This window comes from Populus trichocarpa, chromosome 2, assembly GCF_000002775.5.
Source record: "Populus trichocarpa isolate Nisqually-1 chromosome 2, P.trichocarpa_v4.1, whole genome shotgun sequence".
In the NCBI taxonomy this organism is placed as follows: domain Eukaryota; kingdom Viridiplantae; phylum Streptophyta; class Magnoliopsida; order Malpighiales; family Salicaceae; genus Populus; species Populus trichocarpa.
The window spans coordinates 13,870,119-14,014,297 of NC_037286.2; the positions used below are offsets into that span (position 1 = coordinate 13,870,119).

The 144,179-nt window shown below is 31.5% G+C and overlaps 6 protein-coding genes and 1 pseudogene across 9 annotated transcripts; 2 read left to right on the forward strand and 5 right to left on the reverse strand.

The window, feature by feature from the left end:
* The first annotated feature begins 7,101 nt into the window (after positions 1 to 7,101).
* On the forward strand, positions 7,102 to 7,969 carry LOC7478796 (uncharacterized). The gene has a single exon (XM_002301401.4). The coding sequence runs from the start codon at positions 7,149 to 7,151 to the stop codon at positions 7,563 to 7,565; it is 417 nt and encodes a 138-aa protein (XP_002301437.3). The 5' UTR covers positions 7,102 to 7,148; the 3' UTR covers positions 7,566 to 7,969.
* Positions 7,970 to 9,673: 1,704 nt separating this feature from the next.
* LOC18096389 (heterogeneous nuclear ribonucleoprotein Q) lies at positions 9,674 to 17,161 on the reverse strand. Of its 2 annotated transcripts, none has more exons than XM_024595450.2 (9): positions 17,004 to 17,161; positions 15,503 to 15,939; positions 15,302 to 15,418; positions 15,060 to 15,200; positions 14,789 to 14,974; positions 13,555 to 13,756; positions 10,321 to 10,499; positions 10,156 to 10,241; positions 9,674 to 10,064 (listed from the first exon to the last, which is right to left on the reverse strand). In XM_024595450.2, exons 2-9 carry the CDS (start codon positions 15,902 to 15,904, stop codon positions 9,932 to 9,934), a joined length of 1,446 nt encoding a protein of 481 aa, XP_024451218.1. In that variant the 5' UTR covers positions 15,905 to 15,939; positions 17,004 to 17,161; the 3' UTR covers positions 9,674 to 9,931. The 2 variants fall into 2 exon arrangements, with proteins under 2 accessions (XP_024451218.1, XP_024451220.1); XM_024595452.2 differs by having other exon boundaries at positions 15,503 to 16,413; positions 17,004 to 17,139.
* Positions 17,162 to 19,036: 1,875 nt separating this feature from the next.
* LOC112323644 (probable L-gulonolactone oxidase 6) lies at positions 19,037 to 66,170 on the reverse strand. 3 transcript variants are annotated; one of them, XM_052450873.1, is made up of 5 exons: positions 65,416 to 66,128; positions 55,753 to 55,800; positions 20,435 to 20,642; positions 20,202 to 20,303; positions 19,037 to 20,118 (listed from the first exon to the last, which is right to left on the reverse strand). In XM_052450873.1, exons 1-5 carry the CDS (start codon positions 66,088 to 66,090, stop codon positions 19,397 to 19,399), a joined length of 1,755 nt encoding a protein of 584 aa, XP_052306833.1. In that variant the 5' UTR covers positions 66,091 to 66,128; the 3' UTR covers positions 19,037 to 19,396. The 3 variants fall into 3 exon arrangements, with proteins under 3 accessions (XP_052306833.1, XP_002302668.3, XP_052306834.1); XM_002302632.3 differs by lacking the exons at positions 55,753 to 55,800; positions 65,416 to 66,128 and adding an exon at positions 22,697 to 23,494 and having other exon boundaries at positions 20,435 to 20,690; XM_052450874.1 differs by lacking the exons at positions 19,037 to 20,118; positions 20,202 to 20,303; positions 20,435 to 20,642 and adding exons at positions 54,263 to 55,224; positions 55,309 to 55,410 and having other exon boundaries at positions 55,545 to 55,800; positions 65,416 to 66,170.
* A 20,733-nt stretch (positions 66,171 to 86,903) lies between these two features.
* On the reverse strand, positions 86,904 to 89,656 carry LOC7487738 (protein IQ-DOMAIN 17). The gene is made up of 5 exons (XM_002302634.4): positions 89,310 to 89,656; positions 88,876 to 89,193; positions 88,487 to 88,732; positions 88,172 to 88,309; positions 86,904 to 88,075 (listed from the first exon to the last, which is right to left on the reverse strand). The coding sequence occupies exons 1-5, from the start codon at positions 89,430 to 89,432 to the stop codon at positions 87,230 to 87,232; spliced, it is 1,671 nt and encodes a 556-aa protein (XP_002302670.2). The 5' UTR covers positions 89,433 to 89,656; the 3' UTR covers positions 86,904 to 87,229.
* A 5,003-nt stretch (positions 89,657 to 94,659) lies between these two features.
* On the reverse strand, positions 94,660 to 95,765 carry LOC7487739 (UMP-CMP kinase 3). The gene is made up of 4 exons (XM_024594213.2): positions 95,322 to 95,765; positions 95,052 to 95,132; positions 94,898 to 94,973; positions 94,660 to 94,685 (listed from the first exon to the last, which is right to left on the reverse strand). The coding sequence occupies exons 1-4, from the start codon at positions 95,517 to 95,519 to the stop codon at positions 94,660 to 94,662; spliced, it is 381 nt and encodes a 126-aa protein (XP_024449981.2). The 5' UTR covers positions 95,520 to 95,765.
* A 16,210-nt stretch (positions 95,766 to 111,975) lies between these two features.
* Positions 111,976 to 113,764, reverse strand: LOC7487740 (NAC domain-containing protein 43). Its single transcript, XM_024594923.2, has 3 exons — positions 113,483 to 113,764; positions 113,034 to 113,302; positions 111,976 to 112,951 (listed from the first exon to the last, which is right to left on the reverse strand). Exons 1-3 carry the CDS (start codon positions 113,664 to 113,666, stop codon positions 112,259 to 112,261), a joined length of 1,146 nt encoding a protein of 381 aa, XP_024450691.1. The 5' UTR covers positions 113,667 to 113,764; the 3' UTR covers positions 111,976 to 112,258.
* Positions 113,765 to 140,937: 27,173 nt separating this feature from the next.
* On the forward strand, positions 140,938 to 142,335 carry LOC127904952 (photosystem II CP47 reaction center protein-like; annotated as a pseudogene).
* Positions 142,336 to 144,179: the final 1,844 nt, after the last annotated feature.

Sequence of the window (144,179 nt, forward strand, 5' to 3'; positions counted from 1 at the left end):
TGAGCATCCCTTATTTATGTTAGAAAAAATTTGGCTTGACCCACTTCATCAATTTTTTTGTCTTTTTTTTTAAATTGATTTTCTTTTTAATTTTATCCTTTAATATTTGATTTGTTAGGAATTAAACTTCATATTATTTTTTTTCATTTTGCTTTTATAGGTTATCATGTTCTCATTAAGTTTTGCTTTGTTATCAAATAAAATCAAAGAGACCTTTAAATAATAGTGGGAGCATATCATTTCATAATATTGGCAAGTGTTAATTTTTTATAGTTAATCATTGTAAAAAAAAAAATTATGTTTAGTTATTGTTGTTTTTTTTATCATATTATTAAATTAATCAAGCTTATTGATCTCAGTTAAGTCAATGACCCGAGTCTTGGATTTGTTTTACTTAATTAAAAATGCTAGCATCTTCTAAGCATCTTTTTTATGATAGGAAATATCTGGCCCAACCTACCTCATCGCTTTTTTTTTTGTCCTTTTTAAAATTAATTTTCTTTTTCAATTTTGTCCTTAAACATTTGATTTGCTGGGAATTGAGCTTTAGATTTTTTTTTTTCTTTCATTTTACTTTCTATGAGATTATCACATTCTCATTTAATTCTTGCTTTGATATCAAATAAGTTTATGAAAAACTGTTAAGAATATTGGGATGATAACTTTTCATAATATTTGCAAGCATTTATTTTCTGTAATTAATCATTGTCATTTTTTTGTTTGTTTTAGTTTATTTATTGTCGTTATCTTTTTTTAATCATATTATTAAATTAACCAAGCTTATTGAGCCCAATTGAGTAAATGACTCGAATATCAGATTTTTCTTACTTCTTTAAAAATACTAGTGTTGCCTAAGCATTCGTTTTCATTTTAGGAAAAATTTGGCCTGCTATGCAACACAGGCCACCAGTCTAGTTTAATGACCATATATAATGTATCATACAATGTAAATAAATAAGTTAAGGATTCTTGAACTCTAACCTAAAAATTAAGAACCTAAATTATAGATAAAGAAACTAGGGTTTTCCAAGCCCTAAACTATAGAGAAAACTTTGAATCGAAATGTACTTTGAATAATATTTTTTGTAATCTCTTTTAAAAAATAAACTAGACAATCATATTTATACTAGTTCCAAACCTAAATCTTAATAGAAAGGAATTTTTATTGAAAGTTACATGGCTAAATAATCCAACTAGCATTGAAATATCTAAACCCAATAAGAAAATAAAACAATTAAGGCCATGTTTATTTTCCGGAAAGTGATTTCCGAGAAACCACTTTCCAAACTTTCCTATGTTTGTTTGTCATTAGAAAAGTTGGTCAACGGAAAACACTTTCATGTCAAAGGAAAATTTGGCTTAGTTTCCAGGAAAGTGTTTTCCTGGAAAATTTGGGTGGAAAACAATACTTTCCGGAAGTTGTGAAAAAAATAGAAATGTCATATTATTTGCTGATTATATCAAATTTGGTCTTCAAACTTTTGATTGCTATATATATTTTGTTTTGAATATTTATTTTTCAATTTCATCTCTTAAAATTTAATTTTTAAATTAACTTTGGTCCTCATTTTTATAATTGTTATTTGCTTTTCCCTTATCATTTTTTTATTGAAATTTTTAATCTATCAAATTTGGTCATCATTCTTTTGATTGTTACTTATTTTATTTGAAATAATTTATGAAATGTTAATTATTATTATTTTAATTTCTTCATCTTTCATTTTTTTTTATTTTTTAGATTTGATCTCTATTATTTTGATTATTATTTATTTTATTTGAGATAATTTATGAAATTATATTTTTTTTCAATTTCATTCTCATTCAACTTTTTAATTTGTAAGATTTGTTCCTCATTATTTTAATAAACTTGAGAAAAATAAAAAATTAATAAGTTATTTTCCAGCTCATTTTCCATGACATAACCAAACACTGGAAAGTGTTTTCCAACTTATTTTCCATTATACTACCAAACATTAGAAAATAATTCACTTTTCTGAAATTTATTTTTCCAGAATTCACTTTCTAAAAAAAAATTACTTTCTAACAAACAAACGGGGCCTAAGAGAAATAAAGGAAACCTAGAAAACTTGTTGGAACTAATTTGGTCATGAAAATAACCATTTATGGTTATAGCCAACTAATGTTCTATAGAATTGGGCCAATAGAATATGCTGAAAAACTTCAGCATGATCTAAAGGTAAAATTAAAAGTTATGTTCTTTTTATTTTGAAAAGCTTATTTGATGTGTCTGAACCTCTTCTTGAACTCAGACTTTGATAATGCCTCATACCAGGCTCTCTCAAAAACTCATTCTCGAATTAACAATTAAAATTGAACTCTTCTGTATCATATGAATATATACTTTGAATATATCATTGTAATTAACCTATTTAGATACTAAACATTTTTTCACTAACACTTCAAACCAATCAATCCTTTTAACCTCTTTCTCTTTTGTTTTTTTGTACCAGCCTTTCCTAATATTTCAAGAAAAGAAGATTTTTTCCCTCTTTGATATCAACTTCATCCTTCTAAGTAATTTCAACAACTTATTCAGATTCTTTAATGGAAAGAACTTCTGATAGATCAACTAGTTTTATTAATATTGGAAGATCAACTGTCTTTTGATTTTTCATGTGACAGTTCTTCAATGATGGTGATAATTTTTTCTCTTCCACTTATTTGGAAAAAGACAGCAATTAATTTAACATTAGCCACATTAGTCATTAAAGCCAAAACATTAGGTGTATTTGCATAAAAAATAGAATATTTTTCCAACTCATCATCAAATAGAACATCAAAAACAAAAACATCATCAATCATCTTAACCTCGACTACCTTTTTTATCTTTTGTTTCTCCTTTTTATTTAGCAAACGAGGTTAATTGACTTGCTATTTGAAAAAGTTGAGTAGAATGCAACTAATAACAATTTAATTCCTTATATACTCTAGTATAAAATTTCTTTCTTGGCATCTTATACAAACTCCAAAGTTAATAATTTCCTTATAGTTGGCCATGATAGAATCACATGCTTGCAAACATAAACTCTATCTTCTAGAACATCATACCATTAATCTTCAACACCATAATTAAGTTTATGTTTTGTATATCCTACCTTTTCATATTAAGGGATTTGTTTTCATTGAAATTATGCTTCCACCTCTTACAACTATCTAATAAATTTTTTTCTTTAAGAAAATCCCCATTAAAGAAAGGAATTTCATAAAAACTAAGAACGCATCTACAAAAAGGTTGGTTACGAGTTAAGTCTCTAGTTCTGCACCTGTTGTAAACACCACCCTCTGTATACTCATGGTGCCTATATGGGTTTGTAGGAATAGATCAAGAGTTTGGTTTGCCCCGAGGTAAGTCTCTAGGCAGTTGACCTAACCGATCAAATCCCTATCATAGGATTCCAGATGGCTTTCAGTCCTTCGTCACTAGATGAGAAGATGTTGTTAATGTTTCCATCAATCAAACATGATGGGTTTTTTGAAACACATATACACAGTGGAAAAGGTAATTTTTTTTGAAAAATAAGAGTTTTAAGATCTTATTAAACAAATCTAAAGTTGTTTAGGATTTATATAAAGATTACTTGAAGACTAGATATTCCTTTTGGCTTTCAATGATTGCTTCAGGGCTGCTTGCTGTAACTAGAAATCATCCAAGTATCTGGTCTCACATGGTAAATCCTCACGAACGAGCAGTGAGAAATCTCCTAAAGCCTTTTAGGAGAGAGAGAGATTGTTATGTCTTTGAGTGTTGACTCTTTTCTTTTATGTTTTTTCAAATGTTTCGTATTATTGTACTACTAATTGTGTGTTGTCCATAAAATAAGAGGCATATCATTCTATTTATAAAAAAAATTTAAAAACCCTATAAATAACAAATATATAACCCCTAAATAATATCACATATGTTATTTCAAGATGATTTTAGAAATTTATTCAATCCAATCCCTACTTGATTTTTCTGGGTCTAAAACTCTATATAAATTATATTCTAATCCTCAATTTCTAAAACTTATTTATAATCAAGTCACACTTAATTAATCATTCTATTTTAATTTCGGACTGATAATTCTTACATATGTAACCCATTAGGTTTCCTAATAAGTTGGTGCAAATATAAATCACAATCTTAAGTAAAATAGGATTAAATAAATTAAACAAATTAATTTATTATCAATTCAACAATTGATTGATTTATATTTGAAGATCAAGTACAATAACTATCAACATATCAAGATCCTCTAAATATTAGAAAAGTTATAGGTGGTTTGACTTAACCTTTCAGTAACTAATTTCTCAATGTAATTATTATCCATTCTTCAATAATGTTCTGATTTAGATATTATAACATGGGGTGTGTCTACTATATCAAATTATTTTTGTTCTTAACATCATAGTTATTGATTCTTTGAATAAGATTCAAAACTCTTTTTATATTTCATTCCACTTTGCGCAAGGATTTGCAATCAATACTATTTGAGAACAGATAGAATATTTTCCCTAATTCACCTAGAGTGATGAAGGTATCTATTGATTACATAAATACATTTATATATTTCATGTTACACTCAATATATGTCTATTTGTTACCTTTGATTAGGATAATATATAGCAGTATCAAAGTATAGCATTCCCTATATAAGATAATTTAGTGATCTCAAGTTTAAAGTTCACTTATAAAACTGTCATTTGAGCATTTTCAAAGACATGAGTGATTTCTCTATATAGAATTTTTATTTGGGTTAGTTCAATGTATATGTCATATGACAAGCACTTACATATTAGTTTTAAGTATCCCTCATATATCAACTTATGAAAATAGTTGCTTCTTTTCATTAAAAAAAAGAAATAAAATATGTATCATTCTTAACGACTCTAATTAATGTTCAATCTTAATAGAGCATTAACCAAGAACATTTAGGAATGATACTTTGAAGCAATTGAAATTTTATAATTACAACAACTTTATAATTTCTTTTGCAAAACATTTTTATCCCAAGAACTTTATCTTTACTCTAGATTCATTGATCAAATATTTGATGAATATTAAAGATAAATAAAACCTTTATTAAAATTAATTATGTTGACATGAACAAAGTCAATGCACTAACAAAATAGGCCAACATCCTCTAATATAAATTAACACAACTTATAGTAATAAGAAAGAAGTTATTATTCCTCAAGTTCTAAAAATCATAGCTCTAAACTATAGAGAAATAAACTAGAATTTCTCAAACCTTAAAATTACAGCTATAAATTGTAAAGAAAACTTTGAATTAAAAAGTTCTGAAAAAAAAATCAAATAATCAATTTGTTTAATCTATTTGAAAAATAAACTAGACAACTCTATTTATGTTAGTTCTAGACCTAAATCCTTATCGTTATTGAAAGTTACGTGGCTAATAGCATTCAACTAACATTAGAATTCTTAAACTAAATAAGGAAAATAAAATAAGGAAAATAAAATAACCCAGGAAAATAAGAAAAAATCTGGAACAACAACTTTTGAACCTAATTTGAGAATGAAAATGACCTTAGCTTAGCTGGTTAGAGTGAGCTAATCTCTATAGAAATTAACTTGTAAAATGCACCGATTAAATAGTCTAATTAAAAATCAAGTCTAATTTCATTATAAAACTCATTTGATACATCCAATTTGTTTCTTGGATTTAGACTTTTAACACAAATCCCATGTCAATATAAAAAGTTGATAAATTAAAGTATTCTATCAAATGACAAGAAAATATGTAGAATATAAAGAATTGGGAGAAAATACAGTAAATAAGTGAATGATACAATCTTTTAATAGTTATCAACAATATGGTGTTTCGTATTTTTTAAACCTAATTTCATTGGCAATGTCATATGTAAAAGTAAAATGCATTATATAAATAAATAAGATATAAAATGTGTATAACTAAGCAATAGTCTTTGACGTTTCTAATTAAAATACGATGTTCAATCATATATAAAAATATGAAAATATTAAATATTGTGTTAGTAAAAAAAAGTAGTAAACTCAAGGCATTAGATGAGAGGAAAAAAAAAATTGTGATACCTAGGAAGAGCGTATATGAGCTGCGAATTCGCGCGGAAGATTTTGCACTATTTTTTAGATAAGTTAGATTTGTGCACTGATTTTTAGGAAAAATTGATTTCATGGGATGTGAATTTTCAAAAACACTAATTAGTACACAAATCTGATTATTCCAGGAAGGAGAAAATACAGGACGAACCGAAAATCAATTTTATGTGACTAAGGAAATTTTGTAGTGTTTTGTCTGCAATTTAGTGGGTCAGTGATTCTAAATTATATTATTCTCAGTATATGATTTATATTATTTTCTAACACACTCCCTCAAATTGGGCTTGAAACTTACACAGACTTACATTATCTTGTACTTAATTTTTATCAAATAAATGGGGATGGTGAGATTCGAACTCAAGACCACTTGGTCATCAAGGCTCTGATACCATGTCAAAGAACCAACTCAACCCAATAGCTTAAGCTGTTAGGTAAGGTCCCAGAATATGATTTATATTATTCTCTAACATGTATGTCCATTGAGATTATCTGTTTGTTTTTATGTTTTAAAATGTTTTTAAAAAAATTTAAATTTTTTTTATTTTTTATTTTGTTTTAAATTAATATTTTATATTATTTTAATGTGTTAATATCAAAAATAATTTTTAAAAAATAAAAAAACAATACTTTTTATTGTATTTCTAAGTAAAAAATATTTTGAAAAACAACCGCAACCACAATTTTAAACACTCTATAAAACTCTTGTTTATATGTGAACCAGTCAAATGACAATATTTGAGATTATGGTTGGATTATTTTTAAAAATATTTTTATTTAAAAATGTATTAAAATAATTTTAAATTATAAAAAATAAAATTAATATTAAAAATATTTTTTAAATGTAAAAACAAAAAAAAAATGTGCAAGTGTACAACACTAAGCTTTTGTGGGCGATGCAGCCAGTTCTGGACTTGTTAGGACCATTATTTCAAGTGGTCCGAAAGATGTCTGAAACTTTAGCCACTAGAAATAGGCCCAGATTTTCGGAAGTTTAAAGACTCGCAAAAACCTATTAACACGTGATCTATCGATAACGCCCAAAAACATCATGTGGTGGGCGACGTCCCCAGTTCAACCAAGACCATTCTTCCCTCTCCTCCCAGGACCCGCCAAATCGGTGAAAACCCTCACCTTCTCAGCCAAAGCTCAGCCTTCCAGCCACCAGCCTTCCCCAACATCGAAACACCAACAACAGCAAGGGGAAGGTAGAAGAGCAAAGCAATTTAGTGGGTTCGATGTGCTTTGGGCTATGCAAAGAGCAACTGCCGAGAAAAACAAAGTGAGCGGTGGTGGTGGTGGTAAAAAGAATAATAAGACGAGAAAGGGTTTTGTCTCTGGGGGAATCCAGAGAGAAGAGAATAGCGTGGAGTATAGTAATGTGAAGCCTTTGTGCATAAAGAATGATTGGGATGTTAGATTGGATGAGTTGGAAAAGCGTCTTCAGGAGCTCTCCGACACAAACTGAAGAAGATGGAGGCTTGCGTTTCTGTGCCTTGTAAATGATTGCTTGTAATCGATCATCCTTTTCTTAACCCTTGCTGTGGATCCCCCCCGCTCCCCCCCCCCCCCCCCCCTGATGTTACACAAATATATAAATATTTGGACTTGAATTCACAGACCGTGCCAGAGGTTTAAAAGAAAGAAAAAAGTAATTTTTAATGTTCTTTTTGGTTGCTGAGAAAATTTGTAATTCATAATTCATGTTAGAGTTTTCATTTATTATTTACTTCTATGATTAGCATTGCTGTATTTGCTGGAATTACAGTCTTTTGTTGGGATTGTGATGCTGCTTTGTTAATATTGTCATAAACTCACGTTTTAGCATTTGCTAAGATGAGGGAAGAATAGTCGGAGATTTCTGTTTGCTCAGTCTAGTGCTTAGGAATGCCAAAGGTTTTCTGTTTTTCTTAATTTGTTATATTTTGTTTTAATGTCTCTTTCTTATCTGGCGTTTGTACAGCCATGATTCTTGTTGGTGCATAATTACTAACGTTAAAAGCCCTGAGGAGACCATTCTGAATTACTAACGTTAAAAGCCCTGAGGAGACCATTCTGATTGAGATTATAGTTCCTATTAAAATATGTATTTGTGGGAAAAACTAGGAGTCTCTTTGTGCATTGTGTTCTCTTGTGATATTATCAATTCAGGTTATTTTGCGAACGTATAATGAATGATCGATAGTTTGCCGGTAAAGCCCACGGAGTTCATTGGCAATGTTGCTCTTGGTATTTTCGACATCCAGTCCCAAGTTGCATTCGATCAGCTCAAATCCTCTCGTTGATTTTGACTGATTGAAATTGTTGGTCTTGTTTAGATTGGCTTGGCCAATAGATGCCATAACTATCTTGTTCTTTTTCCTGTTAAACTTGTAGTGTTAGCACGCCAGACCACTGTCAAGTTGGAGAATGTCTGTTAGTTTTTGCTTATATACTGCCAGGTCTATCTGAACTGCCATGCTTTGCCCTGGTGCGCACATCATGTATCCAGCAGCATCCATGGTACGTTCAGGTTCAGTGTATGAGACATGGATTAAGCGTGTTGCATCTATTTGCACTTCCACAGTGGAAGATTCAATGTTCAGATAGATTACGACACAGATAAGCTTGCTGCAGAATTGGTTCTGCAAGCAGTACCATTCTCTTTTCTAGAGATTGTGCATCAAGATGTTTGCAAGGGCCAAATTGAGACAACGATCGCCATTCCGCTATAACTGCAGCAGTTGACTTCAGAACCTCTGGCAGATCTGGATAGGTCAATTTAGAAACTCGTTTTATAGCGATAAGAATTTAATAGGGAAAGATGTGGCAGAAGTCGGTTTCTCCGTTCACAATTTCTACTCTTCAACTCTAGAATTGTTGAGTTTGTCATGCACCTCGCGACTTCGCGCAGCTTTAGTTCCTTAAAGGTAGAGCCTGTTCAATGTCATGAACTTCTGTGTTCTCCACAAAACGATGAGAATTTTCAACTCCACGAGGAGATGATGGCATGAGATTTGAGGATAGGAGAGGATTGGTCCAATTTTGCACCCCAAGGCTCGTCAAGGCTTGTGAACTAGAAAATTTGAACTTTTTTCAGGCTCCAGTCCTATTGCCAGTTAAGGATCCCAACATTAAACTTATAAAACCAGGTGCAATTTGTGAAATGGAATGACTGTTATGCCACGCTTCAATGTTGTCCACAGAAACCATCCCCAACAAAACTTCATATTGGCATAAGCAACCGCAGCTCTCATATTATAGCCCTTTGTCGTCACATCAATGCGCCTTGATGGCAATCAGCCATGTGCTTATGCTGCTGCTTCCTTCAATTTGGGAGTTTGTTTTTGGTAAGCACAGGACAGACAACCAAAAGCCATAGTGAAAAAACCCAGTAAAATCCACATCATCTTTGTGACGTTTCATGATCATTTTGAGCTCATTTATCCTACAGATGCAATAGGCAGAAATGATATGATACAGACTTTACCTAACAGCAATCAGGAATTTCAAGAAACAGAAAAACGCAGAAACCAGGCCACTCATCACTTGTGTAGTTCTGAAACAAAACAGATGCTGTTTTTTATGCTTCCTGGGTACCATAAAACGATGCCAATAAATAAAAGAGCAATTACTGAACTGTCAACTGTCTCCTACAACATCAAAGTCACAGTACTTCACAGTCCTATTCTAACATCCTTCTACTTCATACTTTGGTTTTTTTTTCTTCTCTTTATTGAGATTCTAGGGAGTTGTGAGGTTGAGGGAATGGGTGATAGCTCTGTTATTTGTTTGGCGAAACAAAGTCATCCAACTAAAATGTTTCTCAATTCCCTGGAAAACTACAACACATCGCTAATAAGGTCGGTACCTTCTTCCGCGATTGCCATCATCACCACTACTACCAGCTCGCCCAGGCCCACTTGGACTATTGCTCCGATCAACTCTTCGAGGCTGAGGCTGTGGCATCTGTACTCCAGGCTGCTGACTGCAGAGTACCAAAACACCAAACCAAAGGTTGGAAATCCATCTAAAATCTATATCGCTTGCAATTAAAACAGAAGGAAAAGGCAACTCACAGGACGTAGCCAATTCGACCATCTGGTAAAACCATCGGTACCATATGCATTCCTGCTGGCATTGGACCCCTACCATATATAACTGGCTGTTTGCAACGCAAGTTGTTCATGAGATTAAATTTGATACTACAGGAACTGAACCATATGTCAGAATGACCAAGATACCTGCTGAAAACCGGCAGCAACACCAAATCCAGTGCCCAAAGAGCCATGTGGATTCCCTGCAAATCCACTATATGCAGGAAGGGGGACTGGGTTTGGATTAACTCCAGCGTTGTAAGGATAAGATCCATCAGGTTTTTTATCAGCCTGAGGCTTAGCAAGAACAACCTCCAACAACTGACCTGCAGTTAAATTCATTAAACATGTTATTTGTGGAATCACATCCTATTTAACCATAGTATTCATTTTGTGTCACAAGCATGCATCACTAGATTTTAAACACCTAAAGTCAGTATCATGACCATGTAAGATGATACATAAATAAACCTCTTTTCATCATAAGAGGTGGGGGGGGACCCTCTTCTTACTGATTCCATAGACTTGCCAGGGCAACATCTTGCTACATTTATCATGAGATATTAAATTCCAAGTTAAACATTTTCCATTGAAATTACTGACTATCCAAGGTTCCAAGTGTCACCCCACCCCCTTGTTTTTTCCCTTCACAAAAGATGAGCCACAGCCACAATTCACCAGCATGGAAATGGGGTCTCGTTATACCAGTATACAAGTTTTAGATTAAAAAAAAAAAGGAGCATGAAAATACAGCCCCTGACTCAAAAGAGAGGTGCCTCAACCGATTAGGCTATATACCTTAGCATCAGAAATTTCCATATCTAGTCTTTTATGATCAATAACATGAGACAACAATGATTAGAGAAGAGGTGTGTCAACTAAATAGGCTATACCTCTGCTCAAAGTCTCTATCTAAACTTCTAAAATTCACTTATATGAGACATCAATGATCCAAAGAGCGGTGCAAAAAACAATTGGGCTATCCATCAGAAAAGGAAAATTCAGACATATATTAAAAGAAGATAGAGCCCTTTTTTTTAATAATCCAAAAAAAAAGGAAAAAAAAAAAAGAGGAACACATGATTACAAACCTCCATGACTTCTTGTTATCCTTAGACATCATACACATGTCCTAAATCTTAGCAGGGCCACCCGCATGTTGGCAGCCAAAAGCAATGAATTCAACATATCCATAACTGAATGACATAATAACTGTTTCTAAATCTTCACACTTTATGACACAGCATGCGTTAGACAACAAGGCCTTGAAAGACATCCTAATTTGCAAGCCTTTGGTAGCTTCCTAATTTGCAATAGATCTTGTTAGGCACCATCTGGATCAAGGTCAACTTTGGATGACACCTTTACTTTCCAAATCTAAATTGCTAGAGAAAATGAAATGTGTTTGGGATTTGGGAAGAGATGAGAAAGAAATGATGTTCAAAATAAGTCCCACAAACTCTGCAAGGAACAGTATCTGCTATCAGACCTTGCATGGTATGAACAAGCATAACAGTGATTAACAAAAGATCTTCAGTTTCACTGTCATTACAGTTCTTCAAATAACCCATATTCTAATTGAAATCAAAACCCTTCATGGAAAGAAAACTAGAAATAGGTGAAATGTACACATTGTAGAGACGAGGGTCTTCCCAGAAATGAAGCAGGAATCATTATGAATTTTATATTTAAAGAGGGAAGGACTGTATAATTAATTTCTGAGGGCCCAAAAAATACTGTTCTAAAGGTATTCCAACATTTCCATCTCAACCACCTGACAAAAGCCTGTACTCAAGGATACATACTTGTGCCACATAGAATCTGATTTTCATGAAATTGTTGTAAACACCTCCTCACCAGAATTATTTTTTGAATCAAGTGAAGAAATCCCAAAACCCCATATGTTTTGTCATCGCAACATATCTCCTTCCAGTCAAAAGGAAATTTTGACATCAGTGTTACCAATCCAAATGCAAAAAGAAAAGGAATAAGGACTTAAAGAGAGATGAAAACTGCCAGGAAATGCTAGACAAGCATGAATGAAGAACAGCCTTCTTTCCAGAGGGAGGGAGAGAAGGCACAATCCTGTTCATCAAACCAATTAGGATCTAGGACAGATAGGACTTCCATCAAGAGGAACTATAAAATATTTCAAATGCCAATCCAAATGACACATGCCCAATTCTAAGTAAATCTCTAAGCAACACTTTTAATCCTATTACAGCGTACGCACCTTTACAAAATATGCAGTAAAGATAAGATGCCAGAACCTTACCTATCCTATCATCACCCAAGAAAAGAATTGTATCATCTATAAGCATCCTCGGACCCCAAACACAACATTCTCAATCAACTTTTTTGTAACAATAAATTAATCATCCTGCTGTGGACATCCACCACTATTGTAAAGACAAGGGGCAACGAGATATAATGAATACCCATCAAACACAAAAAAGAACCACAAGAATCCCATCCACAATTACTGGGTGGGGCGGGAAGGGGGGATGCCAAGGCAAGAAAATCTTATTCTCATGCACTTCCTCCATTAGACTCCAAGACCTTTCAAGGAAAGTCTAATTCACCTGATCATGACCTGTTTAAAGCCAATTTAAATCCCACCCTCTTCCACGTCTCCTAAATCCTTCACCACATGACCAAATAGCAACACAAAATCTGCTAACCACCAACAAATGTGGAATGGGACTACAAGATTGTGCTCCCTGACACTATGAGGAACCTCTAAACAAAAGTCTTATGCAAAATCTTACACATGCTAATCAGCAAGCTGAGAAACGGCAAATGGTGCTCTTTTTCTTGTGATCAGACCACATTTTACTCTACCAACTTATGGTTTAGAAACTGACTTTGAATCCCCTGCAAAGTTGATTTATGTAATCACTTTTACTTCGAACTCAAACAGCCAGAAAGAATTTATTATGCTATTTTCAGGCAGGTCTAAAGATTTCTTTGAGAAAATCTGTCCATGTAATGTGAATAAAAAAGATGAGAAAACAAATCAATGGACCAGGTGCCTTGATGCAAGATGTGAGGTGGTCTAACCCAGGGGTAAGTTATGATTTCCATTGAAAAGAATCCACCCTAATTCTTCATTTTTTAAGGTAAAAAAGAAAAAGAAAAAGAAAAAGCATGACAGCTGTGCTTTATTGCGAACTAAGATGAAAATTGTAATGCTCATAAAAGGCCAAGGGCATAACCCTCTGAAAAGATAATTGGCATATGACGTCAAGTTATATAACCTGCTAATCAATGTATGTACCCGACATGTGACACTCAATGAACTGTTTTAGCAGAATCTTAATTAATTAACCAAGGAGTGACCCCTCATCCATACATGTTCAAATAGATTGGTGTAAAAATTACCATCGATTTCATATTTCTCTGTATCTCTGACTGCCTTCAATGCACTTGACCTTTCAGCATAGTGAATGAACCCAAAATCTCGTTTTCCAGCTTTTCCAGGTGGTGTAACAACTTTAGTCACATCCCCATGGCGCTGGAATAGTTCCTTCAGTTTCTCAGTGGAGGTGTTCTCAGGTATGTTTTTCACATACAGAGCCTTAACCTGGGAATTCAAAACAGATACACATTGTAACAGTAACAGGTCAAATTATTGTATACACAGGAAAGCCAGAAAAAGAGAAACAAAAAGGAAAACCCTCTTTCTTCCAGAGATAAAGATTAAGACTTATTTACTCCAGCTAAACAGCAACAAACAACTTTATATATCTCTTAGTTCTTCCAATTTAAAGTGGTTCTATTTCAGCAAAAAAAAAATCATTGAACAAGGACTCTTACAAACGAGTAGGGTTTCAGCATGGAAAAATCCACTTTTTTGGAACACTAGCATTACAGAGCATTGTTAAGTATGCAACATCATGGGAGCAAAAATGAATTTCAAAAACCAAAGCATTATGTTAATAGTTTACACAAATCAACACCCGCGGAATTGACCACATGCAAAATTCCATTCCTAGGTCACATGCTGAAATATCCAAAGTAGAAACTCTCCAACTAGTTGCCACATTTCAGGCAAGCTACTCAGAAGCACAGACTGATCACCAAGAGCGTCCATTGATTCATGCCTCGATATTGTAATCCACGCAGATTCAAACATAAAACCCAAATAGAATAAGATCAACTGTTATTATTGACAATAAATGTTAGCATATCTAACTTCTCTTTAACTTTTTTCACTCAACTATTGATTAATCTCATAGATCCAATGTCAATAATTTTCATAGAGTTAGCAAAGAGATCCCTTACCTTCCTTCAGCAAGTTTGACATAAAAAGATCTAGTTTACGAAAGAAGAAAAATTTTTGAGGATAAAAAAAGACAGATAATGCAGGACAGGAGTATAAAGAATCCTCCAAATGTAAAAAGCAAGGTAAGCATGAGTGGACTCTTGCATACAAGTTTTACGAGTTCCTATTATCCTCATTTGTATTGCACTTTTGAGAGATAGATGCATAAATTATTTAGCGAGACAGGACAAGGACTCCAATAAATTACTTAGCGATAGCCATTTAGTAAACAAAAGATAAAATTTTGAACATCTAAGGACTCAGCTTCTTCCAACTACTTCTGGCATTTACCTGGCCAGCAGCAGCAGGAGAATGATCAGGAGGCATGCCCTTTGGATCAGCCCAGCTAACAGTGGGGGTATGACCATCAAGCTTAAAATTAGCATTTAACATTTTCTGCCTTGAATAATCAGCACAAGCATTATTGTAATACAATATAAAAGCAAAACCACGGTTGCGAGTTGGAGTTTGAGGATCCTGAAATTAAGAGGAAAATAGCATTAGCAAGGCAAGCAGTCATATCTACTTGAGAGATGAGAGAACTGTTCAGCTCCAATTCCACCTTTATGAGCTCAAGAACTTCCATCCCGGGACCAACCTCTTCAATGATTTTTCTAAACTCATCCTCTGTCAAGTTCTTTGGAACATTACCAATAAACAATCTATTTTTTGTTTCAGATATTGAACACCTTAAGGTTTTTCCCTGCAGGCAAGGCTACAAAGTTAGTTTAAAATTTTTTTAAAAAATGAAAACAAAGATTAAGGACATCATGCAAGTGAATTACTGCACCAAATTATGACTACCTTGTAGTCTTTACTACGAAGCTCTTCAGTGGCTTTTCGAGCAACCTCCTTTGATTTGAATGCTACAAAAGCAAAACCCTTGCTTTCACCAGTGTCTTTATCTTTCATTAGCCTTATCTGAAACATGTTAAGATAAATCCACATTAAAAATGCCAAAAAAAAACACCAATATATCTTGTGTACAGATCAAAAAATTATGACCTCAAAAATTTCGCCTATCGTTTCACAGAGATCCCTCAATTCATCTTCGATTACATCCTTCGGAAGTCCACCAATGAAAACTTCAGAACCGTGAGGAGGAAGAGAAAGTAGTTGAGCATGCTTATCCTTTTCCTCTTTTTTAACCGAAGCAGTGGGCTTTTGTTCATCCTCCACAGGTTCAGCGTTGGGAAGGCTTCTATCTGCTTCTGGAGATTGATCTTTCTGACTGCCCTCGGGCTTTGAGTCCTCATACTCCTCTTCAACATTTTCTTCAGCATGTGCATCTCCAGCATCATCTTCTCCATCCTCATCTAGTTGATCTTGAACATCATCGTCTATCTCTTCCATATAATTGTCTTCTTCAAGATCCACTCGTTCCTCAATTTCTGTGCCCTCTGCCATGACTTTTTCACACACCAGGTCTTATCATCTAACAACTGCAGTTAAATTGCCCCTAAATTAACTGCAAGTTTAAGTAATCATCATGGAAAACGTGTGGAACCTGCAAGAATGTGCATAATGCACAAAAATTGAAATGGGCTGGTTCCAAATGGGAATGTGAGAGTGACATGCAGAGTTGGAAAAACCCTCCATGTCCAGAATAGAGCTGGGAAGCTACAGAAATGCAGGGCCAAACGACTAGCAATAAAAAAAAATTGTTATAGTATTTGTGGTCGCTAGAGCATGTTTTAACATTTGTGGAGTGGTTATAGCATTTTTGGAGGTGGTTATAGCACCCATGGAGAAGTTAAGTATTTGCAGAGCATGTTATAGTGTTTGTGGAGTGTGTATAGTGTTTGTGGAGTGTGATGGACAGCACAACTATAGCTGTCTTGCTCCAAGTTCAACTAGGAACCAAAGAAGAAAGGGAAAATGAAATAAAAAAACCCAATTGTCCTTTGCAATCGATCCTGACAAAGACAAAAACAGGAACAGAAAAACCACTCAGATTCCATAGGTAGCATTGCCATTGCTTGGCTGAATTTAAGTTAAAATCTGCACTTTTCTTTTATCAGGAACTGTACAAGATTTTGAATCCAAACACAAATTAAATAAGCAAACTTTTAAATCAGTAAGCAGATAAACTAAGTCTTATTCCATCTCAACTTGGTCAAAATTTCAAGGGTGGTTCAAAAAATTTCACACACCAAAACATATACCCAGTTCAAAAATGTTACTCTGGTGACGAAAAAAATCCCCAAAACAGCCAGAAATTAAAGAGAAATAGCAAGACTTTAGAACGACAGTGAGGATAGCTATTAAACCCTAAACCCTACTTAGTACAAATCTAAAAATTGACTTGGACTAAATCAGCCAAACCCTAAATTGAAATTAAAGATAAAACCTAGCAGATTCCAAATCAATGAGCAAAAAAATAACCTTACAAAAAAAAATCGTCGAATTCGAGCAAAGCGTTAAACAAAAGAAACAAGATTTGCGGCAGAGAGAGAGAGAGAGAGAGAGAAAATTAGACAAAAAGGAATAAATATTAGCAACGTACCAGTGAATCTCTGTTTTTTTCTTTATCTTGTTTTTTTTCCCTCTCTGTTTATCCCTGTTTATTTCCTTCTTCGCGGTAGTTATCCGAGGAAATCAATGAGAGTGGGTGACACTCTCTCCTCACCGTAATTTGGAAACAGCTTCTTATCTGCTGTGACGGAGTACTGTAATAACAGTGAAGATGCGTCCCAATTCATGACACGCCATCTTGCTTCGCGGAATTTCTCTCATGAGAAGACTATAATACCCTCCGAGCATTATTGCACGTGACTGGGTCTGGGATGCGGCTAATCTAAATGCTCATAAAAATTGTTTTGTTTTGTTTTTTAATTACAGTAGAATGTATTTCGCTAGAACCACAATCCCACGGTAATTATGTTATTAAGATAAGTCAAGCAGTTTGAATTAAGAGGGTGACTGCTTTATTCGGCCTTTTTGATTGGTTGGATTTTAAAATAATATGTATAAAATTAAGCTAATTAGTTTAACATTTAATCTAAATTATTACTTGATCGGGTTTAATAATTTTTTAAAAAATTATTTTTTATTTAATTAAATTATTATAACGATAAACATTTGTAAAAAGAAAACAACAAAATCAAACCATTAAAGAAAAATGCATTTCTTGAACCTAAACTCTATCATGATATCAAAAATATTAAAACAGTGTCTTAGTATTTTGTAATAGCTATCGTATCTTATGAACTTACTAAAATTAAAATTAATCCAGTCAGAATAACATTTTGTGCAATTGTAGGAGATTTGGATGTTAATGATAAATTATTTCTCAAAGTTTTTATGATAATGTAGGGAATAGTGCTTGGAAAAATTAATAACTTTGGTCCTTAGGTTTTTTTTTCAATTTGATCCCTTGAAGTTTTATAGTTTTTTATTTTAGTTCTCAAACTTATTTTTTATTGTGTTTCATTCCTTAAGTTATGATAGATAAGAGGAGAAAATTGTTATAAATAGAGAGGAGAGAGAAAGAATTATACTAATGGCATTTCAACCATCAAAAAAATTCAGTCCTACTGCTAGTGTTTTTTTCTTGAAGTGGAGAGCTCAATGGTGATTGTTTTTCTCGTCAACCATTTTAGAAAAAAATAAATTAGTGTTCGTAAAGGTTTTTTTAATTTAGTTTGATTTTCAGTTTTTAAAATAATTTTAAAATATTTTAGAGTTAGAAATGAAATAATTTAGGCTTCTAAAATGTTTTAGAAGTGTTTTTTAGTCAAAAACATGTTAAAAATTGAGTTTTGAGGGAAATTATTGCAACAAACGACATATCATCTCCTATAAAACTTTTTATATATATATGGAGTGGATGACACATCTTTTATTAAATATAAAAAAAAAGTGCCAAGCATGCAGGTTTGATTTAGGCCTATTTGAGATTTCATCTTTTGAGTCCAAGCGAGCGACCCTAGCCTTCTAGACCTATGATTTTTTTTTTAATTTCAAATAAATTCTTGTTGAAATTGTAATTAAAGTGTTAGTTTTTTTTTAAAATATCCTATTATATTATATTATATTATTAAAAATGAGATTAGAGTTTTTATGGTTATTCTGTAATAATTTTTTAATAATTAGATATTACGTTAATATGGAATAAATCATATAAAACATTGCACATAAATATTCAATAAGAATTAATTATTATTGTTGTTGTTTAAAGCATAGTAATGAGTATACTGTGGAGAATCTAATTATAGGGTCCACTGATAATAATTTTATTAGAAAATATTTTTTAAAATATACACTTTTCACATGAAATATTAATATATTTAAAATAAATGATGTAAACTTTTACAAATCCAAAACATTTATCTCATATTTAAAAGATTATAAAACTTGCTTGCAACTTGTATAAATTAAAAAGTTTCAAAAATTTTAGAAAAGAGAAACTTTGTAATAAGTGGATTCGAGTTTAAATAATATATTAGGGCTCAATTTAATAAAAAAACATTTTTAACTAAAATTATTAATTTTTACCCGTTCATAGACAATATTTAAATCGCATAAGCTCATAACAAATTTGTCTGATTGAATTTCTTATATTTAATTAATAAATGTTTTTAAAAACATCTTTATATGTGTTTATGTACATCCCAGTAAGTACTAAACTTATGTCGTTATAAGTTTAAGATTTACACTACTTTATTAAATTTACATATAATATAATTTTAAACTTGTATGCAACATAAACTGTGCTCGTATAAAAATTAAACTATACCATTTTAATGCAATCAATCCCAACACTGGTGGTGCATGTTCACGGTAAAGTAGCAGTCAAACGTAAGGCTGTGAAGGTGTACCGGTGTTCAGTAGCTCTTGATTTTGAGTTTAGAGAACCATCAATCCATCCGCCGGTGACAGACCCATAGCCTCTCATCGTTACTGCTCCGGAGTGCTAACATGGGCACAAACCCTTGCTTCTTGATAAATTTTCCCTGCTCTACAGAGATAGCCCTTGCTTGGTGCGCAATGAATGTCTTGTGAGCATATACACAATCCTTCCAGTGCACAGCCCTCTTTTATTATGTTCACATCTCCTTTCAGTCCAAGGACTTGGTCTGTCCACTCGTTGGAAAAGAGCCCCAGTGGATCATACATCTCCTTTACCCTCAGAAATGCTCCAGCATTTTTGTATTTCTTGAGTGCACCGTTGAACACTAGGTTTCTGTTCTTTCCCCAATGTGGCAAACCTCCGTACTTAAACACTGCGAGTTGCTCAATCTCTTCAAGTATGTCTTCATAAAGTCTGGGTTTCGCGGGGTCTTTGTTTCGATAGAATGTAATATCAAAATCCAAGGCATCATCTTCCTTGCCCAAGTAGGCACTTGAGGCCTTCACATAGCGCATGAGGATACCATTGTATTGTTCTAGGCCACATAATGCTCTAGGATCGAGTTTGACGAGCATTTGCACATCTTGGATGAAGCTCTTCACAACTGACAGGCTAATACTGAATGTGGCTTGGAAAAAATACTCGCCCTTAATTCTTGAATCCCATGGACATGCCGTGATCATTGCATCTTCAGGGCTATCAAGACAAGTTCCTGACGACTGTAGGCGATTGTGGTACCCAATTATAGGATAACCCGTGAAAACTATTCCTGAAAATCAATCGAAGTCTACAATCACAACAATTTAGTCGCAGAAATATGAATATAAATTATTTAGTTGGAAACAAAAGTACCATTGTTAGTTAGTCCGTAAGCCAAGTTCTTGAGGGTGGATGTAATTAGTTTTGCGCTGGCGCACTTCCCATCAGGGTCTTTCAAGGATTCTTGAGCGTCCTCTAATAACGAAATCAAAAGGGAAAAATATTACTCATATGGCAATGCAGCTGCCTGACATAAAAAGGTTTGAGGGATCGATTTGTGTATAGGAAACACATATTTTCTTTATATTTACAGTATAGTAGCAAACCTGTAGCTCTAACGACGGCCAATCCGAGAGAAGGAGTAGAGCGGAAGGGGATGTAGTCGTATAGGCCATTGCCAGAGGTATTAGAAGAAATCCGATCATCAATTCGGTAGACTGCCTTGCCTTGACTAGGATACCACGTTATGTCTGCAAACTCATGTTGTCTCCCAAAGCTAGCCACTTGATCTCCCAGATCAGTATCTTTCTTCACCTCATAGGAAATGGATCTTTTAAAGAGGGGTTGCAGTTGCAGAGTAACCTGACAAAGCCGAACCCAAATTTAATTTAAGATATCTTTGAGATTAATTAATAGTTGGGATGATTATCCCATATCATTAAAGGATTAATAATAAGACTTGGAATATACATCTCCATCTTGGGATGAATAAATATACATCTCCATCTTCAATTAATCTAATAATCAACAAGGAGGCAATTCTTTCCGATATCATCACTCGGACAGTCTTTTTAATTCAGAGTGTAATTTTTTTTTTTAGTAGCATTGTATTTTTTTAAAAAAAATAATTTTATTTTAAAAATTAATTTTTTTGAGTATTTTTGGATCGTTTTGATATGCTGATATCAAAAATAATTTTTTTAAAATAAAAAAAAATATTATTTTCAATACATTTTCAAATAAAAAATAAATTAAAAAATAATCACTACTACAATAATAAACACACCTCAGTATAATTGTCCACTAAGATCGACATGGTACAAGTATAAAAGAATTTATGTTCCTACACATCAAAGCATGCGGGATTATATATTAATGGTATTGAAAAGCATTAGTGGTTGTGCGCCAAGCATACCAAGTAATTAATCCATTAATTATTTCATGCTCTTTCTATATATATTTTTATATAGATTAAGAGGCCGGCAAATCGTTTTTTTATTTTTCTGGTTACAAAGTCGGAAAATTGTCGGTTGAGCTTTATTATAAAATTATAAAATTTATTTGGTAGATAAACTAATGGTTTAGCATCACTTCCAATATCTCATTATTTAATTACTCACACTAAGCCATATCACATGGCAGTGTACTTATATAGTATGTAATAAAAATCAATTATTTCTTTATTATAAAGCGTGAACAAGCATAATTAAAAAAAAGAAGTATTGGTCGTCGCGGTGACATACTCGTAAATTAGCATTTTTCTTAGAATTATTTCACTCCCTTATTAAGTGACAAAACTCTCATCAATTATTGCCCCGCTGCTTTTGGCTTGAACTCTTTTATATATTACAGCATTTCATTACATTTTAATATGACATCAGAATTTCTATAATCATTGTTTAATTTTTTTTAATTCAAATTAAATTCAAATAAAATAATGTGAGTTTATATAAATTTTAAAATATTTGTATTTAGGACATTATCTAAACACCTTATATTTTTTATATTGAAATGGTTTTATTGACAGTAACATACTTAATAATTAAGTTTTTATACGATGGAATAACAATTCTATTTTCTATCCACACCAAAAAAAAAAAAAAGGTTAAAAACATGCTTAATAATTAAGTTTTTATACGATGGAATAACCATTCTTTTTTCTCTTCCCACCAAACAAAGGAGTGTCCTTCCCGTATGGTCGATTTCCACCAAGAAAAACAGAAGACCTCTGCGCCTCCTCCTCTACGCTATGTGCGTTGATGATGTACGGTTCTCTGCGTGTTACTTAGAATTAAATTCCATTTGTGTCCTTTTCTTAGGGAACCGAAGTAATTCACTTGAAATGCAATCCGACAACGAAAAGAAGGAAACCAATTATATTAATTTGAAGTAATTAATTAAACTTGAAATGCAATCCAACGGTGGAAAGAATGGGACGTTGTAATTATCATATTTTACATGCGTGCTTATGTTGAGTTACTTTTTTTAATCTCATTTCGACTTCATTCTTTTATTATTATAAAGTAATCTCATTGATTTTCTTGACGCTAAAAGTTAAATATTGTTTAACTCGTGTCCTAATCACAGTATCGTAATCTTTGCATATCTTTTTTTTATTATTAGTTTTGATATTTAGACAATTTTATTGGAATTACACAAATTAATTTATTAGATAACTGGTAATAATTTTAGGATATTATCATTAAAATGTATATAAGGTAGTAGTTAATTATGCCGAATAGTTTTTGCATTACAACTATCCAAAGGGACACTAATGTAACTCCACTGTAGTGAAGCCAGCCTTCGAACCGAAAAAAGGACAGGAGGAAAGGGGAAAAAGAGAGAGGAGATAATGACAGCATACGTACCTTCGAAATAACTCCAAGAACTCCAAGCGAGACCTTGGCAGCATCAAGTTCAGCACTATTACTCTCGTCTAGGCTCCGGACCTTAGCATAACCATCTTCCGGTCCTCCAGGGCTAATAATTGTTAGTGCCACCACATAATCATGAATTGCACTCCCTTTTCCCCACAATGTGCTGCCGTGCGCACCCGTGCTCAATAGGCCACCAATGGTCAAGCCCCACCAATATGGCGAGTAAGGCAATGCAAGGCCAGCCTTGGCAGCCTCGTTGATAAGCTGTCTCAGAGTGACTCCACTTTCTACGCTCATTGTCATCGATTGAACGTCAATTTCCAGTGTACGATTGAGGTAATCGGTGCTTATAAGCAATCCATTTTGGCCATCTGGGCAAACTAGTTTAGGGATGCTATGAGAATAACGAGTTGCCACCTTCACCTTTCTTTTGGCCTTGGTCGCTGCTGCTACTATTGAAATCAGCTCCTCTTCTGTGGTGGGGTATGCCGCGTTTGCTGCTTGACATATGCTGCGATCAGGGAAAGTGCCATACGAGTTTGTGATAGTGCAGTTTGTGTTTGTCGATGAGCATTTGATGTGGTTCTCCGGGGGGCTGCAACCCACCATAAAGACCGCCAATAGGAGACAGCTGGCTGATAGGAGGACTCGCTGGAATTTTTCCATTTTCTTGAGTATTGACAATGGCTTGGTTGAGAAGAGTTTTTTTTTTATATATAATTTTACATTCACAGACATACATATAGAGCTGCTTGCTTTTAATGATGATCTGTGGACACCTATATATATAGCGTAAAGGGTTTGTGCCAAAGAAAAGAAAGATGCTAGTCAGGATGCTTTCAAGTTAAGAGAACTAATTTAATTAATTTAATTTAATTTTAACCCGCTTGATTTTAATACTTGCCAAATGGGAATGTATATATATATATATATATATTGCGCGTGAGAAAATGGAAATGGGATCATTATTTTTTGTTGGGATAGAAGACAGACAAGAAAGTAAAATTGGAAAGCACGACTATGTCAATCTGTGATAAGTGAATGTACCCTCGTGACAAGGGGGTCGGATTAATTGTCTTAACAGGGAATCCTAAAGTGTATACGGGGTTTCGAACTAACTTCACTTGAATCATTTGATCTCCACCTGTCACACACCTTGAAGGAGAGGTGTTCCATCTCTCCTCTCTTGGAGGCTCTGCAGCCTTTGAAGTGAAGTTGTCGATGCACGGGCTACGAAAAATGGTGAGGGAGTAGGTTTTTTTTTCCTGAGGTGTTGCACTATAGCTAGTGCTTACCATGTGTGAAGCCAACTCGTTTTCACACGCAACATTCCCCCCGTCCTGCCTTATCAGAAGATTTTTTAAGGCAGTGGGGTGCATTGTGCGCCTTGCACAATTGCTTTTAATAATGTAGCGCCAAGTCTCAAACCAGAATTTTCTTTCGTGCAGGGCTTGATCTTCATTTTCAATGCTCTTTTTCTTATTCTGCTATGAGTTTCTCGTTTATCATGATTATCCTAACCCATTAGCTTAAGGCCTAGTTCGTGCCCACCGTCTTCGTGGTTGTGCGCTCGATTATTCTGATCAGTTCACAAGAGCTCGAGTTCTGACAAAGTTGGAAAAACTTCAAATTAAAATATGAGGTTTTTCATAACTGGAATGATGGGTTTGAATTTTTTTTTTTTTAGCTGCCCTCCTGCCTCACGCGAAACAAGTTTTTTATCTAATAATTTAAGATATTTATGCATATCGGTCACGTGAAATTGCGTAATAAAAAATGAAATACAAATGGTTGGTCTGCGCATATTATTAATTGGTTAAATAGAATAGCGCCCTTCCAGCAATTGGCGAGACATGTGCCGGACAGCTATGTAATGGAGAATTTATGTAACGCCATGGAATGTCAGGAGGTTGTTGCGCGGCGTCGTATTGACATGGCATGTGCCCGTAATCATTGCTATGAAAAACTCGATGCGTGCCGCGTATCATTGGCATGTGGTTGTGCGGCTCCGCGCTAATAAGGTGTGCGACCATAACTTCAGTAACGAAGAATTAGATATGAGGTAGGAGTTTGCGTAGCGGCAAGCAATATTTGTGTCACAGTATTCTTTTTCTTTCCTTTCCCCTCTCTCCCGTGGATGTTGTACGGTCAAGCAAATGTAGGGATTGAATTGGAGATTTCTTGAAGAACCAGGGACTGATTTGGATAAGTCTGTTAATTATAAATATGTAAAAAAAGTATAGCTTTTCGTTGAGTCTGTTACATTTAGTCAGTATAATGCTGCATTATAAACATAATTGTTGCAATTAAGAAAATTAGTTAAAGTCAAGAACAACAAAGCTGGAGAATTGATGCAGAAACGGCTAAATTACAAAAAAATAATAATACACAAAGGCGCGGCAGGCCCCATTGTCTAGTTTGTTAATTTTTAATTTGTTTTACTTGATGTTGTTTGATATCGCGTTAACTTGCTTACTTTTACTAGATCTCCTCTGCTAGCATATGTGGGCCACTTTGGCACGAGATTTCAACTCTTTGACTTTCATATCAAACACATATTTTCACTTGTAATCCAATTTCTTTCCTTGCCTACAGTGCTATATGTTTTTTATTTTAAAAAACTATTAAAATAATATTTATATCAAAACAATTTAGTAATATAAAAGAATAATTTTAAATAGTTTTTTTTTAATTTTTAATAAATAATATTTGTGCCGTGTTTCCAAACACTACTAGAATATATTTATTTTTTATTTTTTATTTTTCATTTATATTTTTATTAGTCGAGTTTTCATCGGTATGATCGGTTTCCTTATCACAAAGATAAGAGCTTGGTCTAATTAATGGGGTTCAGATGAAATAAAGTTTTTAAGCATTTAAGACAGATTTATGGCTGTGTATTTTTATTTTTTGTGTTTTAAAAATATTTTTGAAAAAAATTAAATATTTTTTATTTTAAATTAATTTTTTTTAATTTTTTTATATATTAATATTAAAAATAATATTTTAAAAATAAAAAAAATATTTTAATATATCTTTAAATAAAAAATATTTTAAAAAATAAACACGTAACGCGCAAACACCCCTTTGTACCTGTAAGGCTATATAGTTGCTCAGTTTACCAATGCAAGCTCATCCATCCGGTTATTAATCTTGACAAGACTGCTTTGACTTAAGTGGCCTTTGGACTATAAAGATTATTTCGTCGCGGACGATAACCAGGGATACCTGGTAATTTGCTTATAATTTTTATAGTCCCCCACGCATCACCGACATGACCATATATATATATATATATATATATTCATTCCAAACCATACATGTGACTATAGTTTTGAAACCTGGTCCGGTCTAGCAGGTCGATTTGAGACCTGGCCGATCCATGGCTGAAATCAGGCCGGGTTGAAAAAAAAATAGAAAAAATCATGACCCTGTGTGACTCGGCCGACCTGGCGGGTTGACCCGGCAAAACCAGGTCAAAAACCCGGTTGCAACCTGTTGATTTTTGTGCTTTTTTTTACTAAAATAACGTTGTTTTGAATTTTTTTTAATAGGAATTGACCCGGCCAACCCGGCAACCCGGTCAAAACCCGGAATCCGGACCTTAAGCACTACATGGATCTTGATGTTTTTTTTCTGTAACTATTGCTAAGATATATAGCTTATGATTTGGTTTGATCAAAGTATTGCTTCCAACATATATTATAAGCTTATAATCTCTTTGAATTTGTACTTAAGTGTTTGATACACATAACTTTTGCTTGATGTTTTAGATAAATAGCAGCTTTTAAATCATTGAAACATATAAAATATAGGCATTAAGATTACACCATTCAAAAATTCTATCATATGACCCATAGCGCAGCACGAATAAATTACAAATAGATCTGTAAGCGGGCTCATTATTATGTCTTTACCTTCACGCAAGCTGTTATGACTCATAAATATATAGAAAGTGTATGATCCCTTAGGCAAGGGGTAGTACTAGTGTACCTTCACGCAAGTTGTAATGACTCATAAATATATAGAAAGTGTATAATCCCTTAGGCAAGGGGTACTAGTGTTTATATATATATATATATATATATATATATATATATATATATATATGGTTTAAATCAAGCCCATCTCCCATGTAAATTCATCTCCATTCATCACCTTCATATATATCAATACACATTAAATAGATAAAGTAAATAAGTATTCAAATCAATTAAATCTAATTTTCTTTTTCTTTTTATTTGGCCGACCCTTCAACCCCACATAACACTAAGTTTCCTTCCACATTTATTTAAGATTTTAATTTAAAATAATGCTGTTTTTTTAGTAAAAGATACAAAATCTACACATGAATATTCCTAACATGCCAACTATTTCTCACGTAACCATGTTGGTGTTCGTTTAACATTATATATGGAGTTGCAACCTTATTAGCTTTGAATTCTCGATGTCTTTCTCGAACCATGAAGGGATCTGACCGGTGAAGTGTCTATTACAATAATACTATAGTACAAGTGGTTGGGTGCTCGAATTTGACTTATCATAACACTTCATGTGCATGTTGGATGATAACATGTTGAAATCAATAAGGATTTGTAGTCATGTATGGTCAAAACTATGTTTTATTGTAATTATTATTTTAAAATTATTTGATCAATCAACGTACCATAGTTTTATATTAGTGGAATTAAAAACATTAACTTAAAATCTTAATTATTTAAAAGATATAATATATATTTTTTTAAAATTTATTTCTTAAAACCGAAAAACAACCACAAAACTATATACACGATAAATGAATGATGGACACCGTGGATTTAGGAGGTGTTTATAAGTGTGGTTGGGATTACTTTTCAAAGTTCTTTTCGCTCAGAAATGTATTAAAATAATATTTTTTTATTTTTAAAAAATTATTTTTAATATTAACTTATCAAAATGATATGAAAACATAAAAAAAATTAATTTTTTTATTAAAATTTAATTCTTTTAATATTAATTTTAAAACACAAAACCATACATTACTTATGGTACCATCTTTACAGGTGAGGCAGCCAGAAATATGTCAATTCAGTTGAGAGAGTGAATTACGTCGTTGGGCTCAGGAAGGGTAGCTTTATAATTATTAATAATTTATTATTCGACTGTTTCTGGTTAGCCACTCAAATAATCACTCGCTGGCTGTTGTTAGATTGGGTCTCTCCAACTACACGAACCATCATCAAGTTGGAAAATCTCAATATGTTCAGTTCCAGAAATTAATGCAGAATGAACCAGAGAAAAGGGGGATGAACTGCCGGTGGGGACGGGGGAGTAAAGGCCCATCCTTTGGGAGTTTTGGATGGCTGGGCTGCACAATATTACGTCATACAAATAAAAAATGGAGTGTACAGTGAATGGGAATTGACGAGTCAAACTCAGTATTTTTTATGCTTCGTGAAAAAGCTTAAATCCTTAAAGAGAACGTGGATCAGGTGAGAATTAGATCCAGCATGCCTGGTTCGACGGTATACTAAATTCAAGTAAAAAATGCATCAGGCGAGTTGTAAGACCCAAGATGTTGATACAATTTAGTTTAGTTTAGGGACATAAATTACACTAATTATAGTCTATTAGGAACTCACAAGAGTTATCTAGCTATTAAATCCTTCCATTCCGAAATTAATGCAGAATGAACCGGAGAAAATGAGATGAACTACCGGTGGGGAGGGGGGAGGTTGCAGGAATAAAGGCCCATTTTTAGGAGTTTCGGATGTCTCCACTGGACAATATTATACAAATAAAAAAAAGGAGTGTACAGTAAATGAGAGTAGACGTGCTTGGATAATGGGCAAGGTTGTTAAAATCGTGATTTTAACATGGTACGGAAAATACAAAACAAACTCAAATCGTAAAATCGTAAGGAATTTTAAAATACAAAAAAAAAAATTCATGCTTCAAATAAAAATTCATACATAGTTCAAACACCTTAAAATACATGCTTCAAATAAAAATTCATACATCAAGCATCTTAAAATACATGGTTCAAATAAAAATTCATACATAATTTAAATAACTTTTCATTAACTAATAATTAACAAACTTAAAACAAACAATCTGTTGGTGTGTCATGTAAACTAAAACCAGCTTCATTGCCTTCATCTTCCTCATTATTCCTCAGACATTCATCAATATCATTAGTATCAAGAGGATTATTAGTGTCACTACTAGTATCAACACCAATATTATAAACATTAGTGCTACTACTAGTACCAACACCAATATCATCACTTTAAATCTCTAAATCATCTTCAGTACCATGACTCTCCATTTCAGCATCATTAGGAATTTCTTCTTCATCACTTTCATTTTCATTACCATTTTTTCTTCGTGTTGCACTGTCAATAGCACCAAGCATATCAAAGTTTGAATGTTTTTCTCCCTCGGTTATCCAATCATCATCAGATGAAAGATCATCTTCTACACCAAAATCATCAGCTTGCTTTTTGACTTGGTTATCATTCAATTTCAAATTGCACATTACAAATACCAAGTCATTCATTTTTCTCTGGTGCAAATGATTTCTTCGTTTTGTATGAACCTAAATAAACAATTCAAATTTATAAGATTTTTATCAAATATTTCAATATTTAAAATAAAAAAAATAAAAAAACTCACCATTTCAAATGCACTTCAATTACGCTCACATCCAGATGAAGTACAAGTCAAGCTTAGAACTCGGATTGCAAACCTTTGTAATTCTAGACATTCATCCCCATAAGAATCCCACCACTGAGCTGGAGTTTTTTTTTTTTTTTTTTATCTCTTGTTGTCTTGGCAGCCTCAATGCCAAACAACCCCTTTGCATCCTTGAATGATTCAAGTTGTAAGTTAATTTTGCACCTTTCACTTGCATTAGGCACTATCCTTTCTAAGCATTGATATAATCCAATTTTAATGTTGGCATTAACCTTAAAATTGAGATTATTATGATAATGAGGATTCAAATAATAAGTTGTTGCATGTAAGGGTCTATGGAGTTGAAGTTCTCATCTTGCATCAACAATATTCCATATAAGTATATAACTATATAAAAAAAATATATCATTACAATCTATGAATATCTCAATTGGAAGTATCTCTAAAGACATTCATATTAATAAATGACAACATTTGAAATAAAAATTAGCAAGATATATATCTTTTTTTTCACAGAACCAAAGTTCACTTGTATCTTCTATTTTGCTTCATCCATTGCTTTATATATAAAACCCATAGTTGGTTTCTCATCTGAATCAACTAATCGAAGAACTTTAATTAGAGGATATACTGCCTTAATACATATAGTGACATCATGCCAAAACCTGCTATCAAAAACACAATTTTGAATTCGTTTCCCTTCTTCTATTCTTGCAAACCTACATGAACTCCACTGTTTGGAAGTAAACATAGTCATCAACTGCATTTTATGATCATTCAAACATCCTAGAGTCAAATATACAGTAGCAAATTGAGTGGCAGCATGCCTAATCAAATCCCTTTCTTTCATAAAGTGCCTTAGCATGGAAATCAGAATGGTTCTTGAATAAATATATGAGGTGATTCTCCTCCCCTTAGCAATAATTACTTGATGAACCTCTAACTTCTTCTCAAAATCTTCCAATATCAAGTCAATACAATGGGCAACACATGGTGTCCAAAACAAAATCTTTCTTTTTTCCATCAATAATTGTCCCGCCGCCTTATAATTTGCAGCAATATCGGTGACTACTTGGACAACATTTTCCTCCCCAATCCTCTTTATAATGGCATCTAACATCTCAAATACCTTATCAGCAACCTTGGACATATTAGAAGTATCCACCGATGACAAAAAAACTATCCCTTTAGGACTATTAATCAAAAAGTTACAAATACAATGTCCTTTTTTTATCTGTCCATCCATCAGACATTATTGAACAACCTGTTTTTTTTTTTTCCATTCTAGCTTGTACTCCTCAAGCAATTTCATTGTTTGATCCACTTCTTCTTTCAAATACTTTTCTCTAATATCATGGTAGGATGGAGACTTGAAACCTGGCTCATGCTTTGCAACCATTTCAAGTGCCTTAATAAACTCAGGGTTTTTACACAACTAAATGGAATTGCACTAGTGTAGAAAAACCTTGCAATTTGTTGACATGCTTCTTCTCTAATATCCTTTTTTAGCAATTGATTTAGGGTTGTTTGTGTACTTCCACTCCCACTAGCTACTCTCTTTCCTTTGTCCTTGGAGCTAATTTCTTTTATTTCATCATCATCATCATCATCATTTCCACTATATTGATGGACCTTTCTTTTCTTTTCAGTTGCTTCTAGATTTTTCACTAAAACACCCAAAATCATCTGCTTAACATTTTCTGGTACTTGCTAACATGGCTCAACATCCTTACGAGTGTAAGCCAAATGCTGTTTGAAACGAAAAATACCTCCACTGATAATTTTTTGACAATACTTGCATAGAACTTTTCTAGAATTCTTATCAACATCTATACCATGGTGCCATCCCACATCAAGCCTATTACCAGAAGCATTTTTTCTAGATGCCACGAGTTTAAAAATTCAAGAATCAACTCAAATCAACCTTGTAATCAATCCAAATATTTTATGATTGTAATTAATTTTTTATTAAAAAAGAAGTACCATAATACATGTGTTAGAACAATAATGCATCTAGATATTAAACATCTCATCTGAGCTATCAGAAAAGAATTACCATAACACTGAATTCAAAAACTAATTAAAATCAATAACCTAGTTAACAATTTTGAGAAGTAAAACACTAAATCCAAACACACAGAATATAACATTATAACTCATGACTTACGTTTTTCTCCAAATGCTTTATTTGTTGTTTGCAGTGTTTTCCTCTTTGTCCCTTAAACTCTGACTCTCTCTTCTCGGTCAGTATAAACAAGTCAAAGTGTCAAACCATTCTGGAAAATAAACAAGTCAAACCATCAAGGTGAAAACCATTTTCACATAATCCATAAGAAAATCTTCACAAGGTATAACAAAATATCTACTGTGAACCCAGTTTTCTGCCATCTATATAACATTCAAAATCAAAACATTTTTTTTCAATATGTCTCAAACAATCTCAATGGCCTTCAGTCCTTCACAAAAACTATAAATTTAACAAAAACCTAAAAAAATGACAATACTAAAAATAAAATGAAAATCTTCAAACACTGCTAAAGAACAGTCAAATTTGCTTAAAGTTACATATCAAAATCTTCAAACACTGCTAAACAACAGTCAAATGTACTCAACTCAAGCACTCACAAACAGTTAGCAAACACTGTTTGACTTGTTTTCGAATAATAACTAACCCTGAATAAATTCATAGATGAATATTTTAGACCCTTGCTTTCCTGTCTTTTTTGTTATAAAAAAATAAAAATTCACAGATGGACATTTATTCAGGGTTAGTTGTTATTCTTTTTGTGTGAGTGTCCCATGGAAACTGAATTGTAAATATAAAAACACCAATTTAGACAACTTAATTGCCTGGGATTCAGTGAGAGACCCATGACACAGGTGACATGTTTGCAATTTTACAAATAAATTACTCTAGACTCTAAATCATGATGCTTTTTGCAAGAGGTGAAAAAAGATAAACAAAATAACTTATGATGGCTGGTGGAGACTGGAGAGACACCGCTATTATTGTCTGAAATCTGGATCTCACGGTGGCTGGTGAAAAGGACGCCGTCGATGATGGAAAAATAAAAAAAAAGAGGGTTGTTGGTGGTGGACCAGTGGTTGATTGTTGGAACTTGGACGACTGAGAGAAGGAGAATAAGGAGAACGTAATTTTGCTTTTGTTCTGTGTGTGTAATAGGCCAATAATCACTGGACACCTGGAGCTGGAGGGAACAATGATTCACATTTTATCTTCTTTGCTGAAAGCATTAAATTGGTGGTGAAATCGTGTTTTTACGCGATTTCACCTGATTTTAACGATTTTACCCGATTTCAATCATTTTCGAGTTTTTAGAACGATTTAGCACGTTAAATGTATATTGACTCGTAAAATCGTGCGATTTTACGAGTTAAATCGCGATTTTAACAACGTTGATAATGGGTAGTAAATAAACGGGACTAAATTTTAGTCCCTAAATGTTATTTTGATAACATTTTAGTCCTTTTAGAATGTCTTGGACCCTCCAATTTTATGGTATGAACAATTTAGTCCCTAAAATAAAAAATTGCAAATAAACCCCTACATGTAAATATTCATTTTAATAAAATTGGTCAAGTGGGATGAAAGAAAGAGGAAATTATAATTAATAAATATAAATTGGAGATAGAAACCATTACCTTGTAGTTTCGCTGATCGACGTTAAAGCCCAGAGGCTTTGTAGCTTCCTCAATTCTAGACATAATTTCATTTGCAGGGCTAGGAGAAGCAATACGGGTTTCTGGTTTCTCAACACCCTAGAACAAACATGTGATCCAAATGAATCATAAAGTCCAATCAATAAATGTCCATCTTTTGAGAGATTATTCAAAAGCCTTAGAGAAATGGCCCACATCTCATTAAAAGGAACCCATGCTACTAACAAACAAAGCCTGACCTCATCAAAGAGGATAAAACTGAGCTTCCATGCATGATGAAACACAAGCATTAAGTGATTTGGAACCCAGTACTCCCTCCAGCTTTGCTAGTAATCATCTGGAAATGGCATGCATCGTAGAAAAGGAAATGCATATAGGACAAACATGAAATAAAGGAAAGTTAGCCTACTATGATACCTTTTCTGCTATCATTAAACTAGCGTGTTAGTCATCATATCACAAAACAAGCTTTATAGATCCCATATATATATATATAAACTCAAACTTGATGACTACAAAAATTTACCTTTTACTTCCTATGGCAAGAAACAGAGGAAAGGGACTGATGGTTCTTAAGGTTTCTATTCTATGGCAAATTCCTTACAACTCACAAAGCTATAGAAACACAGTAAAAATACACATGTTGGCTAGCACAAATCGAAAATTAAATGGAACAAAAGAACTCTTGAAAACAACGAACTAGAGGATGAAAAAAAGAAGTACAAAAAGAACGGCAAAAACATTCATACCTTTGGATGCAAGACGAATGTGTCTGTCTTAACATGAAACTGGAGCTCATTTTCCCTTAAATCATGAGGTTTAGATTGAGAGTTATAGTTGGTGTAAACCACCACTGTCCTGACAAGTTCCAGCGGATGTGAGGTGACAGAAATTTTTGTTAACATTCCTTCATTACTTCCAGTAAATGCAAAATGGTTGTTTCTATTGAGAGTTTTACGTGTTATCCTGTTGCATGTTTTTTCGATTTGTTATGCTCTATTTGTTACGTGTTTGAAGTTTCAGTTGTTAACTACTAATTTCCCTTTATTTTTAGCATTCTTGTATGTAGCTTTGCTTATTTAAGCAGTCAGAATTTATTAATTAAGCAAGAGAAAAATATTCATCCAAATTATGGTACTTTTCTCACCTAAAGAAAAAAAAAACAATTTACGTTAGCATTTGTAATATTTGTTAGGACCTATCATTGGCATCAGAGACTGATTACTAATGGGAACTAACAAGGAGCGTATTGAGCACTTGGGGTCTGGATTTGGTGTAGTTCAAGAAGGACTTCAACAAATGGAGTTTGGGATGAACGACAAACTCCACTATCTAAAGGAAGCTCTCAATTGACTTTTGAATATATTGATCGCAAATCAAGAGAATACCAACCACGATAACCATCATTGAGACGACAATGATGGGGGTCGACAGATCATCTCGTGCAAACCAGCGAAGCTATAATTCCCATGATTTTCAGGGGATGACCCAACTGAATGGAACAAATCTTTAAATACTAGGGCATGACATAAAACCAAAAGGTGTCCATGGCTACTTACCACCTTGAAGGGGAGACCAACTAATGGTGGCAGTGGTTTCGTAGGATGCTACAGGAAGAAGGGCATGTAGTTTTATAGGAAAGATTTCAAGAGGAATTGTGGGCTCGCTTCAAACCATCAGGCTGTGAAGATTTTATTGAAGCTCTTTCAAGAATCAAGCAATTGGGGATGTTAAGAGACTATCAACGTGAGTTTGAGAAGCTCGACAACAAGATGAGTAGGTGGGTGTAAAAGGCGTTGGTAGGGACGTTAATGGTTGGCTTAAAGGCTAAAATAATGGATGGGATTCGAAAGTTCAAGCCATAGACACTCAAAGAGGTCATTAACTTGGCAAGGATGAGGGATGATCAACTTGCACGACAAAGAAGGTTCATGAGGTTACCATTTATGAGAGCTCTATTAACTCTTCCACCAGCCACTCGTATAGCTTCTGCTACACCTACGAGACCCATTAAATGTTTGTCTTGGGAGGAAATGTAGAGGAAGAGAGCACAAGGTCTTTGTTTCAACTGTAATGAACATTTTACAGCAGGACATAGATGTAAAAAACTGCAACTATTACTTTTGGAGGGGCATGAGGACATTACTATTCAACAAATGCATGCTGGAGGATGATCACGTGGGAGATACAACAGAGGTGCAGAAAGCTGAACTTGAACCTAAAATCACATTACATGCATTGACGATGTTGTAACCCAATTTTGGATCCACCAAGATTTTCTCAAATGTTATTTTATTTCTATTATTATTTATAAAAATCCAAAAAAATTAAGAAAAAGGAAAATTCAAAAATATATTTTTCTCGAGTCAACCGCATCTTTCCATAAGAACCGATTCCACCGGGTCAATACAGGTCAAACCATGTCGGCCAAGTAAAAAATGAGTTTTCGGGTCAAAACCGTCATTTTCGGTCAAAACCGAGTCCACCGAGTCAATACGGGTCAAAACATGTCGACCAGGGTAAAAAATGAGTTTCAAGCCGTTTCGGGTCAAAACCGTCATTTTCGGTCAAAACCGAGTCCACCGAGTCAATATGGGTCAAACCATGTCAACCAGGGTAAAAAATGAGTTTCAGGCCGTTTTCGGGTCAAAACCGTCATTTCTGGTCAAAACCGAGTTCACCAGGTCAATACGGGTCAAACCATGTCGACCAGGGTAAAAAATGAGTTTCAGGTCATTTTGGGTCAAAACTGTTATTTTCGGTCATTAAAATTGATTTTTAGCGGTTGAGACGAGCTTTTTTTAATACTGATTTGAGTTTTTAATTTTACCTATATAAATATTTATTATTATATATAATAAAAACAAAATAAATAATACAGAATTGTCATATTAGGCGGGGCAGTTACACTGATTGTAGGCGGAGCAGTTGTATCAATAGCATTTTTCTTTAAAGCAGATCCGTGTTGTCCCCTGTAATTGGCTATAAATAGCCAGTGATAGTTCGCCAGAGAGGAGGGGGAGAAAGAAAAAAAGAAAGAAAAGAATTGCAAATACTATTCACGTTTTTTTTACTATTTCTTCATGCGAGTAAGATATTGATTTTTATTAAAAACAATATGGAAAATACCAAATATATCCCGACACATCTCAGCCTTTGAAATATTCCAAGATTTGATCCCGTTGCGCCACATCATCCGGTGTACCGAGCTTTCGGTGCACCGCGCCACACCAGATCAAAGCTCCGCTCATCCAGACCGTCCGATCAACCTGCAGATCTAGCCAATCCCAGCCATCCGATCGTTTCATCCGAGATCCAACGGTGCACAGTGTTCAGCGGTACCGGTGTACCATACACGCGTTCATACCGTAGCATAATCTCGGACTCTCTCTCTCCTCTCGTCGGCGACGCTCTCTCTCTCATCCGATCTCCACTTTCCGGCCGTCTCCAGCCTCCGCACCACCACAGAAAGGTCGCTATCCTCATATAAAGCAAACCCCCGGCTGGTTTCAGCGTTTTCTCCGCCCCATTTGGCCGGAAAAGGGCCGCGATCGTCGGCTGCCACCGAAGCTTCAAGTCGTCGATTCTCGCTCATCAGCCATCAACGACCGTCAAGACCACCACCATAAGAGTCCTCGACATCCGATCTACCAGGATCGACCATCGGTTGGCCAGAAATCTCGCCGGGAAATCTCCCCGCCGCCAACAGTAGCCGCGCGTGTGCCACACGCGCCGCCAGTGGCATTTTCGTAATTTTCAGAGAAATTCGAGGGTATTTCAGTATTTTACCTATACAGTGGCACTCAAGTAATTTTTTGGGTTTCTACTGATATTTTTGATATTTGTTTATATATAAATGCTTGTAAATTTTCTTGCATGTTGTAAAAAATACAAAAACCAAAGTCGACACGTCTCTTTTTTTTAAAAAAAGGACCGATGTCAAAAATGTAAATACCAAATATGGATTATGTCCATTATTTCTTTTGGTAACCCAGACGTAACTCTCCTTTTTAGGGACAAACGTCAATATTTTAGACGAGTCTCCTAATTTTTAGGGACTGATGTCATTTTTAACGTGTCTCCTATTTTTAGGGACCGACGTTAACCATTTGAAAAAAACAAATTACCAATAAACCCAAAATATAATGGATTATATCCATTATTTCTTTTGGTAACCCAGACGTAACTCTCCTTTTTAGGGACAAACGTCAATATTTTAGACGAGTCTCCTAATTTTTAGGGACTGATGTCTTTTTTAACGTGTCTCCTATTTTAGGGACCGACGTTAATCATTAAAAAAAGAATTACAAATAAGCCCAAAACATAATCGCATTTGAATCAAACAAAAAAACACACAAGTAAGGGTAACCTTTCTATTGAAAGGATGTTTTAAGGGTGGTGTCTACCTTCCCTTAATCATAACTAACCCCGTACCCGAATCTCTGGGACCAGTGTCTAATTTGGGATTTCTAGTTCCCTCAAATTACTAGATGGCGACTCCAATAAAATCTTTGTTTCTCCCTAATCAAAGAAAGAAACCCTTTTTGTTAAATAAACAAAAAAAGCGGGAGCCGCCGCCCGACGTCGTGTATCGACAGAATGGCGACTCCACTGGGGACTTTAGGGTTGAGCCAACTGCTTGTGTTTGCTTTTCATTTGCTCTTTCTTATTGCTATTTATTTTTGGGCATTTATTTTATTTGCATTATTTATTTTATGCAATATCTACTGTGATTCTTTTCAATTTTTCATATCGTCACATGCATACATGTTATTTATTTGTGTATTCACACACTTCACGGTGAACCCATAAAAGCTCTGGACCCGAGCTCGTCCTGTTTAAGGTTAGAAAAGAGAGATTCAAGTGGCAAGTGTGACTTATGTCCACTGATGCTCATTTGGACTTTCGCTTGGATTGTAACTCACCCTATGCAACTAGTATTGTGGAGTTTTTCTCCCCTACTCATGTTGTATAAGGTTAAGAGGCCGATTACTTCACGAGTAATTCGGGCAATCTAAGAACCAAAAAATATCTTTAAGGATAGACTAAACTGAGCCAAACCTTATGAGCTAGATCCTATCAAGTAGGATATACCCATTAGGACACGAACAAATGTCAATGCATGAACATACATGTTCATATACATTTCATATGCTCATTAAGTCTCCACCGATCCTTATAGGAAGTGTGAGATGGAAAAACCCATTACTATTGAGAATTTTTTGACCAGATCAGAATTGAGCCAACATGATGAAGGGATTTGTTTGCCATCAGAATTTGAGTCTCATGAGAAATGTTTATTTTGATTCTGATTTATGGCATCAAATTTCTCCCCTAAATCGGTTCAAGTTCCTGTAGTTTGGAGTCCTCAGTGAGAACTTTCTTAAGAGAATCTGATCTGGTCTGTTCCTCGTCATAAGCTAAAGGAAAACTTGAAACAAATAACAAGCATGCATAAAACATATGACATTTTGCATCCATTTTTGCATTTACTTGAAGGGTTGAAACATAAGTTCCCCCACCTGCTGAGGTCTACTCGACTCATAAATTTATTTGAATAAGTGTTGAGCTTCAAGAATGGAAAGGGAACGTCTGCACAGTCTCTTGCGTGGAACACTACTTGTCCACGTTCCATTGAAGTTGCACCTCTCCTTTTTCATCATGAACAATGACAACAATGCCTTCAGTCACAATTAATGACGACAACCCTTGTTCTCATTCAACTGCACTGATAGTCGTTCAAAGCCTTCACATATTCCAAGAGCACATAATAGCTGCTAGCTTTCTGTTCCTGGTGCATTGGCCTTCTTTTCAGACATCTCTATTGTGAACACCATTCCGGTCCAGCAGTATCGGATGCTGCTCTGAGAAAAAACAAGAGCAGACATTGCAACTTTAACAAATCAGAATTCCCACTATAGGTGTTTGTTTGTTGCACTGCCAGTGAGGAATCAAAGAGGAGACAAAAGGGTTTTCATATTCATCAGTTTCTCTTCCAGTTGAGACAACGCATGATTCCACACGTCGACAGTGGTGGTGCTGCATGTTTCTATGCGCTACCAAGATTGCCTGGCTGTTGGAAAGTTTCTACCAATCCACAAATAACCACAACAACATTGGAAAGATTGATATGATGTTGTGAGGATTGTCGAAAGATTTGAACAAGCTATGAAGAGGGGAATGATTGAAGATTCTACCAATAATTCTAGAACAATAATGAGAGATGAATCAAAGGATGACTCTGACGATGGGAAGCCTTAATTATGTGGTCCAACCAGATCTCACTGTAGCATCAATTGCTCAAATGTCTTTGCCACGATTGACATACCTCAACCACTCGAGTTTGTCTACCAGCATCTGTTAGACTCTGGACTTATTGCCCTGACTCCGCCAATTTACCTCATTCTGAGTGCGCCTTTGAGCCCTCATCCCTTTGGTAGTGCGTTTTCTAACCCTACCTCTTTTTGAGTGCGCCTTTGAGCCCTCACCTCCATTTTGGGTGCGCCTTTGAGCCCTCATCCCTTTGGTAGTGCGTTTTCTAACCCTACCTCCTTTTGAGTGCGCCTTTGAGCCCTCACCTCCATTTTGGGTGCGCCTTTGAGCCCTCATCCCTTTGGTAGTGTGTTTTCTAACCCTACCTCCTTTTGAGTGCGCCTTTGAGCCCTCACCTCCATTTTGGGTGCGCCTTTGAGCCCTCATCCCTTTGGTAGTGCGTTTTCTAACCCTACCTCCTTTTCAGTGCGCCTTTGAGCCCTCACCTCCATTTTGGGTGCGCCTTTGAGCCCTCATCCTTTTGGTAGTGCGTTTTTTAACCCTACCTCCTTTTGAGTGCGCCTTTGAGCCCTCACCTCCATTTTGGGTGCGCCTTTGAGCCCTCATCCCTTTGGTAGTGCGTTTTCTAACCCTACCTCCTTTTGAGTGCGCCTTTGAGCCCTCACCTCCATTTTGGGTGCGCCTTTGAGCCCTCATCCCTTTGGTAGTGCGTTTTCTAACTCTACCTCCTTTTGAGTGCGCCTTTGAGCCCTCACCTCCATATTGAGTGCGCCTTTGAGCCCTCATCCCTTAGGTAGTGCGTTTTCTAACCCTACCTCCTTTTGAGTGCGCCTTTGAGCCCTCAACTCCTTTTAAGTGCGCTTTTGAGCCCTCACCTCCATTTTGAGTATGCCTTTGAGCCCTCATCCCTTAGGTAGTGCGTTTTCTAACCCTACCTCCATTTTGAGTGCGCCTTTGAGCCCTCAACTCCTTTTGAGTGCGCCTTTGAGCCCTCATCCCTTAGTAAAAGATATTTGAACATCATTGGGGGATTTTGTGCCATTCAGTTGAACGGTTGCAAGAATTTCAAGAATCAAGTTGAGTTTGTGCAAAATGATGTCATCGACCATATTGTCACCTCAACATCCTCAGATTGACAAGTGATCGAAATGCTTGGCAAAACACAGATATCGCCAGAAAAGCTGATCCAAGAAGAGTGTTAAACTGTCGATCCTTTTTGTTATGAGTTTTGTCATTCTGCATTATATTTTGGGATCACATCTCATCTTTTAACGAAATGTGTCTTTTCTTTGTCCCTTTGTTATTTTGAAAGCATGAGATGTTTCTTTCAAAGGTTATTTTGACAAAATATTTTGATCAAGCTCCAACATGCGTTTAAGATTAGTCAATCCTGAAGATCAAAATTATGTTGCTTGAATGACTCAATGCTTACTGAAATGACATGAGGTGACCAAGAAACTTTTGAGCTCACACATGAAATTGAACCACACACCATGTAGCTACGTTTTAGCAGTATGCATAATGACACGTAGTGGATTCATTAGTTATGGACTCATGAATTATGATTCGTATAAGTCTAAATCATTACATTGGATGAGGTCAAAATTTATCGGTTCTAACCGACCTTGCTTGAAATGAGAAAAGGCCATTTTTGTTTCATCCTTTCACAATTCTTGAAATATATATCCCTTGCAGTCCCATTTTGAGCTGATAGAATATTTCTTTCATAAAAAACCCTGACTAGGATCACACCCCACACTGGGGGCAATGAGAATCTTTTCCTAGAAAAGACAAAGACAATGTTAGAGTCGATGGATAAAGGGAAGGCTTAGAACAAAAGTCCAATGATTGAGAAAGGGCTAGAAGAAGAAAGCCAAAGATTGATAAAGACACAACAAATGCCAAAAGTTAACCCGAAAAATCAAGTGTGATGTCTTTTGGTGTGTCTATGATAAAGCCTTTACGATCTTCAAAAGATTAGATTGGCTATTCATCAAAGAAAAGTTGGATTTGCGTTATGACCTATGTTAAACAAATTTTGATTTTTGAGATTAACAAGGTTATATGTCACTGTCTCTACAAAGACAACGTGAGGAAAAGAGATTGATGAGTAATTGATGGTGATCCTAGGTTCTTGAAACCCTCAAACACCTTTTGAGGTTGTGAAATTCCTTTCTTTCATAGCCATGAACCATAGCCTACATTATGTGCTTTAGAAAGTCCTTTTTAATCAAGTAAGCAATCTGAACCGATAAATGGCGATCTCAAAACTTGAAGAGTTGTTTCATATAGGTCGTGACTTCATGAATCAAGCTACTGATTATTATGCATGCTGATAAAATTGTTGCTAAGAAAAAGAAACAATCTTTCTTGATAAAGCCTCAAGTTTTGACTCGGGTACCTTGTTTTCTTGAAATTCATAAAAAGTCACCTCATCACAGACAATCAAAAGATATACCTAAAATTAGAGTTTAAAATGGATACAAAGAACCATGGAAAAAGCCATTTTAATCTTACAACGAGTCAATTGTTTCTCTCTTAAAAGTACAAGACAAGCAAAGGACTACATTGAATAGCGTGTGTTGGATCTTTGACCAATAAAGCTTGATTTCCAAAAATACTTTCAAAAATTGACATCTCTCTGATTTCATTTCAACAATCAGACTTGAATAGACATGACCTTTGAAATGTGAGATTTGATTCCAAAATAAGAAAGATTTTCAAACAAGAAAAACATCGACCAAGTTTGCAAATTCCTGACAGAAATGACATCAATTCTCCTCGACACTCCTGGGGGCAATACAATGGACCTCCGAGAAGGAAAACAAACAGTGTTTAAATCAGCTGGGGGATAGAGATGATCAAATGATGAATCAATGAACTGAGGACAATATGGTTCAAAGAAAGATAATCAGTGAATGAGCACATTCAGATCAATTAAGGGCAATGATGTTCAAGAACAGTTTATGATCTAGTAAACCCCGACAACAATTGAGAGCAAAGATGTACCTGAAGGACATCTTCATATCTTCATCTTGGTTTATCATCTCCAATATGGCTATGACTATTGAAAGATGTTATCACATGATTGCTTTTGAATGAATGTTGGAAGGATGCATCGCACCGACCTAGATTGACCGTGGGACCATCTGATTTGAAGCTCAAATGCGCACTGCACCACATGAGTATGGGTGATAAAAGCAACATCATTGATGAGGCCGAGACACTTCTTTTCACAATCTGGTTAGATGAGTTGAGAAGAACTTATTGAGAAAGAAACTGAGCATACAACGATGAGCTTTTTACTGCAAAGTATGAAATGCAGGTCTGAATGACATGACAGTTCCATGAAAGTGGATGACCGCATATACTTGAAGGGTATGTTTCAACTGAAGTCGAGTTCATAACTGATTGACAATCTTGATGGGTGTTGGCACGGTGCGCACAATCAATCAGAGAACAATTCTTGAAAGAATCCAGGAGATGAACGATTTGTTAAACTTCTTAATGATGAATCAAGCAACACTACACTTGGGGGCATTGTCAAGCTTGATAAACAGCGAGAGTAGTAATCATTGCGGACAGCCCAAGATGGGCACTGCATTTACAGCTGAGTGGATGGCTAGCACATGAATGAACCAATGCATCGAAAGAACAAAGAAGGCTTTGGAATGCAAACAAAGCCACCCCATGACGATGAAGCATCAAAGAGGGGGGAACCTATATTTCAAAAACAGGTAAGATGCATTGCATATCATCTAACTTCACGGGCATTGCATATTTGTTTTGCAGATATTTCAAGAAATAAAATTCCCACTGGGATCCAACGAGACTCACATGAATTGAAGTTCTTGTAAATCACATCAAATATGGCAATTCCATAAAAGCAAAAGTCATAAATCAAGAAAGATGGATTTTTATTCATGAAAAAGGGTTTACAAGTACAGATGTTAAACAATGCGAGGACGATCAGGGATATTTTCATCTTGATGGTTAATCATGCCTCGGAATTCCTCGAATTGCTTATGCATGCGCTCCATCTCTTCCTCGAACTCGAGGTGTCGTGTGTTAACGTAGTTCCTCCAAAAGTCAACACGTGCATTCAACTCTTGGTTTCTCCTCTCCAAGTTGTTTCTGTGACGTCTCTCATCACGGAGTCTATTCCTTAAATTCTCAATCTGATGATGGAGATCAAGAACCTGAGTATTCAACTCAAGTCTTCTGGCATAAAGACGCTCTGCAACGTTCACCAAAGACGAGGTAGCTCTGATACTGAGAGCAAGTGACTGATTCACTGCTTCAATATCGGTCCTGGCTGCCAACATTATTTCATCACGAGGAAGGATCATGTCTCTAGCCACAGCTACAGCAATATCTTCATTGTCCATTACAGTATCCTCTATTGTAACTGGATGACCATTCACTTCAAAGGTAGTATGCCAAACTGCAGGCTCTACTGCAGGAACAAGGTTTGGGTTAGCATTGGAAGAAGAGGAAGACATGGTTAAAGCTTCAAAAGTTGAGAACTTTGAGAGTATTGAAAATGCAAGAAGTTGATGATGTCTTTTGCCAAATACTGCGTGATTTATAAGGAATTTACTCCTACCATCGTTTTGAACGGCAGCTCAAATCTCAACTGTACATACAGTACTTCCTTGAGAAGCTTTCCTCATTTTTGGGATCCACAAATCAAATCCCAACCGTACATACAGTACTTCCTTGAGAAGCTTTCCTCATTTTTGGGATTTACAAATCAGATCTCAACCGTACATACAGGACTTCCTTGAGAAGCTTTCCTCATCTTTGGGATCCATTTACAAATCAAATCCCAACCGTACATACAGGACTTCCTTGAGAAGCTTTCATCATCTTTTGGGATCGATTTACAGAAAATCAGATCTCAACCGTAGATATAAGACTTTCTTGAGAAGTTTTCATCATCTCTGAGATCGATTTACAAATCAGATCTCAACCATACAGGTATGACTTCCTTTAGAATTTTTCATCAACCCTGAAGCTCATTGTTGAAATCACTTTCATGTATTTCACAGATGGGTCGGTTCACAAAACCATTGCTGAAATCACTTTCATGTATTTCACAAAAAACATTGTTGAAATCACTTTCATGTATTTCACAAAAAAAAAAACCAATGTTGAAATCACTTTCATGTATTTCACAAAACCATTGTTGAAATCACTTTCATGTATTTCACAATGCATTGCTGAAATCACTTTCATGTATTTCACAAAAACATTGTTGAAATCACTTTCATGTATTTCACAAAAAAAAAAAATCAATGTTGAAATCACTTTCATGTATTTCACAAAACCATTGTTGAAATCACTTTCATGTATTTCACAATGCTAATCTGAAATCACTTTCATGTGAAATCACTTTCATGTATTTCACAAGACTAAGGTTGAAATCACTTTCATGTATTTCACAAAACCATTGTTGAAATCACTTTCATGTATTTCACAAGACTAAGGTTGAAATCACTTTCATGTATTTCACAAAAAAAAAAAAAAAACCAATGTTGAAATCACTTTCATGTATTTCACAACATTAATCTGAAATCACTTTCATGTATTTCACAAGATCAATATTGAAAACACTTTCATGTTTTTCATTTGGGCAGGTCGCCCATAAGAATTAGACCAACTGAAAAATCTGTGTATTTTTCAACACTTCCATCGTTTTTCTTTACAAAACTTACTATGCAAAGTCAAAAGAAAATGAATTTTCCAATGCCTTTGCACCGTAAGCATTGTAAAGAGGGGGCAACTATTGTAACCCAATTTTGGATCCACCAAGATTTTCTCAAATGTTATTTTATTTCTATTATTATTTATAAAAATCCAAAAAAATTAAGAAAAAGGAAAATTCAAAAATATATTTTTCTCGAGTCAACCGCATCTTTCCATAAGAACCGATTCCACCGGGTCAATACAGGTCAAACCATGTCGGCCAAGTAAAAAATGAGTTTTCGGGTCAAAACCGTCATTTTCGGTCAAAACCGAGTCCACCGAGTCAATACGGGTCAAAACATGTCGACCAGGGTAAAAAATGAGTTTCAAGCCGTTTCGGGTCAAAACCGTCATTTTCGGTCAAAACCGAGTCCACCGAGTCAATATGGGTCAAACCATGTCAACCAGGGTAAAAAATGAGTTTCAGGCCGTTTTCGGGTCAAAACCGTCATTTCTGGTCAAAACCGAGTTCACCAGGTCAATACGGGTCAAACCATGTCGACCAGGGTAAAAAATGAGTTTCAGGTCATTTTGGGTCAAAACTGTTATTTTCGGTCATTAAAATTGATTTTTAGCGGTTGAGACGAGCTTTTTTTAATACTGATTTGAGTTTTTAATTTTACCTATATAAATATTTATTATTATATATAATAAAAACAAAATAAATAATACAGAATTGTCATATTAGGCGGGGCAGTTACACTGATTGTAGGCGGAGCAGTTGTATCAATAGCATTTTTCTTTAAAGCAGATCCGTGTTGTCCCCTGTAATTGGCTATAAATAGCCAGTGATAGTTCGCCAGAGAGGAGGGGGAGAAAGAAAAAAAGAAAGAAAAGAATTGCAAATACTATTCACGTTTTTTTTACTATTTCTTCATGCGAGTAAGATATTGATTTTTATTAAAAACAATATGGAAAATACCAAATATATCCCGACACATCTCAGCCTTTGAAATATTCCAAGATTTGATCCCGTTGCGCCACATCATCCGGTGTACCGAGCTTTCGGTGCACCGCGCCACACCAGATCAAAGCTCCGCTCATCCAGACCGTCCGATCAACCTGCAGATCTAGCCAATCCCAGCCATCCGATCGTTTCATCCGAGATCCAACGGTGCACAGTGTTCAGCGGTACCGGTGTACCATACACGCGTTCATACCGTAGCATAATCTCGGACTCTCTCTCTCCTCTCGTCGGCGACGCTCTCTCTCTCATCCGATCTCCACTTTCCGGCCGTCTCCAGCCTCCGCACCACCACAGAAAGGTCGCTATCCTCATATAAAGCAAACCCCCGGCTGGTTTCAGCGTTTTCTCCGCCCCATTTGGCCGGAAAAGGGCCGCGATCGTCGGCTGCCACCGAAGCTTCAAGTCGTCGATTCTCGCTCATCAGCCATCAACGACCGTCAAGACCACCACCATAAGAGTCCTCGACATCCGATCTACCAGGATCGACCATCGGTTGGCCAGAAATCTCGCCGGGAAATCTCCCCGCCGCCAACAGTAGCCGCGCGTGTGCCACACGCGCCGCCAGTGGCATTTTCGTAATTTTCAGAGAAATTCGAGGGTATTTCAGTATTTTACCTATACAGTGGCACTCAAGTAATTTTTTGGGTTTCTACTGATATTTTTGATATTTGTTTATATATAAATGCTTGTAAATTTTCTTGCATGTTGTAAAAAATACAAAAACCAAAGTCGACACGTCTCTTTTTTTTAAAAAAAGGACCGATGTCAAAAATGTAAATACCAAATATGGATTATGTCCATTATTTCTTTTGGTAACCCAGACGTAACTCTCCTTTTTAGGGACAAACGTCAATATTTTAGACGAGTCTCCTAATTTTTAGGGACTGATGTCATTTTTAACGTGTCTCCTATTTTTAGGGACCGGCGTTAATCATTAAAAAAAGAATTACAAATAAGCCCAAAACATAATCGCATTTGAATCAAACAAAAAAACACACAAGTAAGGGTAACCTTTCTATTGAAAGGATGTTTTAAGGGTGGTGTCTACGTTCCCTTAATCATAACTAACCCCGTACCCGAATCTCTGGGACCAGTGTCTAATTTGGGATTTCTAGTTCCCTCAAATTACTAGATGGCGACTCCAATAAAATCTTTGTTTCCCCCTAATCAAAGAAAAAAACCCTTTTTGTTAAATAAACAAAAAAAGTGGGAGCCGTCGCCCGACGTCGTGTATCGACAGACGAGATGGAATACTCCGAGAACAATGTGTATGACATATTAAATGAAAATCAAGTTAGCAATTTTAGGCTCATTCGTCCTAGCACCAGACCATTTTCTTCGCTGGTTTTGGTAGTGAAGAAAAAAAATAGAAGTTAATGATTTTTCACAGACTACCGTGTATTTAATATCGCCACCATCAAATACCATTTCCCTATCCCAATGATGGATGACATACTTGATGAATTATATGTCACCTTTTATTTTATAAAATTAGATCTACGGGCTAGATATCATCAAGTAAGAGTAATTCTTCCGATATCTCTAAGACTGCTTTTCATACTCATAATAGCCATTACAAATATCTCGTAATGCGTTTTGGCTTTTGCAATGCACCCAATACTTTTCAGGCCATTATAAACTATGTATTTCGACCTTGCCTTCAAAAATTCATCTTGGTTTTCTCGATGATATTCTCGTTTATAGTACTACTTGGGATAAACAAGTGATGCAGGCTGAACAAACCTTGAAGATTTTAAGGCAGCATAAATATTTTGCTAAGATAAGCAAGTGTGTTTTTGGCCAGTAAGAATTAGAGTATCCAAGGCATATCATCACACCTCAAAGAGTAAAGGTTGATGACAAAAAAATTACAGCCATGTTCGCATGGCCTGACCTATTAATATTTATATAAGCAGGTCATTCAGAGTTAGCATCATCATACCACCTCTTACCCACTGACTCAAGAAAGGGAAAGTTTGGATGGAATGACGATGTCGAAACAGTCTTCTCGGTCTTAAGAAAGCAATGACCACTACTCCTATTTCACCATTAAAACCGATGCCTCAAGAGAAAAAAATTGGCATAGTGTTATCACAACAAGGCAAGCCCATTGGGTTTATGAGTCGAGCATTAGGGGATACAAAATGTTTTTGGTCAACTTATGTCAAGGAAATGCTTGCAATTGTGAAGGAGATACGTTTATGGCATCTTTATTTATTAGGAAGAAAATTTTCATCCTAATTGACCAACGCAGCTTGAATTATTTTTTGGAGCAATGTTTGAGTCAAAAGAGAACATAAATTTGAAGAAGAAAGCTTAATCCAGTGGAAGCGTTTACCAAAAAAGGAGCCCATATAGGAGACAACCTAAACATTGCTTGCATAATTTTTATCTGTGGACCTTGGGGACAGATGTCCAATAAAAGAGGGGAGTATTGTTAGAATTTCACGTCGTTCAGAGAGAGGCCTAAAGCTTGTTGAACTATTTATAGAAGGGCAAACTTTAACCAAAATTAAAGGATAATGGGGCTGCTATGATTGCTTTTATGGAGGAAGACATGTTAGAATTAATGGTGTTGTTGTCGATGGTGTTGTTGATTATGATGATGGTGGTTAACATCAATATATAGGGAAGATGAAGGTTGTATGGTGGTTTTGTTTTTTGAATTGTGTGAGAGAGAGCTATTACATGTTTTTTTTTCTTTTTTTTTCCTTTTTTGTCTCTCTTTCTCTTTCACTTAAAATTTTTTTGGCACCCTTTTTTTTTCACTCATCCTCTTTCTTTATCTCTCTCTCTCTCACTTATTTATTTTTCTCTTTCCCGCTAATGGTGGTTGGGGTTTGGGAGAGGGAGAAGATGACCTAGGTTTTTTTTCTTTTCTTTTTTTCTTCCTAATGATGGCTAGGGGTTTTTTCACTCCTTTCTTCTTTTTTCTTCTAATTTTCTCACCCCCCAATAGTGGCTAGGGTTTGTTTTTGCACTTTCCCTTCATTTTCTAAGAAAAATCTTCTTAATTTATAGTAAAAACAAATATTTGTCATCTTCTTCCAATTACTTGGGGAGCAAGTAGCTAGGTTTCACTTTGGTCCTTTTTTTCTTGTTTCATATTTCACCCACTGATATTTTTTATTTAATTTCTTATGTTCTTATTTTTTTTTGAAAAAGATGTCAGCTAGAGAAAAATAGTAATAAATTATGAAATGGGCACGTGAATGGATGAAAAGCGTTGAAAACATAATTGTTTGTATTTTTGCCTTTTTAGATTTTTGAAAATTATTTTGAAAATGAGTCAAAATTAGGTTATGACAAGGTTGTTTGCCTCTCAATTTGACCCATTTAGATTTTATGATGAGGCCGGTTGCCTCTTGATTTGTCCTATGTAGATTTCATGATGAGGTTAGTTGATTTGATCTATTTGAATTTCATGTTGGGGTTGGTGGTCTTTAATTTGAACCATTTATTTTTTTTTTTAAACTGGTCACTTCTTGACTTGATCGTTTTTTCTTCATAAACATTATCCTTCTGCATAATCTTACTAAACAAAGTCTACAGAAAGGATTTTTCATAAACTTTATACTATAAGCATTGTAAAAAAGTGACAATTATCATAACTCAATTTTTACCCCTCTTAAGAAAAAATGTTTGAGTCAAAATGTTTCCAGAAAATGTTATAAAAAATATGCAATTGAAAAAGAAAAAAAACAAAATACAAAAACAAAAGGAGAGGGAGAAAAAAATTGAAAAACAAATTACAATTAAGGGTGAAATTGTGAAGAAAATTGAGAAAAAGGTTGAAATTGGTAAAACAAATTAAAATCAGAAAGCTAATGACTGAATTGAAAAAGGCACCAAAATCAAAAGGCTATTTTTATTGCAATCAAAGGTAAAATTAAAAGAAATTATAAGAAAATAGTTAAATTTTTAAATTAAAAGGCCAATGAATGAATTGAAAACAACTCCAACATTGAAGGGTCATTTTAAATGTATTTGGTTGTAAAATTAAAATAAGAGACTCGATTAAATGAAACTTTAAGAAACAAGATTGAAATTGGATGAAAATAAAAAAGCCAATGACCAAACTAGAAAAGGCAACAAACTTAGAGGATTGTTTTGAAAAAAAACCCTCCTTTTTAAATTAAAACAATGTTGTTTTGAGAGATAAATTAAAAGCTTAAATGAAATGGTGTATTTTGGGCAAAACAATATGTTTTCTCGTAACAAATAAAAAAGAAGAGAATGCTAAAATGACATCGTATTGAGCATAGGAGAATAATACCTTCTTCCCCCTAGCACATGACAACCTTTTCTTCTTTGTTTTGCATGGTTCTTGGTTAACTTTAGCCACTCTTTTTTTTTTCTCTCTCTCTCATGCCATATAAAAACACCAAAAAACATGTTATTTTACTCCCATGTATATGTACTTTATATTCACCCAAAAAATGTATGCTCTGGACTTTTCAAATAATTGAAAATTTAGTGAAAAAAGGCCAACTTGAAACCAAAATATACAACAATGATGAAGAGTCGAGATTGACCTAATGAAACCAAGGGACATGATCATTTCACTTAGAAAGGTTCGAGGACCTTTATCCTTACTTATAAATAGAGGTCTCAGGAATCGAGAGCCCTATTGTGGCTGGACCCGATCGCACCACGAGGCATTGTTTGAGAGTCTGGTGGAAAATTCCGTCCAAGGCTAAATATAGGTGATGGACCGATAACATACAAGTATAATGGGGGAAAGATGAAAAGGACTTTAAAAAGAGAGTCAAAGAATACTTGAAATTATCAGGAGGGAAGAGGATGGTGGTCGGCGATGCGCCTTAGCTAGATGTGGAACGATGATAGTGAGTCCACCAATTGGCTCAAGGCGTTGACCGATGCGAATTGTGGTGGTGGCCTAAACCCGAGCCTTTAAAATGCCCACAAAGATGCCATTGTCACAATCATGGACTATAGCGCGCACCATCATGGTGTGCCTCAGCACATGCACACTCCGGGTATTGGCCTGCGGGCTCCCTATTTGTCCCATCTTGAAACACGAACTAAAGAGTCTGACATGTGTGTGAGTCAACAAGCGAGTAAACCTGTAAGGCTCATTGAAGCTGACTGTCAGGATCCCTTTTAGGGTTGCACTGCTGACCGACCTTGATCTTATGAGAAAGGTTCAAATGAGAGTATGCCTATTGGGACTTGAAAGATGGTGAATTATGCCTGAGCAGGGCGAATCCAAAAGAAACTCTGGTGGAGGCTTACAAGGATACTGACGTGCAAATCATTCGTCTGACTTGGGTATAGGGGCGAAAGACTAATCAAATCGTCTAGCAGTTGGTTCCCTCTAAAGTTGCTCTCAGGATAACTGGAGCTTAGTAGAGGTTTTATCGGGTAAAGCCAATGGTTTAAACCAATGATTAGTTTTAGGACCTAGAGTACAATTGTTTTACATATGATGTTGTAGACATGACTCCCACCATCTAAGAGTATAACTCTTTATTAAATGGCCTACAATCAGATATGGTGTACTTCTACACTCTAAAAAAACAAGCTTTATACAATTATGCCTAGATTACTCAGATAGACTACAAGATGGTAAAAATGCATATGAACATGTGAGGTATTAATAAGGGGTGGTTTTGGAGCTCTTTAGATTCCATGTTAAAAAATAGACTATATAATGAGGAAAGTGAGGTTTGTTTAAGAATTCTAGCTATAGGGATCTATGGTTTATTTCTTTTCCCATCAATAGAAGGGATGATTGATTTCAAGGTTGTTAATGTGTTGAAGAGTGAGATCACTCTTGCAATCAATCCAACAACGATGGTGTTGGCAGAAACCCTTGCCTCATTGAATCATTATAGAAAAATAGGAAAGAGCCATTTAAGATATTGCTTATAGATGTTGTTCGTTTAAATAGTGATCCATAAATCATATAAACTTGCATGGTGTAAAGGGTGGTGATTGGAATAGATTGTGCGTTCATGCAGGTCTAACCCAAATCTATCATTAAAATAGTCTAGGTTTGGGCTCTTAAACTTAGTGTGTGTTTGATATTATAATGCAAAATATTTTTTAAAAGTGTTTTTCGCTTGAAAATACATCAAAATATTTTTTTTCTTTCAGATATTTTTTTATTTTTGACATCAGTACATCAAAACCATTGAAAAACATTAATTTAACATTTTTTTCAAGTTAAACGCACATTTAAAACACACTTAAATACAATTTGAAATGCAAAAACAAACAACCTCTTAAACCGAAAGATCATGACTACAAGAAGCATCTAGATATTTTCTTACTTGTGTTCACATAAGTTATGTAATTGAAGATAACTTCAAAAAAGTTAAGATGATGATTCTAAAAAAACTAAAATTGATGCACTTGATTGTTATTGTCTATAAAATTCAGATGCAATCACATAATTAACCCTTTAATGAAGAAAGTTGGACCTTTCAGGGGCCCAAAGCCCTACTTTATACACGAGCATATAAATCATGTCCTTCATAGGCTCTTTATTTTCTTTCTGAGATCAGGTCCACCCACAAGGCTTAAAACTTTTTTAAAAAAACATGGTACCCGAAAGGTAGGGGTGAGCAAAAAAACCAACAAACTGATTAAACCGAGAAAATAAAAAAAAATAACCGAAAAAACCGAACCATGAAAAAAAACTGATTAAACCGATTAGAATATTTAAAAAAATATTTGGTTTGGTTCGGTTTTTGTTTTATAAGTTTGAAACTCAAAAACCTCAACTGAAAAACTTCAACTAAACCGAAGTGGTTTAGTTCAAAATAAATCAAACTGAACTGAAAAACCGAACCGAACTAAAATTGAAACCCATCAAAAAATCCAAAAAAATCCCAAAAAGTAATATAGTTTTTTATTTTTAATATAAAATAACCAAACTAAACCAAACCAAACCAAACCAAATAGAACCAAAACCAATCGGTTGAGTTTTGATTTTTGATATAAAATAACCAAACCGAAACCGGTCAGTTGGAACCAATTTTGGTTTGGTTTTAATTTTACCTTTTATATTTTATAAAAATTCAGTTTGATTATTTTTATATATAAAAATCAATCTGAATCGAAAATAAACTTCACAACCGAAAGGACTTTCTTCGCAACGCTTCAGGTCAGAGGATCGGAACGCACTGAGGATCTATTTGCTGGCGTGCTGCCTCACCCATCTTCTAGTCACAGAATTTCAAAGGCATGATATATGCTGATATTCTTTTTTGTTTACCTTTTTATATCTGATCCGATATTTTGCCTTGTATCAATTTGTTAATAAAAGAAAAATTAAATTCGGCAATGGTTTGAAAATATTCTATCCTTAGCGATAAATAATTACTGAAAAAAGAATTGGTCCATAAATTTATTGCATTAGCCTAATTCCTATGTATCACCACTGTCGAGACAGACGAAGCAATAAACATGCCCTCAATCGGTTAGATAATTACCATGAACATTTCCCTTATTTTTATATATTATAGTTTTACCTTCCAAAAAAATAATAAAAGAGAAATTTCATTAAATTTATTCTTAAATTAAGTTGTTCAATACCAAGTTGGGTATCTTTAATATATTCTACTTGGATCTTCCTCCAGTTATTGTGGTATCCATTCATAATTTAGGTTAAAATTTTATTGAAAATTATTGTTTATCATATATACTTAAATGTGAAATATTAATGTATTTAGAACTAATTATAAGTGAATTATAAATTGATATAAAATCTCAATGTGACGTTAAAGAATTACAAAAGTACTTGTGACTTATTATATAGTAAAAAATTTAAAAGTTAGAATTAAATTTGTAGAGCACTAAAGTTTTTTTTAAAATAAAGGTTTTAGACTAAGTTATCTTTAACCTCAAATCATACTCAAGTGCTTGAGTTGAATCAATATTTTTTTACCTCAAAATGATTATTTTTTTCCAGCACATAAACAATACCTATCTAAATTCTAAACATATGCATTAAAGTTTTAAACTTTATTAAAAGTTGTTAACATTTTTGTAATTGATAAAAAATGCCAGAATTAATTCTCTTAATTCATCTAGAAAATAGAAATTTAGGTTAATATTTTATTATTATATATGTTTATTTTCATGCTAATAAATTGAATTAATTTCGTTATAAGTTTAAAACTTACTCACATTTGTTAAATGTGCATGCAATATATTTTTTAATATATTAAATAGGAATAAACATGTATGCAACATATATTGCGCGCTTATATAAAAATTAAACTAGACAATTTTATTGCAATTAATCCCACCACTGCTAGCGCATGTTTAACGGTAAAGTAGCAGCTAAACGGAAGGCGGTAACGGTAAAGTAGCAGCAGCTAAACGGAAGGCGGTGACGGTGTACTGGTGTATAGTAGTTCTTATTTTAGAGTTTAGAGAACCATCAATCCATCCGCCGGTGACAGACCCATAGCCTGTCATCGTTACTGCTCAGAATTGCTAACAAGGGCACAAACCCTTGCATCTTGATAAATTTTCCCTGCTCTACAGAGATAGCCATCTCTTGGTGCGCAATGAATGTCTTGTGAGCATATACACAATCCTTCCAGTGCACATCCCTCTTTTATTATGTTCACCTCTCCTTTCAGTCCAAGGACTTGGTCTGCCCACTCGTTGGAAAAGAGCCCCAGTGGATCATACATCTCCTTTACCCTCAGAAATGCTCCAGCATTTTTGTATTTCTTGAGTGCACCGTTGAACACTAGGTTTCTGTTCTTTCCCCAATGTGGCAAACCTCCGTACTTAAACACTGCGAGTTGCTCAATTTCTTCATATATGTCTTCATAAAGTCTAGGTTTCGTGGGGTCTTTGTTTCGGTAGAATGTCATATCAAAATCCAAAGCATCATCTTCCTTGCCCAGGTAGGCACTTGATGCCTTCACGTAGCGCATGAGGATACCATTGTATTGTTCTAGGCCACATAATGCTCTAGGCTCCAGTTTGACGAGGTTTTGCACATCTTGAATGAAGCTCTTCACAACTGACAGGCTGATACTGAATGTGGCTTGGAAAAAATACTCGCCCTTAATTCTTGAATCCCATGGACATGCCGTGATCAATGCATCTTCAGGGCTATCAAGACAAGTTCCTGACGACTGTAGGCGATTGTGGTACCCAATTATAGGATAACCCGTGAAAACTATTCCTGAAAATCAATCGAAGTCTACAATCACAACAATTTAGTCGCAGAAATATGAATATAAATTACTTAGTTGGAAAAAAAAGTAACCATTGTTAGTTAGTCCATAAGCCAAGTTCACGAGGGTGGATGTAATTAGTTTTGCGCTGGCGCACTTCCCATCAGGGTCTTTCAAGGATTCTTGAGCGTCCTCTAACAACGAAATCAAAAGGGAAAAATATTACTCATATGGCAATGCAGCTGCTCGACATAAAAAAAAGGTTTGAGGGATCGATTTGTATAGAGGTAACACATATTTTCTTTATATATACAGTATAGTAGCAAACCTGTAGCTCTAATGGCGGCCAATCCGAGAGAAAGAGTAGAGCGGAAGGCGATGTAGTCGTAAAGGCCATTGCCAGAGGTATTAGAAGAAATCCGATCATCAATTCGATAGACTGCCTTGCCTTGACTAGGATACCACGTTATGTCTGCGAACTCATGTTGTCTACCAAAGCTAGCCACTTGATCTCCCAGGTCAGTATCTTTCTTCACCACATAGGAAATGGATCTTTTAAAGAGGGGTTGCAGTTGCAGAGTAACCTGACAAAGCCGAAACTTGTTTTTTAATATTTTTACGAATCCTAGATTCTTCACAATCTATGATGTGATTTGCATTCAAGCTTTCCCTGAAATTCCAAATTTAAAATGCATATTGAAGTATGTATACTATTGAATTTCATATTTCATTAATTCATAGAGTCACGGGCAGGTCAAAATATTATAAATATTATAAGTAAATCTAAAAGCGGTGAGAAAAACGTTGTTTACAGTACACATTGTTTTTCTCATTTTATTCATCTCAAAACCATTTAATTAAATAGTTTTTACGTGTGTTTCTGTTATTTCACAAGGGTTTATTAACATTACCATATATATAGGGATAGACGACTAGAAAATTGATAAATCCAAATGAAATTATCGAGAGAAAATTTTCGTTGGTAAATTTTCGATGGATTTTACTGACATATATATTCCCTCGGTATATACCGAGGGAATTACAGTGGGAAAAAAATAATTAAAACGTGTCATTTTTAACAGAGGGAATTCCGTCGGTAAAATCGTTGGTAAACTGTGAACACTATTCATCATGTCAATTATAAAGGGAATCACTGACAGAAAATTCCGTCGGTATTTTACAGAGAGCTCTGGAACTATGCACTTCCTAATTGCACTGTTAATTACTGTTCTTTACAGACAAAATCACCGACGGATTGAAAAGTCGTCATTGTTATTTGATGGTTTTCTAGAAAATTTAGATTAAATTAAAAAATTAAATTAAATATTATAAACAAAATCACCGACAGATTGAAAAGTCGTTGGTGATATATGGCGGTTTCTGAAAAGTTTTTATTAAATTCAAAATTTAAATTAAATATTATGGACAGAATCACTGATGGAATGATTAAAAATATTAATATTTAATTATCTGTCGGTAAAACGTCCCAATAAAAATCCTAGAATCTCTAATTTCACAACAGAACCGTCTCCTTTCTTCTTCTTCTTCTTGTTCTTCTTCTTCCCCATATGTAAAAAACATCAATATTCATTTCTTTTTCTTCTCTTCTCTTCTCTCCTCAACTACTTCTCATCTTCTCCATGCTCAGGTATTTCTTCTTCTCATTTCTTCTTTTTTCTTCTCAGTTTTTTTTAATTAGTATACTTTACAAATTTCTTTTTTTTTCTCTTCTTAGCTTCATTTGCAACCACATTAAGGTAAGATTTTTTTTCATCTTTTTTCAAGTTTTTTTCACTATATTTGTTTTTTATTTTATTTTTAATTGTTTTTGTTCTTAATAATTTTATGAATGTTGTTGTAGGAATTTTTTTTTTTCGTGTGAGATCAATTTTTAGTTGATTTATTTATAGGATTTTTAAATTTTTTTCATATGAATTTTTTTAGTTGAATTTATTTTTTCGTGTTATTTATTTGTTGCAAATTTGTTTGAGTTGATTTTCTTCTTCTTCTTTTTGCAAGCATTTTGAGTATTATAGAGTGTTGATTTATATTATTTAATTATTTTATAGTTTTGTAAAATATATTTTTTAAAATATTTTTAAATAATTACCGACGGAATTACATACGGTATTTTGCCGAGGGAAATACCGACGGAATGTAGCGGACACTCTTTTTTTTTTGCTCGCTTTTTCCGTAAGTAAATTCATCGGTAATAATATTTTTTATTACCAACGGACTTACCGACGAATAAAAAATTACAGATGAAAGATTCACCGACAGAGCATGTCCGTCGGTGATTTTGTTGGTAAATTAATTACCAATGAAATGATAGTACAAATACCGATGGAAAATTCCGTCGATAAATCTAAAGATTGTGGAAGTGACTCCTCAACTACTTCTCATCTCCTTCATGCTCAAGTATGTCTTCTTCTCCTTTCTTCTTTTTTCTTCTCATTTTTTTTAATTAGTATACTTAACGAATTTTGTTTTTTTTCTCTTCTTAGCTTCATTTGCAACCACATTAAGGTAAGATTGTTTTTCATTTTTTTTCATGTTTTTTTCACTATATTTGTTTTTATTTTATTTTTAATTGTTTTTGTTCTTAATAATTTTATGAATGTTGTTGTAGGAATTTTTTTTTCCGTATGAGATCAATTTTTAGTTGATTTATTTATAGGATTTTTAAATTTTTTTCATATGAATATTTTTAGTTGAATTTATTTTTTCATGTTATTTATTTGTTGCAAATTTGTTTGAGTTGATTTTCTTCTTCTTTTTTGCAAGCATTTTGAGTATTATAGAGTGTTGATTTATATTATTTAATTATTTTATAGTTTTGTAAAATATATTTTTTAAAATATTTTTAAATAATTACTGACGGAATTACATACGGTATTTTGCCGAGAGAAATACCGACGGAATGTAGCGGACACTCTTTTTTTTTTTTGCTCGCTTTTTCCGTAAGTAAATTCATCGGTAATAATATTTTTTATTACCAACGGACTTATCAACGAATAAAAAATTACCGACGTAAGATTCACCGACAGAGCATGTCCGTCGGTGATTTCGTTGGTAAATTAATTACCAATGAAATGATAGTACAAATACCGATGAAAAATTCCGTCAGTAAATCTAAAGATTGTGGTAGTGATAAATATTTTTTTTTCCACATATATTATAAGGTATGTTTGCCAGACCCTAAGTGCTCGAGTCTGACAAAGTAACCACACCCCAGGTGCTTGGGTCAGGCATGACTGTCAGACCCCAACGCCTTGGGTCTGGCAGGGGCACCAAACCCATGTTAATTGGGTTAGGCAAGGGAAGCTATACCCAAAGAATTTGGGTCTGGTACCAACAGACTCAAGTAACTTGGGTCTGGTTGTGCGCCAGACTCAAATAACTTGGGTCTGGTAGGGGCCCTAGTCCTAAGTTACTTGGGTGTAGCAGGGGATGCTAGACCCAAGGAACGTGAGTCTTATTATTGTTTTTGTTGTTGTTGTTAGTATTCTTATTGTTCTTCTTCTTCTTCTTTTTCTTTTTCTTCTTCTTATTATTAAATTTGAAAAAAATATTATTACTATTGAAGAAAAACCATAGATTTGATTTAAAGGGTAAAATTAAAAACTATAAGAACTTAGGTCACACATGTTTAATATTATTAATATAATTATTAATAAATTTGAAAAAAAAATTATTATTGTTTAACCATAGATTTGATTTCAATGGTAAAATTAAAAATTATTATTATTATTAGTAGTATTATTATTATTATAACTAGACCCACGACGCTTGCGCTTGACATGGTTGCAAGACCCAAGGTTGCTTGGATCTGACATGGTGTTCACAAATCTAACTTCCATCTGCCACTATCATAACGATTTATATTGTTTGTGAATCGGCCCATATTAACGCCCAAGCCATCTATCTTACAAAATGTTGTTTTTTCACTACTGTTCATTGATATTTTTTATGAATACCCACAACGTAGTGTGAGCAATCTAACTAGTGTATACTATTGAATTTCATATTTCATTAATTCATAGAGTCATAGGCAAGTCAAAATATTATAAGTAAATCTAAAAGTGGTGAGAAAAACATTATTTACAGTACATATTGTTTTTCCCATTTTATTCATCTCAAAACCATCTAATTAAATAGTTTTTACATGTATTTTTGTTATTTCACAGGTGTTTATTTATAATTACCATATACATAGGGGATAAATATGTTTTTGTTTCCACGTATGTTATACACGGTATAATGACTTCATTACCATCGCAACCAAAAATTTTAAAGTTGGTGCCAAGGGTTGTTTTCTTCTGTTCGATTATATACAAAGTAAAATGTTTAAATCATCCCTAAGAAGTTATGTCTTATTCATTAATAGTCAGGGGCATTTTGGTATTTTTATATATTTTTGTAGTAATAGGTTGGTAGAGGGGATTTATTGAAATTCATTTTTTAATGCACAATAAAATTACTTAATTGCCCTAAGGATAAAAAAAAATTAAAGTTTCCTTGCGGGGACTTTTTCATCTTCTTATCTTAATTTTTTTTGTTATTCTTAAAAGGGCTAAGAAGGCACTTTGATCTTTTGGTAAATATAAAATATTAATAAAATAAAAAGGTTGCCTAGGTGTTTGTAGCATGCGCTAGCGAGTGGACACTTGTGACAGTATCCTGCGGTCAGATGTCGCCTTAAAAGGTGGTGTTGGAAGCGCACTAACATTCTCTATGTTGTGGTGCGATACGTGTGTGTGGTGGAGCTACGGTTGGGCCCCGATGGATCTTTTTCTTCTCCTTCCTCTTTTCTTTTTCTTCTCCTTGCCAAAATATAGTTGTGTCGTATCATTTATTTATTTTTATATCCAATTTAATCCTCATTTTTTTTTATTAATATATGTTTTTTTTTGTTTTTATCTTATTTTCATTAATTGTTTTCTTAAATTTCATCTCTGTAATTTCGTTTAATTTGATTTTCATGTCAAATTTGGTCCTTATTCTTTGAATATGTTTTTGCCTCTTTACTAATTAAATTTTGTTTTCAATTTTATCTCTAAGCATTTAATTTTAATTTATTTTTATGTCTAATTTAGTCCCCATTCTTTTTATTTTTGATTGTTTTGTTTTAAATGCTTTTTTTAATTCATTTGTTTCCAATTTAATCTCTTGATTTTTTTTTGTTGAGAATTTTTCTTCATTGTTTTTTTCCCTTTTACAAGGTTAGTCCAGATCTTATGGCCAGAGTTACAAGCTTCAAAGGTTAATGCGGATTGACTTTGGTTTTTTTTTATTTTTGTCCTTCAACATTTGATTTTTTTTTTAATTCTTCTCCGTGCTTCTTTTTTTTTTTTTTCACTTTCTTTATGTGAGGTTATCCAATCTCGAGTTGTCTTGAATTTTTTCTTTTATTGCTTTTTTTAAAATTAACTTTTTTTAGTTTCATCTCTAAGCATTTGTTTTTGAGAGTTTTGCATTGTTTTGTTTGGGGTTTGCCTTTTATACAGTCGGTCGCGGCCTCATGACCTTGGTCATAGGTTTCGAAGGTTAACACGAGTTGATTTTCATCTTTTTTTATAATGTTTTTAAAATTTTTTTTTTTCAATTTCATCTTTCAACATATATTTTTTGTGGAATTGATGTCTTTTTTTTTTCACTTTTCTCTCTGTGGTTCTATCCTAATCTTGTGCCCATAGTCACAGGGTTAGCAAGTTAACTCAGGTTATCCATAACTTTTTTTTTTAATTTTTTTTAAAAACTAATTTTTTCAATTTCACTATTCAATATTAGATTATTTGATAGTTGAGCTTCATAATTTTATTCAATTTGTTTTGGTTGATGACATTTTTTAATCTTTTATTGGAATAGATAATCGATCGTTTGATCGAATAAAAAGTTTATCATAAGAAACAAAGTTATTAGTTACAAATAAGTGCATAGTCTATGTTGTGTTATCAAATATCTTAATTTTATTTATATTTTAATAAAATATTAATTTCTTTTAATTAAATATGTGTATAAACATTTTATTTCGTGATTGATAGCTTTTATTATCCAAAAATATGTTAGAAAAGTTTACAAATTAATTATTTTATTGAAAAAAAATTTATTCCATATGCAGTGAAGCTTCCATCACATAGCTAGTATGTACTCCTTTTGTAGATCTTTTGTAGATTACTAAAAGGCTGGTTGAGCTTTATTATAAAATTATAAATTTATTGGTAGATAAACTAATCGTTTGGCATCACTTCCAATATTTCATTAATTAATTAGTTATATTAAGCCATATCACATGGCAGTCCAAGAATTTTTTTTTTTTTTTAAGTATTGATCTGGTGAATTACTTGTACATTAGCATTTTTCTTAGAATTATTTCACTTCCTTATTAAGTAACATAACTCTCATCAATTATTGCCCCGCTGCTTTTGGCTTGAACTCTTTTAAGACAGCATTTCATAACTTTTTAACATGACATCGGAGTATTCTATAATCTTTATTTAAAAATGTAATTAAAATTAAATTCAAATAAATAGTATAATTTTATGTAAATTTCAAACTATTTGTATTTAGGAAATTATCCAAACATCTTTTTTTTTATTGAAATGTTTTATCGACAGTAATAGAGCTCACTGTCGATGTAAGTTTGGCTTAAAATCAAATCAGTTTTCCAAACAACAATTGTATGATTTTTCAAAGAGAATAAAAGACCATTTTTAATTTGTTAAATTCCTAAGAACTATATTCAATGACTTAGGGACCTTTTTTTTTAATCTTTTTGCGCGCGCGCGCGCGCGCGCACACACATATATATATATATATATATATATTTTGTTATTATCAGATGTTCTTGGAGGAATTTTTGGCTTTTCATACCTGATTTTTTTGCTAATTTGGGTTTTGGAAGGGTTATTTTGGTCTTTCAATAGATAAAAAAAATAAAAAAAAATTACAGACGCGTGTGGCGCTCACGTCGGTATGTGAGGTGCCCTTTTGCCTTCGTGCAACACGTTCGGCGCTTCACAGCAGCCAAAAAATACCATCCAAGGTGTTTTTCGTTTCCTCACAGTGGAGCCAACAAGGTGGCACGTGTAAGTTGATTAATGTTGCCTTGGTCCTGATTTGTTCTTTTTTTTCTTTTTCTTCTTTTTCTTTCTTAGATTGTATACTAGTCATGCAAAAAATTATACCAGCCCTTCATTTTGTTTTTTTGATTCAGTCACTCTTCTTTTAATTGCAATTGTTTTATTTAAATTGATTATTTCTAATTATATTTTATTTTTGATTTCATCCCTGGTCATTTGATTTTTTTAATTTTATTTTATCAAATTTGATTCTCATTCTTTTAATTGCTATTTGTTTTGTTTTGAATCATTTTCTTGATTGATTTGTTTTTACAATTCCATCTCTAAGCATTTATTTTCATTTAATTTTTATGTCAAATTTGATCCTAATTCTCTTAATTGCTATTTTTTAATCATTTTCTTAATTGATTTGTTTTTTCAATTCTATCCCTAAACATTTAATTTCATTTAATTTTTTACCCAATTTAGTCATAATTCTTTTATGTGCTATTTGTTTTGTTTTGCATTGTTTTTTTGTTGATTTTTTTTTAAATTTCATCCCTCAATAATTATTTGATTAAGAATCTTGCTTCTTTGTTTTTTTGGGTTTGCCTTTAATGGGGTCACCTCATGACCTTGGTCATAGATTTGAAAGATTAGCTTGAGTCGACTTTGATCTTTTTTTAAAGCATTTTTTCAAATATTTTTTTTCCTGGTATTTTTCTCACTTTCCTATTTACGGGGTCATATCAATTTCATGTTCTGGTCATGTGTTTGATTTGTTGATCCAGGTTGGTTGTCGGGTTTGCTCAAGGTTTTTTTTGTTATCTTTTTTTTTTAATATCAACAAGTGTCCATTACTTACATTTTAAGTTCGATTTAAGTTATTTGAAATTAATCAACCCAGTCTACTTGATGACCATAGTTTTAAATTTTCTTTGATCTCTTTAAAAATGCTAGCGTAATATGAATTTTTTTTTTTGTGTCTGGGATAATTTTTGCCTACCCACAACGTAGAGATTAACTTAGGTTTTAAAGATTAACCTAGTTTTTTTATCCTTTATTTTCTTGTGGATTATGCTCCATTGTTTTTTACTAATTTTGAAAATACCCAGGCTATCTTGAATATTTAAATTCATCATTTTTGTTAAATTTATACCTTTTTTTAAAGGGAGTTTGATTTTAAATTAAATTATATTAGTTTCTCTATTTTTTTTAAAATATATCATCCAACATGCTACCATCTTTATATTTGTTTTTAACATTTTTTTTAAGTTAAGAAAAAAATAAGCACACTTATGCCGCGGGTCAGTCGTTTTTTTTTCCTCACTTAAAAAAAATATTATGTTAGGAAGTCTGAAATTTGATTCATAATGTACAAAATACTTTTTAAATAATAAAATTAAAACATATTGGATGACATAATTAAGACAGAGACATATTTAATTGACCTGGACCAACTACGATTAATTTATAAAACCTCAAAGGTTAACTAAATTAAATTAGGATTCTAACTTTATTATATTTTAAACATGGTTACAAGGTATAATTTCATCTTCCATGATTTGTTTTTGTGCTTTGTATAAATTTACTTTATTTTTAGGGAGAAAAAAATATTTTGTGGTAAAGGATAAGCTTTGCGACAAAGCAAAATACACTTGCATTGTATGAAAATTTTGGCTTTGGATATCAAGCTTATCTATATTTTATTTTTATTGGATAATGTTATTTTTATTTTTATAATTTTATCAGTGTGAGCACTTGCCTGTAGCAAAGTAGGTCGAATTGGAACTCCAATATTTTTTTTTCTGCAGTGATTCTTAGTTGATTTAATTAAATGCATGCATGAGTTTCTCTATTTATAATTATAATTTGTTTTTCAAAAAAAATGTTAAAAGAATATTTGCTCTCATTTTTCTAATAGAAACATTATGACCCATAACGAGACACATATTAACAATTTATTTAGTTAGATATGTAAATGGTTTTTTTAATTTATTATTTGGTCTTTTTTTCTAAAAAAACATTAATAACATGTCCATTTTTATTTTTCTGCTAAAAAAAACTTTGTTCCCCGCTGCAGAGGAAAGGTTACTCGACTAGTTCTATATTCTATTCCCAGCAAACAAAATGTGTCCTTTGAGACTCTTTCTTTACGCCATGTGTCATTGAGGTACACTTATAAGATATATATTTTTTAAAGTATTTTTGAAAAAGTTTGGAATTCTTTTTATTTTTAAATTATTATTTTTTTATAAAAAAATATTATTTTAATATATTACTAAATTAAAAATACTTTAAAAAACAACTATTTCAACACTCGAAGTAAATCACTTGAAATGCAATCCAACAATGAAAAGAAGGAAACCAATTATATTAATTTGAAGTAATTAATTAAACTTGAAATGCAATCCAACGGTGGAAAGAATGGGACGCTGTAATTATCATATTTTACATGCGTGCTTATATGGGCCTGCCCTGTCATAATAAATTTTCTACCCAGGGAAGAAAAGACTCCAGAAATTTAATGATATAGTTTGTTCTTTAATTTGAGTTGCTAAATCTAACTTGTTAACGGGATGGCTTTTCATGCTTACGTTTTAGTGCTTGTGTAGTATTAGAGTGATTTTTTGCTTTTTAAAATATTTTTTAATTTTTTTATATGAAAAACATCAAAATATTTTTTAAAAACTATCTTTCAATGGTTTTATTATTTTAAAGTAAAAAAAAATATTTTAATATATTTTCAGTTCACACCATATCACTAAACACACACTTAATCTAATTAGTTTTTGTGTGGTATTTATCTCATTGATTTCGTTTTTTTATTATCAAGTAATCTCATTGATTCTTTTTACGCTAAGAAATAAATATAGTATAATTCTTGTTTTAATCACCGTATCATAAAGTTTACATATGTTTTTTTTTATTAATTTTCATATTTAGACAATTTTATTGGAATTATACAAATTAATTTATTGGATAATTATTTAAGAAGTATATAAAGTAGTAGTTAACTATACTGAATGGTTTCCGTTCTGTGGCCGACAACTTTCCAAAGGGACACTCATGGAACGCCACGGTAGATTATGAACAGGATGAAGGTAAAGAAAGAGAGATAATTAACACCTCACGTACCTTCGAAATAACTCCAAGAACTCCAAGCGAGACCTTGGCAGCATTAAGTTCAGTACTATTACTCTCGTCGAGGCTCCGGACCTTAGCATAACCATCTTCCGGTCCTCCAGGGCTAATAATTGTTAGTGCCACCACATAATCATGAATTGCACTCCCTTTTCCCCACAATGTGCTGCCGTGCGCACCCGTGCTCAATAGGCCACCAATGGTCAAGCCCCACCAATATGGAGAGTAAGGCAATGCAAGGCCAGCCTTGGCAGCCTCGTTGATAAGCTGTCTCAGAGTGACTCCACTTTCTACGCTCATTTTCATCGATTGAACGTCAATTTCCAGTGTGCGATTGAGGTAATTGGTGCTTATAAGCAATCCGTTTTGGCCATCTGGGCAAACTAGTTTGGGGATGCTATGAGAATAACGAGTTGCTACTTTCACCTTTCTTTCGGCCTCCGTCGCTCCGGCTACTATTGAAATTAGCTCCTCTTCTGTGGTGGGGTATGCCACGTTTGCTGCTTGACATAAGCTGCGATCAGGGAAAGTGCCATAAGAGTTTGTGATGGTGCAGTTTGTGTTTGTTGATGAACATTTGATATGGTTCTCCGGGGGGCTGCAAGCCACCATAAAGACCGCCAATAGGAGGCCGCTGGTTGATAGGAGGATTTGCTGGAATATTTCCATTTTCTTGAGTATTGACAATAGATAGGTTGAGAAGATGATGATCCGTGGACACCTATATATATATATATATACACACACATATAACATCAAGGGTTTGTACGAAAATAAAAATCGAGATGCTCTAAGTTACGAGAACATGTTTAATTTTTTAGACCACTTGATTTTACTACTTGCTGAATAGCTATAGATCATTGAATTTTTGTTTGGAAAATTAAAAAAGAATAGAAATACTAGAACAAGAAAATTACTCTTCTTGTAATTTAATTTGTTTTTCACTTACTTGTTATAGTTTGAGAAGTTAACACCTACAACATGAACTTTATACATGCATTAACATTTAATATCCTCACACAAGATAATAATAAAAATAATTATTTACAAGATTGTTATTATTTTCTATTTAATGGCTAAAGAGCCATTATAATATTAATATTATAATTTTGCTATCAATCTATAATTACCAATTTGTCATCAAACTAATATTATAATGTTATCTAGAGCTAAAAATTTTATTATGGCATTTCATCAAACACCTTGTTTGCATCCAAGTTTCATGAGATCCATTTGAATCAAAACTAAAAAAAACTCTTAATCCAACCACAATGTTAAAATATCCAAAAAGAAAATCTATTGGAAGACCAAACCGGAAGAAAACAACAAAGAGTCTTAAGAAAATAGGGATGTTTTTGTCTCCACTGCAGACCAAGAAAGATCTGAAACAGCCAATTCTAGAAACTCCGTTGATAAAATCTGAAACAACCATCCCTAGCAACCCCAATGGTAAATTTTATTTAGTCGAAAATGGAATTCTATTTCAGGTGTGTCGTCTCAATTTCAAAACCAAACGTGACCTAGTGATTGTGGTCAGTACCTATTAATCTAAAACACGTCTCCCCTCCCTTTTTCTGGTCAGTCTAATGATTAAATAAGTATCATTCTGATGATTAAATAAATATTTGACTTTGTTTCATCAACTAACAAGCATTTTAAAAAATTAATAGGATAAAATATGTGTTTTTTTATATGTAGATAAGAAATGTTAAGTGTAGTGTTATTTAGAATAATTTTTAATTTTTTTTAAGAATATATAGTATTAAAAAATATCTATAAAATAAATAAAAAATATATTGTTTAGCTCTTCACGAAAGATAACAGTTTTCTTTGGTGATAATGTTTATCGAGTATCTATATTTAAAATCGTAGCTTATACAAGTATAAAATAAAATAAAATAAAATAAAAAATATGAGAGAAAAAAATAGCTATATATAAATATATTCCCACATGCCAGGACAAAAGGGTTGATCACTACTCTCTTATCAATGATTGTCTCTTATGAACACATTCAAGTAGAAAGAGGATGGTGGTAAAAAGAGGGTGAATTTGAGATTGTTTCCACTAGGAGATTGTCAAACTCAGAAGATGCATTTGCAGACGATGATGTAAGAGATAGCAGCTTCATTGTTAATGGAGTTTGAGAAGTAAGTTTTTCGAGCAAAATCTTCTGGAATTATACTCAAAAGGCCTTTGAATTCGCAAACTAGCTAGTTTAAATTTAGAGGAGGTTTTTTTTAGGTGTCCTAATGATTTTGAATCTGCAGATCATTTTGTACTGAAAGTTTTAGCTCGGTGGATAAAGAAAAAGATAGGGCTCTACCTAAGCTTCAACTTTGAGTATTTTGTACTGAAAGTTTTAGTTTGGTGGATATAAAAAAACATAGGGCTCTACCTAAAGCTTCAACTTTAAGTTCTTTTTAGGGTTTTTGAAAAAAGTACGAGTTACACGAGAAGTGGTTTGGTTTTTTTATTTAATTTAAAATTTTGTATTAATTAACTAAGTATATAAATTGTAATTTTTCAAATTATAATAAGTAATTAAAAAAACTATTTAGCTATAGGATGTTAAATGTAAGTTTTTTATTTAATTAACATGGATTAAATCCACATAATTTCCTTGAGTGTGTGAATTATTATACATTACACAATACAATTAAAAAAAATACATTCTTATACTAATTTATTGTGTGTTACAGTAGATGACATTGTTCAATAAAAAATGATATTTTTTCATTTTTCATTATGGCTAATAAATTTTTATTTTATTTTATCCTTTCATGTATAATTGTTTGTTATAATTTTTTTTTTTGTATTGATATTTTCTCCTATTTGCATATTCTTGAGAATTCAAGTTGTTAGATCAATCAAATTTTAGAATTTAATTAGTAATCAATTTAATGGAATAAAATTTAAATTTAAACTATAAAATATTAAAAACAAAAAAAAAACAAGACTTTTCTCAAATTCTCACAAAAAAAGTTCATTTTCATTTTAAAAATATTTTTTTATTCATTTTTTGTCCTTTTAGTTTTAGAATTTTACATTTAGGTTCTAAACTTATTTTATTTATATTTTTGTCTCTGAATTTGAGAGAGGAGAGAGACAATCACAAAAAAAAAAGGAGAGAGAAAATGATTGATTAACTATATTCTAGCAATAAAAAAAAATTGATATTTGTATCAATATGATCTATTTGACGAGAGGTATGTCATTAAGGTTTTGGAACTCTTATCTTATTGAAAAAGAGTATATTAAGGCTTAAGAATTTTATATTCGATTAAATTTTGGGTTATAATCACTTAAATGGTATTTTGAGGTTATAAATTTATTTATTGGGGTTTTTAGGGTGTTTTATAGGTATTTATTGAAAATAAAAAGTTAAAAAATAGATTTTAGGATCCAATAACTTGGACATGACCTTTTGGTCATCGATGGTGGCTGGAATCTTTACCTATAAATGATGCAGTCATCTTTTTTTAAATAAAAACAAAACAGCATCCGTCCAATTATACAAAAAAAATTAAGGAACGAATGTCAGGCACGCTTGCCTAGCCTTGGAGGCCCACACTTTTCTAAGTTTTCTTAGCTTATTTGTAGTGTGACACGAGCGTTAGCTCACCCAAGTCCAAATGCTTGAACTCCTTCCGTACAACCTTTAGTTATTTTTAAAAAATTTAATCAAAATTCATTATAATTAAAGTAATTAAAGTTATATTTTAAACACTATTCCATTAAAATAAAAATAAAATATTCCTTTGTTTTCAAATAAGTTTATAACAATATTTTGGTAATATTAGCAATTATTTTGTTAATATATATATATATATATATATATATATATATATAGAGAGAGAGAGAGAGAGAGAGTGTTTTTAAATTCATTATCATGAATCGATGAAAATAAGATTTATGTTTTGTTATTGTTTTATTATAAACTTGTTACATAATTTTCTCATATTCATTTTTATTTTTTTCATCAATTGCATATAGATTATTAAGACACGATTTCCAATGTATTCTTCATCGAAACTTGTTATTCATGTATGGTAATTTTTTTTATTTAAATAGTATTTATTTTTTCAGTCATCAAAATTTGTGTTTCAATTTTTTCCATATATATTACACTTAGAGGAAATTAGGTTTGATGATTTAATTTAGTTTTTTTTTTTATAAGGTTATCACGGTATAAAAAATATACAGATATTCAGTATATGTTCATTTTTGAAAAACAAAATTGTTTTAGTGCTCGAGAAAGAAATTAAAATTCAGAGAAAAAAAATGATATTAAGGCAAAAAATAAGTCTGTTTTACATGGATTATATATGAAGAGCCTTTTTAGTCCCTATCGTTTTTTTTTTTTTCCTATTGGTTCAAAATTTATTTTGTTCATTTCTTAGTTCCTACATTTAAAAGAGGAGAGAAAAAATCCTCAAAAAACCACAAAGAAAAGAGAAAGTTGTTAGGTGACCATATTTAGAAAACAAAAAAAAGCCATTATTTTGTGTCAACGGATTCTCTATAATAAAAGGTTCAATTTAGATGTTTTTTACCTATTATCTTGCCCAAAAAAAGTAGATTGAGATAGAATAAGATTTTTTTTAATTTTGATTTTGTGTTTTTTAGCCAATTTTGTAGTGTTTTAAGTTGATAAATTAGTTTATTGATATTATAAGGGTGTTTGTTAAATGTTTTTAGGTAAAAATATATTGAAAATTAGTTTCTGAATAAAAAAAACTCGGAACTAATTTTCAAACACCTCTTTAATGGTCGAAAATTGAACATGAAAATAATGTCATTTGTCATTTGCAAGCCAATGCATGTGATCTTTTTGTATGGGCCAGACACATTCGCCCACCTAAGTTGATGTGTTTGATCTCTTCTCGCTATTTTTTTTCTCAACTTAAAATTTAATTCATTAAAATAAATTAATTAGAAATATATATATGGGGTATTATTTTATTAAATATTGTTTAGTTTTGATTTTTTTTTCCTAATAAGATTATCATTCTTTTTATAATATTAGCAAGCACTTATTTTGAACAACTATTATTGATTGTTTTTATAAAAATTATTTATTTTCTTTGTGGATGTTTGTTTTTAGTTTTGTTTAATTAAATAAAAATATATATTTAAAAAGAAAATCAATTGAATCAAGTACATGACTTGGTCTCTACTTTTGTGAGTTAATCTAGGTTTAACTAGAATAATAAAACCATCATCCTCTTAATGTTTTTAAAAAGGTAAAATGATGTTACAATTTTACTTCAATTTAAATTGACATTTATTAAAATAAATTAAATAAATATATATTTTGGGTTTTTAACTTAACTCCTCCAATTACTTCATTATTATATGTTTCACTAGTGTTATATTATTTTATTTTTTAATTCATTCGCTTAAGATATTACAACATTATTTTATTGTTCAAATAAGTTATTATTTGCAAACAATTGTTCAACATGCTTCACAAACTAATCTCTTTTTTGAAAATATATTATTAAAAAAGAAGGAATTCTAAGAAAATAAATACATTTTGTTTTAATTGAATTTAAATTATTACTCTTCTTACAAAAAAGAATGATAATCTATTACCGTATAATAATAAAAAAAGTAAAGAGCTCTTCATAACACGAGAACAAATATCTTAATTTATTTATTTTTCTCAGCTTTCCGACTCAATCTTTTATTAGTGTTAACAGTTCTTTTAATATTTATTAGCACATATAATTCTCGATTTATTTCATAAAATGTATGGAAAAAATGTTTCATGGCAAAAATAGTTGCTCACAAAATTGAGTAACAACTTTATGTAAAAATATTTGTTTCAGATTGCAATATTACTATAGGAATCAAACAAAAAAAATTACAAAGCCAATTCTCAATCATCCCAAGTTAACCCGCTAAATTCACGACCCTATTCATTGACTCCATTGGGTTTAATAACATTTATTTAACTATTTTTTTATTTAGCTATATATAAAAAAAATGTTTGCAAGATAAAGAACTAACCCAATATTAAGATATTTATATAGTATCGTGATAACAATATAAAAAGAAAACCAAAATAAATTATGAGACTCAATTTCTTATCAACCCAAGTTAACTTTCCAAAATTACAATTTGGGTCATGAACTTTACTGGGTTTAATAATTTTATTTTTTTAAAAATTATTTTTTATTTAACTATAAAAAAAGTCACTTACAAAATTAATCATTAGCCAAATGTCAAAATGTTTATTTGAGACAACGATAAACCTACAAAAACCAAATCAAAACAAATCATGAAATCTAATTTAAAATCAATCAAATATTAGAGGATGCAATTGGAAGAAAAAAATAAGTTAGTAAAAAAAATCAGTAAAATCACAATGTTGAAGAATGAAATAAAAAAAATATATTAAAAAAAGCTAAGTACACAAGTCGATTGGCCTAACACACTTATGCTTTAAAAAAGCACAGGCATGCGGACTTGGGCCAGCCCATATGCTTGGGCCTTCTTTTATTTATTTATTTTTTAAAAGGATGGATGACGTGTCATCCGTCTAAAAAAAAACAATAGGCAATGTGTTGGCTGTTGTTCTAGATGTCGTGGCCAGAAAATCATGCAGCAAACCCCTAAGGGTAAAACCCATTTTCTCTTATTTTGTTCAGCCAAAAACACCTAAGAAACACAATGAGAACATCAAAAACCCATTTTTGATATTAAATTAACATTTAATCAGTTAGAAAACAAAAAATCAAATGAAATATCCAAAATATTATGACGCTTGATCTTTTTTTTTTGTTGTAAGATAAAGGGAAAAAAGACCTAAATGAAACTCTCATTGTCGAATGAAACTCATTTATAGTAAGAACAACGAGTTTTATCGTCGAAAAGTGGTCGTTTGTCATCTTTCTCTCTCTTCCATTGTAATCCAACGAATCTCTTTTCTTTCAAACTCAAGAACTAAAATGTGAGTAAAATAAAGTGTTGGACCAAACTGTTTAATTTACAAACTTAAAGGAAAAATAATTTTGAAAAAACTCCAAAGGCATAATGAGGCAAAGATGCGCTTACTCAAAACAATTTTGAAAAAAGACCTCCCATTTTTTCTTTGTTTCAAGTTTGGTCATCTCCTTTTCAATTTTCTCAAACAATAAAATTTGATTATTTTTTTTGTGAAATCAAGTATCAATCCAATAACATGATTTTTTTTTAGATTGAGATGATTATATAGGAGTAGATCAAAACAAACTATCATCCTCAAACCTCGATCAATATAACATTGAAGGATCAAATTGAAAAAGAAAAAAGTTTAAGATAAAAGGAAAAAAAAAGAGGACTAGAATTGACATTGTTTTTTTTTTTTTAAGGCATGTCATCATTTATTCATTCATTTATTTTTGGGCTCGTCACTTTTGATTTCTTGCAAAGAACAAATTCAAAATTGTTTTTATAAAATCAAGTACTAATCCGATATTGAGATGTTTTTTTTTTAAATCACAAGAACCATATTAAAAATAAATCAAAACAAATTATGAATTTCAAATCCTAACAAAGAAAAAATTGAGAGAAAAAAAAATAAAAAAGAGATTAAAAATAAAGCAATACATTATAAATCTCATAAACCACAGTAAAACATTTTACTGATAAAAAACTTGTTATATTATTATTGTAGGAAATACAAGAAAGTAAATTAAAAAAGCATGACTAATCAATCTATGAATAATGAATGTATCCTCGTGACAAGTATATGAATGTATCCTTGCACAATGTTTTAATAATGTGCCACCAAAGTTTAAACGAGAATTTTGTTTCATGTAAAATTAACAATCTTTTCAATTCAAAAGTTTAAAATTTAAACTATTAAATAAGAATTTAAAATATAATTTATATTATTTTTTAACATACCTTAAATAAAAGAATCTAAGCTATAATTTATATTGTTCTTTAATATATCATCTCAAGTAAACGATATAATTTATGTTATTTTCTAATATATTCTTTCAAGTGAAAGTTTTTTGATCTTGAAACTTGCACAAATTTATTTCTATATTATGTTTAATTTTTATCAAATAAAATGAAAGTGGTGAAGTTTGAATTTATAACTACTTAGTCAATAAGACTCTAATATCATGTTAAAAAACTATATCAATTCGAAAGTTTTAAGCTATTATATGAGACCCAAGATATAATTTAAATTATTCTATAATATTCTAATATTTTATGGCATGATCTTCATTTTCAAAGCCATTTTCTTATTTTGTCTTAGCATGAGTTGTATTTCCTATTCTAGATATTAGTTAAACTATATATAAGGCTAACTGATTGGCCAATTGATTGTAATTACAATCTCACGTTTTTATTGCAGAGACATTATAAAACTCTAAATATTCTATATTCTGAATATCGTATTTTGTTTTCTTCCCTTTTGGTCTAAATGAAAACTTCTTCAGACCTAACCAACGTACCAGTCCCAACTCCAGCGTCACGAATCATAGTTCATCAAGATAATTCTCCACTCCCAAATGGAATTATACTGAATGAGACTAATTATTCACTATGGTCCCAAATCATGAAGATGCAAATTGGTGCTCGTAATAAGGTTGGGTATCTCACAGGAGAAGTGACGAAACCTGCACCTAGAGATCTAAAGTTGGCAATATGGATAACTAAATATCATCGAGTCAAGAATCGGCTTATAGACTTTATGAGTCCATCATTAATGCAATGATCTATTCATCTTCCCACGACTAAAGAAATATGGGAAGCAATATCAAAAACCTTTTATATTTTTAGAGTTCATATTTTTTAAAGTTCAGAAACGATCGGATGAAATTTGTATTTTTTAATTGAATCAGAGATCATTTTCTACTAAGCAGAATGAAAGCCCTTTTTCAACATACTATAAAGTAGATTGATCATAGGAGTATGTCACAAGCAAGAACAGTTGAAGGGGTGGTTCAGTTGCACTTTGCCATGGCAAGACTTCGAGTTCATATTTTTCTAAATGGTTTATTGATACAGGTGCATCCAATCATATGACTATGGATTCTAGTCAGTTAAAATTTCTTAAACCTTCTCCTCAGTCAGTTATTTTCATAGCCAATGGTAGTACCTCCCTTATTATTGGAGAGGGATCTGTCATTTTGTTTGATACCTTCACCTTAGACATCGTCCTTATTGTTCCATCTCTTGACTATAATCTTCTTTTGGTTAGCCAAATCATTTCCACCCTTGCAAACACTGTTTGGTGTTTTCCAAAACATTTTAACCTGATGATTCTTGAAAGATTCTATCGTGCACTAATGGTTGATAGAACAGGAGCAGGCCCCCAAACATTTGAATATATTAACTTCAATAGTTTCAAAATAGAATTTAAAAGGCATAGCATGGATCTTAGCCAATAGACATTCAGAACAAATAGAAGAATTTTTATTTTTGATAGCTAATGAAATGACCTTATTTATAACTAGAAGGGAAGCATGACCGAGACAACGATGCTAGATATTGGCAAACACATGAACACTGGATAAACCTTGTGGCTGAAGATGAGTAAGAGGTTGAGAAGTTGTAATGAGCATTACTAAATGGACCTCGATGCAGGATGTTCCCCAAGTAATAATTCAAAGAGTGGAAGATGAGCAAGAGGTTGAGAAGTTGAAATTCAAAGAAAACATTATTGTCTAGATAAAAACAATGAACAAAGAGAAAAATTTTCTGAATATTTAGGGCCAGCAAAATTTGATCAAGTACAAAAGTCTTTGAATGAGAAGAAAGAGTGGAAGTTCCACTTTGTATGATTTTCAGACCTACACCATTAGCCACCTGAATATGATCTTGACTACCATTGTCTTCATTTTGGAGATGAATATTGTTCACATTATTAGTGAGATAATGGGTAGCTCCTATGTCCGGATGCCACTCATTATCATTATGTTGATAGTGTGCAACAACCATGGCTTGAGGTTGGTTTGTAGTAGCTTGTTGGTCTTGATAAGAAAAATTAAATCGATGATAGCACTTTCAAGCAATATGTCCTGGTTTGAAACATACCTGACATTTAACCGAGTTTGATGGACCATGATTATGGGAGTTGAAACAACCACTATGTCCTCTGCCACAATAGATACCACAACTATGGTTGGAATGTTGAAAATTAGTAGTCAAGCGAGAAAATGATTGGTTTTGCTTTTGAGGGTGCTTGGGAGCCATGTTTACTAAAGCAGTAGTTTGAAAGGACTGATTGTTGTGATTAAGTCTTGACTCACATATTAGAAGAAGTGAGTAAAGTTCTTTTAAGGTGACATGATCAGATCGATAAGTAATTATGGAAGCCAAGGAATTATATTCCTGGCCAAGTCTTGCAAGCACAAGTGATTATGTCATTAGCTTTTAGTGGTTGTCCAACGAGAGCAAGTTCATTAGCCATTCATTTGATGAAGATAAAATATGCATTAGCAAACAGGCACCTTTCCGAGCATTTGCCAACTGAATGCGAATCTGAATAGCTTTAGCAGGAGAAATTAGAGAAAAGGTTCGCTTTAATGCAAGCCAGACCTTGCGACAGGTTGTATAAGACATGACTTGAGTGAGAATATCTTTAGTGAGTGAGGCATTAATGGTGGTGAGAATTAAGGAATCATGACAAAGTCATTGAATATAGTAAGAATTGAGAATTTTGATAATTACACTTGTGCTGGGATGATGAGCATCAATTTCTTGAGGTGGGGTTTGCTTGTGGTATCAAGGTAATCAAAAACACCTTGACATCTAAAGCAGGGTAGGTCTAAGCTTTCTATACAGGATAGTTGGAGGAGTTGAGTTTGAAGTTGATAGTGAATGAAAGATTAGAGAGGGACAAAACAATGATGATAGGATCAGTAGAATTATTTGAGGTTTCAGAAGATGAGGAGGCCATTGAGGTTCAGAAGAGAATAGACGTTGGTCTTTTAATAGCTCTGATACCATAAAAGCTTAATAAACTGAAGAAAACTTAAAAAGTCTTTTTTCTTAATTTGTCTTCTCTTATTTTATATATATACAAGGACTCTTTAAATAGTTTTTGAATAAAATAGAACTACAACAATTATCCTACTTGTTTGCCTATACAACGTATATATTTGAAATTGAAAAACTTGTTATCTGTACTCCTCTATTTAATTAGGAGTCTTCTACATTTGAATTGGTCTTATTAACTTGTCTTGTCTGCCTTTTTTAATTATTTTTTTAAGAAATATTGATTTTTTAAAATATTGCAAATATATTACATTATATTATTTTAAAATTAATTAAGAACATATATTAGAAATTATTTTATTAAATGTTTTCCTTTGTTATTGATTATGATAATAGAAATATTTTTTGTAATATTAGCAGGTCTTTTGTTGTTCAATTCATCGTAATTTTTTTAAATTTAATTTGGTTGCTTTACTACAATTGGTTGTTTATTTTTTTCATGTAATTAGATAAAAAATGGTTTCAAAAAAATAATTTTATTAAATTCCCTTGGTTCCATGTACCGAGTGGTGAGTTTAGCAAGTCAACCTAAATTGATCCAATATGTCTTCGTCTCAATATTTAAAAAAATTTTAGCTTGAAATTTTTTTAAGTCAAATCATTTTTTTATCAATTATCTAAATTGTGTTTGGACTTGCTAGATTGACTGGATCATATTAGGTGAACTCAAATATAGTTTAATTTAAAAAACTAGTTAGGAAAGGATTCAGGGTCCAAGGGAGTTGCGTTTTGAGTTAGTGATTAAAAATTTTCTTGTTGTTGAAAAATATATTAAAAACTCTTAGATATTCTTTTTTATTTTTCAAAATATTTTGGTTTAACATGTAGATTGATTATCTAGTCTCTTACTCAATCCTAACTCGATCCCTAATCACACTGCTTTCTTTGTTTCTCTTTGTTTATTTGAACATTATAAGAAATGAGTAGAATCATCATAAATACCAAACCCCATCTAAAATTCTGTATGAATAAACTGAGTTATAGCTGATGTCATTTTCCATGGATATAGAATAGTAAAAGAAATGAGTAGAATCATCATAAATACCAAAGGAGGGCAAAAAAGAATGATTTGTTTCCCTAGCTATTTCAATAAATTAATCGATTTCATTTCGAGTAAATCCCATTGCATGGTCTTTGAAGTAAATTTTAGATTATATGGTTAATTAATATATATTATAGTTTTTCATCATTTAAAACTTTTAAACCGCGGCATGGAAAGCTAGCTACCATGGTGTAAAAACCACACATAATGAAGTTAAGTAATTAATGAAGTAAAACAATGGTGTTACCAGATTTTTTTGCATTTGAACTTGAAGGTCACCTTTTATCTTTCCCACCACCTCATACTTTTCTTTTCTTTACACTCTTTTAGATGAAGATTGGGAACCAAGTCATCCCATGTAGATTCTGTAGCTCAGCTTTTCACTAACATGTAATCCAGGAGGATATATGGCTTGTTAGTACAATGCATGTGTGACGCTAGTGGCCACTACCTGAATAAACTATACACGCCCTTGCTGGGAAATAAGATTTGTAAAGAAGAAAAGCTGCAAACTTTCTCCAGTAGTCAACTTGGCCTCGACTACGGTGATTCAATATTTTGCCACCCCTTCTTCTTTAATAAACCCCAGCTCACTATTGACCTAATGGTGGCCTCAGAAAATCGAATGAAGGGAATCTAATGATCATTGGCATGAAAAGGAATTTTAGCTAGGAAAGTATCCTCGAACATCCAAGGTATTGTTGTTACGTTTTATTTTAAAATATATTTATTTTTAATATTAATATATCAAAATAATTTAAAAATATTAAAATTTAAAACTTTAATGTTATTTTTGTTTTTCACGACTATAAAATACATGCAATGGTTAGTCTGATTGAATTGAATATTAATTAAATGTGATCAGGATGGAGCCTGATCAATAAATGATTTCTCGGCCGAAACTAGATTTTTATCTCTAGATTTGCTCAGGTCATTATCGCACATTGATCGGTCCATAATTAATACTCATTTTAATGGCTCTAATATGCGGTAAAATGCCATTAACCTCTTTTTTTTATATGAAGTACAAAAAGAAAACCAAAGGTCCAAGCCCTTGTGGGTTCCTGCTTTCTTTGTTTCTCTTTGTTTATTTGAACATTATAAGTGGGTATCTCATACGGATTTCAGGGCAGAGGGCACACTGCCACACTCACTAACTAGATTTTCTTTCACTATTAAAAAAAAGGTCATCAATTTCATAATCATTAATTCATGGATTTCAGTGTGGAAAAGACTTGATTAGATATCATTGCAGTAGCGAAAAAAAAAAGGTAAAAATCAGAGCACATGGTTTCGTTTCAGCTTGATGTGTTTTCATACGCATTATGCAAGACTGACCCCTTTTATTTACATGGGGAAAAGCAAAAGGCTGCTTTTGTATGTCAGAAAATGGGTAGAGGTCCAAGAGGAACCCATAAAAACTGGGTTGCAGAGATGCTGAAGCTACCTCAAAGATCATGGTTGCTTCACGCTTGGGTCCATTGTACTTCTCTTGTCTCTTGCCTACCAAATGACTAGCGCTTGTTCCCTTCAAGTGACGCGTGCGACTTTTCTTAGAGGAAAAAAAATTATCTGTCGCTGGAAACATCACGTTGAGATCATCCTGTTGATGTATGATGTTGTTGGAGTTGGCGTATAGTGGTGTTAGAGTGGTGGTGCCATGTCGTGGTTTTTTTTTTTTTCCTCCTATTTTTCTTTTTGTTTCTTTTGAAAATCATGATGATCATTCAAAGTTTCAGAGTTGTCCTTTTACTTATTAAGATTTAAATTTCAACCCTTATTCTTTTCATTTTTATTTTTTGTTCTTGACCCTTTTATAAAATTTTAATTTGTTTTCAATTTCATTCTTCAATCATAATATGTGATATGTTATGTTTTTCAATTTGGTCCTTATTTTTTTAGTTGTTGTTTTTTAGTCCTTTTGTCAAATTATTTTGTTCTTTTCAATTTCACTCTTCAAACAAAAAATTGATCTTCTTTATGATATGTTGTGTTTTTCAATTTGATCCTCATTATTTTGATTGTTTTAAATTAATTTTTCTTTTTAATCTCACCCTTCAATAAATATTTAGTAGCTGTCCTCTAATTTATTTTCTTATTTCAATTTTGATCGTTATTATTTTAATTGCTATTTTGGTTTTTGATCATTTTATGAAATTAAATTTTATTTCCAATCTCATCCTTCATGTTTTTTTTTTTTAAATTGGTGCTTCTGGTCTAATGATTCGAGTCACGGGTTTGAAAAATTAACGTAAATTGACATTGTTTATTTTTTTACTTTTCAATAAATCTAGTCAATTTTAATATTTCATTATTTTTTATCATATTTTTTTATATATTTTTCAAGTTAAGTTATAAATAATTAAAAAGAAAAAGAAAAGGAAGAATAAAAAATAAAATAAGAAAAAAAATAAAAGTGATAAAAGTAATAAAAAAGAGGAAAGATATAGTTAAAAATAGGATAAATAATTGAGTTTAACAAGCTAAGGATTAAGTTGAAGAAGGGGAAAAGGTCAGGAATAATTTGGGATGCAATTGAGGATATAATTTAAAAAAAAGGGTTTGGTTTGGCTAAAATCAAATGAATTGAGGGACTAAGGATGAATTTGTAATAAATGGTCAAAGTCAAGGTTTCAAGTAATTCAACCAAGGATGAAATTGAAAAAGAAAAATATAATTTATGGAAAAATTAACCAAAAATAAACAGTTTTAGAACCCAAAGATTAAATTGGGAAAAGTGGAAAAATTAAAGGGTTCAATTAAATCATTTAGAGTGAAATTAAAAAGAAAAATCAAAGATTAAAACCCTAATTGAATGAAAATTAAAAAATCAAAAGGGGAAGGACTACAATAATAATAATAATAATAAGTATAGAAATCAAGGGCCAATTTGAATTCTCAACCTTTCCCTATAACGACGTTGTTTTTATAAAATAAAATAAAATTAAAAAATAAGAAGTAAACATTACCCCCTTTTTTATTTCTTTCCCAGATGAAATCCCAGAATTTTAGCCTTAAAAATCCAACAATAATTGATTTATTATCAAATTTCAATCCTAGAATTTAATCACGGGATTTTGCCCAAAAAATCTAGCAATCTTTAATTGATTCTCATAATTAAGGTCTCGTTTGTTTGCTGGAAAGTAGTTTTCTTTTGGAAAGTGAATTTCAGGAAAGTGAATTCTGGGAAAGTGAATTATTTTCTGATGTTTGGTAGTGTAATGGAAAATAAGTTGGAAAACATTTCCAATATTTGGTTATGTAATGGAAAATGAGCTGGAAAATAATTTATTAATATTTTATTTTTTTCAAGTTTATTAAAATAATAAATAACAAATCTTACAAATTAAAAAGTTGAATGAGAATGAAATTGAATATAATTTCATAAATTATCTTAAATAAAATAAATAATAATCAAAATAATAGAGATCAAATCTAAAAAATAAAAAAAATAAAAGATAAAGAAATTAAAATAATAATAATTAATATTTCATAAATTATTTCAAATAAAATAAGTAACAATCAAAAGAATGAGGATCAAATTTGATAGATAAAAAATTTCAATAAAAAAAATAATAAGGGAAAAACAAATAACAATTATAAAAATAAGGACCAAGGTTAATATAAAAATTAAATTTTAAGAGATGAAATTAAAAATAAATATTCAAAACAAAATATATATAGCAATCAAAAGTTTAAGGACTAAATTTGATATAATCATCAAATAATATGACATTTCTAAATTTTTCACAACTTCCAGAAAGTGTTTTCCGCCTAAATTTTCTAGGAAAACACTTTCCTTAAAACCAAGCTAAATTTTCCGTTGACTGGAAAGTGTTTTCCGTTGACCAACTTTCCTAACAACAAACAAACACAGGAAAGTTTGGAAAGTGGTTTTCCAGAAACTACTTTCCGGGAATCAAACATAGCCTAAATCCATGATTCTAGCCATTCTCACACCTATAAATAGCACAGATTAGGAGACAAGAAAAGAAAAAGGAAAGGAGAAAGGAGCGAGCATAAAGTTTTATGTAGGTAAACGAGAAGCTTTCATTACCAAAGAAACCAATAGTCTCTCGTGATCTCTCAAAAAGGTATGTTCCTTTGATTTTATCACTTACATGAATGCCTTTTCTTTTATTTGTTTTTGTTTGATTCCCATAGTTAATTATAGAGTTGTATTAAATCTTACTTCTAGTGGCTAGGTTCTCCTTTCATAGGCAGATTTATTATCTAAATTATAAGTCTCTTAGGGTTCCAAGTCTTTTACTTCTAGGGATTGATATTGAATTTTTCCCTAAAAATAATTAAAAAAAATTGTAAATAAGATTTGAAAATAATTAGAATATTTCATGGCAATTAAAAAGATAGATAAATTTTTGAAAAAACACATAATGAAAGTAACTTTTTATTTAAAAGGATATAGTAAGGCTGACGTTATTCTTTTCGTATAACTAATTCTTTACCTGAATTTTTATAATCAGTGTTAATTTTTAGGATTTCTAATTTTATCTAATTACCAAGTGTGACTCCAAAATATATATATATATATATATATATATATATATATATATATTTCAAAGAGTCACATTTATGTTCAAGTGTGACAACATGGCATGACAAATTTTTATAAGGGTGCTTTAAAGTGGAAATAGGTTAAAAATAAGTTTTTGGCTCCAAATAAATCCATCCATATTTCCCAACCACCTTTCTAGTGGTTCAAAAATTGAGAAGTAGAGAGCGCGTCATTTGCTTTGTTTTTAAATAAAATATGGATAACATGTCATCTGTTTTTTAGAAAAAAAGTCCAAGCGTTAAAGCCCAGATCTTCAGCCCAAACGCTCGGTCCATTTCTATTTTTTTTAAAAAAATTATTTTTTTTAGGTTTTCATTGAAATGCATTATGAATAAAAAAAAATACCTTAACATGATATTGATATCACTTTTCAATTATGCCTTGGTTCTTAAATTTATAGGGTGGGTGCTGACAATTTGTTTTTCAATTGTTGTGTACCTAATATGTAAAAATAAGAGATAAAAGATTGTTCATGGATATTTAATTGAAAAAAAGTTACTTTTCTTTAACTTTTTTTGATATATTGTTTTACATTATTTTATCACATTTATTGTTTTTTCCTTCAAAAACATGTTGCATATTGAGACATTGCCTTAATTTTATTTTTAAAGTTGCTTTAGATAGTAACCGGTTTTTAATTAAAAAAACATTTTTTTGTACAAATAATTAAGAGATAATTCAATAAAAAAATAAATTTTAGGTTCCTCATGATGATTTTATTCATTATTATTCCTATGAATTTTTGTTTTTATAATTAATAGGTTAAATAAAAAAAATAAATTTCAAGAAACAAGGTTACTAAACTTGATTCTAAGTCACAAGTTGAGCAAAGTAACTCTATTTTTCTTGAATTAATCTAATATACTATTATTTTAATATTTATTTATAAAAAAAGCATTGAGTTGAGATTATTTTAATTTTTTTTTCTTTAAAAAAATCAAACAAGATTTTAATTGTATAAGCTAAGTTGCGATATTGATTGCACTATGTTGCGTCGATTCTTACCAAATTTGCTCTCAAACTGGGCCTATATATTATGAGGAGTCATTATGTTGACTTAAAATTCACTTGATTGTTTTTTTAAAGAAAACAAACCTCTGCGGTGGCAGACAAGATGATTCGGTCCTATTTGTTTTTACGTTTTAAAAGTGCTTTTGATAAAAATTGAAATTTTTTTATTTGCTTCAAATTAATGTTTTTTTTTGTGTGTTTTTAAATCATTTTGATGCGCTGATATTAAAAATAATTTTAAAAAAATAAAAAATATTATTTTGATGTATTTTTAAATGAAAAATACTTTAAAAAATAACCGTAACTATACTTTTAAACAGGCTTGAACCGATTAGATTAGTTTATTGAAAACCCGGAGGTAAATTTGTATCGTTAATTAAAGCTCTAGAACCCAAAAGTACAATTGGGAATTCAATACAATTACTAAAGTAGACATAAAGCCTAATAAGACTGATAGAGGGTCCAAGAAAAAGCACGAGGCAGGCCTAGTCCATTTCAAGAAGATACCCTCGAGGTCCAAGTATCACAGAACATGGCACATGGTTTAGTGTGGGTTTGTTTTTGTAAAAATACTTTTTAATTAAAAATATATTTTAAAAAAAATTTGACATTAACATATAAAAATATTTTTTAAAAAAATAATTTAATTTTTTTAAATAAAAAACAATTTAAAAACAAGTTGAATTGCATCATCAAATGGAATATAAATCTTCATATAATGATATGAAAGGCAATAGATACCCATGTATTATATTTTGTACTATACATATCCATACAGAACCCAAAATAACTATCCAAAACCAGATTCAAACTTGAACATGTATGAATTTTTGATATCCCGACCTAGTGAGGTTTCATATACCTAATAGGTATTCATAGCTCAAATATTATAATTTAGTACTATTTTGTACATAGTACATAATTAGCTTCGTCTACATATGTAACTTTTTAAAAGATTTAAGGTTATTTATTTATTTTTGGTCAAGTTCGGATTAAGCAAACCAAAATTCATACCTAACTCAAAACCTAACTTTTTACCTCTAAATTTTACCCAAGCCTGAACCGAATCAAACCAAATCCTATTAGGTCTAAAAATCTTCTACCCATTCAAGTTGATATTCTTTAAGTTTGGGTGAAATTATCATCCCTACTCAAGGTGCTGCTCATAGTTGGTTCCTACATAGTTGTCCAGTTTTTTCTTTTTTGACAAATGGGGCCTCAACATTATCGACAAGCTCTAAAGTCCCTTACACAAGTATGATCTCAATACAACTGGTCACTAACAAGGTACGGAGGGGTTAAAAACAAAACAGTCTCATTTCCTAATTGTTAGCAAAAGCATCAGCAGATGCATTAGCCTCTCGATACACAAGCCTGATGTCCACCATCCACTCTCTTGGGTCTCCGTCATTTGAAGGGCAGAGGTGCAGAAATGAGGCAACTCTCCGATCTCCGTCATTTGAAAGGCTCCATTATATAGGTATCACTACACCACCTCTTCATTTGAGTTGTGCTTCCCACTCTTAGTGCCCGTTTGGCATTGCAACTGCGGGTGAGATTGATTGTCTGTAACAGTTATTGATGTTCAGTTAAGTTAAAAAACGGAGTTTTGTTTTGGTGGAATCCACCATACTTGCGGTTGTGCCTCAAAGTTTAACAAAAGTGAAAAATTGCTGCTTCATTGCCTGCATTCCATATCATCTCTTTGCAGGTAAATAATTCACCCTGCACTGTTTACTTTTGTAAAGTGAACAGTGTAGAGTGAATTATAATTCACTCTGCAGCCCAAATTGTTCAAAGTGAATTTTTAATTCACTTTGCATAGTTTGGCTGAATCCATTCTTAATGGTTGGACCGGTCTAGTCTGAATCTAAATATATTGGACCGGGTCTGACCCAGTAAAAATAACCAATTTTTTTAAAATTTTAATTGTGTTTTATTTGAAAAACTAGTGGTTAACATTATTCAATGACACTGCATAAATAAGAAGGAGATCACATGATGGCGTAACATTTACAAAATTTGACCGTAATTTCAATTTTGTTCCTAATGATATTTTACCTGATTTCGTTGCACGCTTAAAAAACCATAGAAACTGTAGTCCTTGTCGGATGAATTTATATAAAGTATTATTTATTTCATGATGTAATAGCAGTAGTTAAATCTATAATATTTAAATTAAAAATCATCAATATTAATATATATCTTTTTTAATTATTTTATAACCTTAATCTGAAAAGCATTCGTAACCAAACACATTAAACTAATTTTTGTTCAATCAACCACAGTTTTAACCAAATATATATAAATATCAACCCAACCTCAACCAAAAGTGCTTTTTATAAAATAATTTTTTTTCAAACTACAACCACAAAACTACCACACTACCAAACATAATTTTCGGTACATTTTAAAAACAGAAGTGTTTAATGAAGTCTTTTTTTTTTAAAAAAAAAAACAAAGGTGGCATGACATCTTAGAAAAATAGGTATATTTTTTTTTTAAAAAAAAGTGTTCGATAGAGTGTGTTTGGTATTGCGGTTGCTGTTGTGGTTGGTTTTAAAAAAATTATTTTATAAAAAGTACTTTTAGTTGAGGTTGGTTTGAAAAAATATATGTTTGGTTAAAACTGTGGTTGAAATTGAGGTAGAACAAAAGATAGTTTAATGTGTTTGGTTAAAAAAATGCTTTTCAAATTGAGATTATAAAATAATTAATATATATATATATATATTAATATTAATGATTTTTAATTTAAATATTGTAGATTTAACTACTGTTATTACATCATGAAATAAATAATATTGATATCAAATATTTTTTATTATTCCATTAAACTATGTGCAATGTCATTACATACGAAATCTATCCAACAATTAAATACTAGTTTTTCAAGTAAAACACAATTTTTTAAAAAAAATTTACCATTTCATTACGTACAAAAGTCATTCGACAAAAATTACAGTTTTCATGATTTTTTGAGCGTGCAATAAAATTAGATAAAATATTATCAGGAATAAAATTGAGATTACAGTACAAGTAAATTTAATTTACCTTAAACTAATTTTTTAAAAAAATAAAAAAAAATATTGTTCACGATTAACTGCACTGGTTTTTTTTGGGGGAAAAAAACTAAACTTTTCTCACTGGTTTTTCAAAAAAGAAAAAACTGAACAGTGCGACAGTGGAGCTATTGGAGCATGGCTCCACTGTTCCTTAAAAATACCCACGAGAAGCAGCAAAATACTACTTTTCCAATCCTGCGGCTGGACAGCAAAAATTAGTGGGTTCTACAAAGCAAAATTAGTTTTGCTTACTTTACCAAACACTGATATATGTAGCTGCGGATAAATCTTACCCACAGCCACGTTACCTACCAGCATCTTAGAAGCACCGTGTAGCAAAGGCGAGCTGCAGATGGTTTGGCAACCTTAACTAGCACGAATCCAAAATAAATCAACATGACGCCTCCTCTTGGGGATTTCTCTCGAATGTCAAGGCCGTCCTGATATAATGATTTCACTCAAGTCGGAGCCCCACAGACAATTAAATGAGAGATAATTGAAACTTGAAAAAACTGCCACTTCAACTCTCTCAAATGTTCTCCCACACACCACACCCTCCAGTGAAGTCGAAAACCACTTTTTAGAAGATAAGGAAAAAACAAAACTTCGGGTTTTTCTTTCTGTAATCTTAGTCTCTCATATATGGATTGCTTCAATTAAGGTAGGACTTCTGTGCACTAGCTAGATACAATTTTGTTTCACATTTTAAAAGTGATTTTAAAAAAAAATAATTTTTATTTTATTTTTTTATTTCAAATTAATTATTTTAATACATTTCTAATTAAATAAAAAACAACAATTAATCCATTTCCAAACAAATATATACAGACATATGAAAATCAGTTTACTACGGGGAATGAGTGACTAAAATGGTCAGGAATTATCTTGAGCTAGGAGGCCTCACAAATCACCTCAAACAAACAATAAAACAAAAAAGGAGAGAGAGAGAAGAACACACAACACAATGAATATCCAAGTCCCAACCACCTATCCAAAACTCAACTTATCTTTACTCTTCTGGTCAGTCACTCCATTATATCCCAACCACTTCTGATCACAAAACACTTGAACACATGTTCACAGTAAGCTAGCCCACCAACTGCATTATTAAATCATCTCAACCACCTCCTAAGATCGTTAGTTGAAGAAGGGGAAAGCTCACCACCAAAGCTATCCGTACAGCAAGAAGAATAGTTAGACTGTTGTTCTAGTCCACCCAAACGTGAACCGCTCACGCTCTTAAAGCTTGGACTCCTTAAACCATGGCCGTAACCAGCACCGCCATAAACTATACCGACATCACAAGGGTCGGGGGCTGGATACGAAAGCCGTTTTCTTGCAGACCCAATCCGGTCTCGTTCTGGTGTTGATGGTCTTTGCCTTGGTGCACTCTGTGATCTCAATCTAGCCTTGGCAGACTCGGTTGCAGCCATGTAATTTGGCAATGTAGCATTACCATTACTACTAACACTAGCACCACCCCTGATTCCATGTTGATTCAAACTTCCATTGTAAAAATAATTGGACCTTAAACTTGGTGTTTGAGAGGAATTACAACTTCTATCTTCTCTTGCACATCGTGGACTAGCTGAACGAACCTGAAGAGGCCTAGTTTTTGATGGGGAGGGTGTGATAGGAGAGTGGTGGAGTGGAGCAGTTTGATGAGCTCTATGGAGTGGAGAAGGAGCAGAGTGTGCCACACCATTGTTTGATGAATTGGATCTCTGGTGTTGGTGATGTTGGTTTTGGTTTGTTCTTCTAAAATTAGGAACTAAATATGAATAAGGTTGGGAGGTGTCAATTTCTACAGTTTTGATGGGGTCTCTTTGATCAGTTGAAGCTCTTGCTCTGCTGCTATTGTCCCATGGCTTTGCAGGCATCCATTGATCAAGCCATTGTGGTCTTTCTTGGAGCTCATCTTCATTGCCATTTGATGGGCTTCTGCCATTTCTCCATATCTTGGACATGGGTTTGAAAAAATTGAACCAATTAGCCATGAGCTATACTCCTAACAACTCAGAAAACAGGGGCAGAGAAAAGTGCAAGAAATGAACCTGCTGAGAGAAAGCTTGAGATAAGGTCTTTTCACGCTTGAACGCAGCTTCTTTCCTGCGTTGCAACATGGCCTTGACTTCCTCAATGGAGTGTGGCCGATCATCCCAATCATCTGCAATGCTACTGCTTTCTCTTGACTGTCAAAATTTGATTCAACACTGAACTACATTAGACTCTTGTAGCTTTAAAGTACAAAATCATAAGGTCATTAATTAGTAGAAAACCGTTGTTATTGCTTTGAATTAAGTTCAAGCAAGGTATGACCAGATTGAAATGCTAAGCAATGCTTAGAAAGAACAGAACAAATTAATTACCATGGATTTTCTATCTGAAATGTCTTGAAGATATCGCGATTCAAGCACGCTATTGGTGTCACTAAATGCAGATTTCCTGCTGCCTTCATGTGAAAGTCTCACGCGTTGATCAAGCACTCGAGCCTGCACTCGAGCCAGAGCTTGCATGCATCGCAGGGTCATCTTGGCCTGTTTTCTCACATTGTGTCCCCTTACTAAAGCTTGCAACTTCACTAGCCCTTTAAGTGCACGAAGAGCCCGCCTTGCCTACACACACCACAAATTAACACACCATCTCTTCTAATCACTACAAATATTGATAATTCATGAATGACTTTTCACTATTTGCAATGCAAGAGAGGAAAAAAAATAGCATCTATTCCTATGTATGTGCAATATTCGGTTTTTACCAAGTATCCTCTAAAAGCTGTTTGAATGACAATGGCAGCATAATGTTCTCTAGGATGATATGAAGGCCTAGTGAGCCGAGCAACCTCCGCCGCCGCCTGGGCAGTGGCTACAGCAGCTTCAGCTGCAGCTGCAGTAGCAACTGCTACTGCAATTGCATGCCTTTGCTCAGCTGCTGCAGCTGCCGACACATGGTCTGCTGGAGCACCTCCACCACCACCTGGGGATGCCTTAACATTTCCTGCCTTTGACAGGTTCTGTTGTGTCGCCGTTTCTTGATTTGTAGGTTTCCTAAATAACCATCTTCTCTTCCCTCTCTTCTGCAAGAAGAAAAGCCCACAAAAGGGTCAGCCATTACAACTAAAAAACAGATCGAGAAACAACGAGACGTTAGTTTTCAATAGATAAAATTAAAAGAGAGGCGAAAAGAAAGGACCTTTTCTTCATCTTCTTCTTGGTCATGGCCAACCCCAGTAGCCCTCTTGTCACTTTCTTTAGTTGGAGATCTAAACGCCCTTTTCACAGCAGTCAACCATGAGCTACCTCCCTTCTTCCCCATCAGATTAAAGATAAGTAGGTTAAGTTATACCAAGCTGCTGCATTTACACCAACCCCTTCTAGAAAAAGATTATATCCTAAAGAGCCAGAAAATTGAGGTAAGGATGATGGGGTCTTGCTTGCCTGATGCTAGCTAGCATGTGTGTCGTCTTTCTGAGGGAAGTTGCTGGGCTGTGAGAATAATAAATTAAACATCGATATAGAATGTAACGTGTGTACGTATTTATTAATTTGAACGTTTATTTATATATATATATATATTTTTTTTTTCTTTTTCTTTTTCTTTTTCATGTGAGGTTAAAATTAAGTTGGTGTATTTTTATGGCATGAAAATGGAGGAGACAGTAATGGTAGTGTCAGTGAGTCCGTCAACGTTAAATTGTTCCATCTATGGACTGATTCAGACACAAACACAAATATAATTAAGTATCTAAGAGAACGTGGTGATCAGGAACAGAGTGTTATCGAGAAGAACGTTGACAGTACAGTGAGGGAGGGAGTGCAAGTTGAGGGGAGAGGGAGGGTGAATTGCATAGGGCACCAAAAACAGCTTTAATCGGGGGAACAAAGGTTCTTTCTTTTTCAATTTAAACTTTTTTGAGTTTCACACACTTTCTATTTAAAAAAGAAAGGATAAAGTGACCTCGCATGGCATCACGTGAAAGCAGCATCTGGTGAAAGATTATCTGGTAGTCGATGGACCACAGTTCAGTCAATAGGCAGGTGTTTTGGTTAGCTCACGGTTTGGACAACCTTTCACTAAAATCAATGGTGATGCCGCCCTCCCTGGAGGTTATTCTGCTGCTGCTTCGTTTTTTTACTCTTTTAATTTCATTGTTTGTAATTGTTCTTGTTGTTACGAGAAAGCATTTCTTTTCTTTTTCACAACTCTATGAATTGGGACGTAAGAATGGCTTTCGATCATATCATGACTGGTCGAGACTAGATTTCATTCCTCGGCCTCCAAATTATTGTCAGAGTTCAAGATTTTTATGTCCTTAGTGTTGGATGAATCAATTACTAGCAACGAATTACCCCACTTATTGCTCAACATTAAAATACATTATATTGTCATTTCCTAAAATCATAACATATAGCCGGAACGGTAAAACTATTTTATCCACTAAAATCTTTGGTGCTCGGGTTATCTAAACCTAAAATCTTCACCAATCCTGCTCCAGTGCCATGTAGCTCAGAATTTAGGCACCGTTTATTCTTAGAAAAAAACAACTTTTTTTAAAACCATTTTTCTCACTTTTCAATGTTTAATAATCCAAAAGAAAGTTGAAAATGAAAAAATACTCTACGGTGAAAGAAAAAAATTAGTTAAATTTGTTTTTCATCTAATTTTTTTTAAAAATCCTTCATCTAAAATTTAAAAAGAGTGAAATGGTTAAATATTTTTTTATTGTTATTTGTTTTATTGAGATAATTTATAATATTAATTTTTTTTATTTGTTTTATTTGATATATATTCTTTTGATTGTTACTTGTGTTATTTGAAATAATTTTTGAAATAATTTTTGAAATAATTTTATCCATTTTCAACTTTTTTAACGGTTAGATTTGATTTTTATTTTTTCATTTAAAATAATTTATAAATTTAATTTTTTTATTTCATCATCCTTTAATTTTTTCACTTATCAAATTTGATTCTTATTTTTGTAGTATATTTGAAAAAATATTAATAAGTTATTTTTTATATTATTTTTTACGGCATTGACAAAAAATAATAATAATTTTTTAATTTATTTTTTATAATACCATCAAACATGAAAAAAAAACTATTTTCTAAAAATACTATTTTATAAAATCATTTAAAAAAATATTTTCGAATAAACAAAGCCAAACGAAACGTTATATCCACGTCTTTGTTTCTCTGGGCTCATAGAAAATGCGAGGGGTGCAAACAGGCTACTGGAAGCACAAAAAACAAAAGGAGTTTGGATGCCACAACCCAGTTTCCTTGGATCCAACAAACGAATCTTGGAAGAAAAAATACAGGATTTTTAATTTGCCCGAGACCACAAAATCAACTCTCATGTCATGGTACCGAGGACAAAGTGCTCCCCCTCCGAAGTATGAATTTTACTCATTTGTCAACTTATAAATCAAAAGCGATAATAATTGCAATTTCCATAAAAAAAAAAAAAAAATTCATTTTCTACTTTGAATGCTCGGAGAAAACTGACCATCAAAATGAGGTCTCTTTTGCTACTGAATGCTACTAACAAATAAGTGCATCTTCATCCTTGGGGAAAACAGTTGAATCATAGGAAAAGTACCAGAAAACTCTGAGTTCAAGGTACAAGTAATGAAGCAAATTCCAGGATATTTTATTGATTCGTAGAAGCCACCCAGCTTCCTGGATTGAGCTCGGAGAAAACAGTACTCCTGATATCCTCAAATTTACCTCTTCATCTGATCTTGGGCATTAATCCAAGGAAATAGATAGACTCTGCAGATTATCCATCAGAACATCAAAGACGAAATCAAGTTATAAGGAAATAAGTTTCAACAATCATCCAATTCTTGTTGATATTTCTGATTTGACAGATAAGTGACTTCGAACAATCAAGAACCTCATCTTGCAACTTAGATATAACTAGTTAGCTGTCGCAGGCAACTTTTCTGATTCGGCTCGGCAGGCCAGCATGCTGACCAGTTAACTTGGCTTTTGGCTCAGTGTTCGGTTTTAAATTAAACATGATGGGTTGACTCAATTCATCTAGCCAGCGAATCAAGAACTTGGTTGAATCTATTAGAACTCCATTTGATTTTAAAACAAATCCCCAATAGATGTTGATTTAACATTTTTTTGTATTCAAAACCACCAAAACGTTTTCAAATGGCTACGGTTAACCAATCTAACCTATGACATAGCTTTATTTTATAAAATTTATTTTTTATTTAATTATATAATAATAAAAATAAATATTCACATGAGAGACTAAGAATAAAATTGTGAAGGAGAAAAATATTTTTTTAAAAAAATTACATTTAGCCTTTATAATTTCATCATTTTTTTTTTATTTTAACTATAGGAGAGTTGATGTTTTTTCTAAAAAAAATGTCTCTATTATCATTCTTGTAATTTTGATTTTTTTACCACAAAACAATTTTTTTATGACCAACATAGAACATTGAATAAAAACAAAAGCAATAAGAAAAAAACTTTTTTTTCAACTGGAGAGGTGACAAGTCTTTTGGTTTAGTCTCTGTACATTGGAGAGATTATTGAAAAATTGAGCTTGATTTGTTAGAAAAATCAATTTTTATTTTTTTTACTTGATAAACATAATGAGAAGCTTAATAAACCAACCTTTTAATCCTAAAACATTTTTAAATTGGTTTAAAAATTCAAAATTAAACAAAAAAAAATTCTTAGCCTTGATCTCCTTTTTAATTTTTTTTTTAATGGTATAAAAACTTAAAAACACCTTAATGATTCTTCCTTCATAAAAAAAAATATCTAGACAGTAAACTAGATTTTTATTTGTGGTCAAAATATAACTAACCTCAGTTATTTTAAGTTTTTTGATCAATAAGATTAAATTTGATTTTACAAAATCAAGTATCAATTCAAGGGTGAAGTATTTTTCAACACGAAGAGCACGATGATTCATCTGATCCGAAAGGAAAATTAGCAGGCTTTAACTCATCCAGACATAACAGTAAAAGGCGAAACGGAAAAAGAAATTTGAGGGGCCGAAACAAATAACGAGCCAAGGACAAAAAGAAGAAGAAGGTACCTCTAATCTGCACTGTTTCGTCCACAATGCAAATGAGTGTTAGCAACAGTAATAGAAACAGTTTTAGTTTACTGGTTAATATTAATAGGGAAATCATATTTGATTAAGCAGATAATTGCACCAATATGAATTTATTTAAGCAGATAATTCAACTGTGAGTCGACGTTGTAAGATTCTAATCTTACACTGTTCTCAAATGTAGTAAGATTTTCTTCAATACGCGGGAACCTATTGATGACAAATTTCTTCTTCTCACTTTGCTGCATTGCCCGTTGAAGAAGCTCCATGGTTATTTCGGAGGGAGAATGTTTCCTCCTATCTTGTCCTTTTTCTGCTGCAGCAGTGATAAGAGTGGAATGCTATGAACACAGAATGGCACAGAGAAGGCACACATCTACTACAAGTGCAGCCAAATACGTTGTGGCCAGCAAAGTAATAGTAGTCATAAGAATGATAATTAAAACAATAATGGCCTTGTGAAGATGATAATGAACAATAACAGCCTAATCCTCAAAGAGAGACAAAAAGCAAAAATATGGTAAATGCCAACCCATTTTCAGATCCAGACATGCTTCCAAAAGTTCCCCAACACAAAGATGTGTAAACCCAAAGTGTTCGACGATTTTGGGACACCGATACCCCTTTCAGCTGGCTGTCACCTGCCAAAGCATGGTCAAAATCATGAAATTCAATGAATAGTGGCAGAATGACTGTTAGCTGACAAAGTATACTCAACAGAAAGAAGTCATCAATCATATGGATGTAGAAATAATTTTCCAAATTAAACATCACTGGATTACCAGTTCTTTGTTGCTTCATTCTCTTTTCATTTCTTTTTCCGTATGATATGAACAATGCTACCACTGTAACAACATATTCATTACTGGTTCATAGGCGTCAAGAGTCTCGAAAGTTTAAAAATCGAATTATACAGGGATCCAAATTAATCCCTCTACTGTCCACATTCATGCTTCATAGCGTTAAAGCAACTCCAAAGCAAATCATGAAGGAACTCTTAACTTTCTAATCATTCTGGCATCAGAAAGGGTATGAGAACAACCATCATATCCTCTTGCTTTAATTCCAAACTCTTTAACCATGGTTAGAATTCATCATCTCTAACTAAGATGTTTAGAGATTTCTTTTCCCACCAATTTACTACTAAAATCATGTTTTCATCCTACAAGTTGAAAAGGAGATCTGACCTGTAAACACAGGAATCTATTGTCATTAAGCAAAATCCAGGATATCTCGTTAATTCATTGAACCCACCCTGGTTACTGGTTTGAGCTTGGAAAAAACACTCTTCACATCCTCAAACACCTTATCAGTTGATCTTTGATCATCAATCTAAGACAGCAGATACAAACATTAATAACCATCATGATATCGATAGAAAAGGAATCAAATCAGGTATGGAGACGATCCTTAACGTGTAAAATATCCGAAGTACTGGAAGGAAAACAAATTTCAGGACTATCTAGTTCTGCTTTCATAATAACCATATCCAAGACAGAAGGGATTTTGAATCACCGACTCCAAACATCACATTGAGAAAAAGTATTTTGATGTTCGTGTTTCATATTACCGAGGGTTTTTTTAAAAAGTAGTTTTTACGTAAAAATATATTAAAATATTTTTATAAATATTTTTTTTATTTTTTATATGAACACAATTTAATGTTTTTAAGACAACCAGACAAACAAAGTAGTGATTATTACGGGCAAGGTTGTTTCAAAATAGGCTTTATGTCGCTTACTTAAGATATCAATGTTATCATCCACCCTCCCCTTCAAAAGAAAATAAGAAAGTCATGAAAAGACGCGCATAGGAAGTGATTCATCAACAAGAATGTGCAACAAACTAGCCTGGTTTCTGTTCAGAGTACTTTTTGTCAACTCCTCTTCAGGACAATCGAAAAATAGTACAAATGCCGGTTCGATTTTCATCTTCAGCATGATTACAGAAACGAAAAAATTGCAAGATTTCCTACCAAAAAATGGTATAGGAAGTTAGAAGGAGCCGCAGAATCATTACAACTGCAGGAAGGAAGGAAGGAAGGAATCTTAAAATTAGGAAGTGATGGAAGCAGCAGCAGATAATAGAGACAAACGAATTGATATCATTTCAAAGCCAACTATGGTGTCAAATGCAGTACGATTTTCTTCATTGCGTGGGAACCCATCAATGATAAACCTCTTGTTATAACTGTGCTGCCTTGCCTGTTGTAGAAGCTTCACAGTTACCTCAGAAGGGACAATTTTTACTTCTTTCGTGAAGCTTCGAATCATTTTTTCATGGAAACAATGAGTACAGCGAAAGAATCTTATGAACATACAAACTTTCTGGTATAAATAAAGAACAATCTGTGAAGAACGCAGCTGACAACTTATGACCAGCAAAACAATATAACAACAGCGATAAAAATAGCAAGAAACAGGTATGCCCTGTTCGGTTGTACTTGGAAAAAATAAATGCAAATCGTAAGAACAAAGATCGATGATAAATGCCTCATTGCCATAGAGGATCACATTACTAAAATTTTGCCAACCCGTAGAGGCAAGACATTGGCCTGTGATGATAGTGTGTGTGGTCACGTTTTTCACCGTAAGAAATTATATCATTATCGTAAGGAGCATGAGAATTATTCTCTTTCGATCGCAGCATGACAACAACAGCAATCATTTCAATCATGAGAAGGTTGGTGAAAAAGACAAATAATAATAGCCACCAACCCCTCCCATGAACAATCTTCTTCTTCGTCCAAACGTATCTTACATAGATTTTGAGTTTTAAGAAAATATTTAATTTTTTTAGTATTTTTAAATTAAAAATAATTTTTTAAAATAAAAAATAATTATCAAAATAATATTACTGAATAGAAACAAAGAAATTCAATTATAGATACTCTTGATATTTATTAAATTTTCCAGCTTTGAGATTCTTCCCTTTCCTGGTTATGGAATATGGTGAGGACACTTAGAGCATCTCTAACGGGAGAGCTAAATGAAGAGCTAAATGTTAAAAATTATCCTTTTAACTTTTGTTTCTCTATTTCTTCACTCCAACGCATGAGGCAAACAGATAGCTATTTTAGCTATTTGTTATGTGAAGAGCCATTTCTATATTTTCCTGTAGAAATGGCAAAGACAAATGACTGTTGGCCAATAATTATTTTTATAGCCGTTGGCCAACAGTTCTTTTTTTTTTTTTTAAATGCAGGAGGAAAGAACTTGTAGATTTTAAAATTTTGTATTATGCCTCACCATTCTCTCAAATTTAGAAAAACAAGAATCAATTATTCTCCGGTTAATTAATAACATCGGTTGTGTTAATTAGCTGAAATTAAAAGGTATGCTTGTTTAAAAGCTTTTTCTATTTTCTCTTTTATATCTCTTGATTTTTTAGACCTTTTGTTGTTAATTTAATATTTGTGATGATTTTTATTTCTTTGTTATTTTATGTTTTTAATATGGGTTAAGGAAGACAATTTTTATTTATGTTGTTATCTTTGATAAAATTGAGATGAATTAATAATAGTAGTTGATATTGATAAAAATATAGAGTGACATATTTAAAATTTATTTTTGATTGTCTGTTTTAATTTGAGGTTAATTATATTTGATCTTGTTGAAAATGCAATTAAACCAGTATATCAATTCTCTTTTAGTTCCAGTATATCAATTGTTATGTTAGAACAAGTAGAAGGCAATGCTTATTATTAATTGTTGGCGGTTTTTTCCAAAGTTTGAATTTGAATTTACTTTTAAAAAATTAAATTTTTAACAATAACATATAAAACTTAAAATTAAAAATATTCATATAAATAAATTTTAAATTTAATTTTAAATTATATCTTTTAACTTTCATATTACTTCATTAATTTTATATTACTTTTATAAATTACTCATATTAATTATATAATTAATAACATCATAATTATACTATATATAAAATATCTAAATTAGTTATATAATTATATTAAAATTAATTTAACATGCAATATATTAAAATATAATTAACTTTTCTAAATAGCTTTTTACTATTAGAATGTATATAATCAAAAAAACTATATTTACACTATTTAAAAAGCTATTTTCTCTATTTAGCTTTTTAATATAGCATTTTTGCTCTTAAATATTTTGGGTTGCTATAAGTGAGTATGATGGAGGAAGCCCTGCTCCTGCTATCCAATTAATTTATACACATGGGCCACGTTTCTTGTGGGCTTTGGGCCTCGTGCAATCGGGCTGGTATCTTGTTCTAATTTGAGCCCGCTTTTTGAGAAATATATCCCTTTGCGCGCTTAGAAATCATGCTAGTATACTATTCCCCGTGTAATTCCCGAGTAATTTTTTATTGTGCTTGTTTTTCTCATGTATTATTCTACTATTTTATATGTTTTTTTTTTCAATTATAACATATTTTTGAGTTATTTATACTGAATTTTAATTTTAATACAAGGAAATTAGAGACATGAAATTGAATTATTTTTTAATTTTAATAGTTAGCAACTAGTATATGTGTTGATAAGAGCTCTAAGAAATAATAATTTGTTAGAGAATTGCAAAAATCTATTTATATGTATAATTATAAATAAAATTCATATTCTTGATATCATGTTATAAGAAAGTTTAACTGCTTTGTTTTAAAAAGTAAAAATAAAAGACAAAATATTTTATTTTTTTATAACAAATATTATTTTGAGATCATAATCTTAAATATAAATATAGTATGTTATAAAAAACTATTTTGCATTGATTTACAAGCGGGACAAAGGAATAAAATTAGTAGAAAAAGGAATAATAAAAACAAAGAGAGAGAGGATGGATTCGAGACAAATCAAGAAAGGTCAAAAGGCACGTTAGTTAGCATGTAGCGCCCCAAGTCCATGTCGGCCCTTATTGTGCTAATTGGAATCCCAGCAGGCACCAACAACTTAGGTGTGGCTGTCTTGGCATCATAAAACAATAATCAATAATGTTTTTGCGATTTTGAATTATGATTTTTAAAATAGAATTTTACTAGAGAATATATTAAATTAATTTTTTTAATTTTTTTATATTAGTATATTAAAATTATTTAAAAAATAAAAAATACTAACTTAATATTTTTGAAGCTCAACTGATATATAGGTATATAGTATTTTTTTTTTTTTTTAATTTGTGGTAACATTACCCTTATCCTGGTCCACAATGAATTGAGCCAATATTTGCTAGGATCCGTATTTGCTGATTTTGTACCCATTCATCTGTCCAAATTAACAAGAGAAAAAAATTTATTTTTGTATTTGAAAAGTTTTTTTTTTTTTGTGAAGATTTAATTTTTTTTATTTTAAATTAATTTTTTAATAATTTCATATTATTTTGATGTGTTAACATCAAAAATAATTTTTAAAAATAAAATAAATATTATTTTAATATATTTCTAAACAATTATTTTTTTTAAAAAAAAACCTTACTTCAATTGTAATCAAACTTTTTAACTTTCACCATTGAACGGCTCTGCTTCGTACGTCTTAACAAATAAGATGTGCTTCTATGGCGGTAGATACAAATTTATACGATCTACCTCAACAGCATCTTGAAGTTTGGTGAAGTCACAGCCTTTAGGAAACCAGTAGCTAGCTGCAGAACAGAACATTTGCAGGGCTGCTTTTGTCACTTTTAATCAAAGAGGAGTTTCTTTCAAGCATTAAGATTCTTGATTTTTACAGTACGATCTGTATAATTATCCTAGAGAAGAATACATGATCAATATCATGGATTATTATTATAAATATCATGTTTGATATGTATTAATCATGAGCTAATAAATTTTCAAAATAATTAATCGCTCTCGCTAATCACGAGGAGATTTTCCAAAGGCTTGTGCTCTCTTGTCGCGTGGAGGGCTGGAGACTAGCGGAAAGAGCACAAATGTCCTGTTGATAAAGAGAGAACCCGTAAAAATAAAATTTCCTACCAAAGGGACTAGTCTTTCCTCGCTTTTAATCACATCAAATATCCTTCGAGATTCGATTCTCTGGCCTTGGTTTTCAAAAAGTAGATGAGCTTCCGATGCAAATCTTTCAATTCATCTACAAATTAGAATTATTGCATGTGTCCCAATTTCGAAGATGTAACGCCTTGCCCGTATGGTCCGACCCCACCCACCTAACTTCATTAATCGGCCACTAATCTCTATAAATTTAGCATTTACTTAGGCCCAATGTGTGTTCGCATGATCCACCTGTAACTCTGAAAAAGCAATTACTTATCATGGAAATGGAAGATCTAGAAAGTCGTAGCTAACAACCAATATTTTGCTTGGAGAACATCATGGGATTCCGACCACCCAAGCCATTTGTAGTTAGCATTTGTCGGCATATCCTAATCGGAATTTGGTTCCACATTAGTGTTGACGTTATTGGTCATGTTTCCCATGGCGTGGATTTAGATCGATCCATGATTGCATGACCTAAATAATTCATTTAAAAAGGTGTTCATTTTGGTTCTTTTCTTCTCTAGTGGACAGATTCGAAAACAAGTATCTATTGTAATTTGGGGTTGACCTTGTAGAGAATATACAAGTCGACACGATGATTTATTATTATTATTGAAAATGATACGAGGATGATCTCGGTTACTAGCTAGTTTGTGAGTTAATTTGAATTATTTAATTTTTTTTTAAAATTAAATAATATTATTTTAATTTGAATTATAAAAAATCAAACATAATTTTTATCCGATTATAAATTAACATATGAAGTTGAATTTCGTCAAACCATATCAATTCTCAATGGAATGTTTATGACATACAGTAGAGTAGAGGTTAGGAGAAAAGTTGACTAGATACTAGATGTGCTTGGTTTAATTCTAACAATATGCTTCATAGCACAGTATCCTTTCTCTCTCTCTCTCTCTCTCTCTCTCTTCTCTCTCTCTCTTTTTATCTTTGTTGTAGGCACATGGCCACGTGGATATCTCCTACACATAGAACCTATATATTAAATTGGAGTATGTAATAGAATACACACACACACACAAATGTAATCCATTTGCTCATCTATTTAATACATTTCCAGTAAGATAATAGTTTCCGATATTTAGAGTATTTTATATATAAAATACACTAAATTAGAAGAATAATATAGGATAAAATACACTAAATTAAAAGAATAATAAATGATGCATGAATTTACTTTTCACTAAAATAGTCTTCTCGATATTGAAAACTATTATGTTACTGAAAATGTATTAAATAGATGAGCAAATGGATTACATTAATGTGTGTGTGTGTTTATATATATAATGATTTCAAATGTACATTAAGCTATACAAGAGAACCACTAATTTGAAACTAAAACCTTTGTTCCTAAATTTACAACCCAATGTTTTACACATTGATATTATATTCTTTTCATTTCTTTTTTAGATTTGCAATCAAACCAACAAATTACTTTCACAAAATAAATGAATTTATAAATATTTATAATGGGAAATTAATAGATCAAAACTAGTTTGGTTGTAAAATCCAATACACCTAATACATTGTATAGCACATTATGGCTTGCAAGAGCATTCATTATCGTGCTAAGAAAACTAAGTCCAATCATATTTTTATAGGAAATATCTTCAACTCCAATGGATAAAGGATTTTTTATAATTATAATCTTACCGAGATTTTTTTTCTAGACAAACAATCTTAAGCCTATAAAATTTTTATTGCTCAATGTAAAGTCCTTATATAATAAGGATTTGAATTCATGCCATGTTTCAACAAATATCCACGTTGCCTTGAATTTCTTTAACAATCAAAACTCTCTATCTTTATTATCAAGTTCTTTAGAGTTAAGTCATAAATGTTGTTGGTTATAGAAATCAAGTCCAAGTGATGCTTGGACTTGGACAATAAAAATGATTTTATCATCATATCAACTGAATTATATGTATTACCAATCTTCTTCATAACAATATCATCTAAACTATAATATCACGAATGAAATAATGCTTGACTTTGATGTGCCTTTTCATTTCGTGGAACATGTGATCCATAGCTAGATGTATGACTTCTTGATTATCACATTGCATAATAGTCACATCCTGATTGCAATCTAGTTCACCAAATAGACATGTGTTTCGATTACAAGATGAAAAAATTTCATCAATGAACATGTGTTCATACTGAAAAATACGAGAATGGTAGAAATATATATATATAACAGTGGGATTTATGTTAGGGATAAACTTTTAATGAGTTTGAAGTTGACTATTATGGGAAGTTAGAAAAGATAATTGAATTGCAATACCATAGTGAACAAATTATAGTTTTTTTTATTCAAATGCTATTGGTATGACACTACTGATAGATGAATCAAAATAGATCCCCATCATTGTTTGATCGAATTAATTCAAAGGTTAGATTTCACAACATTGACAATATATTTGTTTCACCAAGAAATACCAGTAAGTTTATTACAAATACACTCCTTTTGTTAGAAAGAATTGTTCAAGAGTTGATTAGTTATCAATAGTGAAAACCAAAACCAGGGGTCATGTTGAGGTTTTCAAGATGAGAATGATAAATTAATTATGAGAGATGATGTTTTTCAACTTGGTGAGTTAGTTGATCCATATCGAATTACACCTTCTAATAACTTAGAAGAAAATTCAATTTTTTGCATCACCAATAATATTTTTGTTAGTGTTGATGCTAATGAATTAAATGATGTTTTGAGCTCCAACGGACATATACAAGTAGATAAAGATGATGATGATGATAATGATAAAATTAACATAGAAGATTGCAATGAAGATGAAGACGAGTCAATTGATGAAAAATAAGACAATTCTGATTAATTTGACAACAAGAATTTGTAATGCCACAAAATATAATGTAACTTTTATGGACGAAATTCATTTCAATGTAATGACAATGATGTTAATGTATTATTCAATGATAAAAAAGTATTTATTTTATTATTGTGATGTGAACATGTGTTATTGTGTTGTGCATACAATTGTGAATCTAAGTATTTGCAGGATGAATAGATAGAGAATATAGAAACAATCTGGCATCGAACATTGTTTTACACTGATGAAAATACTGACATAATATGTTTGTCAGTATATTATAGAGGCGAAGATAATTGTTCTCATTCTCATTTGCACTGTTCATCGTATTAATTACACACAGATATACCGATATAATGTGTCCATCAGATATTCTAAAGGTGGAGAGAAATGTTCCCTTTCTTCCTAGCATTGTTCTTCGTGTTAATTGCACACGAATATACTAATAGAATGTATTTGTTGGTATATTTCAGAGATGAAGTGAACGGTTTCTCTTCTCTCTAGTACTATTCATGGTGTTAATTACACACAAATATGTTGATGGAATGTTTTCATCGGTATATTTTAGTGGCGATTAGAACTATTCATTTCTTAAAGTGTTGTTCACTTCTCAAGATGATGATAATTAATGCTTTTTTACCTACGGAATGAGAGTTCCAACGCACTAACAATTAATGCTTTATCTGACTATGGTACACGTTCCCCGACAGAATTGCATATGGTATTCTATTGGTGATATAGCAAACATCTCAAGGAAAATATCGACGTAATTAAGCGAGTAAATTTTTTTAGCATGCTTTGTCCGTCTGTAAATCCATAGGTAAATTAATTACCGATGGACTCACCGACAAACCAGAAATTACTTACGGGATTTTTTTCAATGGATTGTTTCCGTCCATGAGCCCATTGGTAAAATATTTACCGATAAAATATGTGTAAATACCGATGGAAATTTTTGTCGGTAAAACTGTTAAATCTGATAGTGGAACATGTCTTAATCCTAATGAGTAGAGGATCAATTATAATCCTAATTCTATAAAGAATTTTTTGTAGACAAAACAATCTTAAGTCTATAATATTATCATTGTTCAATGTGAAGTCCTTATATAATTAGGATTTGAATACATGACACATCTCAACAAAACTCAAGGGATCTTGGGCTATAAAATTAAAAACAAAATGCTCATATATCCTTCCATTACATTATAATAGAGGAAATTAATTGAAGTCAGCTAGGATTCAAACTATGCTTTAATTTATAAAATTACACCAGTTACATACTTTTAGATCAAATTTGCGTGATTTTAGTGTACAAGAACAACCTTTGATTTGGTTATAAAAATTAACTTAATTAAATTCAATGTATAAATATTAATCTTAAAGTACTAGTTATTAATTCTATTATAAAAGGAAAAAAAAAGAGATGTAGGGATGCATTTCCATAATTTCTAAAATATTAGAAGGACATATTAAGTCTTTGAAATCTTAGGCATGCTAAACTTTAAGCTTTTTAAGTTCTAAAATATACTTAAGTTAGGTATATTTCCCAACAAAAAAAAATATAAATCCTTATGGATCAAAAATTAGATTTAAAAGATCAAAGACTAAGTTCTAACCACATGAAACCCCATAGATTAAAATATAGTTTTGCCATATAAATATTTGAATAAAAAGCAAAAACAATCAAAACAAGATACATTTGTAAAAATAATACCATATGTTAAAGTTATAAAAGATAAAATAACAAAATTCAAACAACTTGTAACAAAATCTATTCCAAATATAAAAACCATAAAGTGCAAATATAAAAACAAATAGCACAACTAAGACTAGGAAATTAAAATTGATATTCAAATCAAGTTGATCATTTTGTAACCATATTGAAAAACAATAAGACATATTTTGTATATGTATAGGTGTGCCCAATGTTATGTTACTAACAATTTTAATTTTGCTACCATTTCGCAATTATTATGGAATTACTTCTAGAATATATTATTCAATGTATCAAGAATTATATTCCTCTCTTTGATACTCTTTCACTTGTAAAATCCATGTTACAATATCCATCTCAACTCATAACTGTTTTGTTGAATAATGAATAATTTTTTCAAAAAGTCATCTTAACTAAAAAAATAACTTAAATTGATATGTGAAGCCCAACAAATAATTTTATATTATACTTTAACACATCTTTTTTAGTTAAAGTCTTTTGAGTTTAAAACTTGCATAAATCAACTACTACATTGTGTTTAGTTTTATTAATTTAATTAGAAAAATAAAGGCGAAGAAAATTTCAAACACTTAAATTATTTGGTCATCAAGGCTCTAGTATCATATTAAAGAACCATTCCAATCCAAAAATTTAAATTATTAGGTGAAGTCTAGTGAATGATATTATTTCAATATTTAATACACCCTCTTCAGTGAAAGTTATTTGAGTTTGAAACTTTCAGATACCCACCACCAACTTGTATTTAATTTTTATCTATTTGATTAGACAAAATAAAGGTAATGAAATTTGAACTCCTGATTTTTTTGTTTTTAAAGTTCTAGTATCATATTAAAGAATCATCTCAATTCATAAACTTAAACTATTAGAGAAAGCTCAATATTTAGTTTTGTATTAGTCTTTAGTAAATATTTATAAAAGATCTATGTTTATATGAGAAAGGAAAATATAACTTATGATATACCTAATAATTGCATTAAAACTCTAATATTATTTGAAAAAATCATCTCAATCCAAGAACTTAAACTGTTAGGTGAAGGCTAATGAATGATTTTATATTATTCCTTAAGATTTTTTTTTTATATATAAAAGAACATATGTTTATGTGAGAAAGAGAAATATAACTTATGATATGCCTAATAATTATTTTTACTTATGATATATGGTAAATTATCAAGGGCAATAGTGTGGACTATGACTTGAATCAATGAAAATCCTACAAGTGCACATCCCATTATGGTGTAATGGTGTCTTTATATTGTTGTGGCTTTTCAGACATTTTGTGTTACTATTTTATTGTTGTGTTTTCAAAGATTGAAAAAATGTTTTGAATCCCAAGCATTACCTACCTCTTACATACACAATGTTTCGCGTAGGCAATCCCCCTTTCTAAACAATACAAATTGCAAGAAAAAAATAAAATAAATCAGTCAGTCAATTAACAGCACAAATAATATCCAAAACGACAATGTCAATAGTACATTGAAGAGAATCTTGAAGAAGCATCCCCTTTCCTTAATCAACAATTATTTTTTCTTTTTTAAATTATTATATAATTAAAGAACAAAAAAGAAAAAATCATCATCATCTTCATCATAGGTTGCATCATCAAAAACGAAGAAGAGAAGGAGATGGTCTCAAATAAGGTGTTTTTAGGAAGATCTAAACAATGTAGTTTTAATTTAAAAATCCTAGTTTTATAGTTTTTGAACCTAGATGGTCCGATCTGATTCGTTGGTTCATAAAAACCAGGTTAGTTCATTCAATTCTTTCAAGTTCAAATAGATGAATTGCCTTTTTTTTTTTTTTTAAGAATCAAGCAGGTCCAAATCCTTATCTATAACCATCTTCTAACATATATAACAAGGAAATTAAAGAAATACTATAGACATGTTTTCTTTTGTCCCAAGGAAAATGGTGGCGAGATGCATGATGAGGCTACAAATTATTGATCAACAAAAAAAAAAGAAAAAAAAGAAACACGAGATTGTGCATACGAATATTGTTGTTGTCGAATTCCAAGGGGAAAAAAAGTAACCAGGCAGTCGCTGCGTGCCTAGAAAAAGAGGACGTACGCATCTGTGGTTGGTGGCATTGATGGCACGGCCTGGAATCTTGCTGCCTGTTGTCTCTCACTTGTTCTTATTGGGGTACTTTTTTGAACAATTCAATTTTTATACAGGCACCTAGCAGTTGCTTCATTTGTGTATGTAATTACTACTTTCTGTAGATATCCTGTAGTTGACTCGATGTCAGGCCTTTATTTATGTGTCACGTTTTGATTCAAATAAATGTCACGAATTCATACAATATTCAAGAAATAGTTATTAAAGTCGGTTTGGGAATCATTCAATTAAAAAAACAGGTTTTAGGTTATATGGGTTAATTTAGCTGAATTTATAAAAAAAATATATTTAAAATTAGTTTGCGATCAGAAGAAACAGCTAGCGTAGATAAAGAATGCCCTATGCAATTTCACAAAAAAAAAAAAAAAAAGTACGAAGCAATAATTCAGTTGAAAAATGTTCAAAATTAAAGTGGAAATAATCGCTTTAGGACTTTTGAGCTAATAGATTAAAATCATTTTAATTTTTCATCATAAACATTATGGCTTACAACCACTTTTTGCAAATTCTTATAGTCTCATTACTGCATATTATAAAATTATTTTTATTATTCTCATTCACTCTTTTATAAGTAAAAGGATAATGTTTAATCAAGTCTGAATTATATTGATACAAAAATTTAAAATAAGGAAACATATAATTTTTTTATATTGTGAGAAAAATTCTTCAAATATTTTATTATTCATGAAAAATCCTTGTATAAAATAAAGAATATGGTTTGGGAAACAAATAACACAATAGTTATCTTATAGCAAAAACAAAAAAACATAATAGACTAATTAATTTCCTATATATATGTTAAACTATTATTTTACCAAAATTATATATAACTTACACAATAACTCAAGATCGAAAATAAATCTACAACAAAGTAATATAAAAAAAAATATAATGCATTATTACCGATAAGAACTAAATAAACTTGATCAGATTTAAATACGATATTCAATAATATAATATTTTTTTCCTTAAATTTGGTTAATAAGATTAAACTTTAAATCCAACCCAAAGAAAAATTGTATTTCTTTATTTATGAACTTATAAACCAAAGATAATGACAATTAATATTATATATGAACTTATTAACCACAATTTTTATCTCTTTACGGATAAAGAGGAGAAGTTTCATATTAGTAAGCAATCAAAGAATTGTTACTTTTTTTATTCTATGAAATCTAATTCACAAATCAACATGCTATCTTGTAAAGTTATTTTAGCTAGTTTAGAATCACTATAAATGAATTTTTGTCCAAACTCCTTGACTCAGAGAAAGCCTATCTTTAGATATGAAGATCTTCTATTATTTTAAATTTTAAGAAATTATAATTAACTTCATATTAATTGTATATTTTTTTTATAACCCAACTTTCACCCCCTCAAAAAATACATCATGCAGATAAAATTTGACAAATTTTAGAGAGAAAAAAGGCAACTGCTGAAAAAATAATAAAAATACAAAAATAAAATAAAAAAATAATTAAATTCAAAAAGCAGGGACTAAGCTAAAGTAGGTACAAAAGGCAAGAATAATTTTTAAGGGGAAATTAAGGGTTTGATTTAAGAGGAAGAATAAAGAAAGAGGCTAAAATTGGTTGAAGTTTGAAGAATTAAAGGACTAAGGACTACGATGAAAGAGTTGGTAAAATTAGGAGGTTTTATTCATTCAATCAGGGGCTCAATTAAAGACAAAAACTGAAATTTAGAGTCAATTTAATATAAAAACACACAAATTGTTTAATCAAGAACTACACTGCAAAACACAATAAAATATAGGGATTTAATTAGGTCAGATTAGGGGCAAAATTAAAAGAAATCCAAAGATTAAATCCAATTTGAGTAAAGAATAAAGATTTACAAGACCAATGACCAAAACCAAAAAGGCATGGAAATTCTAGGATCATAGTGCACCTCAACCTTGAAAAACTACATCATTTTTTTTATTAAATATGAAACCCTTATTTTTCCTAAGATCAAAACGATGTCATTTAATACAAGAGAAATGATGTCATTTTTTTTCTTCCCCTTCTTTTTCTTTATTAAACCTGGGTCTACAGTTTTTAAAGTTGAAGACCTGAGAAGTTAAATTTGCCCCTTTCAATCTTTTGTTTTATCTCCATTTAAGAGACAAACAACACACCACCATATATAAGCCTCTAAAATGTTACTACACCATGTCAAAACTCATCTCCTAGCCACCCTATTTACTAGCCATATTCTGGTATAACTTTGTTAGATATGGCTGAATGGTTATGATTTTTTTTTAAAGAGGGTTCAAGGGTTGTGATTTGTTGAGGTAGAGAAACCCTATAATATCCCTTAGCTCCTGTAAATAACACCTACTCTTAATCCATGAAAGAAAAGGGAGGATATAGAAAAAAGAAAGAAAAGAGAGAGCAAAAAAGGTATATAAAGAACAAAAAGAAAATAGAGAAAAGAGAGAGAGATTGAGAGAGAAGAAAAAGGGGAAAGAAGCTGTGTTGGGAAATAATAACATGAAACTGAGAGAGAAAGGAGAAACATGGTTAGAAAAGAGAGGTTTTAGGTTTAGAACAAAGAAGGAAAGAGAACTTTGAAGTTTTGTTGAAAGGTTATCAAAGTAATGATGAATACTATTCTCTGTAGTTGCAGTAATAGCCTCATCTTCCATTCTTGAATTTTTGGCTATTTTATGCGTTTAGCAGCAGCAACAACAAGTTTTTCTTATATATCAGCCTTACCTCCACAACCAAAATAGTAGCAACACTTTTAACAACAATAAGGCATAAAAAAATAGAGCTTAAGGAGGGTGGATAATAAGACCTGCTAATGAAAAAGGAAAACAACATCTACATTGCAACAACAACCACCTCACTAGGTTTAGAGTTGCATCTTTCACCCTTATGAAAGAAATATCAATAATATGGTGGCAGCACTAACAATAATATCATCATTTAGGTAAGTCCTCATCATTTTTCTCAAGCCAATTAATCATTGCATACCTTATGGTTTGCTTGTTACACATGAATGAGATTTGATTTTAATTGTTAGAAGTTAACAATTATAAAACATGAATGTTTTTTTTTTTTTTTGCTGTCAAATTCATGAGAAAAATATGCTAGAAAGAGTTCTTTTAAGTAAAATGAATGACTATGAGGAGACTTGTTGTTATGTAGTGTGATTTGGTTTTAGGTGCCTTTTAAGTTTTAATTTTATAGGATAAAAAGATTAATCTTTTAGGATTCCAATCCATGTGTGGTGGATTATACATGGTAGGAGGAATGTTTGTTCCTTTAGTTTGTGAAATCTATAACAAAAAAATAGTCAAGGGTTTTTGTTTTACTTTTGTCTTCTATTCTTTACGTTAATCGCATACTTCATGAATTTAAATTTTTTGTCATATATATTATGTGTGTTTGAAATTAAAAATAAATCAATAAATTTTCATGATGTTGGCAATAATTTATAAATTATTTGAATGACTAATTTGATAAGTCTTCTATTTTTAAGGACAAACATTTGAACTTTGTGAATGGTCAATTTGATAAGGCTCCTATTATTTGGGAACAAACATTCAAATTTCTTACAAATAGCATAATCGACGAGTTGAATGGTCAGTTCGACAAGGCTCTTATTTTCTTAGGAACAAACATTCAAATTTCTTGCGAATAGAATAATTGACGAGTCTTCTAATTTCTAGGCTAGATGCCAATTTTTTCATGAATATCCTAATCCACGAGTCTCCCATATTTAGGGATGACCGTTAAATTTTTCATGAATGCTCTAATTGACGAGTCTCTTATTTTAGAGATGAATTGAACATCCTTTTTTTTTTTGTGAACGACTTATCAACGAGTCTTCTATTTTTAAAGACGACATCAACGTTTTCACAAAATATTTAATCGACGAGTCTCCTATTTCTAGGGGTGAACATTATTTTTTCACAAAATACTAGAAATTAATTAAGATAAATCATGAATAATCTAAAAAATAATTCACATAGTTAATGGCATGTAATTTAAGAGAAAAAATATAGTAAATATAACATTTTGTTTGAAAGGATATAGTAAGGGTTATGTCTATATTTCCATATGCATAATCATCTTCTTACCTAAATCTTTGAAACCAGTGTCTATTTTAAAATTCTTAAGTTTTTAAATTACTAGGTTGCGACTATATTTTTTCAATTTCTCTATTAATTATAGATGTCCCTAACGTCATGTCGGGTGCAATAAAATTCTTTAATAGGAATTATAAAATACAACTAGAAGGCTCAATTGTAACAATCATCACATATAGGAGGATCCTTCTACAATTTATATATAATAGAAGAAATATCTTAATATCCTAGTTAATTATAGAAACAAATACTAATAAATTTATTTAAAAAAGATAAATTATCATTTAATTCTATGATACTTTTCTAATACCAATAAGTAATTTCATAATTTATTAAAAAATATATTTAATTATGATACCTATATTATCCTTCATAAATATTTTAAAAATTACCATTCAAGGGGTTTTTATTTTTCTCTTTCTTTTTTCAGTTTTCATGGAAAAACAATTTATAAAAAATTATAAATATTTAATTTTTCACACTTGTAAACTTTTTTACTGCTGTAATCAATTTTTCTTATATTATCAGTATTATAAATTAAAAAATTGAATGAAAATATGATTATAAAAGAGGAAAAACATAATTCTTTGTATTTGTAAACCTTATTTTTAAAAAAGAAAAAAATTGTTAGTGATAATCTTTGTTTTTTTTTTAAAAAAAATACCAAACTTGTATGGAAGAAGAACTTGAAAGCGGATTTACTGGTGATAAAATAATATCATAGAACTAATGATTATTTATTTTAAATTATTTGTACCTTTTTCTTAATTTAATCCTAGCTTCTTAAACGTACGCTTAGGATACATTCACAAAAGTTAAAAAGAATATATTACTTTATTATATAAAAAAATTGGTTTATAATTTTGTATATAAATTCACAAATCTCACTCAAGTATACCCAATTAAAAACTAGTTTTTTTCGTGCCATTCTCTAATTCACAAATTAATATTGTTTATCTACACATAAAATGATCAATGATCATATTATTTTTATAATAAAAATGTGTAAAATCAATTTCGTTCGTAAGTAAAATCTTATTATAAATTCAATAACTTTTTTAAATAAGAAATATTAGTAATGATTCTGCTTCTGGGTTGAACCTAAAAAGAATAAAAGAGACAAACTTCAACGCTATCATTTTGTTTGTTAACAAAGTACTATTCTAGATTAACACTTCAAATAATATTGCTTTCTTTTGTTTGTGGTGGTGATTTAAAAGCATGCCTCTGAGTATGGGAGCTTGAACTTGTTCAGATATGCCGGCGTTGGCGCTTTTGGCTGGGATGGGAAAATTTATTATGTGGAATTTATTGAAGAGAAAAAAAAGGAAAGAAAAGAGACAATGAAAAAACATTTCTCCGAAAAAGAGAAGCTTCCTCGTAAATTTGATGGAGATACGCATGCATGACTGACTGTCGTGGATCGATCGTCTTCCACTGCCGAACAGCTTTTCTTGGTTTTTATTGGTGCTGTTTCTTTTGTGGACAAATAATGTCTTGGAACAAGTCAACTTAATTAATCCCTGTCAAAACTACAAGTACTTCCATTTTCCTCTCTCCTGGCTAGGAGACATTTGTTTTTGCGTTTTTTAAATTAAATTTTTAGGTTTTTTTAGATTGATTTTGAGATATTAATATCAAAAATATATTTAAAAAAATATTATTTAGAAATATATTTTTAAAATCACTAGCACAACATTACTAAATATTAGCCAGAAGACGTTCATCTCTGCCTGCTCGATGCCTTTCAAAGCAGCGATTTGCAAGAATCTCTCTCGAATTCTTAGTTATTTAGCAAAAATGGTCTGGTCCTACAACTTTCTCTCTCTCTCTCTTTTTTTTTTCATGATATTACATGGATCCCAAACAAGCCCTTAAGCTCAGCACCTCAACAACTCGACAAACCATGTGACTCAACTCAAAAATAATTACACACATGACCATCTTGATCATGCCTTTTGTTTTTGTCTTTTTTTTTCTCTTTTGAAACAATCTGAATAAGGCAAGAGAAGAATAAAAGGATAGAATTATTAATGCGCAGTTAGAAAGGTATAATCATATACACCACAGCCACAGTCAGCTAGGTTTCTAGAAAAACAAATTCAAAAATGGCAGACATCTTGATAAAGCAAATATAATGGATGACAATGCCATCCCATCTAAGAACTCTTATACTATATATTACTTGCATTATTATCACACACACATATATAATTAACTACTGCCGTCATCATAATACTCTTCTGTCTTTTGGAACTATAGAATGTTTATTTGTAGGGTAATTCTGCTATACACTAGTGTTTGGCAAGTGCCATTGTGGGTCGGACGATGATCTACTGGAAAAATTCCAGAGGTCGATTTCACTGTTATAATCTTGAGTTTCATGGTAAGATCTGTTTGATGGAAACGAAAATGATGATCGTAGGGTTGGGAATTGGAGATCATGATGAAGATCAGTAGGGGTACAATAAGTCATGGTGGGGTCATTGGGGAAGCACGCTGATTGCCTAGAGGTTTCAGCCTGGCCATTGATTTGAGAAGCAACTAGACTATCAAGGGCAACCCAGTTGTTAAGGCCAGAGTCTAAGGGGTAACTCACCTGGTTAGTTATTGAACCTTCATTTTCTGTGATCATGGATTGGTAAAAGTTTAGGCTACTGGTAGAGTTTGGACTCTCTAAGCTTGGAAGTTCCATGAATCTATTATCATGGTGGACATGGTTGATTGCTGTGTCAATAGGCCAAAGATATCTAGCACTATTATCTGCTTCATTTTCTTCTTTGCAAGTACTTCCCATGTAATGAAGCATTTGATCTAGAGAGCCCTCATTGCAAGAACTTAACGTCTGGTTCCTGGTATCTGCAGTGATGGGTGATGAACTCATAGCTCTGTCTAGGGTTTTGTTGAGATTTTTCTTCTTGAAGATACGGCAAACCACCCAGCCATCTTCCTGTGCTGCCTCTCCCATAACATTGGAGACCTTGACATAAATAAAACATTTTACTTATATGAACATGTATAATGCAAACATGACCACTGACCCATGGTTGAAAGAGGCTTACATTGGTTTCACTGGGATTATCGTCCAGCCTATATTCATGCATAATCCAATCGGATTTTTGTCCATGTGGGGCTCGGCCTTTGTAGAACACGAGAGTCTTCCTCATTCCAACCCGCTTGCCAGTGCCGTATATCACCTTGTCACGGCCAGTAGCCTTCCAAAATCCCGCAGCAGTTGCTCGATTGGTGCGCGTGCCGGCTGGATATTTCTTGTCCTTGTGGCTAAAGAAGTACCAATCGTTTTGTGGGGCGGTTCCTATTTTGCATCTCTCTGCAGAAAACCGAATCGTCATTAACACAACTTATAATTCGGCACACATCTAACACAATCATTTGAAGAGGAAATAAAAAAGTAAGGTTCTGAAAAAAGAGAAAAAGTATAAGATTTCTTTTACGAATTGAATAAATTAGAAAGAAATCATGAGGAAGATATAGAAAAACGTCTAAGCACCCTGTATATCCCATGGTTCGAGCTTATTAAGATCAACATCTCGGATCACTTCTAAGTCAATCTTCTCATACGAGACCTTCTTCCTCAAGTAGTAATCCAAGAGCTCTTCTTCTGTGGGGTGAAATCGAAAGCCAGGAGGGACCTGAGATTGCCCATTCACAGATATACTCATGTTTTCTGTCATTAATGAGGGAGTGAGGAAGAGAGGTTAGGACAAAATATATGAATGGAGAAAGTCTTAGAGTAACTGAAATATTGGTGGTGTACCAAAATGAGTATGTACATTGGACTATATATATATGTGCGGTAGGACATAAACGGCCAAAAATACATGAGAAAAGGTCTGATATCATGGTGCCTGTAGCGTTGGTCTTCAAGTGGGGTTCCATTCTACTGTGCGTCTGATAAGAGCGACCGACCTACATTGATGGTGACAGGGAATTTTTTTTGGAAATTCAAAGTGGGTCCATGAGTAGGGTATCAGTTTAGGTCCCACATGGACGTTGGTGGCAACTAGACTACAGAGGGAACGCCCCCATCGCAGCTCTGACACTCGACCTTAACATCTCCATGGACAAGCACCTCTCTCAAACAACCACAGACCTCTCTCCTCTCTCTTTCTACATGTACAACCAACACGACGAGAAAAAGATGATGGGTGGGTCTCTCTCTCCCCCCCCTTTGTTTTGTTTGTGCAACCACCACAACGAGAAAGAAATGATGGGTTCGTCAATGTGTTTTCGTGGCCCCGATGAAGTTCAAAAAAACAAAACAAAATACGTTCATACTATTGTAGGAGGAGTGGACACTAGCGTCCTACGCAGTAAATATTAATGGAAAACCCCGCGATTATTTTTGTCATGGCCACAAGGCAACTTTAGCTGGGTTCGAAAACATTAAGTGATTTGAAAGAATTAAAAATAGTATTTACAATTATATTCTTTGGAAAAATAATAAAGAAAAAACATATAAAATATCTAATAGACATTCCCATAAATTAAAAAAAAAATTACAATTCTGACTCTTGACAATTTAATTAAAAAGTACCATACTAATTTATTAGCTAGACAAATTTCTAAAGGAAAGAAAATATGTTTCCCCATCTTACACAATTAATGTTATTTCTGCGAGTGGAAAGTTAGGTTTTAGAAAGATTAATACTGTGTGTGTGAGCAGTACAAGTATCAGCATCCTTTTGGATTAAAAAAAATCCTTACAATATTAACCAATGAACTAAGTTATACGAGTGATAGTTATAAACGGATATTCAAATTCTTGAATATCCTCACAGTGCATAGGTCAATAATTCTTTTTTTTTAAGATTAATGTGGATATTCGGGCCAATTTACACGTACCTTGACTAATTTCACGGGCCCTAAAGTTAACGACCATATAAGTATCCAGTAACCCTGAGACTTGTGGGACTCGAACTAGTGACCTTTAAAGAACAAATTCAGGACCTGACCAGTTGAACTACATCACTCAGGATTAATAATTCTTTCTTTCTTTCCCTTCCTGCAACTAGTGTTAATTAATATCCTCAATTATTTTTTTTGTGTTACTATCTCTCTAATTTAGTATTTCTAAATTGTTTGCATAGATTTTATCATATTATGTTATATTGGACCTAGATCTCATTTATTAAAATGAAATAATGAATCTAGAATGTATGTACTAGCTTAAAGACTCGGCCATTTTCTGTGCATATATAGAAAAACTCAAGTGATTTAAACTTGTTAGCTAGTCATTGAACTTATTCCAAAAGAAACCCAAATTAGTGAATTTGATTTGTCACTTTATTAGATATAAACCGAGTATTACATTTTTTCTCTAGGATTTTGTTTATTTTCATTCTATATTACTTCATGTAAATTAATAAATCGAGTTTAATTAAGATGCTCTTAAAATACATTAAAAAATAAATATATATCCATCTGAATATTTCTTTTCATTTTCCGAGCACTTAGATTTCTTACGGTAAACTAAGAAATCACTTTTATAAACTAGTGCATGGAATATTACCCTCTAATACATAATCGAAAACGTTAAATTAATGTCAAGATGTTTATGCTCTCACTGTTTATATATATATATATATATATATATATATATATATATATATATATATATATATATATATATATATATATATATATTATCTAGATAAAAGCTTCTTTAACCAAAGTTCTCATCACCTACAACTCAATTTAAATGAACACTAGCTGATTGATGGATTAGTTTGCTTTACTAATTTTATATGTTGTATTAATATGATACCATGACCAACCATTTACGACTGTTGATCGATGGATCGTGGATAATTTATTTATTTATTTATTTTGTATTAATTTTTATTACAACATTTTCATAGATCCCATATTAGTACAATTTTTTATTATTATTAGTGGACTTTATTAAACATATCAATCAGAATTAATCTTTTAACATTATAATAATAATAATAATGTAAAGGATAAAATGATGATTCACTCAAGCACAAACACAAAGAAAAGTTTCTGGAAATCCTCTATTGTTAAATAAATTACAATAAGAGAAGTAACTTTTTCTTGTAAATATCTTTTATGGAACTTCAGTCTTCAACTACATGTGGAAAATATAGTTACGGAAATTCAAGTGGTCTAGAAGCTTAATCATTTTATCCATCATCTGAATTCCATGCCGATAATCATTGTTTTTGTCTGATAAACGACGTAGCAACCACTCTTAACTGCAGTATTTTTTGTTTAATTTACTAGCCAGCATTCGGCGTCATGCCCCTTATCTCTTGTCATTTTAAATCTTATTTTGCAACACATGGCCATTGGGTTTTCTATTTACTTCCTCGAGCATTTGTTGTCACGCGTGGTTGTTGTTAGAGAGTGTAACCCCTCGTAGTTGTTTTAAAACTCAAACAACCTAGCTAATGTTTTCATATATCATATCTAAGGTGAATCAAATTTAAAACAAAATAAAAAGAAAATTGATCTGGTATAATCAACGACCCCGTCAGTTTGGTTACTAGTTAAAACTCAATTAAGATCCGTTAATTTTTTTTATTTTTAAAAAATAATGTCAATTTTATTTTCAATTAAATAAAAAAAATTGAGTTGATCTAGGTTAGCTCGAGTCAACTCACTTGACTCGTAATCTGGAACTTACCTTGAATCGAATCCCGAATCAGGTTTAAAAACTATGCCCCTCGTATACAAATAAAATAGAACTTACCAAAAAATAACTCAATATAAAAAAGTATTGATGTTCCTTGGTTTGCCTTTTCTTTTTCAGACTTTTTTTTTATTTTATATAAATATAACAAGAAATTTTATAGTGTTCATGAAGTAATTAGTGACATTTTATTAATTACTTCATAGGTCCACTTTAAAAAAGAGATAAATATAAAGTGAAGAGAAAAAATAAAACTCATGACCCACGAAAAATGATAGGAATATTTTCACTTAGGATTTCTCCCTACTTTTCTTCTTGAAAGTGGGATAACTAATAAAATTTCTCCTATATATAACCACTAAACATACTTAAAAAAGTTTATAACAATTCCATCCCTAATATATACATGAGGATTCAAGCTACTGCTATTATATTAACAATAAAAACCTTGAGGTTATTTTAGCCAACTTTCAAAATCCCTAAATTCAAGGGAAGCAAAGGAATTGAATAGAAAAGAATAACCAATTATTTGAAACAAATCTGATTTTGCTAATAAAATCCAATCAATTGAAGCAAAGGAATTGGTGACGTTTTTGCTGGATGAGTGTCGTGAATGTAAAGACTCTGCGCGGTAACAATTAAAACATGGTGTGTAAGATGCAAGGTCGCTTTTCACTTCATTGCCAAAATTATAGTCTTTGAAAAATTTAAAGTGTACCAGCAATGATTGATTGCTCCTTCAATCAAGAAAGTGGAAACAACTCCTTTTGTTAGGGTAGAGGGAGGGGGAGAGAGGGGGAGAGAGAGAGAGAGAGAGAGAGAGAGAGAGAGAGAGAGAGAGAGGTAGACTCATCCCCATAGTTATAAAGAAATTTCTTGAATATTTTTTAGACAAAGCAATTGATGGTTATGTATAATTAAAGAACTAATTTAATTCAAGAATAAAAGCTACTGGACAATTAAAGCTCTTAAAATGTTTTTTATATTAACATCCATCACTAAAAAAAAAGAAAAAAAAATTGATCTTAACCATTTCTTCAAAGTATCCTTAATACCATACTAAAAACGATTCCAAATCAAAACTTAAACCTTCAAGTCGGCCTCATTATAATATTTTCTATTATTATTCACCAAATTAATTAATAACCTGACGACAGGGGTTGTCCAGGACGACGATGCATATGTTTTCTACGTCAAAGATGCAAAATGAAAGGCCTCGAGAAACTTGCTGAAGTTTGCTTTATTAATCTCAATTAATGTGATAGCGTGGTCAGCATTTTTCTCCCCAGTAACCCTTATAAAAACGTTGTTAGCATGTTTGTAGCAATGCATAACGTTAAATGACCTTTTTGTCAAACAGTTTTCGAGTTTGCAGTAACGCGAACTTAGCTGACTCCCGACACGCATGTGATTTGATTCTGTCTCTATTTTTCTCTCCTAACTTTTGGTCTCTTCTGAAAAACACGGACGACGCCATTTTGTGGAAGAACTCAAAGAAAAAGGGTTAGTTTACTCTTTAAGTACCACTAGCTAACATAAACCTTCTTGTTTGTGTTTATATTTTTTCACTTTCTAGTGATCTCCTCCCATCTATGAATTATTCCAGGAAGCTTTATAAGTATCAGTATAAACACTGATGCCTCTGGTTATACCCCTGGGTACAGCTTATATCCCAGTGCAAACTCAAAGCCATAATAGACTCACGGGTCATTGATTTGGGTCAATGAGAGTCTAGATGGCTCAACAAGTCCATGAATCTTACCATTAAATTAGGCATGGGTGTCTATAGAGCCCAATTGATACGGTTTCAAAACGTGTTTGTCTATTGTTTATTTTGATCAAATCAGTTTGTTTCTGTTATATGAGGGTTATTTAGAAGTCAAATAAGTATTTTCATTAATTTTCGCTTCTGTTTTATTTCGCGTCTTCGTTTCATTCACAATTCGTAGGAATTTGTATTACTACTCGTGAAATTATAATCGTAGTTTTATTTTACTTGTTTTCAGTATATTTATTGATTCTGGAGTTTATATTCATAATTAGATTGTGTTTTATTCGGCCATGATGGGTTTTTGATATGCGATAGTTATAGCCAGCCTTGGTTAATTTGTACATAATAATAGGTTCAGTCCAATCATTTTTATGGTTCATTCAGTCAAATCAAGTCAGCCCATATACGGTCTAATTGGGGCAGCAAAGTAGCTTGTTGGGAGCTTGTATTAAGTCTAATTCATGTTATATTAATAAGTATGAGTTTGGGTCATATGGGGTCTAAAGTTGGCCTGGGATAATTTAAACCTAATGTTAAATATTTAATTCTCCTAGTCAAGGAAAGAAAGTGATGGGCAGTTACAAGGAGAATTAATTTCTAAGATTATTTTCCATGTTCTAAAGGGAAATCCTAGTCCTACACGGAAATAAAATTTCAATAATTAAATTTCTATTCAGATCAGATTTACTAGCATCTAAAAGACTTTAAAAGTTGGCTAGGTAATCCTATAGTATTTAGGAAGGGGGATCTCGGTCAAGAGTTATTTAAGCTAAGGAATTGAAATATTTTATCTTATTTTTCTTTATATTATATGCGGCATCAACAAGCTATTATCCTGACTTGTTGTTTTCATTATTATTTCAATGTTTGAGCTTAATTAATACTTTGAATTTCAGCTAAGATTCAAGACTTGTTTGGATCAGAGTTTGAGCTCACTAGTAAAGGTTTTGGGTCAGTTTTTGTAAGTGAGTCAATTCAGCCTACAAGGGTAGATCCATTAGGGTTAATTTATCATAACTATTTAAACACATGTTAAGCCTAAATTTCAGCACCTTTAATGAATAATACTTCTAAACTTTTCAGTTTAACGTGTAAGAGAGATCCTTATATTTTGTGGTTCTTGAACGAACTGAATCTAACTTATCAAAGATTAACTGGCTTCATGACATCTTTCAATTTCATTTCAATAGTGTTGGTGTCTTAAGACATGTTTTTATTATATCACACTCATATCAGACCTCTATTGACTTTTTGGAATCAAATCTCAATATTGATTATAGGTTACGTGACCGCATGATCACGAGGTTCGCATCACCAATATAACAACACTCCTATATAGGATGCTTAATAAGATCCCATGGATAAACTAAGCCTTGGACGAGGCTGATTCACCTAAGACCGACTATTATACTCGAAGAGGCTAATTCACCGAGACTAGCTACTATACTCAAATGCACTACTGTCTAGTCAAACTTGGTGTGTTTGCAGCTAATTACAGTGAAAAAAATATAAATGCATTAAATGAAGGCACACCCTTTAGTCATGTGTCCCCTAGATATATATTGATCTTGTTATCATCATTAACAATACACAATCTACAAAACTCATAACTATGACAAACTTTATAGTTACTCGTTGTCACTCTAGATCTTTATCCTCAAGTAGCCTAAAGCTATAAGAGATGAGAACATTGAATATCTTACCCTTACACAGAGATATCCATATAGGTTTAAAGCTATAAACATAGTCTTGAACCTTCCAATATAAGTCTTTTTGTACTAGAAGGAGTAAAATAGCTTCATCTTTGCAACTACACACCCTCACAAGGCTCTTATCTTATACTTAAGTTAACTTAGGCATCAGAGGGTTCTTAAACCTTTCAATGAATTTTCTCTACAGGTGTTCAAGTTATCCAAACCTGACCTTCTATGCTTTTTAGTCTATATCAACCTTGGAAAGACCATAAACTTTGAGACGTTTTTAGCAACCCTATCAAACATTAAATTACCCTTACAAACAATTCCATCACACTAACCTTTTACTACATACGTTGTATAAAATATATTGTTAGTATATTGGTTTTTGGAGGTTATTTTCGCATGGTGTGTAACACTTTCAAGCTTAGGAGAGAAGTTTGGTACGCCTCTTATATTCATTGTATAAAATTGGTCAATTAACCATTTGTTTTATCTTATTAAATCTCCCTATAATCCTCATGTGTAACATATAGAGCATCATATTCTTTTCCCTTAAATATATGATGTCCTTGTTGCACTATAATTTGTTGGCTTTCTCAAAAGCACATAAACATAACATAAATAATAATTAAATTTTTTTTTTGGAGTCCCAAGAATCTTGTTAGATAATTTAAAGACATTTAAGGTTTATACAAAGATTACTTGAATATCATATCTTCTTTCTAATGTTTTATCAATTTATTTAAGGTTGAGTTTCACGAACCATAAGTTGTCTAAATATTCAGTCTCTAACAGTAATCCACACAAACTACTAGTAATAAATCTTTTAAAACCCTTTTAAAAAAATAATGATTGATATGCCTTCGAGTGTTAGCTCTTTATTTTTGTTTTAAGTGTTTCTCTGTACGTATGTTTTTTAACCTACGTAGTTTTTCTCTCTACATAAAAATATAAGACATACCATTTTATTTATAAAGAATTTCTAATAACTTTATAAATGACAATATCAATTTTCCTCATGAATAGTATCATGTATATTATTTCAAAATAATTTTATAAATTTATTCAATAAAGTCCATACTTGTTTTTTTATACGTCTAGAATTGTAATCCTTGCATTAATTACATTCATTTTATAATTTCTAAAACATATATTTAATCAAGTCATACTTAATTAATCATCTCAATTTAATTTCTGACTAATAGTTCTTATTGTGTGTGACTCATGACCCATTAGATTTCTAATATAGTTAATCGAATATAAATTATAATCCTAATCAAAATAGGATCAAACAAATTAAATAATTTAATTTATTATGAATTCAACAATTGAATTATTTATATTTAAAGATCAAGTGCACCATCTAATAATTTGTCATGATCCTTAAATATTAGAAAAGCATCGTGAGCAATATTTTTCTTTCATCAAGAATGTTTTGATTTTGACACTATAACATGAAGTGTATATGGTATGTCAAATCATGTTCGTTCTTAATACTTACAGTCATTAAATATTTGAATAAAATTTAAAACTTTTTTTAAATCTCCTTCAAATACCTTTATATAATTCATGTTATATATAATGTCTACCCGTTTATTATCTTTTATTATGACAACATATAGTCAAAATCAAAGCATATCATTCCGACATAAGATAACTTGGTAATCTTAAGTCTAAAATCACTTGCATAACTATCATGTGAGCTTTTCTATAGACACAAGTGATCTCTTCATATGGAGTTATCATGCTGGTCAATTTAGTATACATGTCATCTAACAAACACCTATATATTAGTTCTAGGTATCCTTAATATCCCAGCTTATGAGAATATTTATTTTCTTTCATAAAAAAAAGAATATAATATTTATCAGTTTCAACAACTCAAATTTATAGAGTATTGATTAGGAATATTTAAGAACAATGCTTAATGTAATAGAAACCTCATAATTATAATCACTTTGTAATTTTCTTTACAAAATATTTTTGTTCTAAAAACTTTATCTTTACTCTAGATTTATTACTCAAACATTAGGATCATTAATCTAAGATAAATGAATATTAAAGATAAAAAAAACATTATTAATTATAAATATATTTTGCATGAATAAAGTTAGTGCTACATGTAACCAATCAATTGGCTACAAGATACATACACTAACAATATCTCACTTATACTTAATTCAATCGCTCATGTATCTAATATCATACCCCTTCATATGGTGATCATGTTTTTACTAGGACAATATCTTAGTGAGAGGATATGTAAGATTCTCTTCATTAGATACTCGTTCTATCTTTATATTTGTTATTTTTATGATTTCTCTAACCAAATAAAATCACTCAAGAACTTATTTAGATAATTGATGAGACCTTAATTCTTTTGTTTATGCATTGACTTCATTGTTATCAAAGTATAAGGCTACTGGATTAACAATACAAGGAACTACATCTAGTTCATTGATAAGTTTCTTGATACAAACAACCTTTTTTATCACCTCATACGCAGAGATGTATTTGGCTTCATTTGTAAATTATGTTGTGGTCTCTTATTTAAAACTCTTCTAACTTATAACACCATCATTTAGAGTAAAACATATCTTGACTGAAATTTGTTATTGTCAATATATGATTAAAAACTAACATCTAAATAACCATGAACTATAATTTCATCATTCATAGATGAAAAACATATTTTTCATTCTTCTTAAGTAGTTAAGAATGTTTTTAACTATTTTCTAGTGACCCTCACCTGAATTAGATTGATATCTACTCGTTATGATCAAAGCATAAGATACATATGGTCTTGTACATAGCATCATATATATTATGGATCTTATAGTCGAAGCATAAGAAGTTTTTTCCATCATATATCTCTCAATTTTTGTCTTAAGACACATGTTTTTGAAGAGATGTATCCCATGTGAAGTAGGTAAGTATCCTCTTTTAAATTCTCCCATGCTAATTTATTTTAACATCTTATCTATATACGTAAATTAAGATAATCCAAGCAATTTTTAGACCTATCTCTATAGATTCTTTTTCCAGTATATAGGTTGTTTCTCTCATATCTTTCATAAAAAAATTCTTGAATAACTAGATCTTTACTGATTAGAGTAAATGAATATTGTTTTGTATCAATAATATATCATCTACTTATAATATTAGAAAAATGACTCAACTCTCACTAGCCCTTTTATAAACACATGGTGCATCCATATTTTTTATGAAATTAATCTATTTGATTATCTTATCAAAATAGATATTCCAACTCCTTGAAGCTTAGTTAAGTCTATAAATGGATTTCTATAGCTTGCATACTTTGTTAAGAAATTTATTAAATTCAAAACCTTCATGTTGTATCATATACACATCTTCGTGAAGATTCTAATTTAAGAATACAGTTTTTGACATCTATTTGTTAAATCTCATAATCATAGTATACATCTATAGTAAGCAAAATCTTTATAGATTTTAATATAGCCACCAATGAGAAAGTTTTATCAAATTTAACCTCTTATCTTTGTTTTTAACATTTGACAACTAATCTAGCTTTGTACATACATTTCCTTTTTACAAACCAACTTATATCCCATGGGTTTTATCATATCAGATGGATCAACGAAGGTCTATAATTGGTTAGTGTACATGGAATCCATCTAAAATTTCATGGCCTCAAGCCATTTCTTAGAATTAATATTAGATACTTCTTTCATGTAGTTAGTAGGCTCATCAAGTATGAGCAACTCATTATTTTTTGCTTCCATGAGAAGTCCATATTTTATTGGTGCATGACGTGTCCTACTTGATCTATAAGTTATTGTGTTTCTTTAGCTTCAGGCTAAACATTGAATGTTATGGATTTGGGCTCCAGTTCTAATTGGATATTAGTTTATGGTTCTTGAGTTTCTTTAAGTTCTATTTTCCTTTCACTGCTCGTTTCAAGAACAAATTCTTTCTCTATAAAAGTAACATCTTTTGAGACATACATTTTTTGCTAAACAAGATGGTAAAAATAATATCCAATAATTTCTTTTGGATATTCAATAAACATATATTTATCTAACTTAGCTCTTAACTTTTCAGATACAATGCGCTTTACATAAATATCAGATCCTCAAATCTTGAAGTATAATAAATTTGGTATCCTACCTTTCCATGTCTCATATGGAGTTTTATCAATAGATTTTATTAAAACTCTATTCAAAAGGTAAGCAATAATTTATAGGGCATAGCCCTAGAAAGAATATGAAAGGTTTGCATAGATCATCATGGACCATATCATATCCAATGGGGTGTGATTTCTCCTTTCAAAAACTGTATTATATTATAGTGTTGTAGGAGGAATCCATTGTTAGAGAATATCATTCTCTTTTAGAGAATGTTTACTCAATTATACATCACCTCGATCCGAATAGAATGTCTTGATACTTATTTCAATTTGTATTTCAACTTTATTTGCAAATTTCTTAAACCTTTCAAATGATTCAAACTTTCAATAAATACATATAATCATATCCAATATGATTATCAATGAATATAATTAAATACATATATTCATATATAACATGAATTGTTATTTGTCCATATACATCTATATATGTATTAGACATAACAATTCATATTAGATCTTTTATTGTTCCTAGTCAAGAGTGTTTTGGTTTTTCATTTTAATAAACAAACTTCACAAATTTTATATAATTTATAATTAAAATTTATCATTATTGTTTCATTGATATGACATATTATATAAAAGTCTTGTTGCGTATAGGTAGATTAATCATTCTTTTAACCTTATTCAATCTCTACATAATCATGGATTTGTGACATAATCCTCGAATGTAAGACATGGACACACGTGGTGCATTGTAATATCCTTGAAATTAACACTTGAGATAGATGTTATGTTTCCAGAATTAGATTTAAGTATAGAAATATTTTTTAGGGTAGTATTTATATGCTTGCAGGGTAATTTGTTAGCTAGCTAGCTTCGAAAAAAACAGAATGGTAGAAAGCATGGACATTTTCTTCATCTTTCTTCATTGTTTTTTTTTTTTTTTTTTAAATTTAATAACATATATAGAAATTAGCACAAATTTAACTTATGTGATCGTTTTTAACCCATGAACATGAACAATGTACTTTTTTTTAATGGGCAATAATTCTACAATCTCATCTCGATTAGACTCTAGTACTGGAGGATGTGATTGCTGATATAAAAAGTAAATAAATAAAAACACTTACATATTATTGCTCAGTTAAAATCTGGTGATGAGATTTTTACAGAAGGACTCGTGGCACGGCCGAAGCAGATCTAAGGTCAATACTTCAGAAAAATAACAACCTGACAATCCGTCTTGGAACCATTCCAGTTACTATTATTTTTCCTAACTATTAGATCTTAACATCAACAGTCAATATCGTTGAAAAAATCAACATTGAAGCCACACAAATTCACGTAAGGGACACACAAACCCCACAAGAAAGAAAGGAAAAGAGCCTCACAAGAAGTAAATAAAATCTCACAATGAGTAAGAAAACCAAACAAATTGTAGAATAAAAGTAAGGCATTGGATTGATCGTTCATTAGCCGTTCATGATCATGAATCAAATCATTACATAAATCATCACCCACGCAAGCAAAATATTGATAGGCTTTGGAGTTGCTAACCTTTCCAACAGCGTTGCTGTTTTGATTTGTAGGCTTTATACTTTTAGTTTTGTTTATGTTCACATAACGGGTAATTAAACCACTTGTTTGGAATTGTGGTAGCAGTTGTGATTTAAATTGTTTTTTGCTTAGAAATGCATTAAGATAATTTTTTTTATTCTTAAAAAATTATTTTTTATATCAATATATCAAAACGATCTAAAAATACTAAAAAATATTAATTTTAAATATAAAAAATTTAATTTTTTAAAAACATGAATTGGACCGTATTCCTAAACATGTATTTCTTTACATTATATTTTCCTCCTTCGTTGAGCCACTTCCTTGCTGGCTCTCTTGATCTTTAATAAAAAAAAATTAGAATATATATCACCCATGCGAATAATATATTGATGTATAAGGGACCACAAGAAGAATTGAATTGAGATAAGATGCTTGTAGGTTGTTAAGTAGCTAGTCCTTGCCTATGAATGCCTTTCAAAGGAATATGCCCGCCTATGAACTTAAAGCGAGCAATATTTTAGAAATTGATATTCATAGTCCAACACTGTATACACATGTCAAATAATTATTTTATTCTACAAAATTAAATTACTATAAGGTAAAGCTCTAAAGTAACATGTTGTATTATTTATATACTTTTTAGTATATGATATGGTCAGGTCAAGACACGAGCATTTTGAAATTGTAAATTATATATTAAATAATATATCGTACTTTTTTTATGATTTGTTTCTTTCATAATATAATAGCTTGTCTATCCGTTCCTTGACTCTTTTCTAACTTTCTGCAAGCAATTGAATCTTTCCATAAAATGGATTTATAAAATGAATATTAGTACTTACTACGTGCATATTCAAACCATTAAATGCACAAAAAATAAATTGTTAATTTATAAAATTAAAGTTCTTTACACTTAAAATTTATATGAATGATAATTAGAGAAAATAAGAAAGATAGTATTCAAATTGCTTGATTATTAAAACTATGATAAAATGCTAAAAAACTATTTGGATCTAAAAACTAACTATTAGTAAATCTTGAAGAATGATTTTATATTAATATCTGGTACAATCTCTTTATGAAAATTCTTTAGCTTTAAAATTTGCATAGATTTATTATTGTTTTATATTTAATTTTATTAATTAATTTAGTTAGAGAAATAAGAGTGATGAAATTTAATTTTTGAATTCAAATTTTTAAGATAAAATGAGAATATTATTGATAACAAAATGAATTACAATCTAACTTATGGAGATTTTATATTAAGACTATAAAGAGATTAAAAACAAAGTGTTATAAGGTGTCCGGTCCAATGGCAGCATCCATTGGTTCAGACGAGAATATTATTGATGGCATAATAAATTATAATCAATTTATCATTAGACAAGATAATTAAAGAAACAGTATAAAATGAAATCTATAATTATTGATCTTCTATTTTCATCAATTAGATAACTAGAATAATTTTATCATTGTTATCACTACTCTAGTGTTTCTTTAATTTCTTGTTTACGTTGCCTTGATAATTAAAGCAATCTTGCATGCATAAATTTTGAAATTAATATGGGGTTGTATAGTAATGCATTTGAAATCGTGTTTTTTTAAATTTTAATTTTTTGTATATAATTATTTTTTATATATTTTTGGATCGTTTTGATGTGCTAATATAAAAAATAATTTTTTAAAAATAAAACAAATTATTTTAATGTATTTTTCACCTTTCGAGGCGTTGAAAAGATATTCTGGTATTAAATTAATGTTCAACTTAGCAAGATAGAATTTAATTTTTTTGATTAAAAATATTAAAATTTTGAAGACTACATTTAACAACAAAACAAACATGCAGCCTTCTTAATTAGTGTTGTCACACCTATTATATACAAATTATTTTAATATTTTTATAATTTTTTTATCTTTTTAGTTTGATAATTATATATTTTACTCGAAAATCTCTTCTTTTTTTACATAATGGTCTCTGAGTTTGAAGAATAAGAGAGATGGTTGATGAAAAATGATGGAGGAGAGACAAAATATTTAGTTGGTGAGATTGTGTTAACAAACAAAAGCCAAGTTTGGTATTAAAGTATTCATTTCGATAAGATAATTGTAATAAAGATATTTTTGAGTTTTTATGTTTCTAAAAAAAAGGTATATCAAGTTTAAAAGAGATTTTTCGTATAATTTGTATTTTAAAACCATCTTGGGAGGTTTTTTTAGTTGAAAAATTAGTTAATTAAGGTTATAGGAGTATTTTTTAGGTATTTTCAGATAAAATAGTTTAAAATTTGGTTTTATAAATCCAAAAAACCCCATCAAGGCCTGTGCTTTTTGGCCCATATGCCAGGCCTTATTTTTAATAAGCCAAGTGTGTTAGGTCACTTAGACCCTCACACCTGGAATGTTTTAAAGTTTTTTTAAATTAAAAATTAATTTAAATTATATTACATATGTTATCCTGTTGTATTTTAGATATTATTTTGTTTAGAATTGATTTTAGATATTATTTTGTTAATACCTTTCAATTGTACTTTTTTCTAATAAAATTATAGTAGTGTTTTAATAATATTAGCAAGTATTTTTTTTTTAACAGCTCATCATGATTTCTTTTTTTTTTTTAATTTTTTTGGTTGTTTTCCTTCGAGCATCTATTTTTTTTTATCATATTGTTAAATGAAAAATAGTTTTAAAAAATAAAGTTATTAAACTCAATCGGGTCCATGATGCGAGTTGCAAGTTTGAGGGGTTAACATGAGTCGATCCAAGATGTCATTTTCTATATATATAAAATGATTTCATCTTGAAATATTCAGTCAAATCAAGTTTTAAAACCTTAGATTAGCCAAGTCAATCGTGTCACACTAGGTCAACCTTCACACGATTTAATTTGAAACCTTAGCTAGGAAAATAGTCAGGCTGAGAGGTTTCAATATTTACCCACTAGGCCAAGTCTAACAACAGTGCCAAAAAGTTTCCCACTACAAGGCTCAAGCAATGTATTATTATTATTATTATTATTATATTTTTAAATACAATCATATCAAAATTATCATGATCTTATCTTTTTAATTGAAACTTGCTTTTGAAATAATGATAGAATATTATCTGAAAAACAAATATTCTAGTAAAAAAATATAAAAATTTAGCTCGTTAATGAGAAAAATGAGTTTTAATTAGAGATATATCTTTGTTATTCTTATTTTAAATTGTTTAGATTTTGTTGGGTATATCTTCTTATTGCTTTTGGTTTTTATTAAACAAATAAAATCAAACAAAATGTTAGATTTTTTTTTGGTTGAAATTAAAGATATTAATAAGAAAAGTAAGACATATAGTAGCAAATTAGTTTGTTTCAATGAAATTTAAATTATTACTCTTTTAAAAAATTCTAGTCATACAAGTGAAATAAATTAAAGGACTCTTTATGGTACAATATTGAATATCTCAATTTGTGTTTGTTTTCATAACTTAGTATTTAATTAACATTAACAATTTTTAAATATTTATTGGTCCTTAATCTATTTTATTTAATCTGCACATCAAATTTTAAATTTACAGTTATATTTTCTTACTACTAAAAAATACATTAGCAACAACTATTTTTTTATGTAAACAAACTTTTTATCTAACTAAAGTGTAATGTGGATTAGTTAGATAGTATATTATAAATGCTTTACAACCATAAAATTTCTTTTTTTTTCTTCTATTTTTTCACTTTGATATCTCAATTTGTTTTGCTTTAAATTTGGTCCTTTAACGTTGTGTTTCTTTGGGATTGGTCATGGTGATTTTTTTTATGCCTATGTATAGGGGCCTCGCAATGTCAGGGGAATATATAATTGCCCGATTGATGCTCAATTTAACAAAATAAGATTCAATTTTATTAATTTATAAGAATTAGATCTTTGAGGATCGAATTTGAAGCTTGAAGAAATATTGAGTCCCTTTTGTTCGTTAACATCACGGATTGATTTGCATGGTCAAGGGAAGTTTTTTTATTTCGGCCACTCAATTTTTTTTTTCTAGTTTGATCTTTTCACATTGACTTTATTTGGGATCTGACTTGAAAGTTTGTTTTGGTTGTCTAGATATAGGGTTCTCATAATATCGAGGAAAGATTATGGTGCTCGTTTGATGCTTGTTTTGATAAAATAAAATAAAATAATGTTTATGTTAGATAATTAAGAGTTAAGGGACTAATATTGAAACCGGAACAAATATGGTGGGCTATGAAAACAAGAAAGGTAATGTATGGGAGTTGTTTGCTATAATCAAATTGCGCATGAAGCTGTTTCCAGTGGTCTAATAAGGTCTTTTATTGTTACGTTAGATTCTTCACAGTGAGGGCTTCCGAATAAGGTGACGCATGTACCATTTTGACGCATGTGGAGGCTTATTTTTTTTCTTCTCCTCCATCTTTCCGCTCCTCTCTCCTCAATATCCGAGCAGCTCTGGTAAAAATAAAAAGTGTCATTCCATTTTGTTTTTGTTTTAAATCTAATCCTTATTTTTTATTGTTATTTTTTTGCTTTTGAATCTTTTTTTTTTCTAATTAATTTCACCCTCTCGACTTTTGGTTTGATTTAGTTTTTATATCAAGATTGTTTCTTATTCTTTTGATTGCTATTTTTTTATTTTGATAATTTTCTTAATTGAATTGTTTTTTGGATTTCATCCCTCAATATTTGGCTTTATTTTCTTTGTTAAATTTGATCCTCATTCTTTTGATTGTTATTTATTTTTTAAATAATTTTTATTTATTTATTTATTTTAATTTCATCTCTCAACATTTAGTTGATTGAGAATTCGGCATTGTGATTTTTTTGGGTTTGCTTTCTATAAGGTAATCTCAGCCTCATGATTCAAGTCACGAGTTTGGAAAATTAATCCGAGTTGACTTTGGTTATTTTTATTTTAGTTTCATCATTCACATTGAGTTGATTGAGGATTTGACTTCATGGTCTTTTTTAGTTTTTTTTCTATGTAATTATCTCAATCTCATATGATTTGTTGGGAATTGAGTTTCAAATTGTTTTTTTAATTTTGTTTTCAATGAAGTTATTACATTTTTTTTTATCAAATAAGATCATGAAAAACTTTTAAGAATATTAGGAAGATATTTTTCTATAATATTGATAAACATTCATTTTTTTGTAGTTAATCATGGTTAAATTTTTTGTTTAGCTCAGTTTATTTGTTATTGTTGCCTGTTTTTTTAATCATGTTATTAAAATAACTGAGTTTATTAAATCTAATCGAGTTTATGATGTAGTCTCATATTTTTTTATTTTGTTTTTAAACGTTTGCATCACTTAATTCATTTATTTATATTAGTAAAAAAATTTAACTCCAATCTGTTGCCATGTGCAACTAAATTGGTATATCTACAGCAAATTCTCTCTCACCATCAGATTCTTATATATTATTTCCAGATGTTTATAGTTATTAAAGAAAGGTAAAAACAAAGGCGAATAGCAAGAGAGAAAGAGAGTCATTATATTATTTGTGATTTGTGAAGAGGTTTTTTTTTTTTTTTAAATCGTTTATCCTTTAAGGGTATATATTCTGTATTCGTGATGAAGAACAAGAAAGGTGTTTACCTTAGCTTTATTTGGACTCTATCATCTAATCTATTTCCATCTTCTTTTTAATGTAGAAAATTGTTGGCGGCGGCTTCAGCATGCAAATGCTATACCATCATCCTCCAATAAGTTAGAGAAATTTATTTTATTTTTTTAAAAAATTAATTAATTTAGAGGCGTGAAAATATTATTTTTAAGATGTTTATTTGTTCATTACGAAGATAATATATCTTTATGCTTTATAATACAACTAAGCCTTTTAAATCTCTATAAAAATAAAAGAAAAGAAAATATTTTTTGTATATCTTTCTCTTAATGTGTTAATAAGTTTATATAGACTTGAAACGAAACATTATAATTAAACTATAAAATTATTAATGAAAATGGTTAATTAGATAGTTATATTTTGAATGAATTCGAATAGTTGTTATTCAGTTTTATCATAAAAGTCACAAATATTAAAATTAATAATAAAAATCAAAAGAAATAAACTAAAAACAAGTTCTCATTAAAAAATTAAGTGTCAAATATCATATTTTGATATTATAACTATGCATGCAATAGCAATGAGATGCCCACTAGAAGAGTATATTCATCGTAACTTTTACCTGATTTATTTTATAATAGAAAGTAACATTTGTAAACACTTAAAAAGGAGTGTTTTGTTTTTAATATAGAATATAAGTAATGTTATTATTTTTACTACGACGGTACAAACGACAGCACCACTTGAAATCAACCCCCCACCACCACTTGATGGTAATCTGATGTCTGTTCCCTGAGAGCATATTTTCGATGGTGTGCTTTCTTGCTTGACAGCAGTTTTCACGTCATAGAAGCCTCCTTGCAATCACATTTACCAGAATTTGACCCTTATGAAAAGGAGTGCATAATACTTATTCATTGTTTGCGGCCAGTTTTCACGTCATAGATTCCTTTGGTTGGGTCAAGCTGTCAATCACTATATCGATCCGATTAAACCATGAACGTTGCAATCACCACAAAGTGTAATTCGGAATCTGCCAGTAAAAAAAACAGATAAATAAAAAAAACCCAGCATCTTAAAAGAGATCTTCTGTCCCAATATCTTAAAAGAACTCTCGGATCTATTAAAAAATAATAAATACCAAGCCACCAAAACTTTCATTTAACCATGATTTTCTCTTATAATTTAAAATGTCAACTAAACTACGAGAAATAAAACTCTCCATAACGTTTATAAAATAAAAGTGACGTCATAATTCGACTCATGCAAGGGTCTCCGATGATCAAATGGTAAGATATGATTATGTATGTGACCGTTAGGCTTCAAATCGAATTCATGCATTGTAATTTCCCCATTATCGTTTACATTGAATCTAATTTTGTCGCGGAAAATATAAACAGATTCCCTGCACCCACCATGGCTGGTTGATGGCTAGCTTTGACTTGGACAAAAGCAAACAATAAAGGAATTTCTTACAAATAAAAAATTTTAAAGACTAAAAGCACGTGGAATTTTAAAATACTTAATATTTACTCTTCATCATAGTTTTCACTTACAAATAACTATTACAACTATTTATATTGAATAAAAAAACTAGAAAATTCTAATAATATTGAATAAAAAAATAAAATTAACTAAGAAAAATATTTATTTTCCTAAAACAACTCCTGCATAAGCATGTTATGTTATGCAACCTCTTTCGGGCATGTTGTTCTGCAGCACACAACAAACCAAAATAACTATCAATGATCGTTGGGTTTTGATACCAATTGATGCAGACATATGGATAAAGAGTTTGATCACAAGTATCAAGAACATCATAACTATAAGGAGACTCTCAACTTAAATTTTATTCATCACATTCTTTATTTGCCAAAAAACTATCACAACCTTTTATATAGAAAAAACTAGAAAACCCTAATAATATTACATAGAAAAAATAAACTAGGAAGAATATTCACTTTAAATAGGAAAAACTAGAAAAGCATCATAATAAAGAATAGAAAAAATTATAAAAAAATAAAATTATCTAAGAAAAAAATCTATTTTTCTAAAAATACTCTTGTGTCAAGCTTGTTAAATCAACACATGAAAAATATCTACTTCTCCAAAACAACAAGGCAAGACTAATAATTTCTAACAAAATGATGGAATGATAAAAAAATAAATTCAACTCTAATATTACTTAACCCAAAATCTTTTCCTTGATGAGTTGTATGCATGTCAAGGAGGAGGCTAGGGAGAGTTAACAATGGCAACCATGCAAGATGGATACATGAAAGTGCATGGAAGTCCAACATAGCTACAAAAAGAGAGGTGGTTGTTATTGGTTATAGAAGAGAGGAGTTGAATGTAATTTTTCACTAAAAATGGGGAGACTTTACCCCATTTCACCTATAAATAAAAAGAGCTTGTTAAAAAAAAATATGTGCAATAAATAGTGGACAAACAATAGAGGGAAGTTGTATTAGGTAGCAATTACAATAGTAGCAGAGAGTTACTTGAGATAGTGAGAGTTGTGAGGTAAAATTACAGAAGTGTTAGGAGTTGAGTTAGATTTTTCTCTTCCTCTATTTATATAACTTGCGTTTTCTATATATTTAATGAAAAGAGTTGCTCCATGAACATTGGCAATTGTTGTAAACCAAAATAATAGAGTAGCGAGTAAGGATGTTTATTTTATTATAATAAAAGTATTTTAGACAAATTAGATGTTGAAGAAAAGTCTAGAGTTCATATATATTGAAACTATAAGCATACAATTTTATATGTCATGGCAAACTCACATACAATATAGAATATATATAGATTCTAGCATGCATACTAAACATATATCCAAAGAAGCATAAAAGATTGAAAATCAGTCCTAGCATGCATACTAATATATTATATTAAACGTAATTAACAAATGATACTTACTTGTTAAAGCACTTTAAAATAGTTGAAACTTTATTCTTATTAGTGATAAATCATTTATGTTTAAGATTTTATTGTCCTCAATTAGAGTAAAGAATATTTGCAACAAGTCTCCCAAAATTCCAACAATATTACCTTATTTAAATGTACTTTTAAACTAGGTTTATGAATCAAAGGTAACGTAACTCAAATGTCTTTTAACAAAGACAAACGTAAGCTTTAGATTATGAAAGGGAAACCAAAGCTCAAAACTAACTGGAAAAAAAAGAGAGAAAACATTGAAAATATGAGGCAAGAAAGAGTGTGTAAAATATGAAAAAACAAAGCAAAAAACTCCCTTCACGCCCACCTTTTATAGTGGATTTTGGAACAAAATATAATACCATAAAACAAGAATTAAACCTGAATGTTTTAGCTTTAAATTTGATTTTTTTAGCTGTAAAAATTGTTCAGGTTTAAAGAAACTCTTATGGAAGAAAACTTATCATATTCATGGGCTAGACTTAATAAAACAATGGGTTGACCAAAAAATAATGCTTTTATGGGCCAAAAAATTATTTTCTAATAAACCCAAATCCAAAATCAGAATATGTTAGCAAAAAAAACACCTAGACTTTGCCTAGGACCGGGGCTCAAGCTGAGCACTCGTGTGAGTTAAAATTATACAACTTTGCTTAAGTTTATTAATGAACCTTTAACTTTTCACTAAATAAACTACAAGACAACCTCGTGTTTTTCTTATAACGAATAGAAGATTTTGGGTTTCACAATAAACATGTCAACCAGGAAGTTTTTTAGATTAATTTTTCAATCACTCACAATCTATTTTAATCATGTTAATGTTACATATTAAAGAATTTATGTTGAAAAATAATTTTCAACAAATTTTTAACCTTGAAAATGAGTGAAACTTACTTTAAATCTAACTTTAATTATACGCATTAACCATATTTTATTCAAAAATAAATTCCAACCATTGTTAAACAAAGTTAAAAATATTATTTTATATGTATGAGTATTAATCGATACTAACACTCCTCCATTATTTTTTATTTCCTAGTAACTTTATTATATTTGAATGAATTTATCAGATGAAACACGAGTTGAGGTATGTATCATAAATAACTTTTTTATGTTGGCATGTTGAATCGTATGCTTAATAGGTTGGTTTAGATCAATCCTAACTAGATGATTATGAATTCTTTCTATATTCATATTCTATTTTAAGATTTTATTAAAATTAATAAAAATTAAATTAATAAAATATTAAACCTCGATAAGAAACTAAAATCTCAAATTATGATTTGTGTGAAATTCCTGCTATTTTTTATGTAACTGCTTCAAGATCAACAATTTCATGAACTTGGGCTTCTGCTGCTACCATAAAAACATCCATTTCCATGTCTTTAGATACAACCTATAAGGGTTTGCCTGTTCTTTTTGCATAAACCCTTGTGAGGATTTCACGCAGTTTCAATAGTTCTTCCACTTCTAGGATAAATTCTCCTATTTGCGCTTCATAAATGTAGCAATAGGTTGATGGATCATTACCTTGATGATATAAGATAATAAAAGGGTTACTTTATCTCGTATAAGAAGGTCACGAGAAGAGATAAAGAATAAAAAAAATAGAATTGAACAACTGTACATGTATTGCTTGTGTATTGCATACAACTCTACTAGAGAATTCACTTTTAGCAAAGAAAAATAGAGAGTCTACAAAGCCTAGGTTGGTAAAAGATACAATGACCACCCTTTCCTTGGAGGAATTAAGAAAAACAAAATATTATGGTGGCTCCATTGCTTTATTTTATCGGTGATTTAGCAATCCCAAAGTTTTTTTATTTAAAAAGAAAAAAGAATATAATCTCTTTTTTTGTCCTTTTTTATAATAACAATAACAATAATAATAACGATAACAATAACAATAATAAATAACTTTAAGAACCTTTTGCTGTGAAAACTAAAAACAAAAAAAAGAGTTTGCGACACTAAATTAGGTCAAGGAGGAGACTAGGTAAGTCTAATAATTTCTAACAAAATGATGGAATGACAAAAAAAAAAATCAACTCTAATATTATTTAATCCAAAATCTTTTCCTTATTGAGTTGTATGCATGTCAAGGAGGAGACTAGGGAGGGTTAACAATGGCAACCATGCAAGATGCATGCATGAAAGTGCATGGAAGTCCAACATACCTATTAAAAAAGAGGTGGTTGTTTTGTTTACAGAAAAGAGGAGTTGAATGTCATTTTTCACTGAAAATGGGGAGGCTTTACCTCATTTTCACCTATAAATAAAAAGAGCTTGTTGAAAGAAAATAAATGTGCATCAAAGAGTGGGCAAACAATAGAGGGAAGTTGTATTAGGTAGCAATTACAATAGTAGCAGAGAGTTACTTGAGATAGTGAGAGTTGTGAGGTAAAATTACAGAAGTGTTAGGAGTTGAGTTAGATTTTTCTCTTCCTCTATTTATATAACTTGCGTTTTCTATATATTTAATGAAAAGAGTTGCTCCATGAACATTGGCAATTGTTGTAAACCAAAATAATAGAGTATGGAGTAAGAATGTTTATTTTATCATAATAAAAGTATTTTAGACAAATTAGATGTTGAAGAAAAGTCTAGAGTTCATATATATTGAAACTATAAGCATACAATTTTATGTGTCATGGCAAACTCACATGCAATATAGATTATATAAAGATTCTAGCATGTATACTAAGCATATATCCAAAGAAACATAAAAGATTGAAAACCAGTCCTAGCATACATACTAATATATTAAATTAAACGTAATGAACAAAGGGTATTTACCTGTTGAAACACTTTAAAATAGTTGAAACTTTATTCTTATTAGTGATGAATGATTTATGTTTAAGACTTTATTGTTCCTCACTTGGAGCAAAGAATATTTGCAATAAGTCTCTCAAGATTCCAACAATATTACTTTATTTAAATGTACTTTTAAACAAGGTTTATGAACTAGAGGTAACTAAAATGTCTGTTAACAAAGACAAACGTAAGCTTTAGATTATGAAAGGGAAACCAAAGCTTAAAACTAACTAGAAAAAAAAGAGAAAACATTGAAAATATAAGGCAAGGAAGAGTGTGTAAAATATGGAAAAACAAAGCAAAAAACTCTTCCTTCACCCCCACCTTTTACGGTGGATTTTGGAACAAAAAATAATACCATAAAACAAGAATTAAACCTAAATGTTTTAGCTTTAAATTTGATTTTTTTTAGCTGTAAAAATTGTTCAGGTTCAAAAAAACTCTTATGGAAGAAACTTTATCATATTCATGGGTTAGACTTAACAAAACAATAGGTTGACCAAAAAATAATTTTTTTATGGGCCAAAAACTTATTTTCTAATAAAACCAAATCCAAAATCAAAATATGTTAGCAAAAATAACACCTAGACTTTGCGTAGGACCGGGGCTCGAGCTAAGCACTCGTGTGAGTTAAAATCATACAACTTTGCTTAAGTTTATTTATAAACCTTTAACTTTTCACTAAATAAACTACAAGACAACCTCGTGTTTTTCCTATAACAAATAGAATATTTTGTGTTTCACAATGAACATGCCAACAAAGAATTTTTTTAAATTAATTTCTCATTCACTCACAATCTATTTTAATCATGTTAATGTTACATGTTAAATAATTTATGTTGAAAAATAATTTTCAATAAATATTTAACCTTAAAAATGAGTGAAACTTACTTTAAATCTGACTTTAATTATATCCATTAGCCATATTTTATTCAAAAATAAATTCCAACCATTATAAAACAAAGTTAAAAATATTATTTTCTATGTATGAGCATTAACCGATACTAACACTCCTCCATTATTTTTTATTTCCTAGTAACGTTATTACATTTGTATGAATTTATCAGATAAAATACGAGTCGAGGTATGTATCATAAATAACATTTTTATGTTGGCATGTTGAATCGTATGCTTAATGGGCTGGTTTAGATCAATCCTAACTAGATGATTATGAATTCTTTCTATATTCATATTTTATTAAAATTAATAAAATTTAAATTAATAGAATATTAAACCTCAGTAAGAAACTAAAATCTCAAATTATGATTTGTGTGAAATTCCTGTTATTGTTTATGCAACTGCTTCAAGATTAACAATTCCATGAACTTGGGCTTCTGCTGCTACCATAAAAACATCCCTTTCCATGTCTTTAAATACAGCCTATAAGGCTTTTCCTGTTCTGTTTGCATAAATCTTTGTGAGGATTTCACGCAGTTTCAGTAGTTATTCCACTTCAAGGACAAATTCTTCTATTTGTGCTTCATAAAATGTAGCAATAGGTTGATGGATCATTACCTTGAAGATATAAGATAATAAATGGTTACTTTATCTCGCATAAAAAGTTCACTAGAAGAGATAAAGAATAAAAAAAAAGATAAAATTGCACAACCGTGCAGGCTTTGCTTGCGCATTGCATACAACTCTACTAGAGAATTTACTTTTACGAAAGAAAAATAGAGAGTCTACAAAGCCTAGGTTGGTAAATGATACAATGACCACCCTTTCCTTGGAGGAATTAAGGAAAACAAAATACTATGGTGGCTCCATTGCTTTATTTCATCGGTAAATTAGGAATCCTTAAAAATTATTTAAAAAGAAAAAAAGAATATAATCGCTTTTTTTTCCTCTTTCATAATAATAATAATAATAATAATAATAATAATAATAATAATAATAATAATAATAATAAATAGCGTTAAAAACCTTTTGGTGTGAAAACTAAAAACAAAAAAAAAGTTTGCGACACTAAAATAGGCTTTCGATAAATAAGATAAAATCAGAAATACCCTTAATATGTCATACTACTCTTTCAAAACATAATCTAATGTTAAAATGAAATAATTTTTTTTTCTTACATTGAATTCTAAATGCCATGCTATTATTACTTAATATTCATATTTCATATGGCCAAGACATAGTTTTCTTTCCTCTTTAAATTAAAATAAAAACTTATTGGCACCAAGCGTGAGGGAATGCTAGATGTTTGGTAATTTTTCCTCCGACCAGAATAAAAGATCTCATTGAAACAACTAATCCCATGCATACTGTTTGTACAACTGGTAGCACAAATTGCATAGTATCATAAATAGTTATTCTGGGTATTACCCATCCGTTAGGAGAGTTCATAAATAAATATAAATTTTTGATCTCACTTTCTATATTGAAATATACCATAAGATAGATATCTTGATTCGGGATTTCACTATCAATATCTTGACCTAAACAAATGAATCTTTCTCGATAAAATCGGTTGATTAAGATCAAATTCTATCCCTTAGGAACCATACATGCACCTTTTGATGCATATGGTTCATCAAAAATCATGAAAAAAAGAATCAATACGTAGATCCCATTTAATGAATGACGAAGAGGTTTTTCCTCCATTTTTCAAGAATAATGGTTTTTTTTACTTGTTTACCTATAAATAAAAAAATTTCGTTAAACTTATCAAACTAACTTTTCATTTATGTATTCTTTTATTGGGATCCAATTCAAATCACAATAACATTATCTTGTTCTTGGGTGGGCTTTATTAATTATTTTAGGTTTGTGCTCTATTCTAAATAAAGATCCATCCAATTTGGATTTGAACATATAGGGCAAATGCTCCTAGTACTGTGTCTTTTTGCTACAACTTTCTTTTTTTTTTCCAATTCATTTCACGCCTTCCATAAAATATTTGATGTATTTATTAAATTATTCAATTGATTGTGATTAGTAGTTTGAAATTACTCCTATTTATAATTTATAAAATTTATAAATAGATTATGATACAAATAGTAATCATGGATATAGTACTAATTGGGTTTTTCTAAGCGGAGTCTAGATACTTCATTTTATTGGTCCAAACAACTTAACCATAAATTATTCTAATTGATAATATTAATCTGAATACCTCCAAAGAATAGATCTAATTGCACTTTTTTGCCACTTCATGCTTTGATTTTTTTTATGATTTAATCAATCCTTTTTGGTGAAACAGAGGATATCTCGATCGCGATAGAGAACGGGAAAATCCCATAATAACCCAATGTCTCTGATATGTCGTATGATACGTCATTCCAATTTAAACTATCCTCTTTAGGATTTCGAAAAGGGCTTTTGGAACACCAATAAACATTAAATGAAATAAACAAAAATGAAGTACTCTATTTCACCTTGATGTGAAAGCGTAACAATGAGTTTATTGTTTTAATAATACTATATAAATTTATTATCTTAATAATATTATAATGGATATTGGCTTTTATTTTATTATTTTTTCTATTTTCTTTGTTTTATTTTATTTTTATTTGTATATATTCAATAATTTCATAACATAAAAAAGATAGAATGAATAAAGTAAAACGGCTCTTTGAATGATAAACAAATCCATATGCATTCGCTCATCTAAAATGAAGTCAACCTCTCATTACATATTGATACTTATCTAGTATATAATATATTTGCTTCTCTTTGTTCCTACAAATAGAATTGTGATATTTGGACTAAAATACTAAAAAAATGGAATCCTTTTTCTGAGATAATCCATTGAAAAAGGGATGTCCATAACATAGTTTTTTCTAGTGCAATAAAGTTACATAATGTCTATCTTTCATTGATAAGAGGGTATTTCATGGGTTTGCCTTGAGATCGTGTTCAGACCATTGTATTGAATGATCCTGATCGTTTGTTGATTGTCCATATAATGAATATAGCTTTAGTTGTTGGTTGGGCTTGCTCGATGTCTCTTTATGAAATAGCAGGTTTTGATCCTTCTGACCCATTTCTCGATCCAATGTGGATACAAGGTATGTTTTTTTATACCTTTTATGACTCATTTAGGAATAACAAATTCATGATGTGGTTTGAATGTTACAGGAGGAACTATAATGATTCGGGGTATTTGAAGTTATAAAGGTGTGGCTGGGTTGCATATTGTGTTTTCTGGCTTATGCTTCTTGGTAGCTATCTAGCATTGAGTGTATTGAGATCTAGAAATATTTTGTGATGAATGTACATAAAAACTTTCTTTAGATTTTCCCAAGATATTTGGAATTCATTTATTTTTTTAGGAGTGGCTTGTTTTGGGTCTGGTGCTTTTCATGTAACAGGATTGTATGGTCCTGGCATATAGGATTTTGATCCTTATGGGCTAATCGGAAAAGTAAAATTTGTAAATCCAATATGGGGTGTGGAAGGTTTTGATCATTTTGTTTCGGGAGGAATAACCTCCCATCATATTGCAGGAGGGACATTGGGCATAATGGCGGGCCTATTCCATCTTAATGTCCGCTCGCCCCAACATCAATACAAATGATTATGTATAAGAAATATTGAAACCGTGCTTTCTAGTAGTATCGCTGTTTTTTTTTTTTTTTGCAATTTTTGTTGCTAGAACTATGTTTTTAAAGCTACCCTCATTAAATTATTTGGTCCCATTCGTTATCAATGGGATCAAGGATACTTCCAGCAAGAAATATATCGAAGAGTTGGTACTTGGCTGGCTGAAAATCAAAGCTTATCTGAAGCTTGATCTAAAATTCCTGGAAAATAGCTTTTTATGATTACATCGAAAATAATCCAGCAAAGGATGAATTGTTTAGAGCAGGTTCAATGGACAACGGGGATGAAATAACTACTGGGTGGTTAAGACATATTTTATTTAAAGGGAAAAAAAAAGTATGACTGTTTTGTACGTTGTATGCCTCCTTTTTTTGAAACATTCCGGTTGCTTTGGTAAACGGAGACGGAATTGTTAGAGCCGATGTTTCTTTTTAAAGAGTATCGAAGTATAGTGTTGAACAAGTAGGTGTAATTGTAGAGTTATACGGTGGTGAACTAAATAGAGTTAGTTATAGTACTCATGCTACTGTAAAAAAAAAAAAATGCTATACGCGCATAATTAGATGAAATTGTTGAATTAAATCGTGCTATTTTGAAATCCGATGATGTTTTTCGTGTCAGTTCAAGGTGTTGGTTTACTTTTAGACATGATTCGTTTGCCATCAATGATCACAACCAATTAATCTAGTGCGTAAAATTAATTTTCCTACATCTATGTTAACAAAGTGTTATGAGAGAGAGAGAGAAAAAGAAAGATGATTGACACACAAAGTATCCTGGAATAGGCAATTGCGGACCAGCATCCTTAGTTTTTTTCTTCAGCACTATGATGAAGGAGAAATAGAATATATGCCTTCACAGTTGGCTTATAACATCAAAATGTGGTGACTGAATGTGAAAGCTGTCTCTCTGTCTCTCTCTCATGCATGGAAAATTAACAATGTGTTCAATGTGACCATGTATGATTAACTTTTTGTTGAGGACTTTAGTGACCGATTTTAACTTCAAGGTCCCAGATTGAGATTATGACCTCACCTCGCGGAATCTTTGCCACTTTTCCAGTGCCTTTCTCCGTTCGTATATGGTTAAAAGCCCGCAAAAATTATATATCGAAGTATCCCGTTGGGGAGCTTGTTTTATTTTATTTCTTAAATTCTTGAAAGTGATTTTTATTATATTTTTTGTATATATTTTGGCCCAAGGCAACGCTATTCTCACTTTTCCCCGTTTATAACGCCCACACACTATAGTTTTCTTATTTCATATTTGCTCAAATTACTCTTAAGGCCAACTTTCTATTAGGCCTCCTCCATAGATATTCACTTGTTTAAATTGAACCTCTATGTATGTTGCAATTCCCCCACTGCAAATGCATGTCCTATGAGAAATATATAAATAAGCCCCAAGTTCAATGGTCTTTCACATATCATAGAAGGACAATTAATTACTAGCTAGTAATGGTGAAGTAAAGAGAAACCAGCAATGGGATTGGGACTTTTTGATGATTTTTAATGCTTGCTCATGTGGGTTTGGTTGTGAATGCATTAATTTATAAATGGAGCTTATTGTCTGAGATTGGACCGTGATGGAGTTCGAGACGGTCTTGAGTATTTTGTTTCCTATGCGAACTGCTGGTATGCTGATGTCTTTATGTTCGAGACACTGAGTAGAGACCTTTCTACCTTAGATTTGCACTAATGGTGGTGTTTTTACTAATTTGATTTCCCTTCGAGGTCCTAATGCAACAGCATGAAACCTGACCTTCGAATGAGAATCTGTATATGTTGGTGAGGTGCCATATTACTCTTTGATCAAGGAGCTTGATGGGCATGCTTTGAATATCATAAGAGGAACTTATTGTGGCAATCTTGGATGGTGGTAATTTTCATGCATCATACATCTGCTTCTACAGAAGTGTGATATTGGGGGTTGGGATTTAACAGACAGACAGGAGCAAGGAGCTGGTATTTCAGCAAGATGAAATATTAAAACAAAGAACCGTTCGGCTAGCCTGCTACGATCTTTCAGGGCAACCTGGGCAATTTGAAATAAGAAAACTACATGGCTTTAAAACCAAATTAGATCTATAAATGGGCCACCGTCTAATTGATATATATGTCAGACATGGGCCTACTTTTTCAATTTTTGCTGTTGAAAGGTTGGGGCCTGGTTTGAGATATATAATTTGTGAATAGAATCATTTTCATTTCCATTTTTGAGATCCTGTCCATCCTAAGTTTTGAATTAAATTAATCAAGATGTTAACTCCATCACACCTCGCTAAAATCTAATTATTCTGACTTTATCCTATTCTAAACTTGATCACGCCAATTGTGAGATATATACATCAATGAAGGAAGAAAAGAAAAATCAAAATGATCTTGTTTTAATTCTTTATTAAAAATATTTTTTGAAAAAATGTGTTGATGTAGTGACATTGTGACCCAAGCTTTTCATATGTTCATGATAAATGAAACATTGCCATATGTTCTTGAAAAAGAACCCTCTTTTGCTGAGGAAAAAAACCTTTAA

Bases quoted from the DNA above. Each gene is read 5' to 3' on its own strand.
- LOC7478796 (XM_002301401.4), top strand. From the start codon at position 7,149: ATGTGGTGGGCGACGTCCCCAGTTCAACCAAGACCATTCTTCCCTCTC.
- LOC18096389 (XM_024595450.2), bottom strand. From the start codon at position 15,904: ATGGCAGAGGGCACAGAAATTGAGGAACGAGTGGATCTTGAAGAAGAC. The intron at 14,975-15,059 runs GTGGAATTGGAG...TCTTAATTTCAG, and splicing joins AAGTTCTTGAGCTCATAAAG to GATCCTCAAACTCCAACTCG. The intron at 10,242-10,320 runs GTATCTTGGTCA...CGTTGCAAACAG, and splicing joins TTGCTGCCGGTTTTCAGCAG to CCAGTTATATATGGTAGGGG.
- LOC112323644 (XM_002302632.3), bottom strand. From the start codon at position 23,443: ATGTCTGTGAATGTAAAATTATATATAAAAAAAAAACTCTTCTCAACC. The intron at 20,304-20,434 runs GTTTGCTACTAT...TTTCGTTATTAG, and splicing joins GGCCGTCGTTAGAGCTACAG to AGGACGCTCAAGAATCCTTG. The intron at 20,119-20,201 runs GTACTTTTGTTT...ATTGATTTTCAG, and splicing joins TTACGGACTAACTAACAATG to GAATAGTTTTCACGGGTTAT.
- LOC7487738 (XM_002302634.4), bottom strand. From the start codon at position 89,432: ATGGGGAAGAAGGGAGGTAGCTCATGGTTGACTGCTGTGAAAAGGGCG. The intron at 88,733-88,875 runs GTAAAAACCGAA...TGGTGTGTGTAG, and splicing joins CAGCTTTTAGAGGATACTTG to GCAAGGCGGGCTCTTCGTGC. The intron at 88,076-88,171 runs GTTCATTTCTTG...CCCATGTCCAAG, and splicing joins CTCAAGCTTTCTCTCAGCAG to ATATGGAGAAATGGCAGAAG.
- LOC7487739 (XM_024594213.2), bottom strand. From the start codon at position 95,519: ATGTTCATAAGATTCTTTCGCTGTACTCATTGTTTCCATGAAAAAATG. The intron at 95,133-95,321 runs GTTGGCTTTGAA...ATCATGCTGAAG, and splicing joins GTACTGCATTTGACACCATA to ATGAAAATCGAACCGGCATT. The intron at 94,686-94,897 runs TCACTACTTTGT...GTCTTGGATATG, and splicing joins AACAACCTTGCCCGTAATAA to GTTATTATGAAAGCAGAACT.
- LOC7487740 (XM_024594923.2), bottom strand. From the start codon at position 113,666: ATGACAGAAAACATGAGTATATCTGTGAATGGGCAATCTCAGGTCCCT. The intron at 113,303-113,482 runs GTGCTTAGACGT...GGTTTTCTGCAG, and splicing joins CGAACCATGGGATATACAGG to AGAGATGCAAAATAGGAACC. The intron at 112,952-113,033 runs GTAAGCCTCTTT...ATTTATGTCAAG, and splicing joins ATAATCCCAGTGAAACCAAT to GTCTCCAATGTTATGGGAGA.